This window comes from Brachycentrus maculatus, unplaced genomic scaffold, assembly GCF_059751285.1.
Source record: "Brachycentrus maculatus isolate JH-2025_06_01 unplaced genomic scaffold, ASM5975128v1 h1tg000139l, whole genome shotgun sequence".
Classification (NCBI taxonomy): Eukaryota; Metazoa; Arthropoda; class Insecta; order Trichoptera; family Brachycentridae; genus Brachycentrus; species Brachycentrus maculatus.
Window position 1 is genome coordinate 1,486,813 of NW_028280892.1, and position 144,179 is coordinate 1,630,991.

The 144,179-nt window shown below is 30.5% G+C and overlaps 6 protein-coding genes across 8 annotated transcripts in view; 2 read left to right on the forward strand and 4 right to left on the reverse strand.

Moving 5' to 3' along the window:
* The first annotated feature begins 5,491 nt into the window (after positions 1-5,491).
* Positions 5,492-45,086, forward strand: Gasp (Chitin binding Peritrophin-A domain-containing protein Gasp). 3 transcript variants are annotated; one of them, XR_015837599.1, is made up of 6 exons: positions 5,492-5,627; positions 29,139-29,348; positions 30,286-30,474; positions 32,819-33,184; positions 33,291-33,624; positions 35,437-35,658. XR_015837599.1 is itself a non-coding variant. In XM_088260651.1 (5 exons), the coding sequence occupies exons 1-5, from the start codon at positions 5,576-5,578 to the stop codon at positions 44,406-44,408; spliced, it is 723 nt and encodes a 240-aa protein (XP_088116777.1). In that variant the 5' UTR covers positions 5,492-5,575; the 3' UTR covers positions 44,409-45,086. The 3 variants fall into 3 exon arrangements, 2 of the variants coding, with proteins under 2 accessions (XP_088116777.1, XP_088116776.1); XM_088260651.1 differs by lacking the exons at positions 33,291-33,624; positions 35,437-35,658 and adding an exon at positions 44,348-45,086 and having other exon boundaries at positions 32,819-33,029; XM_088260650.1 differs by lacking the exons at positions 33,291-33,624; positions 35,437-35,658 and adding an exon at positions 42,257-43,194 and having other exon boundaries at positions 32,819-33,029.
* Positions 44,924-50,039, reverse strand: LOC148309118 (uncharacterized). The gene is made up of 5 exons (XM_088260652.1): positions 49,896-50,039; positions 49,247-49,371; positions 48,674-48,800; positions 47,543-47,720; positions 44,924-46,357 (listed from the first exon to the last, which is right to left on the reverse strand). The coding sequence occupies exons 2-5, from the start codon at positions 49,364-49,366 to the stop codon at positions 46,354-46,356; spliced, it is 429 nt and encodes a 142-aa protein (XP_088116778.1). The 5' UTR covers positions 49,367-49,371; positions 49,896-50,039; the 3' UTR covers positions 44,924-46,353.
* Positions 50,040-63,481: 13,442 nt separating this feature from the next.
* Positions 63,482-79,852, forward strand: LOC148309119 (protein obstructor-E-like). The gene is made up of 6 exons (XM_088260599.1): positions 63,482-63,630; positions 71,606-71,768; positions 73,330-73,448; positions 74,845-75,045; positions 76,489-76,684; positions 78,686-79,852. Exons 1-6 carry the CDS (start codon positions 63,570-63,572, stop codon positions 78,849-78,851), a joined length of 906 nt encoding a protein of 301 aa, XP_088116725.1. The 5' UTR covers positions 63,482-63,569; the 3' UTR covers positions 78,852-79,852.
* Positions 79,853-85,367: 5,515 nt separating this feature from the next.
* Peritrophin-A (Peritrophin A) lies at positions 85,368-102,428 on the reverse strand. The gene is made up of 5 exons (XM_088260576.1): positions 102,288-102,428; positions 93,438-93,496; positions 91,199-91,361; positions 90,082-90,276; positions 85,368-87,715 (listed from the first exon to the last, which is right to left on the reverse strand). Exons 1-5 carry the CDS (start codon positions 102,337-102,339, stop codon positions 87,495-87,497), a joined length of 690 nt encoding a protein of 229 aa, XP_088116702.1. The 5' UTR covers positions 102,340-102,428; the 3' UTR covers positions 85,368-87,494.
* Positions 102,429-113,572: 11,144 nt separating this feature from the next.
* Positions 113,573-125,578, reverse strand: LOC148309121 (protein obstructor-E-like). The gene is made up of 7 exons (XM_088260588.1): positions 125,426-125,578; positions 120,276-120,365; positions 117,420-117,533; positions 116,488-116,552; positions 115,624-115,768; positions 114,084-114,297; positions 113,573-113,840 (listed from the first exon to the last, which is right to left on the reverse strand). Exons 1-7 carry the CDS (start codon positions 125,481-125,483, stop codon positions 113,780-113,782), a joined length of 747 nt encoding a protein of 248 aa, XP_088116714.1. The 5' UTR covers positions 125,484-125,578; the 3' UTR covers positions 113,573-113,779.
* Positions 125,579-140,757: 15,179 nt separating this feature from the next.
* The window catches only part of LOC148309122 (protein obstructor-E-like), a 17,115-nt gene continuing 13,693 nt past the window's right edge, over positions 140,758-144,179 (reverse strand). Inside the window, exons 3-5 of the mRNA XM_088260597.1 lie at positions 143,389-143,592; positions 141,728-141,941; positions 140,758-140,901 (exon numbers count right to left, since the gene is read on the reverse strand). Of these exons, the coding sequence (XP_088116723.1) occupies positions 140,838-140,901; positions 141,728-141,941; positions 143,389-143,592 (482 nt within the window). The 3' untranslated portion in view covers positions 140,758-140,837. The remainder of the gene's footprint in view (positions 140,902-141,727; positions 141,942-143,388; positions 143,593-144,179) is intronic.

The following is a 144,179-nucleotide window of genomic DNA, read 5'->3' on the forward strand; positions in this document are numbered from 1 at the left end:
TATTTTTATTATTTAATTATATAGGTACTTTACAATACAAGTCTCTTTTTTGGAGAGGCACAGCGAATCTAAAACATTAAGTTTGACATATGTATAACTGTTTGGAAATTGTATTATATTGTACTTAAAAATGAAACTATATTAAACAAATAATTTTTTAAAAACAGATACAATAACAATTTATTAAATAAAGACTAATCACCTAGCCTTTATGTAATCAATGATCAAGCTAACACCACGTCTATACAATGCGGTACCCTATTCACCATTTCGATCCTGACAAAGATCAAAGAAGAATACATATATAAACAAATTAATATTTTTCTCCTAAACTGTTATGATATAGGATATCTGGACGGATAGGGCGTAGTCGTATAAATAATGTAATTGTTTTGTAGAATCAAGCATGATGAATTGATACGATGAATGTTATGGAACAGGTACATTAAGAATTATACTAATAATAATAATATTACGAATAATACTGTTCGGAGAATTGACTTGTTTGGCGACCTTCAAATATCTTGTATTTTTTTTTATCGATCACATAAATGAATGAAATAACATTTTAAAGAAACTGAGTCAATAAATTGTATTATTGTTAATAGTTATGTGAAAAACTTTATGATCTGAAATTTTATCAAAGTATTAGTTACAGTATCGAACAGATAAATTGAAACAAAACTTATTTTATTATTTTATGATATCTCAGATGAAGAAGAATATGGAAGTCTGGGCTTACGGTGCTGATAACAGTCATAATAATAATAATTCCCTTATCCGCACTCCAATGGTGCATAGGGCACTGCTTCATATAAACGCAGTGTTATCTTGATCGTTTATACATGAAGAAAAGATGATCAGCCCTCCGCTTCAGGTATCAGTCCAGGGTAATATTGAATAAATATTACAGTGAAAAAATCACTTGTATTTATTTGACCCCCCCTGGGAATCGAACCTGGGACCTCCAGAACGATAGCCGACCATGCTGACCATTACACTACGGAGGCAGACAGTCATAAGCTGGTTTAAGTAATCACTTTACACATGTGTAACATTCACCAATTCTAGCCATTATTGACAACTACACTACTCAAATTCTTGGAAGTTTTATATATATGAACCAATTTCAAAACGTTGTTCTTAAAATAATATGACAACTAACTTCTATAATTGGAGATAATCCAGATTCGTGAACATGTATTTGGACACATTCAAAATGTTGTAGGATATATTCATAATACTTAAAATATATTAACTGCAATGAAAGTAAAAAGCATAAATATCATTTTTATGCCTTCAATATAATTTTTATACGGTTTTTTTTTCATTATTTTCTTTTTATATTTTCAACCCTAATTTCATGTTTCCCTTCCACGACCACTGGAGTTAAGATAAAGATTACGACGTATTTATTTATATGCTTAACAACAAAAGGAAAACACATGTCATTACAAAAGTTTATCCATATAGTATACATTTCGCAATTCAATACTCAATCGATATACTTGATTCGCTCTGATACCTTTATCGGCGTGTAGTAACCGAATGCATTAAAAGCACTACGCAAAATACATATATATATATTTATTTATTTATTTATTTCTTTTACAAATTAAAATTATATACCCTGACTGAGTTTTGCGTTTTTTTTTGTGATGATCGATAAAATTAAGAAAGGTGTGTTGAGATGATTTGGACATGTGGAACGAATGAGTGAGGAAAGAACGGCAAAACGGATTTATGAGGCGAATGTTAGTGGGAAAAGAAGCAGAGGAAGACCGAGAAAAACATGGCACGATCAGGTATGCCAAAGTGGTCAGGTTAGGAGTCGTAACAATCGGCGGGTATGTATGAGGAGATGCATGAACGTGGAAGAGGCGAAAAATGTTTGCAACCCCTGTGGGGAAGCGGCGTGATGGTAAGTAAGTTAGTTAGTTAGAGTTTTGCGTACCGAAAGGAAGTTTTGCTAAACTTATTCTTAAAATTGTATGAAAGAAATTTACAACATTTTGAGGGTGTCCAAATACTTGTTCACAAATTCTAGATTATGTCTAATTACAGGAGTTATTTTCATGTTATTTTTTTAATGTTGTAAATAAATTATCTGGTCAAATTATAAGCTTAAATAATAAAAATGAAAATGATATTTTCTGGGGTTTCTCATGTGTGTGATTAAAATCCAGGATTCGGACCTCACATACTTATTAATGTGTCCAAATACTTGTTCATAAATCTGGATTATCTCCAATAATAGGAGTTATTTGTCATATTATTTCAAGAACAACGTTTTGAAATTGGTTCATATAAATATATAGAACTTCCAAGAGTTTGATTAGTGTGATTGTCAATAATGGGTAGAATTGGTGAATATTACACGTGTGTAAAGTGATCACTTAAACCAGCCTATGACGGTCGTCAGACCCGTTAATGGCTGGTTTAAGTGATCACTTTACACACAGGCGGACATATTTATTTAATATGTCCGCCTCCGTAGTGCAGTGCTTAACGCGTTTGGTTACAGTGCTGGAAGTCCCTGTTTCGTTTCCCTGAAAGTCAAAATAAATACATGTGATTTTCACATTTATAGTGATTTTGTGTCACCCTGCACTGCTAAATGGAGGTAGGACTGATTTTTTTTGTATTCGTGCAGTAACGATCAAGATATGTACATATGTATATCTGCAGCACCCTTAAATAAATACCCTTATGGATACATAGCACCCTACTCTAGCACTTAATTGAATTTCGTTATTTTTTATATAAGTTTTACTACTGTTACAGTGGTATTTACCAAGTAAAATTAAATAATTTTTTGATTCGGCATTAACTTTGTGGACATGTTGATTGTTTTTTTTTAAATTAAACACTTGAATATACCACTTAACGAGTTTTATTTATATATACGACTAGCGAAAACTTACAGAAGTTTTCATCTTCTGGTAAAAATTTAAACTAAAGAACAAAAAATATATTTAGGGGTATATAAAGGTTAATAAACATAGAGATGGGGGGGAGGTTAAAGAACAAGATTAAAAAAGGTAAAATTAAATTTAAAAAATAAAAAATTACCACAAAGTGACTGCCGAATCAAATAAGAAATATAAATTTCGTTATGTCAACAATCTATCATTAAAGGTGATTTACATAATAATTGTATGGATAAAAAAATCTCAACTTCATACCAGGTAAAAAACACAGCAATAATCACACACAACGTTTTCAGAAAAATCATATCCAATATCTCTAAAAATGGTAACCTATAGTTAAATTATTGTATCATGGTAATTCCATGTATGTTTTGGATATTATATCTTATAAAATTGTTGTGTTATTTCATTATTTACATATATAAGTGCAAATATTTTTATGACGTATTGTTTTCATTATTGTTTCTAAGGTCAAGGCTGTCTTTATGCAGCATAATGTGTTGATAAAACCTCACATTAAGTAAAATTACAACAATTCGGCAAATGCCACAGTAAAGAGAAAAAGATATTGTAAATGTGAAGAAAATTTTGAAGCAATTTAGAAACATTGTTCTTAACTTTTAACACTAGAACTTCACTAGAGATCTGAGTCTTTTCTTAACCTTGTCTAAGTTTTTACAAGGTATCCGTAATTTACCGATTTTCGACATTTCACATTGTTTGTGCGGTCTATGGGTTTAAAATGGAAGGATATAACGTTACATATACACGCTCATACACACACATACACGCACACACACACACACACGCGCACACACACACACACACACACACACACACACACACACACACACATATACACACACATATATAATTACGTGCAAGAGAAATGGAATTGTTATGAATAATTTTATTTATTTTTTGACATCTCATCAAAGATGAAGACAAATATGGAAGCCTGGGCATTAACGGGTCTGACGACCGTCATAGGCTGGTTTAAGTGATCACTTTACACAAGTAAAGGAGTACATATTAAATTAACTTAATTTTAATTGACTTTTTGCTCGTAATTGTATGGATTAAGCTGTCTAGTCAGATTTTAAAAGGATTTCAAATTATAGATTCAAATTGACTTTCATACTAATTATCGGCTCTATATAAAATTGTCACATTACATTCTAAAGTATGAGTGTTCAAAATATGTAGTATAAATCTGAATTCAAATTAAGTTTTTACTTGTTATTGGGTGTGGATTAGAAGGGATCATATAGAATCCAGTTGGATTCCAAAAACCAATTCAAAACTATTTGTAAATTGAGTTGTCACACAGAAAGTCACAACTCTATTAATAAAGAGCGTTAATTATCTTGATGAGACAACTAAAGCTTTACTTCCTTCGGTAATAAATAAATATTTATTTACAACATTTCGAGTGTGTCCAAATACTTGTTCACAAATCTGAATTACCTCCGATTATAGAAGTTATTTTTCATATAATTTTTTGACATATCATCAAAGATGAAGAAGAATATGGAAGTCTTGGCATTTACGGGGCCGACGGATATAGATAAATATATGAATATGTATTTCCACGTATTTGCTGTCATTTGTTGCTGCGACCAATGCACAAAATTAAAACTTCAAAGAGAGAGATCAATGGGACAATTTGAATCGTAAATTTTTTTTTTTCATGTGTGTGATTATAATCCAGGATTCGGACCTCACATACTAATATAAGAGTTTCTGCTTAGTAAAAAGCTTCCTTACATCTCACCAATAGATGTCTCTAGTAAAGTTCTAGTGATTCAAGAACAATGTTTCTAAATTGGTTCATATATATATATAGAACTTCCAAGAATTTGAATAGTGTGGTTGTCAATAATGGGTAGAATTGGTGAATGTTACACGTGTGTAAAGTGATCATTTAAACCAGCCTATGACGGTCGTCAGCCCCGTAAATGCCCAGACTTCCATATTCTTCTTCATCTTTGATGAGATGTCAAAAAATAATATGAAAATAACTCCTGTAATTGGAGATAATCCAGATTTTGTGAACAAGTATTTGGACACACTCAAAATGTTGTAAAATATTTTTCTTACTAATTCTCAGATAAAAATTTAAGTGACAACTTGAATTCTTAATTCAAATTATTTTATTTATTTATTATGAGGTAAAAATTTCAGTGACAATTTGAATTCTAAATTTGAATTATTTTTCTCATATATTATTAGGTAGAGATTTAAGTGGCAATTTGAATTCTTAATTCGAATTATTTTTCTTACTTATTATGAGGTAAAGGTTTACGTGGCAATTTGAATTCTAAATTCAAATTTTCTTGATAAGTTATTGGGTGCAGTTATGTGTTGGTAATGTATTAGAAGGGGTCATATAGAATTCAGGCGGGTGACAAATTCAAATTCGGCGCTCTTTATCGCCTGAAATATTCGACGAATGGAAAGCACGGCCGACATGACATGTTCGCGTGGACTTTTCTGCAGCATGCCTTTTCACCGGCCACGTGATCCGACGGTATATAAGCGACCTCTCGCGAGCCGCGACTAACAGTCGATCGACTTTAGGCGGTGCGTCCACATCATAGAGGTATTAGATCGAGTGCCAAGTTAGATTAAAAAAATATATTAAAATGAAGTCACAACAGTGTTTAGTGATTATGGCGATAGCCCTTTTTGGAGCCGGTACGTAGATTTTATAAAAATATATTTTAGACTACGCAAATGCATGAATTACATATAAGGGTTGTGTATTGAAAAATAATTGTGGAAATATTTTGTGATGACTGAAAACGGTGAAAAATTTAATTTAATTTTTTGTGAAAATTTTTCGTGAATGTGAAAAATTACGCATGTAAAAAAATAAAAATTTAAAATGAAATGATAAGTTAATAATTCAATTCTTATTTTAAAAATGCATTTGTGTAGTATTTTGTTGTTGAAATATGTTGTTTTTTTTAGATGTACTTGGGAAGCTGCCTTAAATACATTTTTGCATGCGTCAAAAACCCATTTTTATATCACTTAAAAAGCTAATTAAAAATTTACTATGGTTAGTATTGTACTTGGATTATTTCAAATAACTAAAATACGAGCTTTTACTTAAGTGTAAAAAATAAATTGTGTTTTCAATCGATTTTTTTTCTGCTATGTAAAAAGAATTGACTCTCTAGTTACAGGCTTATAAAATATTTAGTCATATTAAGTAAAAAAATAACGATAATGCGATATAATGTGTGTTTCTCATATATTTGTCCTAGGATTTAAATTGTATCAAGGATAATATTAATGTTTTTTTATATGTTCTATTCAGAAAATATGTATTTTTTAAATTATTAAATTATCATGTGCTTAAAATAATATTTAACGGATTTTAAATTAAATATATTTTTTATGGCTTCAATAAACAAAATTATGGAAAATGCAAACTATTTAAAAAAAGTGTTAAAAAAAACTCATTGTTAAAATTCGTGAATCTTGAATTTTTTTTAAGAATTTTTTTTTCATTTTCGCCGCATTTCATTTTAAAATATTTTTACTAATTCAGTAAAAAATATAAGTGTTTCTCAATATACTTGCTGAAAATAAGACGGTTGTCATTAAAAACAAAATAAAAAATCTTAAATACTTCTCTGCGGAAAAATGACATGATTTTTTTGCAAAGTTAAACACATTTTTAACGAAATATGACGAGTACAGCTTCAATGGTAAAAATAATACTTTGTCCACTAAAAAAATATTTTACATCTACGATAATTTTCATGAAGGTTATTTTATTTATTTCAAAAGAGCATTGAAAATATGTAAATTATCGTAAACATATATATTTCTCAAACAAAACAAAACGAACAAAATGCTTTGAAATTAAAAAAAAAATATATTAAAAATTAAAACAAAATATATCAAGTACAAATATAATACCATAAAAATAATATTCAATACCACGAAGAAATATTTTTCTTCTTCGGTAATTTTCAGTAAGGGGTCGATATTTTACTTATTTAAAAAGAGTCGTAGCTAAGGTGTACTCGAAAATATAGAGTTTACTGCTCGACCGGCTTCTCGAGGAGCCGGATGTGACTCCATGCACATTTTTTTAGAATATATATTTGAATTATTTTTTTTTGAAAATACATTGAAAAATATTTGTATCATTTTCTTTTATCATGACCTTTCCATAAGCATATATTTAATTCGAATAAAAAATATTTTTTTAATTGAAAAAAAGGTATTAAATGCAAAAATAACAATTACGTCAAATGTTACCTTGGTTTAAACAATAAATAATTCCGGCAATCGATTAAAACGCCTTATTATATGTATATGTATATTTTTTCGAGCTATGTAATTTTTGACAGAAATACGAGTACCCTACATAAGTATGTTTATTATGACTCGCTTTCTTAGACCGATTTTCTAAGTAGGACATACATACAACAGATTGCTCTGATTGATTCAGTTCGAATATACGATATTTTCTAGAAAACTTTAATCTCTCTTTTATTGAGATTTGTTGATCGAAAAAATCCGTCAATAGCCCGCCATCTAGCGCCGCCAAGCATAACTAAATCACATAACTTTGCTTTCACCGCTCATGATTGTTTATTTTACCATCTCGCAGGAAAGTTTCATCACAAAAAGTGTATTTTACAAGACTAGCCTTGCACGGTCAACTGCACATGCAATAACAAAAATCAATATTATCTAAATTATTTCGTAATTTTTATTACATACTCCATTATTAACGATTTGGCATTTCTTATTCTCAAAACGAACCTTCGGCAGCCATTGTTTATTCAATCCAACGTTTGTATTTTAAATACAACCTAATTCTAGAATTGCGGTAATAAACTAAGAAATGAGATTTATTATTAGATTAAAACCAATATTTTTAGCTTTTCCACTTTTTTATTTGACCAGCGACCGGGTTTCGTCGTTACCGACATCATCAGACCGGTCGCTGGTCAAATAAAAAAGTGGAAAAGCTAAAAATATTGGTTTTAATCTAATAATAAATTAAAAATGCAATTCCATCACGAAGTGTCAGTGGATAATATAAATCTATTAAGAAATGAGAAATAGAAATTACTTATCTGTAAAATTTTACATATAACTTACGTATGTAAAATGTTTTGAAAAATAAATAAACGCATTTAAACCACGAAAATTTTATTATTTGTTGTTATTGTTTTTATTTTGTTTTCGTAAAATAAAAACAATACAGTGCACATGCAAAATCATTTTAAAAAAAGCATAAATTTAGTTTTCGTAATTAGGGTAATGTTGCTTTCAATCATGGGTAAAATGCTGAATGGTACACGTGTGTAAGGTGATTTTGTATAAAATGATTCACCAGTATGTAAAGTAATTAGAAATATTTAAAAATAAGGGTGTTTGCTTAGTAAAAAAGCTTCTTTAATCAACCATAGATGCTGCCGCGAACTCGAGATAATATAAAATACGAGCATATGAGTTTCTGAAATTCGAGAAACTTAAAAAAAATTGTAAAATTAAAAAAAAAAATTGTCCCTGAAATGTTACACTTGTATAAAGTGACTATATAAATCAGCCTAAAAATTGAAAGCCCTGAAAATTTACCAGACTTCTACATAAAAATACATGAGAAATTAAGTTTCTTTACGAAACGTATTACTTTTATACCCTCGCAAAAAAATGTCGAAATATTCGTCGCATTCGTTTTTTGGCATATCCTCAAAGCACATATATTATTTATTGATTTAGCAAAATCTTTTCGCATAAACACGATGATTTAAATATTTAAATGTAATGCTTGTACAAGACCAACTTTACTGGAGAAGTTTCGAGAACTACATATGTTCTCAACGGGTGAAAATGCAAACGTTCACCGATCAATACTGGGTAATTTTCGATTTCTGTTCGTGAAACGTGTGAAATCAGTATGCAAATCGAATTAATTGGTATAAAAATCAGTGTAATCACCATAAGTGTACTCTCATTCCTTCACACTCGCCTGATTTCATGTTATCTGCCATAATGGAGCCTCCACGGGAATTGAGCAAGCAATTAGTGCGTGAATGCGATGCAATTTTTATAGAAGATCATTTAGCATGGCGTTATGGAGGCGTTTATTCATACGCGGTTACAAATAGAAAATGGTGGAAATCTTGTGAAAATTCAACGTGTTTTCAGATTGTTATCAATAGCATTAAATCAATCAACGAATGTAATAAATATGAAATCAAACGGATTAAAAAAACAACAATGAATTTTAATTTTAATTAAATAATTATCATATTATATTATTATTACGACTCCCGACCTGTCTACTGTATTTGCAAATAATCTCTGCTTCTTCTACATTCATGCTTATCTACCGATTGTTTCAATTCCTAACTTGTCCATGCCCAAGTATTTGAAATACTTGGTCATGTTAAGTTTCCTCAGTCTTTCTCTGCTTCCATTTCCAACTACATTCACCTTATAAATTATTATTCTTTCTTTGTTCATTAGTTCTACTTGCCCAAAAATTTAACACATCTTTCTTAATTTTATCGATATTGCTCATCTTAGCCTTATATTCTTTCCTTTTATTGCCATTCAATTAATTTCGTAATAAAAAATACATAGCAAACACACTCATACTCATACGATGTTTAATAATTATTATTTTTCATAACTTTTTTCATTTTATTTATACACAATATTTTGGCGATAATGTTATAATATTTTATCTTAACTAGAATAAATAAATTTAGAAACATGTAACGAGATTTTTAAAGATAATTTAACCAAGAGATTTAAGGTTTTTATGATTTTTAAAAAAATATATTAATACGGTAATTACTTTCAAATAACCTTAATTACATAGAGTTAAAGTTATATATATCCTGCATTATTTACGTAGGTACTGATTTTTGTAATATAAATAATATATCAATAGATTGATATTACAGTGAATTTTTTAGAGCATATTTTAATAAAGCATGTTTTATTTTGCAATCCTCTGAAAAATATTAAATATTAAACATGTCATACAGAGTGATGATATCAGTTATCCGTGCATAATATATATGTCCTTTTTTCCTTTTAACTTGCCCACTTCAGGGCCAACTACTTTTGAAGCAGCAATTCCAGAGAGTTAGTAAGAAAACATTAAAAAAAGAAAAACAAAATTGTATGTGAAGGCGTGAGTCACATGTTGTTTTGCAGAGAATTTCGTTCTAGAAGCTTCGGTTATAGTAGCCATTTTGTGAAAAAAAAAACTCAAGGTTACAATTGTCGTAAATAAATTGGACCAACTTCTACACATTTAAGTCAATAAAATAAAGATAATAATTAAAATGTAACTTTGTTTTAAAATCACTATAAATATTTTATTATAACTTAATTATAAATATCACGCATCAATTATTGATCGTTTTCTGATTGAATATGATAACTAGTTGTGCGTTTTATTATTTTATACTACTGTGTACCATGTGTGATATAAAGAAAATATCGATATAGAGAAATATGATGTATGTATTTTATTGTTATATATGTAAAAATCATTTAAAAAAATGTATTCGTCGAATTTTTAAGCGTATTCACAGTTAATGTGCGATTTTACGAAGAATACATTTAGATTTATGGTACATTTATAATTAAACGGGAATTATTTAGATGTTTTAGAGTATCACAGCTACAAATGCCTTGATTAAAGCCCCGTGCATTGTGATTAGTCCTGCGCTTCAGGTCTACATAGTTTAGGCTAATATAAAGTTAATATCAGAATGAAAAAATTATAAAATTTACAATTAAAATGTAACTTTGTTCTAAAATCACTATGAATATTTTATTACAACTAAATTATAATGTCTACCGGATTTAGTCGAGACTGATTAAAACTATATTAATCCTATCAATCAGTCTTGATAAAGAAATGGTTAGTTTCGAAACCGGTTGACATTATAATTATAGTATAATAAAATATTAATGTTATTTTAAAACAAAGTTACAATTGAATTATAAAATAGAAAATCACAAAGTTAGTGCTTCAAATATAAATTATAATAAAATTTATTTTTACCCCCCTGGGAATAAGATCAGGGACATCCAGCATAGTAGGTATGGAAGTAGAAATACCATATTTTGGACCGGATTTTGATGTTTTATCTAAAACAAATTTAAACATTTTTTCATATTTTGTTATTTTAAAATTGTTACATGAAATATTACTATAATTTAATCTTTTGAACAAAAATTTCCACTTTTGTGCTTGGAGAAGAGATTACATTCACCGTTTATTAATTGAACTTAATTAAGGATATAATAGTCTTTTTTCTACGGATGTCAAATCAAATACCAAATGTGAAAAATACGTATATAAATACCGCCATAGTTTTGGCAAGTAGGTACCTATCTAATCAAAAACCGTAGTGAACATACCCCGTTTGAAGTGAGCGGTTTTAGGGACTTTCACAATGGAATGCCGCAAATAATGGCTTCCTTATTGCGAGCGAATTTAATTATTCAATCATATTTTTACATTGAGGTGAAGAAGTCGTTAAACTGTATTCACTAGGAAGTCGTGTGCCCCATTACAGTGAATGCATCTACCAATTTCCTGTGTGTATTATGTGTTTCATTTAAATATGGTCTGAACATACTTAGCGTCGGTGATTTGTGGCAAAAAACCGTTTTATGTACGTGTCATGACAGACTGTCAAATTCCGCGGCGGCCATGACAGTTTTTACCGAGAAGCAGTTCCTTTTATGAACGGGCGGGACGAACGCGCGATCACGAACACGGATGCCGCCATTTTGTTCGGAATTTTATTCAAATGCGGATTTTTTAGAATTTGTTCTCAAAACGATCGCTTCCAGGAAAAGCGTTCGAATAATATGTTCATAAATTAAAAATTAGCCATTATTATCACAAATGATTTGATGGTGTGGATGTCAGACCTTGAAAAGTTGTTTAATTTAAAATTAGTGGTCAAAAAATAATTTTATTAATTTATCGCATTCACATCTTATAAGTAGAGCCATAGTAACTTATTTCAAGGATTTTTTTTGACCTCCAATATGATAATTTAAAAAAATATGTACAAAAATTATCATAATTGGATACATTAAACAAGGTACCTACTTATACGAGTATACCTTTTAGTACAATATGAAAACTTATTATTTTCCCTCCGATTTTTAAACAGCGGTTTCACTTCACATCTTGACCAATAGCACAAGTCTATTTATCGTTGATTGGAAGATATTAATCCATAGCGATTAGTAATTTCCAAACCAACTAACCAACTAACCATCACGTCTCTCCTTCAACGGTAGGCAGAGCGAATAGAGCGCCATACTCCTCCATCTTTGCAAAAATTCTTCGCCTCTTCCCCATTCATGCATCTTCTCATGCATACTCTCCGACACATTAATCACGCTAATATTACTATTAACGTTTCTTCACTTCTCTGCACAGGTGGGTAGAGAGGATGAAATGCCACAATCTTCTGTAAATGACATACACTCCTAGTTACATACATGCCCTCTGGTTATGTAGACTTTTTGACCCTATCAGATCTGATTGATCTATCTGGTCAAATGAAGTTTTCTTTTTGCAGTCCTCGTTTTGTTCTACCATATATACTTTCTTAGTCATTTTTCATTATCCGTTTGCTCCTTACGTTCAAATCACTTTACAATCCTTTCTTAATATAGTTTTTGTTGCATTTAAATCTAAGTCATATATCATAAATGTGATCCACCAAAAAAATGGGTACGTTCTCAAAACGATTTAATTTACCGTGAATACATGAACATCGCGTGCCGTGCGCTTTTACGAACGTGTTCCACATTCGAACAGCTGCCGATGGCGCGTAAAATACGCCTAGCGTCAAAATTTCATAACCAATTTAAATACCCAACACGAATTTTACACTCTTCTTCTTCCAGAGCACTGTAGATGGTCGCGTCTGAGCGGCTTTCTTTTGTTGCGCAACGCCTTTGTTATTGATATTTGGTAAGTTCATTACATAAATATGTAATTATTGTCCGTTGACTTGTACTCCTTTTGGCCGCGCGTTGGGAAAGTGATAATTTATTCTGCATACACGAAATTATCGAAATTTGAAGGTTAGAGTTAAAGAATGCCAAATAACCGAAAGCGAAACCGATGATAATCGGGTCAAAAAACTATGAATGAAAATATACTTAATTTTTCTATTTACTGTATATACCCGTATATATATATATATATATATATATATATATATATATATATATATATATATATATATATATATATATATATATATATATTTATATATATATATATATAAATATATATAAAAAACTAACTAACTAACTAACCATCACGCCGCTTCCCCGCAGGGGTAGGCAGAGAGAATAGAGCGCGAGAATATATATATATATATATATATATATATATATATATATATATATATATATATATATATATATATATATATATATATATATATATATATATATATATATATATATATATATATATATATATATATATATATATATATATATATATATATATATATATATATATATATATATATATATATATATATATATATATATATTTATATAAATATATATATATATATATATATATATATATATATATATATATATATATATATATATTTATATATATATATATATATATAAATATATATAAAAAACTAACTAACTAACTAACCATCACGCCGCTTCCCCGCAGGGGTAGGCAGAGAGAATAGAGCGCCACACCACTCTGTCCTTGCAAACATTCTTCGCCTCTTCCACGTTCATGCATCTCCTCATACATACCCGCCGATTGTTACGACTCCTACTATATACTCCTACTATATACTCCTACTGTATATACTATATATATATAAATATTTATATATATATATATATATATATATACGGGTATATACAGTAAACAAAAATTTAATTATGTTTTCAAATGTATATAGTGAGACCACAATATACATATTTCTAATTCTAAACTATAAATTAAATGTTAAATGTGTTCAGAGATTTCCAATTAGAATATTTAAATATTTTATTTTTTTATTTTCGTGAAATGCTATGAAAAATAAGAAACCACGTATTTAAAATACAGGAATAATTTCACTGGCCAGCAATTTACAACTTTTATTTTGTAACTTACATGAAAATATCTGATCTTTATGCACTTTGCATAGCTGAATTCAAAAACGAAAGCAAAAAAAAATGTAGCACGTGAGATTTTTTAGTTATGGATATTTTTAATTCTGATATTGACAATTTTTTCTTATTATTTATGTATAAGTGTATATGAACATATAATGCTATCGTATTCAATATTAAAAAGTTAATATATTTCCACTGTTACTCCATAATTATCAATATTTCTTTTGAATCCCTTAGGCCTTAGACTAAAACATATCTAGATACCAACCACTATTACGGTTTCAACGTATGGGTTCCATAAAAACAATAATATGACGGCAACAAAACTTGACGTGATACAAGCTTGTCACCACATAGACTTTGAATAAGAACGATTAACTTAGTCCAAATCAGTCATCAAAATTTCAGTTACAAAATCATTGTTAGCCAGTGTTTTCAACGCCCTCTGAATGTTGAAACCGACTTAGGTTTTTAACATCTGTAATTTGAAATTTCACAATTTTATTATCTCTTCGTATACATCGATTAAACTTGAATCATGAATAATGATTGTTTTTGTTGGTATTGAATTTTCTCTTTCTATAAAATAAACACAGGCTTTCTACATAAATGTGGTTAGTTTTTGCTCTGCATTTCTCGCTAACGGGAAATTCAAAGGCATGAACAATAGTCATTTCAAGCCGATAGAATGAAGCAGATATTTGTCAGTTGTATTAGATAAAGATATTATTATTTCAAATAAATTTGTATGTTGGTAAAATAATAATGGAGAATTTTCAATACAGAAGATTACAGATATTGATGGAGTTTTCAATGAAAGAAGTTGTAAGGTCCAGATTCGAATTGTAAGATTGAATAATTTAACACTTTTTTTAACAAAAAAAAATAGAAAATCAATGTAAAGAATATATTTATGTTGTTGATGATGCTCAGTTGTTGAATGTGATGTTTTTATATATATTTATACAAAAACGATATCAACACTTCGTTGATATTTATGAAGACTGATTAGATATTAAAAAAGTCATATATGATAATTTTTCACATAAAATACGTTATTTTTTTGGTGGAAAAAATAAAACAGTTGGTATTAAAAAAAATAACGTTTTAAGTAAAACTTTGCTACAAAGAACATATTTAAGAATGGTACATTTCCAATGATAATTTTTTTAGGTAAATAATAGGTAAATAAATAATTAAAATAAGTAAGTACATTAATATGTATAATATTAACATAAATAACAATAAATAATTATAATAAGTAAGTCAATTAATAAAAAGAAAATTGGAAAAAGGAAAAGTTTTAAAATTTGATACAATTAAGTAAAAATTCAAATAAATAATCGTTATCGTTCGTCATTATTTCAATTAGTAAAAATTTCAGTCTGATAAATTTCGTGCATTGGTTTAATTGACGTCATGTGGTTTTTATTGGTAAACATCGGTGAGTATTGCTATTAATCATTGATATCGATTGCGGAATGATCAATATCGTGTTTTTCTTTTACTAACCTATAAGTGTTATTTTTACGAACAAGATAATTCATTCGAGTACGAATGATATGAAGAAAAAAAGGACTATTTAAATAAATTATTCCATTCTGAGAAAGAAAGTACTTAAACAATTGCAATATGCGAGATAATTTATCAATTAAATTACCGCTCAGTGTTGCAACACTTTTTCTGAAATATCTGTGGGTTTGTCACACATAACCATTATTGTTTGTGGCTTGAGTCGGCGCGCCATAGAAAAAATGGATTTTAATTTGAATTTAAAATTCCATTTGTCAGAGTGTTCGCAACTGCAACTAGAAGTGGTGCCAATGTGCAACGGTGCCATTTAAGGTGCATTTATGAACACGATTGCATCATCGCGCAATTTTAAAAGGAATCATTAAAACAACTTGGTGCAATAAACATTTCACTTAGAGAGAGTGGTTTTTTAAATCATTATGATATTTATGTTTTAATAGACTTATATTGTAGTTTAATAAAATCAGCAGTGAGATAGCAGGACGTTTAGTTATCATCCATCTGATCCTTAGCTCGCTTTAAATGAACTTTGCACCAATTTTATCTCATAATTTTGACATTATTAGCACTGTTCTTAAGCATTGTATCAATGAATAAGCCAAAAACAGCAAAGCTTTGAAAAAGCTGATCGATCTTAAAAGCGTAGATTATATATCAGATATAACTAATTGATATAACCCAAAAAACAAACAAACGCAATTTTTCACAATTTGTGTAAACGCAGATGTGACAGTTCGTCAAGAGAGCTACATTTTATTAATAAAACTGCATACTGAAAATTTTTGATGAAATTTTATCTTTTTTTTCTTATTTTTAGTGTAGGCCTTGTGGCCTGTTTTTAAGAGGGATTAGCCTCCTGCGATGTTGATTCCCAGCTGCCAATCCATCGCTTACATTATTTTATAATTAAATTTAAAATACACCACCCTTTTTTCATTTAAATGGTGTATCGTGTTAAAACCGCATTTTATCGCCGCTTTTAATAACGAATAAATTCATAAATTAACGAATTATTGAGAAACGGCGTAGAAAGAAAGATAAACAAACGAATACACAGTGAAAGTCGAGACCGCCAAACGGTTTCATTCAAAGGTCATGTCAATATTACATAAAAATGTTTACGAGTTACCAAATCAAGCGAATTACTTCATATTAAGTCACGATACTTATTAGTGTTTCGTTATTATTTCTGACACAGATGCTCAAAATCGTTATTACACTATTAACAGGTGATTACCTGTTATAGGTGTCCCAACTTGAAACGAGGCATCTTTAATTTTTTTTACGAAAGAAGATGGAAGTCTCAAAAATACTACTAACGTACGAAAGGAATCCAACAACAGGGCATATAAACATATTCAAAGAATTAATGCTTCTTGGATGTTCTATTATGGGTACCATGATGAACGTTACACAAGTATTATATTTATTTATAGATTTGGCGTTTGATTTTAAGAACTCCATTTTAACATATGTAGTACATATCGCTCACTCTTTTCAACAACGTCGTATATCAAAAATCGTATTTTTTCAGTCGTGCGTGTTTTTAGAATGCCCAGAAAATGTACTTTATCCCAGCAAAGGCGGCATATTTTAAACTTAATATTTACCCGCTATAGGGCAGAAAGTGTTGTTTTTGCATTTTGAAGAAAAGGTATATTTAAAATATTTTTTTAAATACAATAAATATTTTCAAATGGAGAAAAAACATTCAGGTTTTACCTAAAAAGATCTGTTGCATAGCAAAAAGTTCAATAAGTGGGTTGATGTTTATTTTTAATACATTTCATTATATTTTTAAACTTTAAAAACGATCTCCTGAAAAATCAAGTTTTTTGTTATATGATGTTGTTGAAAGGAGTAAGCGATATGTTATGATTTTTAGAGTCTACTATATTGAATTTTATTGTTAAAAACACATAAAAAATAAAATTTGTGACAATCGTATCGTCTTATCATGGGATTTTGAAACTAATGTTAACCTTAGTTTAAAAATGCCATAACAAGGCTCTGTCAGTTTTGTTTAATTTTTTATTTTTTTGTGACATTCTTATTTGTGTTTCAGCCTTGTTAACCTTAATCCTAAAATGGGAGACGGAAATTATACATCGGGAATATTATATTTGTGACTTATGTTTGTTATATGTTTAAAATAAATAATTAAAAAAAGACATGGCCGAATGATGTGATCTATTTCAGATCTACTCACCTCCATTATCCATTTATGAATAGCTCTTTTATATAAAAGTTTCTTTTTTTAATGACTTTATGGATAATTGATAATTATTATACTGGCTATATGTACAACTGACCTATATCTACGTATACTAGCTACATATGTCTACATTTATAAAATGTTTGGTACGATTATTTTCAGGAAATCATAGCAGAAATATTTGCAATGACGCAAGTCATAAAAATATTCTCGCACTTGCGTAAATAGCGGCTTGAAGCCATCAAACGAAAATAAGTAATTTTAATTACTGAAAGAGAACAAAAATGCAGAAATCCGAGGAATTTCATAGAAATTTCTAGGACGTTAATAAATCGTGGTAAAGAGCGTGGGAAGACTCTTAAGAGATAACATTCCGTTTAAAAAATAATAGTTTGCCGGTGAAAATTTTTATTTCATATGCATTCTTTGCTTAGCTTCATTCACATACTACATAGACAATACTGTAATCGGTTTACAATACGTATTCCTATTGTTTTACGAGGCCTTGAACTGCATTTGTAGAAATATACAGGTTGGGGAAGAATACTGTAGCCAATTGAAGACGCTATAACTGTCTTCAGCAACACATATTTTTAATTCATTAATTTTACGATAATTTAACGTAGATTAAAAATATCACTTATTGGTTATAAAGCACTTTTTATATTAAAAAAACTGTGTATTAAGTTTCTTTCAACCATTTTTATGGCTTTTTGGTACGAAAATAGTGTAATGCAAATATTTTTACCGATTTTATAACGTAGACATTCGTTGTCACCGTTGATACATTAATTTCCTTTTACCCACTTTTAAGCTATTTTTAAGGCATGTTTAGGGTGCTATGATACTTAAATTATATTAAATAAACTTTTTTGACTTTGCCAACTTCATTACATATAGTATTTTAACCTATTCTTAAATGTTTTATTATTATTATCTATTCTGTGGATAGTAGTTTCATTGATTATTTTCTGTATTCTTTCAAACGGTTGCGATAATCGACTATATATACTATAAATGCATTTTTTATCAATTAACGGGCAGCATCAACTGTCAAATTCTCATAAATACTCTTAATTGACTCAGCTGATAAAAAGATATATTTGTAGTCCAAAATATCCATATTACTAACCACGCGTTAGAATAACTGTACTCTTACATAAAAAATAAAGTAAGTAGTTCCATATATAGATATTCTTACGATATATACGGAAGCTTAAACTGGTAAATCAATATTTGGGCTTATTATTTAATGATCCAGTTTAAATGGTGTTAACATCTACCCACGTGACAATAGTTGAAATATGTAAGAGTATTATAGATGTCCGCCTCCGTAGTGTAATGGTCAGCACGCTCGGCTACCGTTCTGGAGGACCCGGGTTCGATTCCCAGGGGGGGTAAGAATAAATAGGAGTGATTTTTTCACTGTAATATTTATTCAATATTACCCTGGACTGGTACTTGAAGCGGAGGGCTGATCATCTTTCCTTCATGTGTAAACGATCAAGATAACACTGCGTTTATATGACGCAGTGCCCTATGCACCATTGGGGTGCGGATAAGGGTTTTATTATTATTATAGATGAACGACACTTGATGTTGAATTATGCGAAAAAATAAGCGTTTAAGATTTTTTTGTTCATTCAGCATCATTTGGTATCTAGTATGTCAGAATTTAAAAGTATGCAAGTAAGTTAGTTAAAATGTTATGGACATTCAGTTAAAAATAAAAGTATCATAACGCATCTAGTTTAAACATGAGGGATTCTTTGAAATCAGTAAATCGTGTACTTAATCCACCATCACTGGGTTACTCGTATGTCAGGATTTGAATGTATGCTATAAGTTACTAAAAATGGTAACGTTATCTAGTTTAAATTAAAATTGCAAAACTAGTTTCAACATGAAGGATCCTTTAAAATATAGCATATATTTAAAAAGAATACAAATTAAACTAAAAGTATATAAAACTTAAAGGACATATCGCTCACTCCTTTCAAGAACGTCATAAATCAAAAAACTTGATTTTTCAGGAGAACGTTTTTAAAGTTAAAAAATATAATGCAATATATTAAAAATAATTATCAAGCCAGTTATTAAACTTTTTACTGTGCAGCAAATCTTTTCAGGTAAAACCTGAAGGTTTTTTTTACGATTTGAAAAATATTTTGTATGTTTAAAAAACTAATTAAGCACTACATTTTCTTCAAAATTCTAAAACAACACTTTCTGCCCTGTAGCGGGTACATATTAAGTTAAAATATGCCTTTTTTGCTGGGATTTAGTACATTTTCTGGGCATTCCCAAAACATGCACAACTGAAAATTGACGATTTTGATTTATGACGTTCTTGAAAGGAGTGAGCGATATCTAGTTTTAACATGAAGGATTCTTTGAAAAATAGTATAAATTAAAAAAGTATACAACGGAACAAAAAGTATCTTAAACTAAACTTACATATTTCAACACGAAGAATTCCTCAAAATAAAGCATGTATTAAAAAATAATACAATTTTATCTAAAAGTATATTAAATTTATTTTTAACATAAAAGGATTCTTTGATATCAATAAGGAATGACTGAGTCGCTTGAATGTCAGGATTTCAATGTATACAACTTGAACTAAAAGTATCTTAAACTAAAATTACATATCTAGTTTCAACATAAAAGGATTATTTGATATCAATAAGCAAGAAATGACTGTCGCTTGTAAGTCAGACTTGTATCAAGGATTTAAAAGTACCTAGTCAAGTAAGTAAGTAAAATGGTCACGATATCTAGTGAAAACTAAATGAACTTCGTATTTTAACGTTCAGTGTACAGGCTAAATTAATATTTTCCATTAGAGATTGACGCAAATAAATTAAATAATAAAGTTTCATCAAAATCTGCAGTGAAGTTTCGTTTCTTTCCCAAGAATTTCTCAGAATTGTGACACTTTAGTATTCCGTTCACGATCTGAAACGAATTCGTGTTCTTCGCTTGGAGACGTTATGAAATAATAGAAGTCGTCATAATGTAAGAAGCAACGTGCGAGTATGATGGACGAGCGATGCTTTGCTTATTATATTATGTCATATTATAAATTCAGGAAAGGTTTAGTCACGTTTTCCTGCGCGCTGTGTTACAGCAAACACTTTAACTTAAGGGAGAACACTTAATATAAAATATATAGATATAATCATCATCGAACATATATCGCTCACTCCTTTCAAGAACGTCATAAATCAAAAACTTGATTTTTCAGGAGAACGTTTTTAAAGTTTAAAAATATAACACAATGTATTAAAAATAAATATCAAGCCACTTATTGACCTTTTAACTGAGCAACAGATCTTTTCAGGTAAAACCTGAAGGTTTTTTCTCCATTTTAAAAATATTTAGTTTATTTCAAAAAATAATTAAACAATACCTTTTCTTCAAAATGCAAAAACAACACTTTCTGCCCTGTAGTGAGTTAATATTAAGTTAAAAATATGCCACTTTTGCTGGTATATAGTACATTTTCTGGGCATTCCAAAAATATGCACAACTGAAATTTGACGTTTTTTTTATTTATGACGTTCTTGAAAGGAGTGAGCGATATGTATTTCATGCGTAAGAGGGAATGAAACACGTCTTAACATTAAATATACTATTGTTACTGTCTTCAGATGGTCTCAATGGTATTGTAATTAATTAATGGAGAAAATCTAGGTTTGTGAACAAGTATGTACACACACTCAAAATGTTGTAAATAAATTAACTTGGTCAAATTATAAGTATAAATAAAAAATAAAAAAAATTATATTTTCTAGCGTTTCTCAAGTATGTAAATACAAGCAAGGATTTGGACCTCACGAACAAATTAAAGAGTTTCTGCTTAGTAAAAAGCTTTCCCCATTCCACCACATATGTCTCTAGTGAAGTTTTAGTGAAGTCAAGTACTGTGTTCCGAGTTCGATTAATATATCTATTAGTTTTAAGAATTTAAATAATGTGGTTAAATTATGTTCAATTCATGTCATGAGTAAAATTGGTCAATGTTATACGTATGTAAAGTGATTACTTAAACCAGCCTATGACGGTCGCAAGCCCCGTAAATGCCCAGACTTTCATATTCTTCTTCATTAATATTAATATCTCAAAAAATAGTGTAAATTTTACTCCTCAAAATTACATAAAATATGTGTTGGTCCTTCGAGCCGGATTCATGATACAAATTTTATTCCGTCATAAATATTGGTGTTGAGTTATTTGAACAGAAAATTAAAAATGCGCATTGATTGTTATTTTTTCGCTTCTCTCTCATAAGCTGTTAATTCGTAAATTAAAATTTACTCCTGAAATTTACACAAAGTATGTGTTGGTCCTAAGAGCCGGATTCACGATACAAATTTTATTCCGTCATAATTATTGGTGTTGAGTTATTTCGACATAAAATTAGGCATGCTCATTGAATGCACAAATTTCTTCGGTATTTGTACGAGATTATGCTAATCAGACCTTACCTGTTTATGTAAAATACTCTAAAACCTGCCGACCGTTGCGAAATATTCGCATCGTATTAGGTCCATACCACGACTCGAGTGGGTCTTTAGAAACGCGTATTTAAATTTATTAAATAACACACATTAACTTCATAACAAACCAATATAATTTGGTGAATGCAACATGTGAAAGAATGTGTAATTTATTAAAAATTATGCGTACCTATGCAATACGTTGCAAATTAGTTATATGAATATTTAAATATTTAAAGATAATCGCACAAATATTTCAATTCATCGTTAACATATAATACTAATATGAACAATGAAGCAAGAAAGACTTAAAACCCACCGCATAAAAATACATGTTCCCAAGTAATATATATTTTTTAATATATAAAATGTCACTTAAAAAAGCTCTCAACAAGCAAGAGCTCAATCTCTTTATTAAAGAGGCTTAGTCCAATTAAAATTATAATATTGTATTAAGTAGAAATGTATAGAAATGGTATTTAATTGCATAAAAAATGTAGCTATATTAAATAATAATAATAAATTGTCATGCATTTTTCTCTCTTTATTTGATTTGCGGCTTTGTATTTTAAAACGTCTTTTATTATTTATTTATCAAATTTCTTGTACATAATTTATGTATATTTGCAGGATTTTGCTAAGAAATATTAATAACCAACCAACCGAGAAGATATAACAGTGACAGTTTCAATATTTGTATCTTACACATGTGTTTATAACAAATAGATAGATAGTGCTTGTATATGAGTAAAAACGAAATAATTCAATAAATTGAAGTTTAAATGCTAAATAATTACCACATTGTACTGTCTTGTTCTTCCTGGCCCCATCTCAACGTTTCTCCAAAGCATGAAAGATCTCTTATGAGATATTAATGGCGTCAATAATTCACAGTTGATTCGTGTCAAAAAGTTAGTAGAACGTGGGAAATCTTGATAATGATGATGTCAAGATTAATTTAGTAACGTACGATTATATTAATAATGTGTGTTTATTTACAAATCTCTCGTATATTTTCTTCACAAACACAATACAGCACTGTTTTCATTCGCAAACATTGAACAAATAAATCATTTAATATAAATTTGGTCGCGTTTCAATGAACCCAACCTCAAAACAGGTGTGCTGTATTAAAAAAAAAACAAGTCAAGCCTTTTGTTTTATAATGTTGCCAGCCTGAGTTACGTCATCAGATCATATTTCTACATTTGTAAAGATTGTCAGGTATTAAGTGTTACACGTTACGTGATGGTATTTACGGATATATTGGTCAGAAAATACAGTGTCGAATTGAGCATTAATTTTTTTTTTGTATTTATTTTCAACTTAATATTTATCGTTTTCTCTTGAAATCTATTGTGACACATGTTTTTTTCGCGTCATTTTTAAACACCGTTACAAACACGGTGATTGAAAATGATGCAAAATGCATCGATATAAGTGTCATGGTAGATTTTAAGAAAAAGCGGTATTTAACAAGTAAAATTTAATAAAAAATGGATAGATATTGCCATAAATTGACTCCCCAATCAATGAATGAAATCTTAAAAGAATTTTTGGATATATTTACAGTAAATAATTATCGATATTAATATAATCTTGAGGTAAGTATATTTTTGTACACTTGTATAAGACCAAACGCAAAAATGGTCTTATTTGAGTATTTAATTTATATATTAAATTTAATTATCACGTTATTCCACACAATTTAAAAAAAAAAATCAATTAATTAGATACATACTTTCACCAATTGGTTTGGAAGTCACTTTGTGGTAATATCTAATCCATTTTGAATTAAACTTTTATTTGATAAATACCATTATTTCTGAAAAAAACATGAGATACATTTTGCATTTTTTAACCTTACTGGCTTAATAATTTCATTAATTGATTTGGCAGTCGCTTTGTAGTAGTAATATCTATCCGTTTTTAATTTAAGAAAATAACACTATTTCTTAAAATGTATTGTGATACATTTTGTCTGTTTTAACCTTTTTTAAATAAAAAATGGCTTTGCATATAAAATATATTGCTTTTGCCAATGTGAAGTAAACTAAATATTATCACTTAATTATTTAATATGATAGACTAATTTTTAAACCATAAATTAATTCCGTTCAATTAAAAAAAATAACAAATAGTTTGTAGTTTAACCTTACTGATTTAAAAAATTTCATTTATTGATTTGGCAGTCACTTTGTAGTAATAATATCTATCCACTTTTTATATAAGTAAATACCGCTATATTTAAAAAGCTGTTTTGATACATTTTTTCTTGTGAAAAAGGCGAAATGCATTAAATAGATTTTAAAACATTGTGGTATATACCAAATAAAACTACTTAAAAAAAACATAAGTAATAATAAATTGATACAAATATATTTTTAAAATATATTTATTTCTAAAAGGATTCGGTCCTGGTGGTAAATTTCATTAACATACATAATAGCGTTCGGTTTCCAGACAAGTTTTGTATGAAAAGTGAAATTCAAGGTGTGGCTGGCGCGAAGCGTAAGCAGCTCCGTAAATTCTTTAGCTGACTTAGTTATATAACAGTATCTCGAAGCTAAACGCTCAAACACGCACCGTTTAAATAATACACACATCTAATTGAATTTATTCAGCCTCCATTTCCATGTTGAGATTGATTCACGTAATGATCTTCCACAAGTCATCAGGGATGTGAAAATTTTAAGGAGGTTTTGTGACAGCTGTTGCGGCTGGAATATTTGGAAGAGAAGATTTTAGATCATTAAAAAATATACATTAATAAGTACGTTCATCACAAATTTAACTTTTCATTCAAACCCTTATCCACACCCCAATGGTGCATAGGGCACTGCATCATATAAACATAGTGTTATCTTGGTCGTTAACATATGAAGGAAAAGTGATCAGCCCTCCGCTTCAGGAACCAGTCCAGGGTAATATTGAATAAATATTAGGGTGAATAAATCACTTATTATAAATTATTTATTTGACCCCCCTGGGAATCGAACCCGGGACCTCCAGAACGGTAGCCGAGCGTGCTGGCCATTACACTACGGAGGACAACTTTTACTTAGTTGATAATAATAATATTTATATGAATTAACAAACCAACCATCACGCCACTTCCCTGTAGAGGTAAGCAGAGATAATAGAACGCCACACTACTCCGTTTTTGCAAACATTTTTCTCACTACTTCAATATTAATGAATCTCCTCATTATCAGCAAATACTTTTACTATTGACCTGATCACTTTCAAGTATTTGAAAAAACTTGATCATGCCAACTTTTACTCGATTATTTTTTTTAAATTCGCCTCAAAAATTTGTTGAATCGTTATTTTATCACTCATTCATTCTACACTTCCTAACCACCTTGTTACTTTTTTATTTTTATTTTTTATCGATAGTGCTTATCTCAATCTTGCATTCATTCCTTCTTTTGCCTTCATAACATCTATAATACATCCTTTTTCCAATGTATGATAGATCTTCATTCGTCTGAGGGATTGAATTTCGACTGTGTTCAGTCTTCCTTCATCCTTATTTTGCCAACTCCATGCTTCACATCCATATATTAATGTTGAAACAAGAACTCTGTTGTGTCCTAACTTATAGTACATATTTTAACTTTATCAAATCATTAAATACTATGGAATTGAAGGAATACCAGTACCCCATTATGCTAGTTTGCTTTCACTGCTAGGCTTTTTTTGTATTTTGACTGCAAACAAATTAAATTCAATTTATTTTGAAAATTAAAAACATTGTTTCCCTTGTGGTATGGTAGTATAACACTCTCATTATCATTCATCGTTCACTTAAGTGGGATTACATAAAGTGGACGATGAATGATAAGGAAAGTGTTAAATTGAACTTCTGTATTTTATTTTTATTTTGCAATAAGCCCTTCAACGAGGTATCAAGAATTAGTTAACCTTTTTCCAGACAAACATCTGGAATGTTGCGTTTCCCAAGAGACGTAGAAATTGAGAGTACGATGACGCAATCAGATAACTACTAATAAGTAGGTCTAAACTATTCCGGAAGTTTATATTACATTTTATTATCAAACTCGTTCATTAGGCAACGAACTAACTACAGATTTGTAATAGAATAAGCCTTAAGTAATCTCATATCTTTGTCTAAATCTGAACGACATTAATATTATCATTTTAATGATTATTTTTATAACAAATAATAAGGAATAATTCGGAAAGAATCTCACCCAGATACCGCTCACTCCTTTCAACAACGTAATATATACAAAAAAATCGTCAATTTTCAGTTGTGAATGTTTTTGGAATGCCCAGAAAATGTACTATATCACAGCAAAAACAGAATATTTTTAACTTAGTATTTACCCGCTATAGGGCAGAAAGAGTTATTTTTGCATTTTGAAGCAAAGGTATCGTTTGATATATTTTTTAAATGTTTATTTTTCAAATGGAGAAAAAACCTTCAGATGTTACCTGAAAAGATCTGTTGCAAAGTAAAAAGTTCAATGAGTGTCTTGATATTTATTTTTAATACATTTAATACATCTAAGACCATTGCATTATACAGGTTTCAAGAATTGATGCAATATGGATGTTCAATAATGGGCAGAATGGTGAACGTTACACAAGTGTTTAAAATGATCGCTTAATCCAGTCAAATGCCAGGTCGTTAGCCCTGTAAGATGCTCAGTCTTTCATTTTCCTTGATAAAAAAAGGAAGAATGATACATGTTTCATATAAAGTTCAGGCAACTTTAAAATAAAAATTTTACATTTTAAGAATACATTTTTTTGCATTTTTTTTATCGATCTTTATAGATGAATCTGGTCAATTCATAAGGCGATATATCGGTCTCATTTCATTTAATTTTTCTTTTGATTTTGTGAAAGTAGGTACTTTGGCAGTTTTTAGAAGCCAGTATATAAAATTAAGCTAAAAAAATCAATAATTAATCATACAAAGGGTAATATAACCTCAAATGTAAATAAGCTTAAATGGTTTACATAAATACTTTAATATATCTTATAATACTTACTCTATGCCTCTCTAAAAAAAAGACTAAGCTCTTGTGCTTGGAGAGGGATTTCATTGTTTATTGATGGTACTAAAAAAAGGATGTAATGCAGTGTTTTCTATGAATGTAAATTTCAAATGTGAAAAATACATATGTAAATACCATTATACACATATAAATGGGTACTTTTAAAATATAAGAACACACATCATTATAACGCATATATGTAAAACGATAATTAAACTGGTAATTTGCACCTTTAATAAGGTTTTGCAAAATTACGAACATTAATTTTTATGGCGTTGAAACTAAGTGTTAATTTTGAGACAGTCTCTGCAATACATTTCGTACGCACCGATATTTTGGACCGATTCCAGTGCGGTTTCTTCTGGCCGCTGCAGAACTGGTTTGCATCAGATCCACTTTCCATTTCTTGGACGCACACGACGAGGCAAGGTGTTCTCGAAACGCCTTCCATTTTCACGACCTTCGCGCGAAAGACAGATGGTTCTCGCTGACACGACTCTTCGTGCTTTGCTGCTCCTATGCGCTCCTGTTACTTTCGAGATAATTATTGCCGTAGTACTTATATTATTACGACATTTTGTTACAATCAATCAAAATCTAAAAATACACGACTTTAAATTTAAAAATTTAAAACTAACTTAGTACGTAACCATCGCGCCGCATCCCGAAGGAATAGGCAGAGATAATAATCATAGAAAATAATAATAAAAATCTGTCTTCCACATTCATGCACCAATTATTCCGACTCCTAACCGACCACATAAAGTTAAAATTGTTTAAGTTTAAGTAATTGAAGTACTTAATCAAGCCAAGATTTCTTCGGTCTTCTTCTGTTTCTAGTACCAACCGAATTTGCCTAATTGAACTTAAAAATTAATTTACAGATACTACTTCATATCTAAGCATTCAGATTAATCAAAAATGAAAAATAAATTTTAGCATCGTCGATAGATATATTATATTTTAGAAAAGATAGAAAGAAAAGGAATACTATAGAGTTTCAGGGAAAATGGAGTAAAAATAATAAAGCTTGAATAGAAGAGAAAAATAAATAATATTTTTTGAATATTTTCCGCTGATACTTTGTGGGACATTTTATAAATTTTATAAAATTAATTAACTTTGTTTTCACCACATTTTTTTTAAAGATACGATTTAACCTACCGGTTTCGACAAGAACTTTGTCATTATCAGGGTTTATTTTAATTCAAAAACATTATAAACATTAAAATTCTTTCACCAAAAACTTCCACACACTCCGTAAAATCCTAAATGTTATTTTTATTATTCATTGCATAGCAACCCCAAATAACAACTTTAGGAATTACTAAAAAAACAGTATGAAGCTGCGCACGCATACGTTAAGTGGAGAATACACAAAACACAAAAACTTTATTTTAAAATTTAAAAAAACAAAAATTTTAGGAACAGAAATTGGAAAAATATCAAAAATAACTTTTATTTAAATTGAAAATAGTGTCAGAAGTGTATATTTAGAGGAATAGGGATAAAATTAGAAATTTAAAATAAAGGAAAAGAGAATTTATTTTAAATAGATTAAAAGAGATTATATACATCCTTAACGTTACTTAATTGTATCTATGTATTAATCTTTCGAAAGTGGTTATGACATATTATATTTAAAAAAAAAATGAAAATTCCAATATTTTTTTGCTTCTCACCTACAATATTCCCATTATCGACTATAATATTTTCATACACTGTCTATAATTTTTCTTTTATTTTTCAATAGTCGTGGCCCAGGAGAGCTTCAAATGCCCCGATGACTTCGGCTTCTACCCCCACCACTCCAGCTGCGACAAGTACTGGAAGTGCGACAACAATGCTGCTGAGCTGAAGACCTGCGGAAACGGCCTGGCCTTCGATGCCACCGACTCCAAATTCCTGACAGAGAACTGCGACTACCTTCATAACGTCGAGTGCGGAGAGCGAACAGAACTTGGTAAGGGGAAATTTTACACAGCATTTTGAGTGTCCAAATACATGTTCACAAATCTGGATTATCTACAATTATAGGAGTTATTTTTCATATTATTTTTAATGTAAATGACCAGACCATATTCTTCATCTTTGATGAGATGTCAAAAAAAATATGAACTTGAAAGCCAAATATTTCAATAATCTTACCACAAATATAAAAAAACATAGAACGTATTAAAATTCTGAAAAAATATTTAAAAGCCCTTTTCTCGTGTTGATCGAAAAAAACACACTAAAGAAATAATACGAAGGAGTTATTTTTCGAATATTTTTTTTGACATCTCATCAAAGATGAACTAGTATATGGAAGTCTGGGCATTTAGCGGGCTGACGACCGTCATAGGCTGGATTCGAACCTCACATTCTAATAAAAGAGTTTTTGCTCACTAAAAAGCTTCTTTTCATTTCACCAATAGATGTCTCTAGTGAAGTTCTAGTGATTCAAAAACAGTGTTTTAAAATTGGTTCATATTTATACAGGTTCCACTTTACACACGTGTAACATTCACCAATTCTACCCATAATTGACAACCACACTACTCAAATTCTTGGAAGTTCTATATATATGAACCAATTTTGAAACATTGTTCTTGAATCACTAGAACTTCGCTTGAGACATATTTTAATATCTCAAAGATACTACTAGTTGAATACTTTTTTTTGTTTCCTATCAATAAATTTCAGCACATACGGTGTATGGAAATTTACATCTTACATACATATTATATACATTTTTTTATAATCAAAAAAATATTAATTTTTAATTAATGTTTTACTTAGTAAATACCACTATTTCTTAAAATCTACTGTGACACATGTTTCGATGCATTCCGCATCATTTTCGAACATCGAATTAATGAAAAAAAAACTTTATTTGTTTTTTCTTCCTTTTCCCTCAGAACCCCCAATCACCACAAATCACTGCTCTCGCCTGTACGGTGTCTTCGCCGACGAGGCCAAGTGCGACGTCTTCTGGAACTGCTGGAACGGAGAAGCGTCCAGGTACCAGTGCTCTCCCGGACTTGCCTACGACAGGGAAGCTAGGGTCTGCATGTGGGCCGACCAGGTTCCCGAGTGCAAGAACGAAGGTAAGAAAACTAGACGAAAAACGACGAAGTTTTACCAGAAATTGAAACAAAGGAAATTGAGCAACGGCTTAATATGATTAAAGAAAACCACTTATTTGTTTTTATACCACTTGAGTTTTATTAAAGACTACTAGTTTCAGAAGCTAAACTTCCATCATTCAGGTCTGAATAATAATCAGTTATAATTTAAAGTTATTATGTAGTAAGTGGTATTAAAACAAGTGTTTTCTTTAATCATTGTAACATGTCCTACCACAAAGTTAATGCCAAAACAATTAATAAAATGGCTTAATATTGTAGATTCTGAATAATGGCCTGATATACTAGATTTACAGTAACATATTGCTCACTCCTTTCAAGAACGTCATAAATAAAAAAAAACTTGATTTTTCAGAAGAAGGTTTTTAAAGTTTAAACATATAATACAATATTTTTAAAATAAATATCAAGTCACTTATTGAGCTTTTTTCTGTGCAACAGATCTTTTTAGGTAAAACCTGAAGATTTTTTCTCAATTTGATAAATATTAAGTTTATTAAAAAAATATATATTACACAATACCTGTAGCGGGTAAATATTAAGTTAAAAATATGCCGTTTTTGCTGGGATATAGTTCATTTTCTGGGCATTTCGAAAACATACAAAACTGAAAATTGTCGATTTTTGATTTATGACGTTCTTGAAAGGAGTGAGCGATATATCACATTTCATCTGGTACCATAGGTCCTCGTTTTGACGGTTATTCGCCTGAAAGGCACCATATGGTTCTTCTTTAAAATTTAAACATCGTATTCGTTCAAACATCTATCATATATCGTTTTTTATAATAAAATCAGAACCATGTAGCATTTTCTACATGGATATTCACATGATTCATGTAATTCATATGGAAAAAACCGCATAGTTGTTATTTTATTCTATAAAATGCAGTTCCACCAAGAAATGCCAGTACAAATATCAAATAAAATACATCATTTTGTCGCATAATCGTTTGAGGGATCGTTTTTCAAGTGCTTTAAGTCTACTTTCATTCTTCTTTTTCTGACACCAATCTTCACTTTCATGCATTAGAATTGTAACCAGGACTCCGTACTAGATAGAAGAGCTGCAGAACTGCACTGCTATACCTTTTTTTTCTTTTCCATACAATATTTCTTTGAAGACACTTTAGTAAATATGTAATAATATCTCATTTTGTATTTACCATGTATTTATATTATAAGCAGGGTATAAACACTTCTTCTTTCTGGCTACATCCCAGCCTATTGTCCTTGTAGACTGCTGGGGTCAGCTCTCCTCGTCCTCAGGTTATAGGTTCTTCTGTCCTGGACAACGTCACCTAGGCCATGCCTTCGAATGATATTATCTTTCTTCATCACCCATGAATTCCTCGGTCTTCCTCTAGATAACTTTCAAGGAAGATTCAGGGTATAAACACTATCAGAAATATAAAAAAACGGATTCTGTTGTATTCATAATTAAAGTTCACATTTTGACTAACGCAAAATCGTTAAATAACGCAAATTGAACGCTTAAGTTAATCTCAAGGCTAATTTGATCTTTAACGCACTGACGATTGAATCGTTAAGGTTATATTTGCAATAGGGGTCAATATACTCTAAGTCGAACACCGAAAGTCACTTTGGTTCTCCGCTCAGTTTGTTAATGCACTCTGTGAAGCCTTAACATTTGAATCAAATGCATACAAATGTAGTCAATTAAATTAACGATCTGTAGCAGAATGCATTTTAGTTAGAATAACGGTATCAAGGTTTTAAATTTGTTGTAGGATTTTATTTTATTTTTGGAGAGTGTTTGATGCTATTGCTTTGAGCATATTATTTATTGTAAATGATGATATAAAATCATGTTTCAATATTAAAATAAAATTAAAACACAAAGTATTTAACGGGTTTATGGAAATCGTGTGAGATATAATAGTATTTAAAATGTATGTAGAAATAGTATTTAAAATGTAAAAAAAATATATGGATCTTAAAAAAATCTAAAAGACAAAAACACTCCAAAAGGTTTCAACCGACACTACAGTGAAATTTGGTAAAACAACAAAAATCTGTAAGACATGTTTAGAAATAAATTACAGCTTTTTAGGTGAATCTTCACGATCAAAAAGCAGATTAGATTGCTAAGAGCTGCTCAAGACAATTACTCTAAAGTGAATGTAAACGTTAAGATATACTATATGATACGCACCGAAGAAGAAAAAGTAGATTTTGGGATAAATTAGAGACCACTGCTCTTAGACTGTTTGGTGATCGGAGAGCAGTTTTTTTATTTGTTATGCACTCTAGTCAAAAGGTTTATTTCATTGTTATTGTTGCAGAAGTAGCCAACGGTTTCGCCTGCCCCGCCCCTGGTGAGGTGTCCAACGCCGGCACCTTCTCTCGCCACGCCCATCCCGAGGACTGCCGCAAGTACTACATCTGCCTCGAGGGAGTCGCCCGCGAGTACGGATGCCCCATCGGAACCGTGTTCAAGATCGGAGACTCCGACGGAACCGGAAACTGCGAGGACCCCGAGGATGTTCCCGGATGGTAAGCCGAAACGCTATCGACTAACATAACATGGCTGCGAGGCAGGCTTCGGCAATAACATCACACTGTCATGTTCAATAACACCTCGATGATTGCTTGATTTTTCTTTTTCACTTCAAATGTTCTCATTTTGTTTTATCGTCGTTTTAGTAACAGCATCACACCATCAAGTTTCACCTCAATGGTTGATTCATTTTTTCATTTTATTTTTATTTTTTTCTTCGAATGTTCTCATTTTTTTTATCGACGTTTTAGTTATAGCATCACACTATCAAGTTTCACCTCAATGGTTAATTTTTTTTTCACTTTACATGTTCTCAGCTTTTTTAAGTCAATACCATGACCAAGGTCATGTAAAAATCACTCAAATTATTATTATTTTACTTTAACTCATAGATTTAGTGTTGTATTGATCGTTTAATACACGAAGAAAAGGTGCCCAGTAAAAGCATCACACTATTATGTTCCACCTTAATAATTGGTTGAATTTTCTTTTTAACTTCGAATGTTCTCAAATTTTTATGGTCTGCATTTTATCTTGATTAAGGTCATGTAAAAATCAACCAACATACAGTATTCTTCCTCTAACCAAATGGTGTATAGGGCGCTGCAACTCATCGATGCAGTTTTGTAATGCTGTTAAATACACGAAGGCAAGGTCTTGGTTATACAAAATAAATATTCAAACGAAACAGTCAACCTTAAGACACATTATATTATAAAATTTCATAAATTTAAAATTGTTATTTCTAAAATGTTTTTCAGTGAAATATTTCATAAAAGTTTTCAGATATTTTTGATATCTTAGAATATTAACATAAAATGTTTTGAGTGTTAATAAAAACATTTTTTTATGGAACTCAAAAGTAGTGAAAAAGGAAAACCAATAATCAAATGACCACATGACTTTTAACACATTGTATTTTCACTTTAATTCACCAAATAACAAACTATGATAGCTACCCAACTAAAAAAAACTAGTAACATTGAATATTTTTTTTATCTTCGGACTTTGAAAATACAAACCTTTTTCATTTATGTCATTTTAAATGTTTGTATGTGTGTTGAGATGGATGAAATCTGTTCAGGATTGAAATTGCTGGTGGAATTTGAAAGGACCTTATACTGAAAGCTGTGTACTAAAGAGTGCCATGAAAAACTACAATAAATGAATAAAATTCATTTTAAATAATTCTAACTTTTAACGTTCTGTAAAAAAGGAAAAAATATCTAAACTTTTTAAATAATGATTATTATTTTTTTGTAGAATCAAATGATTTAATTGTGTTTTCGCTTTGGTTGGCATAATGGAAGTGCTTTCACGAATACAAGCATTGCAAATAAATTAATAAATATGTATTCATTTATTTGCACACACATATTTTGAGTTCTGATTGATCCGGTCGAGCCAAATCTTTTTTGTCTGACCTCGTTCTATTCTCCAAATATAATTTCTTAGTCATTCCCTCGTTATCCACTCGCTCCATATGTCTGTACTACCTTAAATAACTTTTCATTATCTTTCAATAATCCCTAGTTCACCTATACATTCCTTTTCAATGCCTTAATTTTTAATTCTGTCCTACAACGATTTCACACACTTGGATTTCTTTCATATGCGAGTAATTATTCGATAGATTTGGAAGTATGACGCATAGTAGCACCATGAGTTGAAAAATTTGTGAAGCATATATAGCCAATTTAATTTGCATTATATTGTAAATGGAAAATAACAAATTATTTGCTTTAATTATTGATAACAATTAACTTAAGCAATCACTTGTTTCCTGGTTAAGCCTTATCTTAAAATTTCCTCAAATAGCCATAAAAATAATTGTGTTTACTCTCTCTTTCCATCAAATTAATCTAATTTATTTTCATTAGATAACTTTCAGAATTTTCTAATAAAATATTATCTTTCGTATAGCTAAACGCATAAAATTAGTTATATGCACATATTGTATAACATGCATAATATTGAAAGTGATCTCGTTAATTTAATTACGTACGGTGGTAATTGCAATTAAAATAGATAATAAATGAATATGCACAATGTTTGCAAGGAAATAGAATTGTAGATAAATAAATCAGAAATTTGCAAGTTTGGGAAAGGAAAAAAGAAAAGGTGGTATTTGAAATTATTAAGGTTGTAATAATTACATTAAGTCCACCTTCTTAGCGTAATTGTCAGAACGCTGGGCTACCGTACTGGAGGTCCCGGGTGCGTTTCCCGGAGTGGAGTCGAATAAATATAAGTAATTTTTTCTCTCTTATATTTACTCAATATTACCCTGGACGGGTACCTGAAGCGGAGGGCTGATCACCTTTCCTTCGTGTGTTAACGATCAAGATTACCTTGTGTTTATATGATGCAGTGCCCTATGCACCATTGGGTAAGGGTTTGAAGAAGAAAAATAATAATTACAATCAATTAAATTAACAAATACTTTTCATAACTGAGCCGCGTTATAAAAGTCTATACAAATAAAAATACAAATAAATGTTTATTCCAATTCTCAAATCTCCTCAAATTGTTCAACGATTGCTTTGAAATTTTGACACAAGGTTGCATTTTTATTTACAAGTCTTATCTATAAGATTTTTTTTGATTGTTGATTTTCTTACCTATGATAGGTAAAATTAAGTTTCAAAAAATATATATATCTATAGATCATTGACATAATTATAGTATAGGTGACACTAAATAAATATTGGATTGAAAAATCAATTTCGTTTATTTCGACCCCCTGGAAATCGAACCTCGAACCTCCAGCAAGGTCGCAAAACGCACTAATCACTACACTACGAAGGCGGATATAATAAAACCAGTCAACCATAAAATTTCGCACCAAAAGAAATATTTTTAAAATGATGCAAATTTTGTGACGAGTATATTTTATTAATGGTAAAATTATCAAATGGCCTTCAGATAATTTACTCATTTATAAAAAAACGGTAAATTATTCACAGGTTGTTATTAAATTATACTCGTATCCTTTTACGGTTATAGGAATGTCGTTTTATTTGAATACTTCTTATCAAGGACACGAGATTATCTCCTTTCTGCGAACGCTCATATTATGAAACACATTTCCTTCTTGTTAATTTGGCATAACAACCGCAAATTTATGCGAAATGATATATTATTCATGATTTTGGTATTTTTTTCGCATAAGTATCGGCGAACGGCTCTTGACCAAGTGACCGAGGAACGTTATTTATCGAACAAACTAGATATCCTTGACATTAAGAAAAGTATTCGGCATTTTAGCGTTGTATCTTTGAAAATAGAAGTGATTTTTTATGTGGCGTAATCGCATAACTGAATAAATTGCAAAAAAATATACCGATATTTCGTTTATTGACATCTCAACGAAAATTAAGAATTTTTAATTAAAGTTTTACATGGAAAATAGCAGTATTTTTTTCCTAACCTATTGAGGCACGTATTTTGATGCATTTCGCAACATTTTCAAATACTGTAAAAATTATTTTGTCCGCCTCCGTGGTGCAATGGTCAGCGTGTTTAGCTACCGTGCTGAAGGTCTCGGGTTCGATTCCCAGGGGGAGGGGGTGAAAACAAATATTAGTGATATTACACTGTAAAATGAAAAATCTATTTTAGGGTGATTTTTTAATTTTACAGTGATTTTACACTGTAAAATTAAAAAAATCACCCTGGACTGGTTCCTGAAGCGCAAGAGTGATCACATTGCCTTCATGCAAGAAATGATCAAGATAACACTGCGTCAATTTAATGCAGTGCCCTATGCACCATTGGGTGCGGATAAGGGTTATAAATAATAAGTAAAAATTATGAATAATTTTTTTGGCATTCGACATCTTAACACACTCGCACAAGATTATCTCTTGTCACGGGTTGATTAAGTGATCACTGATTAAGTAACACACGTGCAACATTCACTATTCTAGCCATGATTGACAACCACATTTTCAAATTCAACTCCTAGATATCTCTCCATAGATCATAATAATATTTTTTTCTTTCTTTTTGAAAGCTTTACATCGCCTATAAATTCCAGTGCTTCAGTATGGAGGCCAATAAGAAACCCTCTGATACCCTACATTGAATAGGGAACTTATCCGATGACCCATGCAATTTGCGTTCGCCAATATTGCACCCAACTATTATCCATAGATTTCACAAGATGTTTATATGCAATTCGCCACTGGACCAACCTAGAACCTAATTAAGCATGCATTTTTCGCATTGTTAGTAACTTCATGCATCGTTTATTTCCCGTTCATTCATCTGAATTAAATGACAGCGTTAATTGGATATTTATTATTGGCCATTTCAATTGATAAAAATCGCTAAACGGAAGCCTTTTTTTCGCCTATCAAACAATCGCCAAAATGATAACCATCGCACTGGTTTAATTGTTTTCTTAAAAACACAATGAAATATTTATGTAAGATTTCATTATTTAAATTTTTGATACCATTTTCTATCATTCAGGGACATTCTTCCATACAGAATTATCAATTGAACTTTAGACCATTGTTTATCAAGGATGTTTATATTTTTTGTATCATTTATGAATTAACATATGACGTAAGGATATTGTATGATGATGCGTGTTTGCCTCGTTTTTTGTACAATGCTTATCAGAAGATTGTTTAGAAATGAAATTTATACTTACTCCTGTTATAAAGAGCACTATTTATCAATTAAACTTTTCAATATAATTGAAAGCTAAAGTATCCAAAGCTTTCATTAGCCTCCATAATATAATGGTTAGAGCATTTGTCGTAAGTAGAAGTAGTTCAATAATTATATTAATAAAAATACTCCACCTAAATTTGAGCGGTGAAAGATATCGACTGAGCCAAATATCCGTATCCGAGTCGTTGAAATTTATGATTGATAACATATTGAGATACATATGTATACTAATATGATACAGTGTTGTCTCATATGTATCAATTTGGTCACTAATACGTTGAGAATGTATGTGATAAAAATATTTAGAACGAGGTCGATGTTTGCAGTAGTTATTTATAAGTTTATTGATCTCTAACAGTCATTACAAACATCGAAAAAATATTTGAAGCCTAACTGCGGAATCTAAACCAGCAGTGCATATTAGAGTCCTAGTACAAGCCTAAATGTATGCAAGTAAAGCGAAGAGCTGGCAATAAAAATATAAAATTTAACTGAATGCAGGTAAAATGCGATCCTTAAGAAGAATGGGCGCCAAAGCGATGCATGATAGATATTCGAATGGTGTATCTAGTATATCATAAAAGAAAAAAAAATTACAATCAAATGTATGTAGTCAAAATGCAATCGCTCAGATGAATGCTAAAACAATGTATGATAGATGTTTGTGTGGTGAAATTAGGAATGAATGCAAAGCTGAGATAAGAACTATCGATCAAAGTTAGTAAGGTGTATTGAGATAGATGGACACGTGAAATTAATGCACATACATTAACATACATACATTCAAACAAGGAAAACTGAAAAAAACTTGACATGAATAAGTATTTCAAATACTTAAAAGAGAACAGTTCAGGAGTCAGAATAATCGGAGGGTATGCTTGAGGAGATATATGAATTAAAAAAAGACGAAGTTTTTCGCAAATAAAAAGTGATGTGGCATTCTAACCTCTTTGCCTACCCATGGGGAAGCGGCATGATGGTTAGTTAGTAAAATTAGCTAAATAACTAACGGTCATGTCAACTAAGAAAGTAATATAGATATTTTATTGCTGTAATATTCATTTGTGCATGTTAGCATTGGATTGCTTTTTGTTTCTATATTCATTCGCTTTTTTCATATAACTCCGATAGTATCCCTATTTTACCTAGAAAGCATCCTGATTTTAACAAAAAAATATCCCGAAATTCTGTCGAATGAGTTATATAGCCTGAATTATCTAATTTTTTATTTCTCTTTTTATTTGCTTGTCGTATTATTCGATCAAAATTCCAACTAATGAAATAAACAATTTACGTTTGAATCATGTCAGATTGAAATTCGACATTTTTTAAAATTAATTAGATTTATTTATTAGAGAATGAAATAATTTGAGGAAAATGATTGAGTAGTAATATTGAGTGGTCTTTACTTAAAAATATTCTAGATATATTTTTGTCTAGTTGATGCTAATAATTAACTCTTTGCTAACACTAACAAACTGTAACATTTAACACATCTGTCAAAAATAATACAAAAATTTGGATATTGATACACTCCATGTCATGTTATGTTCTTTGATATACTAACATTTTCATCATCACAAATTTTCACACATTATGTAGACAAGTTATTTCGCTTTGGACGATTTGTTTTTAAATATTTTATTTTATTATTTTTTTACCAATGTACTTATGTATTTTATTTTTTCTATGTTTTAAAAATGTATTTATTATATATGTTAATATTTTTAAATGTGTATTTAAAATATAATTTTGTATGTGGCAACTAACCAGATGATTGACTGTGTACAAGTTTGAATGATTTTGAAGGAGCATCAAGTAGGATTAATGTTTGAAAATGGTATCAACATGCCAACATATGTTAGTGATATATCATATTTAGATATTAATATGACCGGAAGCTGTATATACAATTTATTCTTCAATTCATATGTGAGTCTCGGCAGCTTCTTTGGTTGAGTGAGTGAGTTTATACTAGCGAAATTTGAGTAATGTGGTTGTCAATCATGGGTAGAATATCATTCCATCATTCTACCCATGATTGACAACCACACTACTCAAATTTTAATGTTTAACGTACATACTATATGTATGGTTGATTTGGGTAAGCTTTGTATTTAGCAAATTTAGTAAATAGTTTGAATTGAAAGGTTGTCGACTATGGGTGAATGGTATACATATATAAAGTGATCGGTTAAACCAACCTTGCAAATATCCAGACTTCCATATTTGCCTTCGTCTATATTGAGATGTAAAAATGTAAAAAAAATAAAGTCCTAAATGGACAAAACCCAGAAATCTGAACAAAGATTTGGACACAATCAAAACATTCGTACTATGTTTTTTAATTACAAATATTTGTAATTATATTATATACAAAAATACCTCAGTTTATTCATATTTCTGTGAGCCTAAGCGGCTCATAATTGAAAATAGTTATCAAATTGAGGTAGAGGCGGTTCGAACCCAGAAACTCTGACTCAAGAGTCAACAGCACTAACCAAAGGACCACAACCCAATACTGAAATATTGTGTACATACAAACCTAAGTCAAACAGGTGCGAAGGGGTTATGAATGTTGCATTTCCCACTTGTATCGAGATGACATTCGTGGTGAAAGCGTTGTATAAGCGAAAGTTTGGTACTTTGATACGTATTAAAATTGATTGTTGTCGCGTGCTCCATTTGCCTCCATTACATACTCCAATGGATTTCACAAAGAATAGGCAGTGAATTTCTCTCGAGACTAACACTCATATTTATCGTTTGTTGCCGTATTTAGCGTTTCTTATTGTCAATTTCTCTTTTAATTTATGGAGATCGAAGGGCTTACGAAAATGATCGTAAAAATCGTGATTCATGAGATTTTGTACCACGTCAATGCTCCCACAGTTCACACATATCTGTGTCAATACAATACCAGATAATCTGTGATGTCATTTGTGAAAATGCGTTTCAATGAAGATTTTATTTGAAAAAAATAAAGTTTTTTAAAAAATTTTAATAGTGCATTATAAAACAATATTTTCCCGTTTATTATTTTTTTGTGTTTATTGAACGTTAAAGATGAAAATTTTAATGAAGATTTTTTTATTTGGATTAAATATAGTTTATATTTATTTCTGATAATAAAATATTAAACAAATGCAAGGCATTAAATAACAATATTTTTCAGACTCAATATATCTTTGTTGATTATTTAAACTAAGAGAATTTTTCAATAGAGCACAAATCTTTAAAAATATCTAATATGAAATTGGTTTATATGAACAAATTTATTAGTAAAAATCTCTGTATCATTTATCGTTCGCTTTGTGTAATACCAATGTGAAAATATCTAATATGAAATTCGAGAAAACAGAAAAAATGATGGACGAAAAAATACGTAAATAATTACTTGAAAACATAGTCGATTCATGTAGGAATATTTAACATGTATGTGTGTGTTCGTGTACATGTATGGGTGTGTGAATATATATTTGTAAATGCATGTGAATGTGTTCTTTATATACGTTTGCATGCACAAATCAAAAACTTTTAATGAACTTAATATATATATATATATATATATATATATATATATATATATATATATATATATATATATATATATATATATATATATATATATATATATATATATATATATATATATATATATATATATATATATATATATATATATATATATATATATATATATATATATATATATATATATATATATATAACTTTTCATATTTCAATCGCAACGCGTTTGTTTTTATTAAAGTCTAGGTACCTTCTTATCCATATTTTTGAGAGTTGAAGTTATGTCAGAAATCTGGTTAGTTGTCTTTATTTTACCCAAATTAGTATGATTTTATTGATATTTAATGAAGTAATCGACCATTGAATAAAATTTTTATTTTTTGTAGAAAGATAGCATTGTTTAAATAAATCTAGGGATGTTTTTAGAAAATGTAAAGGCTTTAACATATTTGTGTTGTAACATCTCAAAATAGATAAGAAAAATATAGAAGTCAAGGAATTAACAAGACCCAGACTGTTATAAGGGATCACACATGGAACATACACCATTCTACCCGTGATTGACAACCACACTACTCAAGTTTTGGAACTTGTATATATCCTTTAATTTACACCTTATTTCATATGCTAATTCTCGGTGCCATCTATAGTTGAGTTGAGTTAGTTTTTTATTTAGCAGAGATCCTTATGAAATATATGGGTATTTATGATTCTTCCAGCATTACATATCTACCATACTTTTCATATTTTTCTTCATCCATGCTGAGATCTTAATATAAATAGCTTCTTAGGGGAGAAATCCAGATTTGTGAATCAACATTTGAACACAGTCAAAATATTGTAAACAATTATATTTTCAATACTGAAATAATAATTATACAAGCGAAGAAAGAAATACTTGCATAAAATCCAATTGAAATGTAAAATTGCTCATTCAGTGGGCAGTTCAGTTCAAATTAACGATTTAGACAAGGAGTAGCCACTATAATCGAATAAATAAATATTACAGCGAAGACTATTACGGAGACTTGGACCTGAAGGCCATCAGGAAGAGCGAACTCCTCGCTGGACTCAACCAGGATGGGGCCAACAAACCAGTGCACAAAGCCTCCAAACCCCGTCCCCAGAGCCCCAACAAGATTTCGCAGGACGCCCAATAAATAGGGGATTAGATTTAGCTTTTATTTAAAGAAACAAGCACAAAAACGCATGAAATTTACTGCAAAACTCGAAAGAAAACAAGTTAAAATTATGCTTCTTTATTTTACACCACTTATGATGATGTAACGTTTGATGTTTAAAACGACAAGTGGTGTAAAACAACTATATACATTTTAACCTGTATTAAATAAACACAATATATTTTTATATTGCATGGTTTTACATCACTAAAAATGGTGTGAACTTTCGTATTTTTTAAATTTTTGTATCCACAAATCCAGCTGTAAACTTCTGTCAAGGTACATAAAGAAGAAAATGGTTTTATACCACTTATAATGGTGTGTATACCAGTATTTTTGTATTTCTGTACCCACGATGTAAAGTGATACAAGTCAGCTCAGCTCACCTTCAGATTTGTTTTACACCACTTATGTTGGTGAGATTTAATTCAATTTACACCAACAGTAGTTTAAAACATTATACATGTAAAAAAATACACAGTTTTTTCTTGAAGTTTTGCTGTTTATTTTCGTGGTGTTTTTGTGTTTTTATTTAAGGGTTTACAAATGAAATATTTATTGTTTCTAACAAACTTAGACTGATTTTGACAAAACAGTGGCCTTAGTATTTTGTAAAATAATATCCACGCAGTTTCGACCATTTTTTGGTAGATAAACATGAGATTATCAAAATGTTTTTTCATAGTTTTATTTTTGTATTTCAAATACAAATTTAATTAAGTGTCACGAAAAAATCAATTAATTCTAAACAAAAAACAGACAAAAAGTGCATTTTTTATACAATTTAGGATACGCTAGAGATATGAATTAAATCTGTGAATGTATTTACTATAAAAAATGCGTTAATAAAATACATAAAAAATATACGATGTTTTATTTTTTATCCTTCATATTGCAATATTTTAATACAAAAAACATGTGTGAAAATGTGATGATATATTATAAAAATTAAAACAAAAAAATTAACACAACATGTTCTTTACTTTTTCTTTTTTCAGTCTCTTTTTTTAAACTTTCTTTTTTTACAATGTTTCTTTTTTCACACTTGTGTGCTTTCTTATGTGCACTGAATGTGGGATATGGTGATGTCTTAATGTGGTAACACTGTCACGATAATTCTTCTTCTTAGCATGACTGACATAAAAAAGAACCTACGGTAGCAAAATGGTATGTATAAATAATATTTATGTGTATGTTATCTTATTTGTAAATATATATTTTAAAAATTAATTACTTTAACTTAAATATAGGTAAAAATAAAGTACAGACCGCAAAGGGTAGAGTTTGATGATTTGAAAAAGCTAGTTTATTTCTTTGTTTAATTTGTTTGTAATTGGACCAAGACCATACACAAATAAAAGAGTGAAATTTAATATTTTATGGGTTAATTATTTAAATAATGGTTTAATAATTGTACAATCAGTTAGTCAAAGTAAGTAATATCTAATTTTAAAATGACTTAAAAAAATGTGATTCTTTGTGTCACATTTTGTAAAGTATATGAAATAAAATCTTTGTGTTTGACCAGTTTATTTTTATACTATTTTCCATTCATCTTGTTTGGAAATATGTACCAAAAATAAAGTGGCGAAAATTAATTTATTAACAGTTCGGATTCAAGTAGAATCTACCTTAGAGATTTTAGTTTATAAAATAGTTAATAACAAAAAAAATGTTATTTTTATGACGGACAAAGAATTCTCTGCTTAATTATGTATTTTTAACAATTATTAAAAAAATAGAAGCTTTGTGTTGGTTATTTACTTTATTTTGGTTATATATTTCCATTTACCTATTAAAAAGATAAGTTTTGTTTTCTGGAAATTATAGTAGTCTTTTGGTGGACATTTTGAGACAACAGGGTTGTTCCAAAATGTATCTCAAGTTTGTTATTAAACATTTTATTTTCCCGAAAATAGCGAGGACTACTACGGTGATGTGGATCTGAAGGCCCTGAAGAAACTGGGCTTCAAAAAGTGAGGGCTGAAGGAGTTGCGAGGAGGTATTTCTAGGAGACAGGCCAAATATTGGGGCTGAACAGTCACATTTTGTATTAATCTAGCATTTATAACTGTAAAATTACCATGATGAGAGCTTACAGGGGTCAAGCGCAAAGGGCTGGTTTATATAAAAAAATCTAGTAGTAAAAATCTCCTTTTCGTTCAACGTTCACTTTGTCTAATACCAGTGTGAACGATGAATGATAAGGAGAGTGCCATACCTCAAAGTTAACAATGCATTAAAAATAAATGTCATAGTGTCAAGACACACGTTAAAAACATCCTCCTCTAAATGGTCATAATTCTGATCTTCAAAGGAGTTTGTTACTAACGATTTTTCCGTTTATTTATATTTAAATATATGATTTTTATAATGATACTTTTTTTTGAAATGCACAATTCGATAGAGATAAAAGTAGTTGATTACATTTAAGATAAATAAGTAAGATGAGGCTTTCAAGCCTGGGAATTGGGTAATACCGACTATATGGTGAGCTTTTTAAAGGAGGATATAGAGCTTTTCGTTATACACGTATTTGTTATCCACCAATTCCATTCTCTTTATTAAACCATACATTTTTTATCAACATACTCATATTGTAGCATCATTATCACTTGCCTGACAACCCTTGTTCTTGCTGGCGTTTCTTTCAGTACACCTCACCTTGTTAATACTCAATAAACGGTTTATATAATAAAATAGATCATCTCTCCTTTTATCTACGATATGCCTCTGAATCAAACCAAATATATTTTCAAGGTATCTGTAACTTGCAACAAATGTGATTGAAATACAAGGGGTGAAGTATTTTATAAAAAATATCAAATGGAAGTCAATTATATTTTATTTGTGTTAAAATATTATTCACAAGGAAATAATTATATCCAATATGAAAATCGTTGGAATTTTTAGTTTGATAATAATAATTTTACATAACTCAGGGAGATGATTTATTAATTATTCTTATTTTTTTTTGTAAATACTTGTTATTAAATAAATTAAGAAAAAATTGTGTTTTATTGTATGAATTTTTACTATATATTTTTGGATATGTCATGATATTATTAGATGTCAGTGTACACTGGACGTGGGAGAAATGCATTTTTAGGATCAAGGTAATCAATGTTTATTTTGAAGAAATGCACATAATGTTTTCCAATAATAAGGAAACAAATAAATTCAAGCAAAAAAATAGTGAAAAAGGAGTAGATATGCATTATTAGTGTTTTAACTAAGATGAAGCATCCATTGTTGTCTTACGAAAGAAAGATAGAAGACTGAAGATTACAGGTGTTACAACCAAACATTTGGCTGGATTAAGTGATCACTTTACGACTTAATATATTTTTTATAATTGCAGGTTTTCACGACACTTAATTTGATAAATATAGATGTAACTGATTAGTTTTCACGTAGATTCGTGATCAAAGTATAAATCTAACAATCTCTTCGAATCAAGTATAAAATTATTCAGTATTTCAAATACTTAGTCAGGCAACGTAATTGTATAAACATTTTCAAAATATGTTGAGTGTGTCTAAATCTTTGTTTACAAAACTGGGTAGATCCTAGAAGCAGAAGAAGACCGAAGTCAACTTGCCATGATCAAATAATTCAAATACTTGAGTCTGAACAATCGAAGGGAGGATGTATGAATGTGGAAGAAGCAAAGATTTTTTGCAAAGACAGATTGCCGTGGTGGGATTATATTCTCTCTGCCTACCCCTGTGGGGAAGTGGCATGATGGTTTACTTGTTGGTTAAACAATTTCAAGTTGATATATTTTTACATCCCTGAAAAAAAGTTTTAATCCCTCTGTGAAAAAGCTTACGAACTAATCAGTCGTTGATTTAGAGTTGTTGATAGAGATTCCCTTGGATTGGTTTGTGTCTCGGCTATTTTTATTGTATCTGAATTGTAGAAGTTAGCTGAAATCAGAAACAAAATAATAGTGAAATAAGTCGCACTAATTAGCATTTTTAAAATTAGTTTAAAAAATTAACATTATTAAAATTAAAAAATTAGTTTAAAAATTCTGATATTTGACGAGTACGTAACCTATAGTATAATGTAGTTTAAACTAAATACACCAAACTTCCATTTTACAACGGTGTGTAGATACTTTCTTTGTGATACCGTGTAAAAATGATTCTCATATAAATAAAACATATAGTAAATAGGTTTCTTCGTATAAAAATCAATTTTGGGTACGAAAAAATTAAACTTTTTTTCTTTAAATTTACTTCGGGACGCGGATCTGACTTGGGAGGATGCAAAAGAGCTGGCAGCCGAATGAAAAGCCTGAAGACAGTTTGTGGACTCCATATGCTCCACCTAGGAAGCGGATATGGTTTTAATAATCAATCTTTAGATTAATTTAAAATTACTTTTAAAAAAAATGTACAAACACGGTTATTGAAGCAAAAAAGACAGTTATGATAAATGTCACCTGATTTTTTTTTAAATAATGAAAATTAAGTTGCAGACTATTGATTATTCCGTCTTAAGGCCCAATATACGATAAATCGCAACTCGATTTTGTCTTAACCAGGTAACATTTGAGGTAATTGATTTTTTTTTTTAAAACACCGTTTTCGTTTGAAAAAAAAGTTTTTATTAAATATACCGTTTCGAAAAGTAAAGCGGTGAAAATTGAAAGGTAAGGTGGTAAATTTAAAAAAAATATATATTTAAAAAAAATGTGCCCAGGAAACACATCTGACTTCTCCCATAGCTCTTCTTAATTTTTACGCTAGAAATCTCACCCTTGCATCCCTTGTGTCACTGCGACCATATTAGGTCCATTATGACCTCCCTCTGTATCACAGCTCACTCCCAAGACCTACGTGTGTCATGTAACTCACGACCTGTCTTGGTGGTAGGAGCTTCACCTTCTCGGAGTCCAGTAGAGGTCCTCCGAGGATGTGACTTCGTTTGCGAGCGAGTGCGTCACAATTATAGAGAATGTGAATTGGCGTTTCGTTATCCTCCATACAAAATCTGCATACTGGGGAGTCATGTAGTCCATTTTTTGTCATGTGTTTCCTCAGTCTGCAGTGTCCTTTCAAGGTCCTGGTTTGGATCATTATTTGTTTTTATAATACAAGCCTTACCATATAGCCTTGGAGTCGATGATGCACTTTCTAGCTTGTGAATCAAAAGCTGTTCCATCAGGACAGGAGACCTTCTTCATAAAGCTATTAGGGTTGCACAGAGAGATGGTAGTACACCCTTCACTATTATACCTTGTTATAGAGGCTCTTTTGCACCATATTGTAGTTTCGACCACACCTGAAAAAAATACATTGAAAATACAAACACTTTCCTTATCATTCACGTTCACTTTGTATAATAGCACTTTTATAAACACTGATTCAATCTTTTATACAAAGTGAACGATGAATGATAAGGAGAGTCTTATATTACCATTCTACAAAGTTATCAGCGCTTTTAATTTACAAATGTCCGCTTCTGTAGTGTAATGGTCAGCACGCTCGACTACCGTTCTGGAGATCTCGGGTTCGATTCCCAGGGGGGGTTAATATTAGTAATTTTTTCACTCTCATATTTATTCAATATTACCCTGGACCTGGACCTGAATATTATTACCATATATATTACCACGAATATGATAACAATATTACCCTGGACCTGGACCTGAATATTATTACCATATATATTACCCTGAATATTATTACAATATTATCCTGGGCCTGGACCTGAATATTATTACAATATTACCCTGGACCTGGACCTGAATATTATTACCATATATATATAACCCTGAATATTATTACAATATTACCCTGGACCTGGACCTGAATATTATTACTATATATATTACCCTGAATATTATTACAATATTACCCTGGACCTGAAGCGGAGGGCTGATCACCTTTCCTTTATGGGTTATCGATCAAGATAACACTGCGTTTATATGATACAGTGCCCTATGCACCATTGGGGTGCGGATAAGGGGTTTGAAGTTTGAAGTAATATACAAAAAAAATAAATACTGCTGATGAATGCTCATGACAACGCTCTAGCCAATTCAGGTTTCAGAACTCGTAAGTTTTATTTTATTTTATCAAAATTCCATCACTGTCCTTCGTACTAGTACTAGTAGTGTAGTGTACTATATATTGTGTAGTGTAGTGGTAACTCAAATATTCTAACTAGTATACTTTACAAAATATTTTCTGTGTCATTGTGTATTTTTTTGTAAATGATTAAAAAATATTTACCTATTTTAATTTTAATGATTTTCTTATATTTATCGTCGTCCACTGGGGTTTGCAAGGTTGTAGTATTGGAATCTGTTTCATTCACTTGACACCCTACATTGGAAGGATAATCACATACCCCTAAATTCTGAAGAAAAAAAAAACAAAGTAATTATATAAACATATTCACAATATTTTTATCGTGTTTTAATCCTTGTTCAACAGTCTGGGTAGATCCTTAAGCAGAGGAAGATCAAAGTAAACAAGGTATTTAAAAAAAATCGAAGATACTTTGTGGCTTATTTCTTAAATTTTATTTAATGCAACCAGATCTTCGTTTTAAGCCCCTATTAAAATATATTAGTCTTTTTACTCACTTCACTATGAATATTTCAATATTTTAGAATATGTTTAACCCTGATAATGACTAGGATCTTTTTGAACCCTATTGGAGAAAAGTACCATAAAAAATGGTTAAATACAAATTTCTAGTTTTATTTTATGTGAAAGAACAAATGAGAACAAACGATAATAAAGTGAACGTATCGCGTACGTTCGTATGGGTAGGGCTGTTAAAAACTTAATTTTACCTACTTCATTGTAATGTAAACCATCAGAGCACTGGAAAAGGATGGGCATCCCTGCATCGCATACGAAAAATTCACTGCAGTTTTTAGGGTTGATGTACGTTGCATAGGGGTCGTCTTGGCACATTGTGGCTGGAAATCAAACATTTTAAACAAGAAATGAACAAATTAGATAATTTTTCAGTTTTTTTCAAAAACTAAAATACGTAATGACTTCTCTCAATAAATTTGTCTTATAAAAGAGTTTTATTTTTCTTAAAAATTATATTTACACAAGCCGATAAGGCTTATCTGAAAAAAGTCTTGAATTTAAATAATTGTGTATATTAAAAGAAAAGTGCGACTCTTGCGCACTTTTATTTTAATTAAGTATTCGTGGGAAGGCTCTTCGCCTCTACGATGGCCGCATTCAGTCTTATAATCAGTCAGCATTATGACGGCGCATTGGGATGGACATGTCACATATGACACAGTTGGCGGCGAGTTGGTACTTGATGCGAGCTGCGTACTACAATTTCCATATAAATATAAGCTGGGTTCTTTTGGTACCTCCCTTCCAGATCACGTGTGATTTTTAGATGATCAGTAAGTAAAAAGTAAATGACGCATCTAAAACAACTTTTATATTAAAACTATGGTATTATTAAATGACTTACATCTTGGTCTTTTCCCACAGTCAACATTGGCCGAGTGATCACAGAAGCCATTCTCGTTCCATAGAAGTCCTGGGCCGCAAATTTGTTCATGGACGTCTCCATCCCAACAGTTTATAAATTTTGCACAAGAAAATGGTGATGTGAATTGACCTCTTGGCGTCTGGCAGTAAACGATCAAATCCTCTTCTAAAACAAAAACCCACGATGAGAATTCTTAACAATATAAATGAAATATTAAAAAAAATACCAACTTCTATTTGGTGTGTGCAATTACATGACTATTGAAATAGATAAATGAAACTCTACGTAATACCAATTTTGAGTTTATTAAGGTAGACACAACTAGTTTCAATCATTTTTTTTTGACATCTCATCAAAGATGAAGAAGAATGTGGAAGTCTGGGCATTTATAAGGCTGACGACCGTCATAAGCTGGTTTAAGTGATCACTTTGGTGAATGTTACACACGTGTAACATTCACCAATTCTACCCATTATTTACAACCACACTATTCAAATTCTTGGAATATATATGAACCAATTTAGAAACCTTGTTCTTGAATCACTAGAACTTCACTAGAGACATCTATTGGTGAGATGTAAATTGCTCAGACTACCATATTCTTCTTCATCTTTGATGAGATGTCAAAAAAAATAATATGAAAATAACTCCTGTAATTGGAGATAATCCAGATTTTGTGAACAAGTATTTGGACACACTCAAAATGTTGTAGTTTCGATAACATCAGGTGTTCAAACCATCAGGCGAATAAACTATGTTTTTATTTTAATTTAAAAATATTACTACTTACTTTTCGTCGTAGTACTTTTTTGTAGTATTGCTATAGTTGTTTCATTCAAATTTGTAGTCAGTTGTCTACCATCCACTCTTGGACTATTTATTAATGTTGTTTGAGTTATTGAATCAAGGTTTTCAGGTTTTACAGAATCTGGGTTAGTTTCGTGGGTAGTCTGCGATGGCATACTAGAGTTTTCCGTGTTGCTTGGTTCTGTATTAGTTGCTTGAGTAGACCAAGAATCAGTGTTTGGAGTTTTTGTTGAATCTGGATGAGTTTCCTGAGTAGTCTGAGTTGAGAAACTATAGATTTCTGTATTTGTTGGGTCAGTTGATTGAGTGAATATAGAAGTAGGGTTGTCAATTTCATCTGTAACTGAGTCAGTTACAAAAATGGACCAAGTTTTAGTGTCATCGGTTCCTTCTGTATCTTGTTCAGTTACCTGAGTAGTTTCTTTTTGGATATGAAGATTTTCAGTATCTGCTGGATCAGTCACTTGAGTCCAATGAGTAACACGATTGTTAGTTTCTTCTATATCAGGGTATGTTACCTCAGTAGTCTGTATTAAGTTTTCCAATTCTTCTTTGTACGAGTAACTTGGCTCAATAGTCGGTGTTGTGAATTTGGGGACTTCAGTTTTAAATATACCTGGATCAGCTATCCAAGTATTTTGTGTATTACGGTTTTTTATTTTTTCTGCATAAGAATCAAGTACTAAAGTGATTCGTGGTGTGGTTCTAGAGTTTTCAGATTCTTCTGTATAAGAATCAGGTATTGGAGTGATTCGTGGTGTGGTATCAGAGTTTTCAGATGCTTCTGTATAAGAATCAGGTATCAGAGCAATTTGTGGTATAGAACCAGAGTTTTCAGATTCTTCTGTATAAGAATCAGGTACTTGAGTGATTCGTGGTGTGGTACCAGAGCTCTCAGTTTCTTCTGTTACTAGATCTCTAACCGTAAGAGTCTCTGTTGAAGTATCATAGTAATCAGTTTCCTCTGTATCTGGATCAGTTACCATGGCAGTCTGTTTTGAGATATAAGGGGTTTCAGTTTTTTTCGCATCGATTAGCTTATCTGATTTAGATATTTCAATTATATTGCCTATTAAGTTAATACCATTTGACTTTTTTGGTTCGATAGTATCAACATTTTCATAATCTACTATATTTGGATCAGTTACCCAATTCGTTTGTGTTGGATTACTAGAGATTTTGGTTTCTTTGTTATTTGTTTGGCTCACTCGAACAACTTGTGGTACTGTGATAGGATTTTCAGTTTCTTCTGTATCTGTTTGAATAGTTTGAGATAAAGTATTGAAAATACTAGATTTTTCTGTATTTAGCTTAGGTAGCCAAGTTTTATTGTGCGTTCGGGTATTAGATTTATCAGTTTTCTTTAGAAATGTTTCAGTTATAATCGTGTTCGTTTTTGAGGAACTCTTGTTAGGGATTTGAGTTTCTTCTGATATTTCATCACTCAAGTAACTGCTCTCTGTTGGAGTACCAGGGTTGTCAATTTCATCCATATTAGGATCAGTTATCAGAATGGTCTGTGTTGGATTTCCATCTTCAGTTTGTTCTTTATAAGTACTCTGTTCTAATGCTCTATTGCTTTCAATTTTACCAGTTATGTAACCTTTTGAGATAAGAGCATCATTCGATTTATCTTCGATGGGGTATTCAATAGAAGGCAATTTATCGTTTGCATGTAGGTATTTTGTTACTTGCAATGACTGTGAAATACCGTTATTTCCAGGAAAAAACGATTGAGGTGCAGAATATTGATTAATTTTAGGTAGTTCAACTATCCGACCCTGAAAAGTTTCATTATTGAATAATGTGAAATCAAATCTTCATTATAATATAGAACTTTGTAAAAAAAACATTATTTTAGATGGGAGATGCATTTATTATTTTCTTTGTTTATTACACTTAAGATCAATAAGTAGATTTTGGTTACTTCTAGACAAAAACACTATTTTATTTAATATATGTTGGGAACAAATTTGTATACCGATTAGAAATACCTCATAATTTGCTCATTGCAATGGTAATTGTCAATTTCTTCTTTTATTTCCAATGAATTAAGTATTTTGAAATCAGAATGGTATAAATGCCGAAAAGTTGATGAATTACCATAAATTATTTATCGAATATAAGTGACGTTGAAGTTATCAATTATAATTTCGGACTTAATTAATCTTCTGGGCTAATAACAAGTCGATAAAAGAGCTAGAACCTTAAATCTAGTCATTTGAACTATATTAATTATATTTATTTAATAAATATTTTTTACCTTTGAGCTACAAGGAGTTGGTGCATTTCTTCCTTGGCATGGGGTCACAATGTAAGCGAAGTATAACTGTGGTATTAAATACCCTGAAAATAATTTATCAATTTGATGTTATTCTTTAGAAATCCATCATTTAAAATTGTTGAATTCAATGCAAACATGTTTTTATTTGGCAAAGCACCCGAAATTGAGTAAATTATATATTAAGAAATGTTTTTTTGGTAAGTCACAGATATTTCGCCTTGAGTGGCATAGTAAAACAAGTCAAAAATTGTCGAAGAGTTTGGTAATCCCTCTCAAGTAAAACAAGCTTTGTATGCCAATAAATATTTTTCAATAAAATTTTAAATCATGCGTTTATTTTTATTATTTACTATTTATCCCGGCCAAGCGTTGCTGTAGCTTAGTCTAATTACATAGAAAAGAAAGAAAAAATGCACATTTGTAATATGTTTTCCTTTCACGATGCTTGTGAAGCAAATACAATATAAAAATCATTAAAGGAATAATGTAATAATTAGTATTTCAAATGAAAGCAGCTATTTAGACGAACGCTGTCTGCCATTAACAATGTTTCGTAAAGTGTGTGATGCTGTTACATCCAACATATGCGATCATTGCGATCAAAAATCTGTTTAAAAACATGATTTTATATTTTTACTTGTAGCAAATGATTATTTTTTAAAAACCTTTTAAAAACCTACTTTTTGGATACTGATAAATGATTTTGATATTAGTGAAGAAGAGTTTTAAAAAACTAACTAACTAACTAAGCATCACGCCGCTTCCCCGCAGGGGTAGGCAGAGAGAATAGAGCGCCACACCACTCTGTCCTTGCAAACATTCTTCGCCTCTTCCACGTTCATGCATCTCCTCATACATACCCGCCGATTGTTACGACTCCTAACCTGACCACTTTCAAGTATTTGGCATACTGATCGTGCCATATTTTTCTCGGTCTTCCTCTGCTTCTTTTCCCACTAACATTCGCCTCATAAATTTGTTTTACCGTTCTTTCCTCACTCATTCGTTCTTCATGTCCAAACCATCTCAACGCACCTTTCTTAATTTTATCGATAATGCTTATCTCAGCTTTGCATTCCTTCCTTATTTCACTATTCGCACGTCTATCATACATCGTTTTGTCAAGAATGATAAATGTGTTATATTACCGTACCACAAAGTTTATAATGCGTTCAAAATAATATGATTTATATTATTATTATTTTTCATAAAATTTGTATAAATTTTCACTCTCCCAAGAGTAGTTAATTTAAGTTTAAATTAAGAAAGGGAAGAATACTCCGCAGTCAATGGGTTAACTTCAGCAGGATTCCCTTTGGTTCCTATAGCAAGATTCAATTGGTGATGTCCTTGCAATATGCGTAATATGGTTTTAAGATCAGGATTTTCTTGTTTTGTCCTTACACTGAACATAAAACTTTACATATAAATATAATACATGTACACATATTATCAGCGGCATGCACAGAGCTTTTATTCTAGGTAGCAGAATGCGTAGATCGAATAATTTTTTGGGATTAATTTTATATTTTAATATTTATATATCTTGATTCCAAATATTGAGGAGAAAAGTTTACAGATCAAATGCTCATATGGTGTATGTAATATAATATTGTCCGCCTCTGTAGTGTAATGGTCAGCACGCTTGGCTACCGTTCTGGAGGTCCCGGGTTCGATTCCCAGGGGGGTCAAATAAATATAAGTGCTTTTTTCACTGTAATATTTATTTAATATTACCCTGGACTGGTACCTGAAGCGGAGGGCTGATCACCTTTCCTTCGTGTGTAAAACAACACTGTGTTCATGTGAAGCAGTGCCCTATGCACCATTGGGGTGCGGATAAGGGTTAAAATATAATACATTAAATAAAATAAATAAATAAGAACATAACAAAAATGATTAAAAGCAATACATTACATTAAAAGTATAATTAAAAATACACACTAACATACACATGTTTATGTGTATGCGTGAAAAAATAAAACTAGTAAATAGTAAAAAAACAGTAAAAATATAAATACAATGAAATAAAAGTGGTTTGATAGATGTTCGAATGGTGTTATTAAGAAAGAATGTAAGGCTGAGATAAGCATTACCATAGAATTTTACAAAAAAGGTGTGTTGAGATGGTTTGTGGATGTGAATCGAATGAGTAAATATCGAACAGTAAAATAAATAAATGAATCAAATGTAGTAGGAATAGAAGCAGAGGAAGACCTAGAAAAACTTGGCAAAATCAAAATTTTCAAATACTTGGGCGGGGTGAGGTCGAGAGTTGGAATAATCGGCCGGTGTGTATAAGGAGATCCATGAATGTGAAAGAGGCGAAGATTTTTTGTAGATATGTTTTCGTCTCTCTGCCTACCCCTGTGGGTGGTTAAATTAGGTAGTAAAATAAAAAAGATAAAAAAAATATATTGTACCTTGGTCAAAATAAAAGGATCTTCCATCGAATCCAAACTTGGGAACAGATCCTCTGTCAAGCTTTTTGATATTGATTTTAGGCACATCAACACCGTTTGTAATAGCTTTCGGATCAACAAACGAAAACCCCATAATACTGATAAAAACAACACAAATACACTGGTACATACTTTTTGATTATATTTTATTCGTCGTCAAAGAAACAATTCGCCACTTGAAGACAAACGCAAAGTGACTCAAAACTCACGAATTTTAAAACCGAATAAAATCGGTTTTAACAGCTGAGTACAAAGAAAATTTTACACGGTATAAGAAAAAGTTTCATCGCATTATATTATTTGTATTACGTGAATTATAAAATATATACTATTGACACGGTATTTTTTGTTTTTATTAAATTTGGGAATTTTTCATGATTTTTTTCAGTGGTTTCACTAGATCTATTTTCCGGGAGGACTTTCATGCGAAGCCCTCATAGCGTACAATGTCAGGGGCAGATGTTGCGCTAAGGTTTTATAGTGGGTTTTGCGAAGATGCATTCTAGATGATCTTTTAACCTATTTCTTCCTAAGAAAAACTACAGTTTATAGTTTTAAGATATTTTTATTTTTTAAGTTGTTACATTTGTGACATCTAAATTAAGATGTGAAAAAATATGTCTGGGTCTAAAAATGTCATGTATCAATTAAGTAATCGCTTATTTAGTGACCACTTCAACATGACAGAGATTTTAACATGTCATATTTCAGTGATTACTTTATCCACGTGTATTCTTTCATGATTGCACACCGTCCATAAATAATTTATATTATATTATTAATTTATTTATCATATTTATCATAAATTTATTTATTTATTTAACCTTACTTAAATCGCTCCTTTCAAGAACGTCATTTATAAAAAAACTTGATTTTCCAGGAGAACATTTTTAAAGATTAAAAACATAATACAATATATTGAAAATAAATATCAAGCCACTTATTTAACTTTTTACTGTGCAACAGATCTTTTAAGGTAAAACCTGTTTTTTTTAAAAGTTTTTTTTTCCATTTGAAAAATATTTAGGATATTTAAAAAAAAATTAAACAATACCTTTTCTCCAAAATGCAAAAACAAACACTTTCTGCTCTGTAACGAGTAAATATTAAGTTAAAAATATGCCGCTTTTGCTGGGATATAGTACATTTTATGGGCATTCCGAAAACATGCGCAACTGAAAATTGACGATTTTTGATTTATGACGTTCTTGAAAGGAGTGAGCGATATATCACTTAACCAGCCTATAACTGGTCGCAAGCCCTGGAAATGCCCAAAGTTTCATATTTCTCTTCATCATTGTTAAGATTATCAGAGTGTGACTTGACAATCGTGAATTCAGAAACCCATAGCTATTTTTGTAATGTGAAAATTAACCATATTTTTATAAAATCCCTTATTATTATTTTTACAGGAATTGATCCCGAGAGCTTTTATACAGGAGATAAAAGCTCTTACCTTTACACTACGGAGGCGGAAAAATTCCAATGTAATATAATAATAAGTTAACTGATCATTCGGCCATTGACAGACCTTGGAAATCTGCGGCTACCTTGGGTTTACCCTGCAAGGTTCTGCTGTCAAATGACCGATTTACTTTAACTGACAGGTTGATTATATGCATTTTATGTTTAAAGAAAACTGGTTTAAAAGTTAAGCTCTACCAACATATTTATTCTGCAGTATGGGATATACGAGAATGTGTATCAAATTGCAGGTTTCATTGTATCTGTAAATATCGATGTGTATTCCACTCATGTATTGTGTATTTGCGCTTGAAATCAGGTGACAAGTTATGCTCGTGTCGAAGCGATACCTCGTATATCACAAAAAATAATAAAATTACTGGACATACGCGCAAGCAATCTTTTCTTTATCAACATCTTTGAAGGTTTTTCATTATTTTGACAAGTTAATATACAATCTCTTCTAAGAACTTCAGTAATGAAGACATTGAGGTGCATAACAGGGAACACGTTAAGATACTGAATTAAAAAACACGAAAATTGGGAAAATGTGTAGTACGGAGGACATAATCAGATGGGGAAGACAGTGGATACGATTCTGATGCGTTTATGACATATATATCGTCCTCTCGCATTAAAACTGTATAATCTCAAAACTTACTAATTTTACAGGAGAGCGTTTCAAAGTGTAATATTTTTAATAATAATGATATTTTCAGCATTTATTTTTTGCTAGTTACATTATCTCTCTTTCAAAGAAAGATAAAATCATACATTAATTTTGTTATATAGTAGCTAAAGCATAGGTCAGAAAAATAGTTTAAAATAATTTAATTGTTAAAAATAATATAATTGTGAGTTTTAATACTTTTATTTAAAAATTTTATTTCAATTCATGTTCATCAACTTCATCGTATTTAATAAATTGAATACGATGAAATTTAAGGAAAAAAATAAAAAAAAATCGCCGGGAAGCAATAATATTTCATTCAATGTTTATTTTTTTCAGTACAATTGTGAAAATATTATAACATAGACTAAAACTTTTCAACAAAGCGAGCGTTTGTTGAACTACGCCTTTTTGCCAATATGTAAGAGAAGCATACTGGTGATACCAAACGTTTTCGAATATTAACTCAATTTCGAATACTTTTAGAAATTATACACTTTTATTGCAAAGAGGCGATATTTTGAATAATTTAATTGACTTTCTTATTATCTATGTAACTATTTTTATATTTATATATATATAAGTTGTATATTTCTCAAACAAATGAATTTTTTTTTTTTTAATAAAATGACGAAAACTTTTCATTCACCCTTCGTGCCCACATGTAAAATAAATTTGCACGTCTTCAAGGCCAGTTCGTTATCCTTTATTACAGTGCATGAGAAAATATAGCGTTTTGTTATAGCCTCCCTCAAATGATCTATAAATTAATGGTAAGTCATTGCTTACTCGGCAAGTAGACAATGTTTATCTTCATTTTATCTCTTCGTCATGGATTTAAATGTCGTTCAACTGCAAAATTGGCGTCATCCATGTAGTATCTTTGGATTTCAGTATTTTTACGATATCTTATATTCACCTGTAAAGGTGTATGGATCTACCCTCGGAATAATTTATTTATAAACAAATTTTTATATTAATGTTGTGTTTAAATATTTGAGTAACAATTTACCGTTCTTCTTAAGCGTAGTTCTTAAGTTTAGGGATGGATATATGTATTTAAGTATATATGTAAATCCATAAACATCACCACCACTCTATCTTTGTCTCTAGCTATATGTAAACGCCAATTATTTTAACTTCTTATTACTAGAAAGCGGAAGAAAACTCTAATATGCATCTAGTTTCAATAAAAAAAAATAAAAAATAATAATATTGTGAGTAAAAAACGACGTGTAATTGAAATATATAATCCTTATATCCATCTATTGACATTTTCCAGAAACATGAACTTGAATAGAAAAAGGCAACAACACCAAAGACTCCAACCCACACCTTTCTTAATGAGTGACATCTGTTGATATTCTAATATACCACTCATTTTCCGTTTTAACTAATATAAAAAGATATTTAATATTTTCACAAATATTCCAAGCAAAATGTTCCAATTGAGATATTTTCAATGCTCACTTTAATGGACGATGAGAGCTAAATGTAATAAATACTATTTATGTATGAGTATTTTTGAATTTATTAATGGAAACACGACTAGTTTTGAGAACTAGTGATATTCTCATCAAAAGGTGACCAAAAAGAGTTATTTTTTTTTTACCTATTGATGAAACATCTATAGTTCCCGAAACTAGTCGTGTTAACAATAATGAACTCAAAAGTGGTTTTTACAAGTATTAATTTTTTTTTTACTTAAATATTTATGTTTTTCTTCAAAGTTAATGCCAAATCAATAAATAACATAATTATAAATCTACTTTATACGTACATATATTGTATAAAGATACGATCTCGAAGTTTTTTTTTGTATTGAAAAAAACATCAACGCACGGTAAAGAAAAAAACCCATAAAATGGGTCATAATTTTGATATTACATTTTTAATGTATTTGTATTTAAAAATAAAAAGGACAATTTTTTAGTTTTTTGATGTTGTGAGTTATAAATTGAAGAACATGGTGATAAGAAGCAATATTTTTTTTTTAAATATATAATGATTTTTTTTCTCAATTAGAGTTACATGCAAGACGGAAAAATAAAATCCTTCGTAATCATTCACTTTATTCTTCCGCATAGTACCGCACAATATTCACAGGCTGTACCAAAAAATATTATTTTAAAAATAATTAAATTCAGAAAAAAAAATCTAATCATCATGCAGTTTTACCGTAGGGGTTGGCAGAAAGAAAATAATGCTACACCATTCGCCTTAGAAAACATTCTTCGCCTCTTCCACACATGCATTTCCTCATGCGATATTTCGAATTCTCACCAGACAACATTCAAGTATTTCAAATACTTGTTCATGTCAAGTTTTCATCGGTCTTCCTTACAATTTATTTTCAACTACATTACCTTTAAAAAATTGTTTTACCGTTCTTTCCTCATGTATTTATTCATTTTACATAACCAAATCATATCAACACATTTTTCCAAATCTAATGAAATAATTACATATTTCATTTTATATTCATTATTTACTTTATTTCAATCATCTACCGTAGGCGTTGAATAGACGATTGACTACATATGTACTAGGGTGGAGGATTTAAATTGTAACAGTTGCTTTAATATAAGAAAATATTTATTTTTTGTATTTTTTCATTTCGTATAAAAAATATTTAATATTTCCCTAGACTGGTACCCGAAGCGCAGGGATGTTTACCTTACCTTCATATAATAAACGATAGAATTTCGTCAGTAAATAAAGTGCTTTATGATACATGGAGTGCAGATAAGGGTTAATAGAAACATGTGATATTTGTTTTAAAAAATATTGCATTACGAATCATACAGTCATAATAATATAAAATATCAAAAAGTTTTACTAAGTAAAACTTAAATCAAAATGGATAGATATAATCACAAAGTAACTGCCGAATTAATTATAGTAAAAATATCGAAAACGACAAAATAGTACATTTTTCAGACATATATTTACTTGAGATCTTTGGTGTATAGCCAGATGTTTAATACACTCTGTATATCATTATCACTGCTGTCAAATTAAAGCCTCTCTTGATACCTGTTAAACCATATAAAAACTGGGTCAATGATTTAATTTTGTTGCCCTGCCATTGATTTTTTCAGCCTACATATTATGTTAATGCAGTTTTATTTAAATCCTCGAATTAAATAATTTGCGTGTTTCTTAGTGTGGGTCGTCTTTCTTACTCTCTAAAAGATTAAAAGCATTACTTATTTTATTTTTTATGGTAAATATTATATTATTTAAAGTAAATTATTGTTTAAATGCATTTTTGCACACAGCAAAATATTTCATTTTTGAACTGAAATTAAGAAAATACTTTATAAAACCAATAATACGTAAGCTCATCTTAAAAGTAATATTTTTTTGTAAAATATAAATTTTTTGTTGTTATATTAAGAAAACTAATGGTATATTAAAATATCATAAATATTAATAATTTTAAAAATAAAAATTAATATCCTGGCTCAACTAAGCGGTGGGTGCAATACTTAGTTATATTTCGTTTAGAACTGAATACATTATATTGCAAAATAAGAAACAATTATATAAGAAAAGGAATACTGTGAAAAATTAGCAAAAAATAGTAATAAATGAAACTAGGGAAAAAATATAGAGTCAGTTTTTTGTTCATAAAACGCTTTTTATTTTAAAACTATTTTTATATCGGAATTAAGATGTTAAGGAAGTATATGGTGACACAAACAGCTTTAATGACTAAAAAGAATGCATAAATACGATGCATAAATGAATCTGCAATATTTCATAATCAAAAAATTGTACTCAGTCTAATTATAATCAAAGGGACAATCCAATATTGATATTTAAACATTTAATATTACTGCCGGTACGTGGAATATTGTGGATGAGTATCATCGTTGAACAACAAACTAGACAAAAATATCGAAATCTTTTAGAACACAACCATGAAACACGATATACACACAACGAAGGTTTGATAGTCCCAAAAATTAACAGTAAATATGGACAACATTTTGAGTGTGTCCAAATACTTGTTCACAAAATCTGGATTATCTCCAATTACAGGAGTTATTTTCATATTATTTTTTGACATCTCATCAAAGATGAAGAAGAATATGGAAGTCTGGGCATTTACGGGGCTGACGACCGTCATAGGCTGGTTTAAGTGATCACTTTACACACGTGTAACATTCACCAATTCTACCCATTATTGACAACCACACTACTCAAATTCTTGGAAGTTCTATAAATATGAACCAATTTAGAAACCTTGTTCTTGAATCACTAGAACTTCACTAGAGACATCTATTGGTGAGATGTAAAGAAGCTTTTTATCAAGCAGAAACTCTTATATTACTCTTATATCTTCAATAGATGTCTCTAGTGAAGTTCTAGTGATTCAAGAACAAGGTTTCTAAATTGGTTCATATTTATAGAACTTCCAAGAATTTGAGTAGTGTGGTTGTCAATAATGGGTAGAATTGGTGAATGTTACACGTGTGTAAAGTGATCACTTAAACCAGCCTATGACGGTCGTCAGCCCCGTAAATGCCCAGACTTCCATATTCTTCTTCATCTTTGATGAGATGTCAAAAAATAAGTAAATATGGAAGTTGAACATTACAATATATCGTTCCAAACATTTTTAATTTGTTGCCGATGGATGTTAGAAGTCAAAATAAAATATGGAACAAAGGCAAAATAAAGGATGGGTCAAAAGTTAATTTTATAAAAATATTTATATTCTTAATTTTTCTCTCTTTTTAATGTTTAAATGGTTAAAAACAATGAAAAATATATTTAAAAAGAACTCCACCGACAAGACACACAAAGTGGCTTGGTGGGTTTCTGCATTTAAAAAAAAAATATGTTTAAAATTGTGATTTAAATAAATATATACAATTTATGTTAATTAAAAAAAATTAAGATGAAAAAATTCACAAAACGTCCCATCCTAATGTAATTTTATAATGTTCTTGCATTATGGTAATACAATGTGGTCGGATATTATAAGTTTCAAGGAATTACCCACTATGGGTGGTGAAAAATTATTCGTCGGTTATTGTAATAAAGCGAAGTAATGAGCAATGTCGTCTTGTAATGTTAAAGTAAGCTGTTGATGAAGGTTTTAACATTAATTTCTAAGAAGTTTAGATTGTCGTTTTGTGACAATACAGGTTATTGAAGTCACTACACAATAACACCTTCGAGCAAGTTCGTATATGAAATGCAGGCATTGAAAACCATTTTTTTTACAATATTCTTTTAAGATTTTTTTTCAATTAGAAGTTTCTCAAAATTTTCAAATTTTGTATAGAATTTGATAAAAAAACTACCAGCAAAATATTGATAAAACAACATTAAAAATCAATCAAATACTCGATGTCAACGTTTTGCGAGTCCTAATCTGGGTTTCTCCACATGGGAGTTATTTTTACATTTTGACATCTCAACAAAGATGAAGAATTATTTGATTGTGTGGGTATTTAACAGAGCTTACGATCTCTCAATAGCGAATCAATTATAAAAACTACGCGGCATCGCATTGAATGTTTGTTTCTACAGATGTCTACATTTCTACATTTTCCATCCCTTAAAAGAGATATCTATCAAGATAGATACTTAATAGAATATATATATATATATATATATATATATATATATATATATATATATATATATATATATATATAAATATATTTATATATATATATATATATATATATATATATATATATATATATATATATATATATATATATATATATATATATATAAAATATTAAATAAGTGGTATTTTGACGCACAGAGTCCACAGTTCGTCGACCCCTGAAAATTTCTATATTGCCTGCCGAACCGACGGCCAGCGTTGGTCGAATAAGGAGGAGAAAAAATCATTCTACAGTTAGCGTCAGTCCGAAGACGTCTGTAGTAAAATTCAGTGTAATTTATTAGTATTTTGGCATCGATAAGCTTATCTCAAAATGACGTCTAAGTTTGCAGGGAACACCTTGCTTAAAGCCCTCGTACTGTGTCTAGTCGTAGGTGAGTGGTTTCATGATTATACCAATTTTCTTTGTTCGATTCTCGGGTTCAAGAAACTGTTTATTGCTAGGCAAGTTTCACAAATGTTTACGTGTTGAAAGATGCTTTTTGGATGGGAAAGTTATTTATTTGCCGTTTTATTGATATTTGTCAAGTTTGTTGATATTACATACGTGTATTGACTAATGTTTATAATATTATCTAATATTTTTGAGGAAAATAAATTTCTTAAATAAAAATTATTGAGAAAAAAAAGTACGTTTTTTTTCATTTATCAAATTTCGTGTGTATAATAAACGTACATTGACTGGCTTTTTAATAAGAATCAATTCATAAAGAAAGTATTTCTTATCAAATGCTTTTACATTTTTCATCGTTTAAAACCTTGAAACAAAAGGTCCCCTAAGGTTTATATGACATAAAGAATATGTGAAAAATAATACATTTCAATTTTTTAAACCAGTTTCTATAACAAAACATCACATTGTGTATATAAAATAAGTAATATTTATACTGTTTTCTTAAATATTTTTAAAACAACCAAAGAAAATATTTTTTCCATGGATTTGGGTATCACCTTCTGGAAATCTCTTTTATTTAAATTTCACTAGGTAAACACAAATATTAATTTGGTGATATGAATAAAATTTATATTGGATTTTTATTCTTCATTTTTCTCAAATTTCTTTCATTCATCGTACTTTCTAGCATATCATTATATAGTTTTACCCTTGAATCTATAATAATAATAAAAATAAATTTTGATAATTTCTTTAGTGCCATTTTCTTAAATTACTACCTCAAGGGCAAAATACTACCTCAATGTTAGATTAAATTATTGGGACCAATTATTTATTTGTTACTTTCTTGTATAAAAGGAGTGCGAATTTATATCGATATTCAAGGTATTATGGATATTTCCATACATTTAATATATAAATAAATTGAAATTATAAATATAAAGTACTTCAATTTCTTGAAATCAATTTTGACATGTTTTATGATCAAACATCGTGTAAATTATTATGTAAAAATACATTCATAATTCGTGATTTTTTTTTCACAAAATGAATCAAATTCCGTCTAAAGAAAATTTTGTCATGAAGTATTTTATAGCAACTTTATCCAGGGCCATTTTTCTTCCAAAAATGTGTCCACATTTTCCATCAAACTAGAAGAAACTCGCATAAATATAAGTTAAATGTTGTATCTTTTGCAAACCAATATATCTGAAATGGCGTGTTTCATAGGCAGTTTTATCAGAAGAACTGGTTGCAATAACGCTTTATTTAAAACAGGTTACTGTTTAAAGATTCGTATCTTTCGCAGCAAATATCACTAGGAGATATTATCACAAAGCGCCGGCTTTTCACGATTCAAGGACACTTCTCTTGTCTAAAGGATATCTTGTATTTCCAACATGCATGAAATAACTATTATATTACAATTGTATGCTAATATTGTACATACTTCGTACAAATCAACGTGTGTGGAAATGAATTCCTAAGATCGATTCACAACCCGTCTTATTAAAAATTACATGGAAGTTTTATAAAAAAACCTCATAATTAAATTAAATTAATACGATGCCCACGTATACAAAAAATATTATTAAATACACATCAGTCAAAAGAAGAAAAAAAGCTGACAAGCCGGAAGTATGGATCTAGGATTTTTTGTTTGAAGTTAAAATTACATTTCTCTGTGGCACATTTTATAAACTTTGTAAAATAAAATAAAAACTTTTATTTTAACCCCTTTTCTTTTTGGTACTTTTTTCAACCACTTCTTTCTCATTTTCAGGGATAGATATGTACTATACATATCCGTCCCACATGCACTGCATATATAAACGTACATTTTTCTTTTTCTCTTAACTTTCATCCTAAAAATAACATAAATAAATAATCATTATAACTTACAAAACGATACCAAGAAAAAATATCATATCATGGATTATATCAAGCTAGCAAGTTTGGTTACCATACCGGAAAGTCACGGGGTTCAAAATTAATAAAACTGATTTTTCACTCTTTTCATGTATGCATGAAGAGACGCAGGGATATAGGATATGCGAATATTGTTTGCAAAGACAGATTAGTGTGGTGTTCTCTCCCCTCTGCCTACCCCTTTGGAGAAACAGCGTGACGGTTCATTGGCAAAGATTCACTTGGCCAACATCCAAAGCATTTATTGTTGGAAAATCGATTTCCGATATTGTGGGATTCTATTCCTCAGCTGAAAGAGAAAGCTGGCTTGGTTCTGAAGCGTTGCCAGTCACAATTTAAGTTTTACTTTACCGAAATTTATTATATTTATCACGTAAAGCCCGCTCATGCAAAGCAATGTGAGAATTGCGGAAATGGACTACAATAAGAAGTGGAATATATGAAATTGGACGGGGATCAGGACCGTCGAGGCGCTGTTTAGAGCTGCCCGTGCCAAGGACAATAACCCTCAAGTGATAGTCGACGTTAGGGGACCTGACATGACACGCACAAAAGAATAAGAAGAATATTATAAATATAGCTGTAGTGTATGTGGGGCCTAAAGGCGAAGTACCTACTTTGTACATGCAAATTTTCTCTCATAAATACGTGTTAATTTGCTAGATCTACACTAAATATTTTGTACTTATCTTTATGTTTCTGTGGTTAAATATAATTGGTTTGTTTAATGTTTATTCTTTTTTTAATGTTTCGTGTTTTGCATATGTTGCTGTTGCTAACCCAAATAAAAAATAATTAAAAAAAACAGGTTATGATGCCTTTTTGATGAAGCATCAAAATCGCTAAAACAAAAAACAAATTATTTACTATATTTTGAGTATGTCCAACTTATTTTTCTTTTAACCCTCATCCAGACCCAATGGTGCATAGGGCACTGCATCATATTGGCACAGTCTCATCTTGATTGTTACTAACATCAGTCTTGCACTTCATGTTATAGTCTAAAGTAATGTTGAATAAATATTACAGTGAAAAATTGCTTAAATCTTTTTTGACTTCCCGGAGAATCGAACCTAGGACCTACAGAATGGTAGATAAATGTGCTGAACACTCCACTACGAAGGTGAACTAAAAAACGTTTTTCGATCAATGTGGTATTATTACAATTATGTTTGTGTTTTTTTTAATAATGCATTGTAATAAATAACTGCTTGTGCCAATGAAATTAAAATATATAATTAGTTTGAAAATAATTGACTTTTTTCAATCAGAATAATAAAATTCGTTTCAGGAATTCTTTGTGGCGATTACTTCCGGAAATACATGTATAATATTTCTTTATAATTTCAGTGGTTATTATGTATGAAAATTGATTACTTATATAACTATCTATTTCGTCAAATCGTTCATTTATGAGGTAGACAGATATGTACATGTACATATATGAATTATTTTCTTATGTTGTGATTCACAGCAACACAATTATATCGAAGATGATTATTTATTATACAACTATCTATTCAAAACGTTAAATTATGAGGAAGACAGCTACATACCATATATTAGTTATATTGGTTGAGATTCATAACAGTATTATAATTTTAAAGAATATAATATTTTATAAATATCCCTATCTATTTCATCAAATCTATTGTATAACGAAGACATATACATAAATTTATTTCTAAGGTAGTGATTCACAGAAACATGATTATCTCAAAGATGAATATTTATATGGGCACTTTATCTATCTATTTCGTCGAATGAAATGAACGATATATGAAGTAGACAGATATGTATTTAAATTTATTTCTTCAGTTTCGATTTACAGCAACACTATCCTTTCAATGATGATTATATTTTATATAACAATCTATTTCATCAAATCGTTCCTATGTTGCGGTTCACAGCAACATGTTTATTTCAACGATGATTATTTCTTGTTTTACTATATATTCAAATCAAATCGTTTATTTATGAGGTAGAAAAATACAAAAATAAATTAAGCGATTCACAGCAACATAAAAATTTCAATGAAATGTTGAATTATGGTACGTGTCGTTCAGTAGTACCGTTGGCGTTGGGTCAACAACAAGCTGACCAAAAACTCTTTGTTCACTAATCTTAATTTTATTTATTTAATTTTATATAATACTGTAATTAATAGTAATTATTTTTATTTTATCTGCACACATTTTCTTTGAATGATTCTGCAGTATCTTTATGTTGATATCCTTAAATTTTATACACAACTTGTATTTTGTAAATTCCACTGTAATTTATTTTTTTATCTAAAGTGACACGTGTTTTGAAATATTTGACATCGTAATTGACAATGTAAACAATTAACATTTGATATATACAGGTATATAAGTAGTATTATTTAAGTATTTTATGTCTTAATTTAAATCATACCAAAGTAAATACTAAATCAATAAATAATTTAAATCCATTTTTTATAATTGAACATATTTTTTTTTTATGTTTATAAACAGTTTTTTTCAAAATATCTTAATGCGTCTTTTAAATTAAAAAAAAACTGGTATACTGAATATTTGATTTTCATATATAATTTTCAAAAAGAAAATTTTGTTTTTTATCGTTAAATTAATTACATAGAGTAACAAATAAATTTTATAGTGATTTTTTACTTAAAAAAAGTTAATGAATGTATTTCAAAAAAATATACGTTTATTATCACCGTATTCGACTGCAACATATTTGAACGTACAAATTATGACATGCTTATTTGGTACTGGGCAGTGAAAATATTTTAAAATATTATTATTAAAATTATACAATGTCCAAAACGTGAGTTGAATACGTTGATAAGGTCAACCGGTACCAGCGCATGTAGTAATTATTCGAGAAGCGATTCTAAATTTAATAATAATAATAATAAAATTGGATAACTTATATAGCGCCATTTTCGTAAAAAAATACCTCAAGGGCGCTTCACTGTGAATGAATTGGGGAAAATATTATGGTGGAAATGATTTAGCAAACAAATGTGTTTTTAGTCTTTTTCTAAAGATCATCTCACTCTCACTATTTCTAACCATTGGTGGAAGAGCATTCCACCCCGTCGGTCCTGCAACAGCAAAGGCACGCTCGCCAAATTTAGTGCGTTGGTTGCGAGCTGGTAAGATAACTTTGCCCATTGCAGATGTTGTAGCCGATCGAAGCGTGAGACGTCTATCAACCAATTCATCTGGAATACACAGCTCCTTAAGATACTCTGGAGCCATATTGTGTATTGATTTATACATGAGTAGGCAGAGTTTATACTCAACCCTTTCGGGAAAGCGTAACCAGTGGAGTTTGTGAAGTAGTGGGGTGATGTGACTGAATTTAGAAATTCCAAAAATTAGTCTCGCAGCTGCGTTTAACACTGATTGCAGTCGAGTCATTTTATTGTTTGGTAGACCCGTGTATATACCGTTACAATTAACACTTGCATAAAAACTCATACTTGTAACTTATGAATTATTTATTCAAATTTTCAGTAAAATCATTTTATTTAAATAGATTTATTTAAATGGAATAATTTTTTACCGTTTTATTTTTTCAATATATAGTGTAATAATAAAAATAAAACCCTTATCCGCACCCCAATGGTGCATAGGGCACTGTGTCTTATAAACGCAGTGTTATCATGATCGTTTTACTTATGAAGGAAAGGTGATCAGCCCTCCGCTTCAGGTACCAGTCCATGGTAATATTGAATAATTATTACAGTGAAAAAATCACTTATATTTATTTTTACCCCCCTTGGGAATCGAACCCGGGACCTCCAGAACGGTAGCCGAGCGTGCTGACCATTACACTACGGAGGCGGCATATATAGTGTACTGGCAAAAAACGTTAACTCGAATATATGCAATTTTGACTTCATGTTAAGGAATTAATAAGAGGAAACGCGTCACATATATGTAAATAAAAGCAGAATTCAATCCCATAACCTTGTTCAATTTTAGATGTATTACCCAAAATTTTAAAATGGAACTCCACCAACTTTCTGCGGTTATAATAAAATAAAAAAAGTTAACATGTTAAGCGATCATCCTTAAATATGTACATGCTAGTATAACATTATCACATTATAACAGTATAAAGTTTATTTTAATTAAATTAAACACTTGAATAATCCACTGAATTGAGTTTTATTTTTATTTACGACTAGTTTCGAAAACGACTATTGTTTTCATCTTCTGGTACAAATTAAAACTATTAAATTAAAGTTTTAATTTGTACCAGAAGATGAAAACAATTGTCGTTTTCGAAACTAGTTGTAAATAAAAATAAAACTCAATTCACTGGATTATTTAAGTGTTTAATTTAATTAAAATAATCATGTCATTCCACAAAGTTAATGCCGAATCAATAGATAATATAGTAAAAAGTTTAATAGAGAAACCTTGCTACAGATTAAACATATGTCGTATTCCGCACTCTAGGTGCACATAATGTCACCATCCAAGGTAATGTTAAAGAAAGGTAATGCAGTGAAAAACTTAAACTTGTTATGCGAGTTTCAACGCCACCAGGAAATGACCAGCTGAAGGCATTTCGATTGCGAAAATAATGACCACTTTTGTGGACTTTCGAGTCTCAGTAACCGCAAATAGTTTTTGGACTAAGTGGAAAAATAAGTTTTTGTGAATACCGCCTCCGTAGTGTAATAGTCAGCACGCTCGGCTACCGTTCTGGAGGTCCCGGGATCGATTCCCAAGGGGGGTAAAATAAATATAAGTGATCTTTTCACTGTAATATTTATTCAATATTACCTTGGACTGGTACCTGAAGCGAAGGGCTGATCACCTTTCCTTCATGTTTAAACGATCAAGATAACACTGCGTTTATATGACGCAGTGCCCTATACACCAAAGGGTTTATTTATTATTTATTTATGAATACTTTATAATGATATGAATATTGTTTTTGACCTTCCACGAAGTGTAGTGGTTATGATCAACAGGTGAAAATACAAACTTTTTGTATTATCACCTGCCGACGAGGATCACTTTCCAGTATTTTAAACACTCGGTCATGCCAAGTTTTCCATGTTTTTCCTATGCTCCGTTTTCTAACTAAATTCGCCACATAAATTTGTTCCACCATTCTTTTCTCCAAAAATCATAAAACATTTAAAAAAAATTTAACTAAAAACCATGTACACTTTCTGAATCAACCATTTTTTAACCTATTTCTAATTTGTCATTTTCTCATTCATTTAAAATATTGTATGTAATCTTTCCCTTTAAATAAACTGATGTAACACTAATATCAATTAATATTTAAATATTTTACTTCTTCTCTTTGAGTTTTATTCATTTTACTCCGTTTTCCTTGATACTCTATATTATTTTTTTTTATATCGACGATGCTTTGACTACATATGTCGTATATAATATATATCGAGCAATACTCACCCGATTGTTTTAAACTAATATGTGCTTAAAAGGTGAAACTTCAGTTTACAATTTTTGTGAAGATAATTTTCTAATTTCTTGCTAGTGTAAAGCAGTTATATATATTTTAAAATGATTGAAATTTCTGAAGAAGTATGCCACGTGATCCTTTCCTTTATATATATATATATATATATATATATATATATATATATATATATATATATATATATATATATATATATATATATATATATATATATATATATATATATATATAGAAGTATGCCACGTGTTCTTTTCCTTTATATATATATATATATATATATATATATATATATATATATATATATATATATATATATATATATATATATGTATATATATAAATATTAATATCAATGATCACAATAGTTAATTATAATTTATCGATGAATACTTATTACTTATACAATTTTTATTTTATTTATTTATTGATGATATATTTATAGTACATAGCAATATCCTTTTTACAATTTTTATTTTATAGATTTCTTTCCGCATGAAGCGATAATATAAGAATAAAATTTCATCCAAATTTGCATTTTTTAATCAAGAGTTTACAATCCATTTCAGTCGCCGTATCAAGCCAACAAGCTCGCAAAAGCGAACCAAGACGGAAGACCAATCAAAAGGAAACAAAACCAGATGACGATGATGTGCAGACAAGCAGCCAATGCCCTGAGCCGAACGGCTACTTTGCTGATGCTGAACAGTGCGACAAGTATTACGAATGCAGGTGAGAACATTGTTCATTTCAAATTCTGTATCGGATTGCAAGAGGTTGATTTCCTGAGTGTCGGGTGCCCTCCTCTCATCTCCTGTAGAGAGGACAAGGTGTTTGACCTGACCTGCGAAAACCCCGAGTGCTAATTCTATTCAATCTGAAATTATCTATTACCTCTTAAAGTTTCTGCTCTCCCATTCACTTGTGGCTAGTAGATTTCCTTCACATACTTGATACAGTACATATCGCTCACTCCTTTCAAGAATGTCATAAATCAAAAATCGATAATTTTCAGTTGTTCATGTTTTTTTTGCCCAGAAAATGTACTCTATCCCAGTAAAAGAAGCATATTCTAACTTAATATTTACCCGCTACAGGGCAGAAAGTGTTGTTTTGGCATTTTGAAGAAAAGGTATTGTTTTATTTTATTTTTAAATAAAGTAAATATTTTTCGAATGGAGAAAAAATCTTTAGATTCATAGTACACTTCGGTCTATTTCTATACGGATCTTTTTTATGTGATAGTTATGCGATTTTCAAATTTAATGGAACTTGTCCATTATTAATAGATTTATACTATCCACTGACACTTCGTGATGAAATTGCATTTTTAATATATTATTAGATTAAAACCAATATTTTTAGCTTTTCCACTTTATTTTTATTTGACCAGCGACCGGATTTCGTCGTTACCGACATCACCAGTCTGATGATGTCGGTAACGACAAAACCCGGTCGCTAATCAAATAAAAATAAAGTAGAAAAGCTAAAAATATTGGTTTTAATGTAATAATATATTGTCCATTATTTTTGTATGTTGTTCAAGTCTTTTTTATACGAATTCACATAAAAAATCATAAATTTATACTAGTGCAGGTGGCAACCATTAAAATGTGTGTCACTGGAACAAAGTTAAGCTTCTTAATCTTACATTGTATTCATAAGATACTTTATTGGAAAAAACAGAAAAAGCACTTGTAATTTGGATTGAAGATGTATCTCAAAAACGATTTCCCATATGTGGACATTTAATTAAGGGAAAAGCACTTCTGTTTTTATTTTTATGATTTTATTATAAACTTTTTTATGCGATTTATGGTACATTCTATCATATTGATTTGAAGTTATGCGGTTTGCTAATCCAGTGGTGGAATTACATGAATTTTCATAAATTTTTTGACCAAAAAATATTTTAATAGTGCTATTTTTTAAAAAAAGAACATTATACGTCACAGTATCAGAAAAACTATTACTGACATATTATTTTTTGACATTTCATCAAAAATGAAGAAGAATATGGAAGTCTGGGCATTTACGGGGTTGACAACCGTCATAGGCTGGTTTCTGACAGTTTTTGCTCGGTGACACGGTGCAAAGTCATCTTAGAAAATGCACTCAGAAATATAGGAAAAGTGCATTTCAAGTTACGGGAATAAATACTCTTCCTTTTTTTATATTAATTTTTGCTTTCACAGTTCCTTTTAATAAGCATTCATTAAAGGAACTGTGAAACCAGAAGCTTTTCTGTATGTCCAGATGTCAATATAAAATTATTGATTTTGATTTATTTAAGGGAGGGTGCCATAACTGAAAAGCTGTGCGCTGATGGACTGGTCTTCAATGATTACAGTCCTGACCAGGAGAAATGTGATTTACCTTTCAATATCGACTGTTCTCAAAGGCCCAAGCGTCGTAAGTATTTCAATCTTTTAAATAATAAATTATAATTTTAAATTTGCATTTTACTTGGTGAGCACCACTCTTAACATCTTCCATGAAACGTGTTTCGATGCATTCAACATCGTTATCAAACACTGTTTGTAAATTTAGATTACAATTTGCAATAATGTACCCTCACCGAGTTTCCCCGTGCAGAGGGTACATTTCATAACTATTTGAAAGAAAATTGTTTGTGACATGCAGTAAAATACGTCATGGCCGAATGATGCGATCTATTTCAGATCTAACCAATCCAATTATCCATTTATAAACAGCAAATAGCTTTTCCATACTTAGTTCCACTATTTGATGACTTTATGGATAATGCAAACAGTTTGTACAACTTTATTTCATAATATATTAATTCGAGAAATAAAAATACTTTGTGTTCTGATCCACTCACATTTTTATTAACCAACTAGTTTCGGCAACAACCTGTTGCCCTCTTCAGGGTTACATTTATTACCATAAAGTAATAAATGTTACCTTTATTAACAAATGTAATGTAATGTATCATTTATTACTATACAGTAGTAAATTACTATATATAGTAATAAATGTAACCCTGAAGAGGGCAACAGGTTGTTGCCGAAACTAGTTGGTTAATAAAAATGTGAGTGGATCAGAACACAAAGTATTTTTATTTCTCGAAATAATATATCAATATGATCCACAAAGTTAATGCTTTCAATATTCAAAACATTATTTCATAATAATCAAAGTTCTTTTGACCAAAAGAGATATGTGTAATGTTCGATTTGGCATGAGCTTTGTAAAAAATGATTTAAAAATTAAATTAAAACTCTATAATACAATTAATGAAGATGAAGGAATGAATTTTCAACAGGCGTTCGACTGCGAAACTGGCGTCGCGGGTTCGATTCCAAAATGAATTCAAGAAATATTTATTTTCAATTGGTCTGGGAGTTTGTGATGTATTTTTCACATTTACCTTCCCTATCCTTACTGTCCTACCTGCAGACAAGCATCTGAAATAGACGCTTTGCGGGTTATACATTTAAAATTAAAAATTATAAAAAATACCAAAAAAAATAAAAAATGTAAACACGACTAGTTTCGAGAAGTACAGATATTGTCATCAACAGTTGAAAATTAAAAGGATTAATTTTTATTTTATTAAAGTTGTTTGTATATTAACCTGCTGAGTATACATAATTATCGAAACTATTATTAGTAAGTATTAACAATAATAAACTCAAAAAGGGCCTTTTTATTTTAAGAATATTTAAAATAAGTATTGCTGACAATTTTGATGGAAAAATCCCTTTTGCTTTCTAATCGATTTTTAGTGGTGAACTTTTGATTACTGATATTTTAGTGTTCATTTCACAATTGACTAATTTTTCAGAGGAACCTCGTCCAACCCAGAACTGCCCTCGTCTACACGGCTACTTTGCTCACGAAGACCCATCAGTTTGCGACAATTTCTTCTACTGCGTCGATGGAAAGTTCAACAGCATCACCTGCCCCGCTGGCCTCGTGTTCAACGACAAAGTAGGAATTTGCACCTGGGCTGATGAAGCCAAGAAGAAGGGATGTGGAACCAAAGGTTACTTGACTTCCATTTTTTAGTTAAGAAAAATCGGGTCTTTTACTGGGTTGATGATGTCAAGAAATAGAAACGTAGAACTGAAGGTTTTTTATTTTTTCTTCTTGGCAAATTATATGTTAGATGGTGCCGAAAACTACCATGTTAAAGGCGTCAAATTAAACATCAACAAAACTTCCGAAAATTCAGTAGTGTGGTTGTTAATCATGGGTTTAATGGTGAATGATACACGTCTACAAAGTAAGATACATGTACAAGTATTTTTTTTTTTTCATTCAAACTCTTATCCGCACCCTAATGGTGCGTAGGGCACTGCATCATATAAATGCAGTGTTATTTTGATCAGCCCTCCGCTTCAGGTACCAGTCATGGGTAATATTGAATAAACATTAGAGTGAAAAAATCACTTTTATTAATTTGACCCCCACCTGGAAATCGAACCCGGGATCATTATACACACATGAATCATTGTAAAATACTACGTCAAAGTCGCTGTGATACTATATGGTACTTTGTTTATTTTTGGACAAAACAATGATAAAAGTTAAGTCGAAGGTTTACTTTCCTTTGGGTGCAGCGTCAGATTGCCTAGTCAAGTTTGTCGCATCTGCCACATCTGGTAGTATATCATAGTAAAACATTACTAGCAGGAACATTCAAGTTAATTTAAATGTGAAATTGAATAAAATATTTAGTTCTGTATTCATGCGACTGAGAAATAAACATAAGGAGAGATGGAAAATTTATTTGTATATTTTAAATCAACGTTTAAAATAGCAGATTAGTAGATACAAGCATTAGATTGATTTAAACGTACGATACAAGTAAATTCTCTCGAGGACTATTAGATTGATTTAAAAGTACAATTCAAGTAAATTCTCTTAAGAAGGAGTATTAGATTTATTTAAACGTACGATACAAGTAAATTCTCTCGAGTAGGACTATTAGATTGATTTAAAAGTACAATTCAAGTCAATTCTCTTGAGAAGGAGTATTAGATTTATTTAAACGTACGATACAAGTAAATCCTCTCGAGTAGGACTATTAGATTGATTTAAAAGTACAATTCAAGTAAATTCTCTTAAGAAGGAGTATTAGATTTATTTAAACGTACGACACAAGCAAATTCTTTTGTGTTGGATCATAAAATTTATTTAAACGTACAATGTATATAAATTCTCTTGAATTGGACTTTCAAATCAATTCAAAAGTATAGTGCAATATTTTTTTCATGAATGTTTTTCGCAGATACTTTGTGGCACATTTTATAAACTTTATCAAATAAAAACTTTGTTTTTAACCACTTTTTTCACACTACATTCTATCTCCAACCGGTTAAGACGAGAACCTTGTCATCATCAGGGTTAAATATGTTTTCCATGCTAAAATTTTAGGGGTCCATTTTGTAGTCTTGTCTTACGTAATTTTTGTTTTTTTTTGTAGATGTGTTCAACTTTGAGTGTCCGAAAGTGAACGAGACCTTCGCCCTGACTCACCCCCGCTACTCCGACCCCGAAGACTGCCAGTACTTCTACGTCTGCATCAACGGAGACATTCCGAGGAGGAGCGGCTGCAAAAGGGGACAAGTGTTCGACGACTCGAGCAAAACTTGTAACTGGCCCAGGAAGGTGCCAGAATGGTGAGTACTTGCATCATTTTATTTAAAATACAATAAAAAGGGAAACAATTGTTTTTTTTATTATTAACAAAAATACTTCAAATTCATACTATTTCTGTGAGCCTAGGCTCATTATTAAAAATAGGTATCAAATTGTGGAGATTGGGTTCGAACCCAGAAACTCTGACTCGAGAGTCCGCGACACTAACCACGAGACCACAATCCGACACAATTTTCATGAATTTAATTAATTTATTTCATGATACACATAATTGAAAATTACAATAATATGCCCTCATTGAGTTTTCGAGTTTCGAGGGTATATTTTACAATACTTATTAATAAAACCATATGAAAAAACATGTTTATTACATGCAATCAAATACGACATGGCCGAATGATGCGATCTATTCCAGATCTCACATCTACATTATTCAAAGAACTTCTATATTTTTTATGTAAGTGATGTTTTTTAATGTATATTAGTAATATTAAGGCAACTATTATAATACAAATTGTTTATTAGTTGTATAGCCACCTGATGCGTGTGTATGTTATTGAAACAGGAAGCCAGAAAAGGATATTTAAAGAATTCTTACTTACAGATTGTTTATTTATATAAGCTCGTACACTACAATTATTATTAATAATTACTTTTAATACTTAATCTAATGAATTTATGAACTATGGAAGTAAAAATGTGAAGCTAGATAAACACGTCCGCTCTGGCTAAACGGTGTAGGCGAATCTCGTCCTCTTCTCTTCGCTTGGCCGCGATCGTTGATTTCGTTCGGGAATCTCCGTAGCGAATTCGCCATGTTCGTATTTTTCAGCGGTGCCAATTTGGCGGTGTAGCTAGACGCCTACAGTTGCCTTGAAAACTCTCCCTGCCTTTTATGTACAAGGATTTGTAGTAGATTTATCGAGTTTATATGTCTTACAAATAATAGTGAATGTGTATAGTTAATAACAAAGGGATATGGTTCATCCCTAAAAACAATACAATAGATACAATTCAATAGACCAAATGGATTCAATATCTTATATCAATCAAGATTTTTCAGAAAGCTTATTTATTTGTCTTATTCGTCTTGTCATATATTATAAATAAGGCACCACTAAATCTGATTGATCTTGTCCTATTGCCTCATCAATTTTTGTCAACTGCATACCTTCTTTCGCACGTTTTATATCCAAATTAAACTTTATTTAAAAATAATTGAAGATACCCACACTAAATGAGAGACATCTCGTGATGACGTCTCATCATATTCACATATAGAGTTTTATCTCATTTTAAAACTGAAGAGGTATTTTAGGACATGTCCTTAGAATCTCTTTGTATTAGTTCGTCATTCAATTTCATTGAATTCAATTTATACAATAATAATTAATATATCATATCACATCGATAAAATTAAAAAAGGTGTGTTGAGATGGTTTGGACATGTAGAACGAATGAGTGAGGAAAGAACGGTAAAACAAATTTATGAGGCGAATGTTAGTGGGAAAAGAAGCAGAGGAAGACCGAGAAAACATGGCACAATCAGGTATGCCAAATACATGAAAGTGGTCAGGTTAGGAGTCGTAACAATCGGCGGGTATGTATGAGGAGATGCATTAACGTGGAAGAGGCGAAGAATGTTTGCAAGGACAGAGTGGTGTGGCGCTCTATTCTCTCTGCCTACCCCTGCGGAGAAGCGGCGTGATGGTTAGTTAGTTAGTTAGTTAGTTATAATTCATATATACATTACAAACTGTAATTTAAAGTTTAAAGCGTGTACATCAAAACAAAATAGGCGAGAACACTCTTGTTAAATATGTAGAAGAATCCCGCTTTAGACTACCCCCTCAGACACATGGAATAGGTTGATATCCGACGTGATATCGTTCAGCATAGCGGTAGCTCTTCCTACAGAATGTCATGTCTCTTCTTCCAATCATAAGGATGGACCATTCACATACAATAAAATGCAATATAATAGATACAATGGATTCAATATCTTTGTGATTTGCCTACAGCGCCGATTGGTACAAGGGAGAGCTGACTGACGCGGAGTTGGATGCTTTGGAAAATCCGCCCACCACCCCCAAACCCAAGAACTCAGCTCCATTCGTGAGCCGAAGGAAGCCGATGAGACCGAGAAAGAACCAGCCTGCAGCAGCGGCTGTTGAAGATGCGGAATGATAGACAGGAACAAACTCATAAATCAGTATTTTCCACAGCTGAATAAAATGTCCTCATCCAACTATAAATACTAATTATGGACAGGAATATACTCATAAATCAGTGTTTTTAACAACTGGATAAAATGTCCTCATCAAAGTTTACATACTATAAACCCTTTAAAATATTTCAATGCTTTTGGCACCTCAAAACATGAAATTTTTCTCTCTGAAAAAACGATTGTTTTAGCTTAAAAAATCAGTCATTTTCATCACATTGCCAATGTGCCAAGTATTTTTGAGGTCGCAGTCACTTTGTAGTAAAATTTATCAAATTTTAATTGAAATTTCACTCCGTTAATATCACTTTTTCTTGAAATCAATTCTGAAACGTGTTTGAATGCCTGTTTGAATACGGTGCTTGAAAAATATATAGAATTCATAGAAAGAAGTGAAAAAGTGGTATTTGCGGAGTGAAATTTATAATATAAAGCCACAAGGACCATAAAATAGCACTTTTTGGAAAACTATGTTATTTGTGTAAAATATAACTTCCCGATTAGAGTTTTGAGGTTTTAATCATGGGTAAAATGGTGAAAGTTACACATTTATAAAGTGATCACTTAAACTAGCCCATGATACAAAGGCCGTAGGTCCAGACAATAATATTTTTCAATCATCTATGTTGAGATAATCAATAAAAATCTTGACATTAATAATTCCTAAGTGGAGACAAATCCAGAATTTGTGAACATGCTAGATTTGAACACTCAGAACATTGCGGTATTTTTTTATTATTTTGATTTATTTTAATTTAAAACGTTCAAAAATGTTTGCTGTTTTTTTTACCACGGATATTTAATTCTATTTGGCACATTGATGAGAATTTCTTAGAAATTTAAATATGTTTGTAATATCCGCATTTATGAATACAAGTTTCCTAGATGTCTATCAAAATGGAGCGTAAAACTAGTCTTGTAATAAATATTTTTTTACATATTTAAATAAAACATTTTGACTCTATGATGATTTTTATTTATGTTGTATTTCCCCTACATTAGTTTTAATGATATGTTTTTTTATCGACTCTTGTAGATAGCTGGACAAAATTCATATAATAAAACACTACGGTAATAAAGAGAAATACAAATAGAATGTATAGACTTATGAATGGTTCTCAATAGGAATATTATAACCTGACGACTTACAGCATATCAAAGTTTAAAGATGGTTTAACCACATTTTTTTTCTTCCTTTTTTTCATATCTGATGCCAAAATTCAATATTTGCTAGTTAGTTAAAAATTCAATATTTACTAGTTAAAATGGACGTTATCGATGTATGAATCTATCTTAGTGAATGGTGCGAAAAGCTAAACTGGCAGTACACAACGGAGTCCTGGTTCCGACCCTAATGTATGAAAGTGAAACATAGAGTTGGCAAAAGAAGGATGAAAGTAAACAGAAGGTAGCGAAAAGCGATATCTCAGAAGAATGTGCTACAAAACGATGTACGATAGATGTTCGAATAGAGAAATAAGGAAGGAATGCAAAGCTGAGGCAAGCATTATCGATAAAATTAAGGAAGGTGTGTTGAGATGGTTTGGACATGTAGAACGAATGAGTGAGGAAAGAACGGTAAAACAGATTTATTAGGCGAATGTAATTGGAAAAAGGAGCAGAGGAAGACCGAGAAAAACATATCACGGTCAGATATGCCAAATACTTGAAAGTGGTTTTGAACAGTTTGTGCACCCAGTGTTCTCCCAGGGAGAACTAAACGAGGACGGCCGAAAAAGATTTGGAATGACCAGATCAATCAGAACCTAAAATTTGGTGGTGTCAAAAGTCTGCGTAATCGGAGGGCATGCATGACTAGATGTATGGATGTGAAGGAAGCGAGGAGTGTATGTCAAAACATAAGAGTGCGGCGTTTCATCCTCTCTGCCTACCCCTGCGGAGAAACAGCGTGATGGTAGTAGTAATAGCAGTAGAGTACACCACTTATTTCGTTAAATAATTTATTCACCATACATCGTTATTTCACCGCGCTATTTCGATATTCATAATTCATTCAAACCCTTATCTGGACCCCATTGGTGCATAGGGCACTGCATCATATAAACGAAGTATTATCTTGATTGTTAACACACGAAGGAAAGGTGATCAGCCCTCCACTTCAGGTAAATATTTCTGAGTTCAGGGTAATATTAAATAAATATTAGACTTAAAAAATCACTCATATTTATTTGACCCCCTCCCCTTGGGAATCGAACCTGAGAGCTCCGAAACGGTAAAGCGAGCGTGCTGACCATTACACTATGGAGGCAGACATAATCAAACCACACAATATTTACTATGCCGAGAGAAAACTACAAAAAGTTGCGTAATTCCGTTTACCAAAATCATTACCATGGAAATAATACCTCAGAGACAAAATAACGACTAAATATCAACGTGACCTTAAAAACAAACATTCAACTGTCGGCTCTTTGAATATTTTACATAAAGCTCATAATCGATTGCGATACGTCATTTTTATTACAAGTCGGTTATACAACTTTCGATTTCGTTCACGAATAGTGAAAGTAAATTTTGAGACGTCGCCTCTAGAACTAGTTGGCGTTGAAGCAAGGGGATTGTAGTAAAAAGGAAGAATATATTTTTCCGATGGTTCTCAAATGTTTAGTGGAAACGAGTAGTATGTTTGAGGAAGAACCTTTATTTTGCTTGTTGCGTTATTTTTTTACGAGTTCATTTCAACGGTTGAGCCTAGTACCTACGCAACGTGTTTTGTCATATGTAATATTTATATACACATATGTATCATTGAAAAATGAGTCTTCCTCAGTGATTGATGAATGAAGTTAAGATTATTGTAAATATTCGTGTGTGTGTATATATATATATATATATATATATATATATATATATATATATATATATAAATATATATTTTGTGGTTTTCAAAACATATTTGATACATAAGTCATATATATAATATTCCTGATGAGTAATTTCTATTTCTCATTTTGGGACATGGACTTTAGGTTAACAAGGCTGGAACACAAATAATAAAGTAACAAAAAATTTAAAAAAATATTTTAACCTTTACTAATACATGGCAAAATATATAATAATAATAAAACTCTTATCTGCACCCCAATGGTGCATAGGGCACTGCGTCATATAAAAGCAGTGTTATGTTGATAGTTTACACATGACGGAAAGGTGATCAGCCCTCCGCTTCCAGGGTAATATTGAATAAATATTACAGTGAAAAAAACCACTTATATTTATTTTACCCCCCTTGGGAATCGAACCCAGGACCTCCAGAACGGTAGCCGAGCGTGGTGACCATTATACTACGGTGACCATAATACTATTATATACTATAAAATATAAAAACATTAAACAGGTATACATAATAAATAGGCATAAGAAACATATTTAAAAGAAATAAATGAGAAAAACATGAGGTAAAAAGCATATTTAAAATAAACAAATGAGAAAAAAATATATATTTAAGTTAAAAACAAAATAAGAAAATATGACTAAATACTACATGCACTGAAATCAGTTGTAGCAAGCAAAGCCTAGCATCGAAAGAAAATGCTAGTTTAAAATTAAAGGAAACTACTGAAAACTGTGTACATTATACTTATATTCTGTCCGGATTCTTATATATAGTATATCTCGTGTCAGTAACTTAACTAATGCTTACAATGATTAAAGAAAACACTTCGTTTTTAACCACTTGAGTTTTATTATAGACTACATGTTTCAGAAGTTAAACTTCCATCATTCAGGTCTGTATAATAACTATTATACAGACCTGAATGATGGAAGTTTAACTTCTGAAACATGTAGTCTATAATAAAACTCAAGTGGTAAAAAAACGAAGTGTTTTCTTTAATAATTGTAACATGTCTTACCACAAAGTTAATGCCGAAACAATAAATAAAATATCTAATGCTTATTATTTTTTGACGTCTCAACATAGATGAAAAAGAATATGGAAGTCTAGGCTTACAACTGTCATAGGCTGGTTTCAGTTATCACTTTTCACACGTGTAACATTCACCAATTCTACTCGTGATTGCCAACCACACTACTAAAATTTTTGGAAGCTCTATGTATATGATCTAATTTTGAAGCATTGCACAAGAATAACTAGAATTTTCACTAGTGACATCTATTAGTGAAACAAAGAATTTTTTTAATTGAGTAGTAACTTTTATATTTGTGTACATACATGAGAAAAGCCAGAAAATATCATTTTTGTATTATTGAAGTTTAAAATTTGAACAGATAATTGGTTAACGACATTTTGAGTGGGTCCAAAGTGGACACACTTAAACTGTTGTTTAAAGCTATTGCAAGCTTCCATACCAAGTTTTATTGATCTGATAGTTCGTAGAGATTATTTGAGATATACCTACAATGAAATCGTCAGCAAAACAATTCTAACTACATGTACGAAAACTTTTCACGAGAGACAATTGAAGGAGTTTTATTTTGTATACTAAAAGCATTGTTAACTTTGTGGTATGGCAATATAACACTCTCCTTTTCATTCATCGTTCACTTTGTGTAATACCCCTTTAACATTATTTATTCATTAAAGCAGTATTACACAAAATGAACGATGAATGATAAGGATAGTGTTAAAGTGAGTTCTCTCTATGATTAAGTAGTATTTCCTTTTTAATATTAAGTCTATATTTCCTGTCTAGTGTGATAGATTTGGGCTATATTCCTTAAATTATTCTCGAGTCAATGACATTCAACATTACTGTCTGAACGACTCGAGAAAAGGGAAGGTCAGTTGGTGAATGTTATTCAAGGCTATGTATTCAGCCATAACTTTTTTATCTTATTAAATCGATTAAAACTTACCTACTTAGTCGCAAAACAGGTCTAATTTCTAGAAAAAATAGATTGCTAATAACTTATTTAAAATATTTGAAAAATAATAAAAATCCTTGAACCAATGCAATATTCTTTTAAATAATACATTTTAAACAGTTTCTACATACGAGAATTTAATGAATGTACCTACATATAAATGTGTATTCATATAAATTTATTGATGAAAAATTTATAAATTTAACGAATAAATTTATTAATTTTTCATAGTAATTTTTTATAGTAAAATTCTCCCATTGGGTTTTCCCGTACCATTTTACAATCTTCTTCTTCAAACCCTCATCCTCACCCGATGGTGCATAGGGCACTGCATCATATAATCGCAGTGTTATATTGATCGTTAAAACATAAAGGAAAGGTATCAGTCAGGGTAATATTTAATAAATATTAGAGTGAAAAAATCACTTATATTTATTTGATGTCCCTCTGAGAATTGCACCCGGGACCTCCAGAACGGTAGCCGAGCGTGGAGGCGGATTTTACAATACTAATTTATAAAAATATATGAATGTTAAAAAGTTTATGATATGGCCGAATGACTCTTTTTCAGATCTACACACTTCCAATATCCATTTATGAAAAGCTCTTTTATACTAACCCGCGTTGTGGAGCCTGAATAATACTCGTAGAAGCTGGTTGTGTAAGTTTATCGCATAATAATCGAAGTTTTTTTGACCAAAAGAGTTTAGTTTTGTTTAATGTGTCTAAGATATTGTGGTTTTATGTACGTTTTTATAAAGTATGTTGATTGTGATTTGTGTGCTATGCTGGGAGGTTCTAGCGATATGTGAGTGTAATTTTTAAATGCATATGAAAGGATTGTTTAAGCGTATTGTTGTTTGAATATCATATTTTGTAATCTGTTGAATATTTCCTCTGTTGATGCTTGTCCTGTAAAAGGTGTGTAAATATGCTTTGACTTTTATTATTTTCATCAATGTCGAAATATAAATTGAAAATCTCAACCGTAATTTGTGTTTGATTATGATGCTGAATGCATCAAAACACGTGTCACAATAGATTTTAAGAAAAAGTGGTATATACCAAGTAAAAATAAATAGAAAATCATATTATTTTTTGATATCTCATCAAAGATGAAGAAGAATATGGAAGTCTGGGCATTTACGGGGCTGACGACCGTCATAGGCTGGTTTAAATGATCACTTTACACACGTGTAACATTCACCAATTCTACCCATTATTGACAACCACACTACTCAAATTCTTGGAAGTTCTATATATATATATATATATATATATATATATATATATATATATATATATATATATATATATATATATATATATATATATATATATATATATATATATATATATGAACCAATTTAGAAACCTTGTTTTTGAATCACTAGAACTTCACTAGAGACATCTATCTATTGGTGAGATGTAAAGAAGCTTTTTACTAAGCAGAAACTCTTAAATTAGTATGTGAGGTCCGAATCCTGGATTAAAATCACACACATGAGAAACGCCAGAAAATACCATTTTCATTCGTTGTAAATAGAAAAACACAGTAATTGTAAGTTTAATAATATTATCAAGGCTAAGAAAATAAGATTCAATATAAAAGGAGAAATAAAAAGTATATATTTTATATAAATTATGTTTTAATAAATCTCTTGTTTTTTTTTAATTATTACAGTAATGTACAAAATCATATCAAAATGTGGACGAGAAAATATTTTATTTACATTTGAAGTAGATAAAGGAGTTATATGTTAATGGTGGTCAATGGCGCTGTTACAAATTATAGGAATAATATACTGGAATGGTTAAAAATGTTTTAATGAACTGAAAAGGAAGTCAACATTGTAAAAGTTAAGTAAGAATGTTAAAAGAAGTATAAGCAAGTAAAAAGTAAATATAATAGTAAGCTTATAAGTATGTATTGTAAGAGAAAGACAGTGAACTAAGAGTAAGAAAATTACACAAAGACGTAGGTGGGAAGAAGTTGATTTTATAAAGGTGTAACAATAGAATGAGAACAATCTTTAGAGACTACAAGTAAAATACATAAACCTTAGAAAACAAATCATAAGAAACAAAAAACATACGAAAATACTTCATAAGATAGGACAGGCTTAAGGAGAAAATGTAAGAAATATAGTTAAGTATGAAGAAAGATTAAAAAAATTATATAGAAAAAAAAAGAAAATGAAACAAGAAAAACATAGGAAAATTGTACACTGCAAAAATAGTCCTATAGATGGGAAGTGAGATAGAAGAGGTTAAAAGAAAGATGAAGAAAAAAACATAGAAATTAAATACAATAATTTTTTTATAAAAGTTTGGTGGGATCAAGTAGATGGATTAATAAATTTAATAAAAGAAGTATAATTTGATAAGAGATTAAAGGAAAGAAGAAAATAGATACTAAACAAGAACTTGAAAGTGTAGGAACAATGTTGTCAATTCAATTTATGAAAGGATTAAGGTAATTTGATAACAAACATCAGGTTAAAGAGTAAACGTACACGAAATTGTAAAAGTAAAAAAGATTAAAGAAGAAGTCTTAGTATTCTAAGATTGAAGTAGATGGGTGACAAAATTAGATAAAAAGTCGAAAGTATTAGAAAAAAAATAGGTAGACAAGAAATAAAACTGAAAACTAGGGAAAATGGGGTAAAATAAATAAAGCTTGAAGAGAAAATAGTGTCAGTTTTTTAAAGGGGTAGAATACATTTGTTATTTAAAAAGTAAGGAATAGAGGATAAATTAAAAATAGTATAAAATAGAGTACAATTAGAGAAAGAATACAGTTGTTATTAAGTATATTTTATTAAATTGGAAAAGTATGGTGAGATAGATGGTTTGGAGATGTGGAACGAATAAGTGAAGAAAGAATAGTTAATCAAAATTCAAGTTGAAAATAAGAGCAGAGAAAGATCAAGGAAAAGTTGATACGATCAAGTATTTCAAATACTTGTGAATGAATGAGAAAGAGGTGAAGATTGTTTGCAAAGACAGAGTGGTGTGGCGTGGCATTCTATTCTCTCTGCCTACCCCTGCGGAGAAGCAGTATGATGTTTAGTTAGTTTGAGATAGTTTTAATAAAACAAACTGGTCAATATCTTTTTGATAATACACCTATTAGCCACAAGGGATAGGGAGAGCAGAAAAAATTAAGAGGTAATAGATGATTGAAAGGAGTTGTTTGCAAAGACAGATTAGTGTGGCGTGGCTTCCTATTCATTCTGCCCCTCTTCTTCTTACCCCTGCGGGGAAGCAGCATGGAGGTTAGTAAGCTTAAGAAAGTCTTAATAAAACAAACTGATCAATTTTGGATTAATAATACACATATTAGCTACAAGGGAATAGGAGAGCAGAAAGAGGAAATAGATGAAATAGTGAAAAAAATACAGAAAAAATAGTGAAAGAAGCGAAGATTGTTTTCAAAGACAGAGTGGTGTGGCGTGGTCTTACTCATTCTGCCTACCCCTTCGGTGAAGCAGCATGATGGTTAGTTAGTTTGAGATAGTTTAAACAAAACAAACTGGTCAATTTCGGGTCTAAAATACACCTATTAGCCACAAGGGAGCAGAAAGTTGAAGAGGTAATAGATGATTTAAGATTGGAAAGAGTTGTTTGCAAAGACAGAAAAGTGTGACGTGGCATTCGTGGCAATTTTGGGTCAATAATACAGATATTAACTAGCTACAAAGGATTAGGAGTGCAGAAGGATGAAGAGGTAATAGATGATTTCAGATAGAACAGAGTTAGTGTCCGGCGCAATGCGGCACCAGTTCAGGGTCCTCGCAGGTCAGATTGTGTTCGTCGAACACCTTGTCCTCTCCGCAGGAGATGAGACGGGGATTTCCCTCTACGCAGGTGATCAGCCTCTTGCAATCTCCGGGCACAGGGAACCTCGGGAAGGGCCAGAACTTGGCGGCCTGCGAGTTGGATGGCACGTTGGTCGGGCACTTGAAGCCGATCACAGCTGGAACGATGGAAATGCGCATTGTATTACAATATAATGAAGCATTACAAAGGAAATCAGGCTCAGTTATGATTAGGCTTTATTTCGATAAGGCTTGCCGAAATTGTTGGAACGTATATGTTTTGAATCACAAATGTAACTGACACCTTAGCGCTTTCCACGATCAGAACAAACTCTAAACAAAGTTCCTATATGTATCGTTCATCAAAATTGTTCAATGATAAAAATGGGGATTTTTATATGTTCAACTCGACATTTCCAGTGCTGAGATAATTTCAACATTGTCGTACAAAATGATTTATGAAACACTTGTTTTTATACTACTTGAGTTTATTAATGACTAGTAGTTTCGGAAGCTAAACTTCCATCGTCAGGTCTGAATAATAACTAAAATATAACATTAAAAAAAAAAACTATTCTATAAATAGAAGTAGCACAACATTTTGAGTGTGTCCAAATACTTGTTAACAAAATCTGGATTATCTCCAATTACAGGAGTTATTTTCTTTTTTTTTTGACATCTCATCAAAGATGAAGAAGAATATGGAAGTCTGGGCATTAACGGGGCCGACGACCAATGCCTAGACTTCCATATTCTTCTTCATCTTTGATGAGATGTCAAAAAAAAAAATAATAACAATAGAAGTAGTCATTAATAAACTCAAGTGGTATAAAAACAAGTGTTTCCTTAATTGATTTAACATGTCTTACCACAAAGTAAATGCCGAAACAATAAATAAAATACTGTCGTACAATTTGTCTTGGACTTGAGCTTTGATCATTCTCCTTTTCTTCTCTCTCCTCTTCCAGGTATTTTACACATTGTACACATTTTTACAAATGTGGAATTTTGTAATTAAAATAGAACAAGTACTTATTTTGTAATATAAGTATAACTTGATGTTACTGTTCGTTTATATTCAATAAAATATTATATAACATTTGGTGACAATACAAACTAAACTTTGTTCATGAGAACTTTTGTGGTTTTCTAAAATTGACTTGTTTACATAAACTCAAAAGTGGTCTTATACAAGTGTTTTATTTTATATTTAAATCATTAGGTTATTCCTTAATGCTACACCAAATACTATATTATAATACTTTAATAGTTTTGCGAGTATTTCCACACACTCCATAAAAATCCTAATTTAGGATTTTTACGGAGTGTGTGGAAGTTTTTTGGTGAGAGTAATTATAATGTTTTTTTATGTTTTTTAATTAAAATAAACCCTTACGATGACAAGGTTCTTGTCGAAACCGATAGGTTAAATTGTATTTATAAAAAAGTGGTTATAACAAAGTTATTTCATTTTATAAAGATTTACGAGTATTTTACAACAAAATTAATGTTTAACACCTCTCGGATTTCAATAGTTTACTTAGTTATGCAATTTCATAAAAGTAGGTTAAACATAACGGATTAATTTCCACCATTTTGACAAGTTCTGATGAATGAGCAGAGGATTAAAACTGGCTCATTAACAGAAAAAAATCATTAAAGGCTTTAAACAGCTTTGAGAGATTGCCTAAAATAAAGACATGAATTATTGTATGTAAAGGATATTAGTGTAAAGTAATTAGAAAATTTGTCTTAAGGTTGGCATTTTACATTTCATAATAGCAACTTGGGCAATATTTTTCTTCTATGAATAAAAGACAAAAGGTTTCTAGTACAAGCAAAAATATATAAGGTATATATATATATATATATATATATATATATATATATATATATATATATATATATATATATATATATATATATATATATATATATATATATATATATATATATATATATATATATATATATATATATTATCCTGAAACGAATATGGCAATGCCATCATAAATATTAAGAAGAAGTAAAAATATGAAGTTATTATATTCCAATAAAAAAAAATCAATCATAATCAACGGTATTTTCATAAATTAACGTTTAATATAAAAAGCTTTGTAGACAATTGTGGTTAGAACAAATTTGTTTAATTTTATAAAGCTTATGGTGGATAGTTTATGGTCCGCCTCCATAGTGCAATGGTCAGCACGCTCGGCTAACGTTCTGGAGGTCCCGGGTTCGATTCCCAGGGGGGGTGGGGTCAAATAAATATTTGTGATTTTTTCACTGTAATGTTTATATGATGCAGTGCCCTTTGCACCCTAGGGTGTGGATAAGGGTTTGAAAAAAAATATATCCTGTATCCTTGTGATATTCCAATAAAAAGTTTAATCATAATTTAACGGTATTTTCATAAATTAACGTTAAATTTATCAATATTTAACGTTATATAAGAATTGTAGACAATTGTGGTTAAAACAAATTTGTTTAATTTTACAAAGTTTATGGATGGCTTCATTCATACCTTCAGGGTTGCAGAAGGGCTGGAGGAGGTCGGGCCAGTTGCAGCCGTGCGTCCTGTGGTCGTACGCTAGGCCGGGCTCGCAGGCCGCGGGGTGCGGCACCCCGTGCGCGCACTTCACGTAGCTCGTGGAGCACTCCTCGCTGTCGGGGTACACGCCGAAGCTGTACTCGCATCCCGGGGAGGCGATCGGGGTCACTGGAATGCAGATATTTGTGTAAATGTTATACAGTTGAAATACCACTTTAAAGTTTGTTAATGCCAAATATCTATAAATGTTGCACATGCTCGATGATGAAAGACCACCCTTAAGTTTACTAAGTTTAGTCACTGGAATGCAGAGATTTGTAGAAATGTAACATATATCTTGATTTTTTAATGAAATTTTATTTTATTTTTTAGCTTTGCGGCAAAGTGTGCAAGGCTCTAAAGTCAATATGACAAAAACGTTGTATCAAATATAGTGAAAAAATAAATAACAGTATACTTAAAGTAAAATGAAGTGAAATCAAAGATATCCATTCAAACATGCATATATAGACACAAATATATTTATACATATATCGCTCGCTCCTTTCAACAACGTCAAACCATATAAAAAAAACTAGATTTTTCAGGAGATCGTTTTTAAAGATCACAATAAAATGTATTAAAAATAAATATCCAGCCACTTTTCGAGCTTTTTACTGTGCAACAGATGTTTTTTGGTAAAACCTGAATGTTTTATCTCCATTTTAAAAATATTCAGTATATTTAAAAAAATAATTAAACAAAACCTTTTCCTCAAAATGCAAAAACATCATTTTCTGCCCTGTAGCGGGTAAATGTTACGTTGAAAATATGCCGCTTTTGCTGGGATATAGTACATTTTCTGGGCATTCCGTAAACACAATTGAAAATTGACGATTTTCGATATATGTGAGTGAGCGATGTATACTATTTGTATTAATCTTATTATGCGATATTTACTCTTTTTCATTTCTATGCATATATTTTATACTATGTCATATACTTAAATATGTATACTTATGTTCAGATGTATATACCAATTTAAAATAAGTAAAAGCCTTTCAGATATATATACCTATTAAAAATAATATAAGGAAGCTTTTTTACTCACAATCTGCTTTCCTGTTTCCGCAGTCCACAGCCCAGTTGTAGTTGCAATGGTTGTGCACAGCTCCTTTGCCGTCGAAGAGGAGTCCATTCTCACAAGTCTCGACGGTCAGGGTCCCGTTGGTGCACAGGAAGAACTGGTCGCAGATTTCGGGATGCGCGTAGGCCTACAAGGGAGGAACAAACTGTTTGCAATCATACTCTAAAGTACTAAAAAAAATATTTTGAATATAAACCTGTCCAGGAGTGAGTTTTTTATTTATGCATTTTTTTAAATAATTTTATATCATAGTCGTTGCTATACCAACATATGTATGAAAACGTGCTTGTGTATGTATATAAATATATATATATATATATATATATATATATATATATATATATATATATATATATATATATATATATATATATATATATATATATATATATATATATTTATATAAATATATATATATATATATATATATATATATATATATATATATATATATATATATATATATATATATATATATATATATATATATATATATATATATATATATATATATATATATATATATATATATATATATATATATATATATATATATATACACACATGTAGGTTGTCGATGTTTAAAGTAATAATAAGTTATGTTTATGTGTAGTAACTGTAATAAAATATAGCATATGCGTATTAGAAATAATGATATAAGAAGTATATTTTCAAGCCAATATTTATTTCTTGGTAGGTGGGTTGTAAAAAAACATTTTGAATTCTCTTGTTGTACAAACTTTGTGGTTAAGGCGCCCATCTAGCGACATGGCGTGAATATTAATTTAAAAACATATTCTGCATTCTTTACTTACAGGATGCTTACAAATAATAAGTAAATTAAACTATAAAACGATGCCTAAAAAGTTATCTATAAGTGAATCCAAAAATTAACAATTTTGTGATGGTGCTTAGCCAGACTCCCATCTTTCGTATTAAAGTGATAGATGGTTCATCTCAAGTTGAGACACCTATGTTAAATATTGATGAAACATCTGTATGGTGAATAATCCTGTATTTGATACAATAAATAATAATAAATTGCGACGTTTACGTTTGTATTTAACACCATCATTGTCAAACATCGTGTAGAAAACAAATTTTTAGAACTCATATATAAACATATAATATAAATCTCACGTTACATCATATGAGAGTTCTTGGCTTCACCAATACTTTATTAGAGTAGGCATGTAGCAAAATATTTATTTTTATTTTTCAACATAACTTTTAATAAAATAATTTAAAAATAACTTCAAAAATGTGAAGAAATCTTGATTTGTGAACTATTGTGAATATTGTTTCTTATATAAGTTTATTTGCCAATCAAAATTGCCTTTATTTCTAACAGTTAAACATTTTAAACACCCCTTGTGATCATTTGCATGCGATGCGTATATATTTTGGATTCTAAGAAAAAATTGTTTGAACATTTTTTGTAGTTCTCTCTTTTGCTTACTAAGCAAATACTGAATTTGTGCTAACTAGATATTTGTTTAAAGCGAGATAATCAATACCCAGCAATAAATTTTCTTTAAGCCCAGGAAACTTTTAGAGTAATATAATTCTTTGCTCAAATAAAATTTAAGCTTTTCTTCAAAATAAATATATGCTTTTGAAAAGAAAATACTTATCGAAAGGTAAAGAGTATTTTTATATTTTTGTTTGAGTTAATGAATATTTAAAAAAAATAGAGCAGACAACACGTGTAGCTTCTGAGAGTCCACCCTTTAATACGTTTGAGAGTACACCCTTTAATAATAGTCCGTATACAATTTGAACAAAAACCTTAGTTTTCAGTAAAATTTCCCTCCTAAATAAGGATTTCCATACAATATTCTTTAAGCTAATCAGAAAGTATCAAGATTTTTATCCACATTATTTTCAGTGCGTCTAAATCTTTATTCACAAATCTGGGTTTATAAAATAAAAATTTTAATTTACTAAAAAAATAAAATCATGTTTTTAGACGATTTCATTTATGCAAAATAATTCGGTAAGAATCTTATCTACATGAAGGTCTCTACTTATTAAAAAAAAAACTTAACTCAACCATTAATGGTGTCGTGAAGTCACATGTAAAAGAAGGTGTCAATTAACGAATTATTAAAGGATAATTAAACAATGTTTTTGCAAAAAAAAGGTGCCGAATAAAAAGTGAAATTTAACTTAAATACAATAAATAATAATAATAATAAAATACCTGGACCCCATGTTGTTCTGGACACGCCGGAGCATTTTCTAGAATGACACCAGCTTCACCTGAAACGGAAAAACGTATAAATTTCATAAAATCATACTTGTGTAAAACTCTCCAAATCGTTTATCATTCACTTTATGTAATACTACTTTGAAAAGTGTTTACGTAAAGTTTACGACGAATGGCACCTCACCAAAGCTCAAAGCAAGAAACTAGCAAGTTTTGAAAATAGGTGCCTGAGGCGAATACTGGGTATAAAGTGGTATGACTGCGTCAGGAATGACGATGTGAGGATAAGAACTCAACAGCCCCTCATACTGAAAGTCCTGAAGAGGAGAAGGTGGACATGGTTGGGACATGTCCTTAGAATGCCACCTGAGGGCATCAACCCCTCATGTCTCTTCTTCCAACCCCAAGGATTCCGGCGCCCCGGAAGGCCGCTCACGACCATTCACCGACTATACTCAGCGGAACTTTGAGACGCCGGACTGACCTGGGAGGAAGCCAAGGAGATGGCGCGTGACAAAGTGACTTGGAGACGTCTCGTGTTGGCCATATGCTCCACCTAGGGAGCGAACATGGAAAGAAGAAGAAGAAGAAACGACGAATGATAAGGAGAGTACCTATTATATTTTCATACCAAAAAGTTTTATAAACAAAACTTACTTTTTATGTCATATTCTTCTTCATCAAGCTGATACTAATCTAAGATAAGTATTAATTATATGAAGAATAATCTTGAGTTATCTTGATCGTTGATTTCATGAAGGCAAGGTGATCAGCCCTGCGCTTCTTGTACCAGTCCAGGGTGATATTAAATTAATAAAAGAGAGTATAAATTACCTATTTTTATTTTGACCCCCCTGGTAATCAAACCCGGAACCTCCAGCACCGTAGCCAAACGTACTGACCATTACACTACGGAGGTAATTATTTTAATTATCATTATTTTTTTACAATATGTACAGCTGGCCTCAATATGTAAACGACATTTTAAATTTATATGTGCAGGTAACATTTCTTTATTTTTATAAACTATTTTTTTTTCACTCGGCTTTACTTCCTGACAATATTTATCGACGAATGGTTACGTAATGTCAAAGCCATCAGAAATAAATTTGAAGCTACGAGTTTAAAGTTAATACGTAGATTAGTTTTAAGCTCGTAGCTTCACGAATATCTACTAATAATGCAAAAAATAATGCTTAAAGTTTAGTACTGACATTTCTGCACGAACTGCATTTTATATAATAGACTGACTGAGATAGAATAGAATGCAGACAGACTGGTCTGTCAGTCTGATGATGTCGGTTATGATGAAACTCGATCGCTGGTCAAATAAAATTCACGTGGAAAAAACACCACATTTATTATTTTATTCTATAAAAGATAATGCGTTAATAATGTAGTGAAAATGGCTTTAACTTTTAATTTAACTCTGAACTTTTATTTCTTACGTCTTTAGCGCTTTCATATCAGTTGTCGGTTAGTTTTGTCAGGACGTTGAATCAACCGAAAAACTAATAAATATTTTCTTGAATGTTTTCAGCAGATACTTTGTGGCACATTTTATAAACTTTATACAATTAATTCACTTTGTTTTCACCACTTTTACGAATTTTACGTATTTTTACGGAGTGTGTGGAAGTTTTTGGCGAGAGTATTTTAATGTTTTTGATATTTTTTAATTGAAATAAACCTTAATGATGACAAGGTTCTTGTTGAAACCGGCAGGTTAAATTTGTATTAATAAAAAAAGTGGTGAAAACAAAGTTAATAAATTTTATAAACTTAATAAATGTTTTTTTACTGAATAGACGTAATATTAAAGTTATTTGCACTACGTAGCATTTTTCAATGTTATTCCAGCACGGTTTTATATAACTATCGAATATTTTTTACATATAAAAAGACAGACTTAGAAAGTAGGAAATGATTTATTATTATATAGGGTGAGCCAGAAAGTAGTTGATGATTGGTTTGTTGAATAACAAGCGTAAAAAACGTAAGATATCTGTTATAGTTAAAATATGTTTTGCTTGGGTACAAAAAAATTAAACCGCAAAACGAAACTAGCATAGATACAAACATAAGCTCTTTTATTGGCCATTTCTATAGCGTGGTACATGTATGAAGTGTTCCCATTGAAATATTGAAGTCTTAGGTGTGAGATTGGCCAGAGACAGGATATTTGATGTATGGTACACATTATACCACTAAATAAATGTTCAATGTTTACATAAAGCACCATTAAAAAGCTTGGTTGTGTCAAATCCAGCGATGTGAGCGTCAAAATTGATAATATCTCCAAATTTCTATGTGAAACATTTTCGTCAAATAGAAAAAAATAGCAAAATATTAAAAAAATAAACAGCTTCTTCTAGGTTCATGACGTATAAGTGATTAATCTCTCTAATATTAATTAAAATACTGGTATATAAAACTTGTGTGCGATCCATCATGATATATGACACCGCTGTATCAGAAATGAAGACTCTATGGAACATTTCTGACAAGAGTCTACGAGATAGTATCAGAAACAAGAAATACCAAGATATATGGGATATCGAAGATGTCGTTAGGTGGAGAAGGCAACGAAGAAGGCAAAAGTATGTGCATATGAGTAGAATGGAACCATCCAGACTCCCCCACATTGCACTATACGGCTAACCATAAGGTAGACGATTCCCAGGCAGACCACCAAAGAGATGGTATGAAGCAAGAGGCTCATCTTATTTCCTATTCCTAGGCGTTTATCTCTCCATAGCAAAGGCAGCCATTTTTCCCTAGCAATATTTATGCAATACCTGAGAAATGACAAGAAATATGAAAAATTGGGATACACATATCTTGATCTAACACTTTTCTTATCATTCATCGTTCACTTTGTGTAATACCACTTTGTTAAACACCAATTCGTGACTATTACCAGTGTTTTTTTAAAGTGGTATTACACAAAGGAAACGATGAATGATAAGGAGAGTGTTATATTACAATACCACAAAGTTAACAATGCTTTTAATTTATTTTCATCATTTTGAGTGTGTCCAAATACTAGTTCACAAATCTGCATTATCTCCAATTATAGGAGTTATTTTTCATATTATTTTTCGACATCTCATCAAAGAGGAAGAATAATATGGAAGTCCGGGCATTTACGGGGCTGACGACCGTCATAGACTGGTTTAAGTGATCACTTTAATAATAATAAAACCCTTATCCGCACCCCAATGGTGCATAGGGCACTGCGTCATATAAACGCAGTGTTATCTTACACATGAAGGAAAGGTGATCAGCCCTCCGCTTCAAGTACCAGTCCAGGATAATATTGAATAAATATTACAGTGAAAAAATCACTCATATTTATTCTTACCCCCCCTGGGAATCGAACCCGGGTCCTCCAGAACGGTAGCCGAGCGTGCTGACCATTACACTACGGAGGCGGACACTTTACACACGTGTAACATTTACCAATTCTACTTCTAACTGACAACCACATTAAGTGATCACTTTACACACGTGTAACATTTACCAATTCTACTTCTAACTGACAACCACACAAGTCAAATTCTTGGAAGTTCCATATGTATGAACCAATTCTGAAACATTGTTCTTGAATCACTAGAATTTCACTAGAGACATCTATTGGTGAGATGAAAATTATTTAATGTACAAAATATATCTCTTGATCGTTTACCCTATGAGTTACCTTATTGGACTTTATAAAAAGTGATTATATTTTCTTACTTTATTTGTTAACAGAAATATAAGTATCGATTTCGTTATTAGCGTGTATTTGAACTGGTTTGTAATATGGAAAATGTAATAATACCGTTAGCAAGGCCAACGACTAATTCACTTTTTTTTCATAAATCATATCTTACAATTCAAGCAAGTTTAGATTAAAAGTTTAAACGTTTTTCTTTTTAAAGTTATTAAATTTTATCAACGAATGTTTTTATTGTCGTTTTAATATTGTAATGCTTTAGAAACAAGCTTTTTCAATGTAAATCTTAACATAAAAAGAAGTCTATGGAACATCCCAAGAACACAAATCTAAAATTTAGATTTTTATTATTTTAGCTTTAGATTTGACCAGATAATTAATTTACAACATTTTTAGTGTGTCCAAATACTTTTCAAAAATTCTTTTCATCTAACCAATAGATTTCTCTAGTGAAGTTCTAGTGATTTAAGAACAACGCTTCAAAATGGGTTCATATTTATAGAACTTCCAAGAATTTGAGTAGTGTGGTTGTCAATAATGGGTAGAATTGGTGAACGTTACACGTGTGTAAAGTGATCACTTAAACCAACCTATGACGGTCGTCAGCCCCGTAAATGCCCAGACTTCCATATTCTTCCTCATCTTTGATGAGATGTCAAAAAATAATATGAAAAATACTCCCATAATTGGAGAACGTCCAGATTTGTGAACAAGTACCTAAAATTTTGACTAAGCTTCACATACGGTGTCTGAAAATGATGCGGAATACGTTGAAACACGTTTCACAAAAAGTGGTATTTAAAAAAAATACATAATTTCAGAAAATTTGTCATAATCGAGTATCATAAATACTTGTAAGTGGTCTGGTCAGGAATCGAAATATTTGGCAGGTATGTATGAGGAGATGCGTGCATGCTGAAGAACAAAGATCGTTTCCGAAGACAGATAAGTGTGGCGTTCTATACTCTCTGCCTAAGCGGTGTGATACATGGTAAAATTTAAATCGAAAATGGATAGGTATTAATTACTGCTAAATCAATTGATATCTATGAAGAAAACCTATACCGTATCAGGTCTAAACAAAGATAATAAAGTATGTATTATCAAACATAACGCAAAATACTTTATCCTGAAATATTAAAAAAAATGTATAACTGTAAAGGGTGTACTCTTAAATATTCAATTCAGTACGCGACCGACTGCGAGAAGCCACATGTGTTGTTTGCGCATTTTATTTTATTTGAAAAATTGATTGAAAAAATCTTTTTGTAATTTTATAAAACTCTTTCTTTTCAAAACCATATCGCTCACTCCTTTCAAGAACGTCATTAATCAAAAACCGTCAATTTTCAGTTGTGCATTTTTTCGGAATTACCAGAAAATGTACTATGTCCCAGCAAAAGAGGCATATTTTAAACTTAATATTTACCCGCAACAGGGCAGAAAGTGTTGTTTATGAATTTCGAAGAAAAGGTATGGCTTAATTTTTTTTTTAATTTCCTAAATATTTTTTAATTGGAGAAAAAACTTTCAGGTTTTACCTAAAAAGATCTGTTGCACAGTAAAAAGTTCAGTAAGTGGCTTGGTATTTATTTTTAAAACATTGTATTATATTTTTAAACTTTAAAAACGTTCTCCTGTAAAATCAACTTTTTTTATTTATGACGTTCTTGAAAGGAGGAAGCAATAAATGTATTTCGGAGAAAAACGTATTTTTTGTATCCAAAAACGATGTTTTGTGCAAAAAACTCAATCACTACAAATGTTACCTGGATTTTAAGAAAATTAAGTTGCGGGCCATTGATTACCCCGCCGTAAGTGTTAGATGTGAAGTATGTTGGATATGTATGAATATTCAAACACTTTCCTTTTCTGTTATTTTTAGCAGCGACTAGAATTAATTTCCTTTACAGTCGAAGAAAGTAGCTTGCTTATGTGGATATATTATATAAAGTGACATCTCATCTTTTATAAGTACTTTGCATGACCAGTTAGAATGAGATTCTCAATAAAATTATATTATTTTTAAAATAATTTCCAGTACTTGGATATATCTACAAAATATACCTTAAAAAAAAATTAAACATCTTCTTAAAGAAAAAAATCACTCAAAACCAGAAACAAATATTTCCCAAATATATAAAAATAGTCTGCCTCCGTGGTGTAATGGTCAGCGTGTTGAGCTACCGTGCTGGAGATCCCGGGTTCGATTCCCAGAGGGGTGAAAATAAATATTAGTGATTTTACACTGAAATATTTATTTAATATTACCCTGGACTGGTTCCTGAAGCGCAAGAGTGATCACCTTGCCTTCGTGTAAGTAATGATCAAGATAACACTGCGTCAATTCGATGCAGTGCCCTATGCACCATAGGGTGAGGTTAAGGGTAATAAGTAAGTGAATATAAAAATAATTTTGAAATACTCAAATGCAACACTAAATAGTACCATCAAAAATACAAATAATTAGGATATTATTCTTTGACATCTCATCATAGATGAAGAAGAATATGGAAGTCTGGGCATTTACGGAGCTGACGACCGTCATAGGCTGGTTCAAATGATCACTTTACACATGTTCTACCCATTATTGACAACCACACTTCTCAAATTCTTAAAAAATCAATATCTATAAATGGTCCAATTTCATTGTTCTTGAATCACTAGAACTTCACTAGACATTTATTGGTGAGATACAAAGAAGTTTTTTTTTAAAATAAGCAGTTATAAATTAGCAATAAAAATAACTCCTATAATTGGAGATACTCCAGATTTGTGAACAAGTATTTGGACACACTCAAAATTTTGTAAATATACTTAGGAATAAAAAAAATCAGCTTTCCTTTAGAAATTAAAAATATAAAAGACAAACGAAATAGAATTTACTAACAACATTTTTAGTGTGTCCAAATACTGATAATAAAACAAATAATAATAATGACAATAATAAAATAATTCAGATTTGTGAACAAGTATTAGGACACACTCAAAATATTGTTAATATTTTTAGCGGCTGAATTTTTGAGCAGTATAAATTAATAAAATGTAAATTAATAAAAATGAAATATTAATTATTAATTCATGCGTAACCTTATACTATTGTGGTGATTTCCGGTTTATTACAAACCGGTTATATCGGTTATAGATCGAAAAATAGTTACATGTCTACTTCCTTTCAAAATCACGATATAATATTGCACACTGATAATAATAATTATGCATATTATAACCGAGTACCTTGTTGACCAATTCAATCGATTTCAGAAACTGAATGTTTCTAGATTTTCGATATTTAAATTCCTTACCAAGGTCTATCATCATTCGTCACTATAATTTTTTTCCGCTTGAATGGTAGAGAATGCAAGGAGCAATGAGTTTGAAATAAATCTATTTTTTTGTCCGTAGTGTTGTTGAATTTTGTTATTTTAATGGTTGTTCTGTGGTCTCAAACAAATTACTTACATTTTTACATTCTTTCCTTATATGTGTCGCCTAGTTTCAAAATCCGCCAGATCCAATTTTATAAGATTTAAAAATAAATACTGTATCGGAATGCCGATTGAGGGTTTTATTATTTAAAATATTTATATACTTGAAACCCCTGAAATAAGCAGAAAACCTTGCTGGAAAAAATCCAAAGAAATGGGAAATTTTCTATTTCATAATATTTTATCTAAAGATAGACAAGTCTTTGCAACATAAATTTTACCCGGATAATTTTGCATTTTTTGTTATATCGACTTACATGGATCACGCGAATTTTGAATGTAGGCGACACATATACTCGTATTCGTATAAGGAAAGAATGCAAGGCTGAGATAAGTATTATCAATGAAATTAAGAAAGGTGTGTTGACGTGGTTTGGGCATGTGAATCTAATGAGTGGGTGAAAGGATAGTAAAATAAATTTATGAGGTGAATATGGTAAGAAATCGAAGCAGAGAAAGCCCGAGTAAAACATGTCATGATCAAGTATTTCAAATACTAGAAAATGGTCAAGGTCAGGAGTTGGAATAATCGGTGTGTTTGTATGCGGAAGAGTCGAGAATTGTGTGCAAACATAGATTGGTGTGGCGTTCTATTTTCTCTGCCTACCCCTGTGGATAAGTGGCTTGATGGGTAGTTAGTAAGTAAGTAAGTATGATACTTTACAGAGAGTTATTACTCTCTGTAAAATGTACGTTATTGTTTTGGCTACCATGCTGGAGGTCCTGAGTTCGATTTCCAGGGGTGTCAAAATTTGTTTGTTTACAAATTTGAAGCATTTTTTTCACTCCAATATTTATTTAATAGAAGCATGAGCCTTTATCTCAAATAATCAAATTAAGATTGCGTTAATTTGATGCAGTATCTTTAGCATACACACACACACACACATATGTATATATATATATATATATATATATATATATATATATATATATATATATATATATATATATATATATATATATATATATATATATATATATATATATATATATATATATATATTTATAAAGTTATAAAGACACTATTACATTTCAGTGAATGAAGTTGATTCTAAGGTATGTACATTACAAAAAATTCAGTATTTTATATCAATGAAGATTTGTCACATTCGTTTATTTTCATAAATCATTTTAATATAAATGCAGGATATTCAATATATTATTAGATAAAAACCAATATTTTTAGTTTTTCCACTTTTTTTATTTGACCAGCGACCGGGTTTCGTCGTTACCGACATCACCAGTCTGATGATGTCGGTAACGACGAAACCCGGTCGCTGGTCAAATAAAAAAGTGGAAAAGCTAAAAATATTGGTTTTAATCTAATAATATATTTAAAATGCAATTCCATCACGAAGGTCAGTGGATAATATAAAAAAAAGGATATTCAATAGTTGATTCTAAGGTACGATAAAAAAATTCAGTATTTTATATCAATGAAGATTTGTCACATTCGTTTATTTTCATATATCATTTTAATACAAATGCAGGACATTCAATAAACTGATAAAAGAAAAAGCCTTGTCGATTCCTTGTCATTTAAATCTGTGCCATATGTTTGTATAAGGGCGCGCCAACAAAATGTATAATAAAATAGTTGAATTAAAATTAGGTTTTTAATTTAAGGGTACTTACCGCTAGCGAGGAGAGCCAAAGCCACCCCATAGAACAAAGACAAACCACGCATGATTATAAAATTTAAAACTGAAATGAATAAATACTTTAAATTTAAATTACGGCCGTGCGGACCAGTGCTCGCCTCAAGAATGACAACTACAAACTGGTGAGTGAACGTAGTGTTAAATAATTCGCCATACGGTTGAAATGTAATCAGGAGTTTGAAAGACTGTTTCGCGTACCAATGAAAGTAAAAAATTGTGCAAAGTTTACCAGCATTTTAGTGTTGACTGTTTTTAATCATTTTTGAAAATGTCTGAGATTTTCTACTTAACGACCGCATCAAAAGGCTATACAAACATTTAATTTGTTATTATTCGGATTTTTTAAAAATTAAATACTTATTTTTTTCTCTATTAATGACGTTTGTCTGTTGCCATAAGAGTGGTTGGGGAATAAAAATGATAGTAATTCGGCTATATTAATATACCCTGTCCCATAATAATAAAAAAAATAATGAAATGAATATATGTGTTTCTACAAGGTTTAAAGTATTTTAAAAATATTATACATGAATGCATTAATTTATTAACAACATTTTGAATGTGTCCAAATACTTGTTCACAAAATCTGGATTATATCCAATTACAGGAGTTATTTTCATATTATTTTTTGAAGAAGAATAAAAAAGTAAAGTGTGTAAAGTGATCACTTAAACCAGCTTTTTATGGTCTTCAGTCCCGTAAATGCCCAGACTTCCATATTCTTCTTCATCTTTGTTGAGATGTCAATAAATAATATGCATTAATTTATGTTTATACTATACCACATTGGGGATATTTTTTATGCTGTTTTAATATTTAAGGTTATTTTATTATTATTTCGCATTTATTTTTTTCTCTGTCTTTATCTAACGTATTATTTTAATTCCATTGTAGGAACTCCATTACAAATTTCCTTAAATGTAGTTAATTGATTTTTTTTAATTTTATGCTATGACTATTTGTTTTTGTGACATCTGTTTTGTCTTGGGAGAACATTGTCTAACTGTGTAAAAAAGCAGTTTGATAATGCTTATTGACTATGATATTGTACCAGTTTTTATTTTCATCTGTTGATGAGAACATCTGTAGTTCTCGAAACCAGTCGTTTTACATTAAAAGACTCAAAAGTGGTTTTATGCAAGTGATTTATTAATATATTTATATCATCAAAACACTTATTTACGGATTTCTTATATTTAAGGACAAGACTAAATGTTATTTTATAATGTTAAGTTATAAGATAAAAAGTGATAAAGTTGGGTTTCTCTCACCCAAGTATTTTGTCAAATAACAGTCGTTAAAAACTACCTCGATATAAACGGGTTTTATAATACCTACTATTATATTGTATTACGTTCGCCATTTACCATTATGTAACGATACTTTATATTATACATAGAGTCAATAAAAATAATAAAAGTCATTTTACCGGATTCAATAATTCATTCATCTAATCGAGAGTTTTTTCAATTATTTTTTGTGGCGTTTTTGAACAAAATTAGTTTGAAAATATAGATTTTTTTTTCATTTTAATAAAATTATTTCGTTTAATAATATAAGTTTTACTTGATAAATACCACCCTTCCTAATTTATAATCAAATTTATCACTTAGAAATAGTGGTATTTACGAAGAAAAACGTAAATTAAAAATAGATGGATTTAACCACAAAATAAACTGCCGAATCAGTTAATGAAAATTGTTTCGTTTTAGAAATTACTTTGTATATGTAAGCATAAAGTTTTATCATTATCGACCTGTATATATATATATATATATATATATATATATATATATATATATATATATATATATATATATATATATATATATATATATTATATATATATATATATATATATATATATATATATATATATATATATATATATATATATATATATATATATATATATATATATATATATATATATATATATATATATTATATATATATATATATATATATATATATATATATATATATATATATATATATATATATATATATATATATATATATATATATATGTATATATATATATATATATATATAAACCAGTTATTTTCTCCTTTTTGCTCTCATTTGAATCTCACCAAAAGAAAATTATAGAAGGATATATAAGCATGGTTACATAATATGTGCATTTATATGCTTCGAAAATCAATCAATTCTTCTTTCAAAATATTCTGAGTGTGTATACGGTGACATACACAAAATATTCTGACTGTGTATGTCGCCGTATGCTTGTCTAAGGATATCGACTGCCAGTTGTTTCTGCACATATTCGGGGGTCTGCCTGGGAGTCTTAGTCCTTCGGGATATCCTTGAAGGGCGGTACGTGGAAGTCTGTTTTCTGATATATTGATTACTTGTTCATTTCAGTATCGTCTTCGTTGTCATCCCCACCTCACGATATCTAAAAAGGATATTAAAAAAAAAACCTGGACGACCGAAAAAGACTTGGCACGATCAGATCAATCAGAACCTAAAATCTGGCGGTGTCAAAAGTCTGCGTAATCGGAGGGCATGTATGACTAGATGTATGGATGTGAAGGAGGCGAGGAGTGTATGTCAGGACAGAAGAGTGTGGCGTTCCATCCTCTCTGCCTACCCCTGCGGGGAAACGGCGTGATGGTAGCAGTAGTATATTGAAAAAAAAATAATTATTGATGGCTTTCGTAAAATATGTAGTTCCATATTATTTCTAAAAAATGATCAAATCATATAGATTTCAGTATTTCAGATAAATACCGTTTTTTGACATTTGGATTATTTTCTTTGTACACATTTATTATGATTGCGGTTATAGCGGTGACTTATTTCGCAATACGGAAAGCAGATGACTGTTAAAGATGAGAGTGAACGTGATATATTATAGGAATGAACACTTTAGTGCAATGAACTTTTAAAAAGAGATGAGATTATCCGTAACTGTTACTTTTTTGGTAACCGTGTTGAGATGGTATTCGATACTTTTTCTGGGATTAATATTTTTTTGCTTATGTTTTTCATGTCAAATTGTCAAATATACCAGAAGGTAGAAATACGAAATATACAATCAAATTTGTGGACTGACTGGGGTGACAAGACTTAAGAGATTTTATCCAAAATTTCGTCACCTGTTTTTAAGAGGAGTTAGCCCCCTGCATTGTCGGTTTTAAATTCATCTATGTTAAAATGTCAAAATGTAAAAATATAAAATGTTTGTTTGTATATTAGGTTGAAATGGTTAAGAACAAAAAAAATGTATGTAAAAAAAACTCCACCGACAAGACACACAAGGTGTCTTAACGGGTACGTGCTATTAAAAAAATGTTTAAATTTGTTCTTTAAATGTAAACAATTTATGTTTAAAAAATGTTATAATGAACTATTTGTCACATTCAAAAGCAGTCGTTATTTAATTCGGTTTTTCAATTCGATGACCCATGTCTACTTATAAACGAGAAACGGTAAAATCACATATCACGAACTATCCATAGACATCACGATGTAATCTGGCGATTATGTTGGATAATAAATATGTGACGTTTCCTCTTCTTTAAATGCATGGTAAATTGCATAATTTTTTACGTATTTTTAGATACTGAATACCGTGGATTACTGATCCTCTCGATTTCAAGTTGTATCATGAACACTATATCGATTTCGATAAAGATTATATATATATATATATATATATATATATATATATATATATATATATATATATATATATATATATATATATATATATATATATATATATATATATATATATATATATATATATATATATATATATATATATATATATATATATATATATATATAAATGATATATATATTTTTTGGAAGTTAAATGCATTGTTATATTTGTGCTATGGTAATATTGCACTCTCCTTAACATTTATCGTTCACTATGTGTAATATCACTCTAATAAACACTCATTCGCGACTACTGGTTTTAAAATAAGCATTCAATCATCAGGGTATTAAAATAAAATTATTACTGTCTGACATTAATACAAAAATAAAATTTATAAAGAGAGAAAACAGACAATAGAATCACAATGGGATTATTTAAAAAAATAGACTGGAAGTCAAATTTGGTTGGTTATTTGTCCTCGTTCTGTATTTCCACTCACATTCGCCACATATATAGTATTTTCTAAGTCATCTTCTCGTTATTCATTCGCTCCACATGTCCATACCACCGTAAAGAACTCTTTCTTATCTTTTCAATTATTCCTTTTTCAGGATTACATTCCTTTCTTTTATCTTCGTTTTTAATTCTATCATACAATGATTTTCCACACAGTCATCTCCACAAAGTTAACAATTATTTAGATATATAAAATATAAGGTATGCTAGACCACGCCCTGCAAAACGTATAGCTCGTATTCACCATAAGTACAGTCGAGTGAACATACTCAAATCGCGGTCAAATTTTCCTACTGAAAGTGTTATGAGTTGTACCGGAGTACTTACTTAGTAACACGCTAAATCATTGCATAATCCCAACACGAACCAGTACTGATACACTTCACTAGATATACTGGATATAACAAAAAACAACGCTCACGGCAATTTTTTTTTTTTAAATAAATATAAACGCTTGTATAAGACCACTATTGTGTTTATTAATATAAACATAACTAGTTTGGAGAACTGTCCTCCTCCGTAGTGTAGTGGTCAGCACGCTCGGCTACCGTTCTGGAGGTCCCGGGTTCGATTCCCAAGGGGGGTAAAATAAATAAAAGTGATTTTTTTCACTGTCATATTTATTCAATATTACCCTGGACTGGTACCTGAAGCGGAGGGCTGATCACCTTTCCTTCATGTGTAAACGATCAAGATAACAATGCATTTATATGACGCAGTGCCCTATGCATCATTGGGGTGCGGATAAGGGTTTTTTATTTTTTTTAGTTTGGAGAACTACAAATGTTTTCATCAACGGATGAAAATACAAAGTTTGTTTTATCACCTGTTGATGAGAGCATCTGTTGCTCTCGAAGTTAGTCGTCTTTACATTAATAAACTCAAAAATGAATTGTTTTTTTTTTTCTAGATTATTTTTTTTTATTTGTTCGGGAATTGTACAGCTTTACATTTAAAAAAGTATATAATAAAACAAAGTATACATTAACAAATATTAAACATAACATTACATGTACAAAAATAGTTACATTAATAAAAATAAAGCCAATTAAACAATTCCACATTTATGATATTATAACCATTAAAAGCATTAAGAGATAAAAATGAAAATGAAATGGAAAGATGATTATTATTTGTACGTATTATTAGGTATGCAATTCAAGACATATGTTCAAAAATATGACTTTTTTTAAATTAAAAAAACATATATATAAATATATATATATATATATATATATATATATATATATATATATATATATATATATATATATATATATATATATATATATATATATATATATATATATATATATATATATATATATATATATATATATATATATATATATATATATATTTATATATATATATATATATATATATATATATATATATATATATATATATATATATATATATATATATATATATATATATATATATATATATATATATATATATATATATATATATATATATATATATATATATATATATATGTATATATATATATTAAATATAATTAGATTATATTATTAAGTATGCAATCCAATAAATATTTTTGATGATATGTTAAAAACAATATATCGGTAATGTGTTAAGATATTTTAAACATTATTAGTATGTAGTATTAGGTATACAGTTCAAAATATTCTAAAAAAAGTGTTTGATGGTTTGTAAAAACTGTATTTTCTTTTATCTTTTTTTTTTGTTGCACCCTGTATACTGTTATTATATTTGCTCAATTATTTTGTGTGCAATATTAACGTACATTCTCAGACATTTAACCACCTAGAGCAGCAGGGGAGGGGTATCTGCGGCCTCTCGGCTATACAGATACGGCCTTTTGACTTGTGGCAATTAAAAAAAAAAACAGAGATTTCGCATAAAAATTTAGCTTCCGTATATGTACGAGTATGTCCGCAAAATTTTAAAGTAGTCGATAGATTGACTTAAGTGTTTTTGAAATTTTATACAAGCGGTCTTATGTTGAATCACTCTTGACAAAATTTAAATTAAATCGATTCTTTTAACATTGACTGCTAACATCTACTGCTTATAGATTTCACTACAATTGTATATTTACAACATTTTGAGTGTGTCCAAATACTTGTTCACAAAATCTGGATTATCTCCAATTACAGGAGTTATTTTCATATTATTTTTTGACATCTCATCAAAGATGAAGAAGAATATGGAAGTCTGGGCATTTACGGGGCTGACGACCGTCATAGGCTGGTTTAAGTGATCACTTTACACACGTGTAACATTCACCAATGCTACCCATTATTGACATCCCCACTATACTCAAATTCTTGGAAGTTCTATATATATATGAACCAATTTAGAAACTTTGTTCTTGAATCACTAGAACTTCACTAGAGACATCTAGTGAAGGCTCATCGAGATCATCGAGATCATCGAGATCAACTTTTGGCTCATCGAGATCAACTTTTAACTCCGCGAGTGTGTATTTTTATCTCCACAGATTCCGGAGTTATACCGTTTTATCGGTTTTCGATACGCGGGTAGTGAGTAATAAGGGTATTACAGCGAAAGAGGTCTGGACGTGTGAATTTTGTTCGAGGCGATCTCTCGTCTGTGCGGTTCAATTCGCCGGTTGTTTGAGGTACGTCCTTTGACTCTACACCATCTCCTCCCCCCACCCTCAGCCTTCGAGCACTCTTCCGTCGTACTGCGACTCTCCGCGAGCCTTGAGGGCCAGCTAGCTTTTTTCCGGCCGTGCATCGGCGCCGACTGGAGGGCCCACCTTCTCAGTGGGTGTTCGTTGTATCGGTTGCGGGCAGAGGGTGCGTGAGTGAGGGAGCTACCACCCAATCTCACAAGCCACTCTACTCCCGGGTTAGTACCAGGTCGTCCGGCTGCTGCGAGGTTCCCGGGGACAGGTCATCGGATCAGATCCAGGATACTCCGTCGGCGGTAGTGAGGCACTGCCTCCACGGACTAGCATCTTGTTTTTGCGGCTGCCCTTGGTTGGCGGGGGGGGATTTATTTTCCTCTCGGCTATTCTCGAGGGTGGTAACGGGTTGGAGCGCAGGTGTCGAGTCCCCTCTCTAGACCTGTCGCGACCAACTCTCGCTTAGGTTGGATCACGGCCCTCTCTAAGGTCGCATTCCTGTCGACCACCTCGGCTGTTTGACCTGTTTTTTATAACAGGTTATATCAGCGCGGGTGTCGGGCGGTTTTCGTCGAGCGCTGTTTCACCTCACCCGGAATTTTTCCGAGTGAGGGTGGAGACACTCCTCCTCCAGCTATAGTTGGAGAGGGACGCCGACGTCCTTCCCACTCCCTTCCCCCGCGTAATCAGCAGACGGGGATGTCGACGCCGGAGCGATCGCCCGAGGCCACGCCAAAAAAGAATCCGTTCGAGACGTCAGTTCTGACTCCTCGCTCTCCTCCTAGCCGATCTATCAGCAGCCCGGAAATAAAGACCAAGAGCAACACGAAAGTGCCACCTAAAAAAGAAGAGGACCCCAAGATGGTACAACCGACGAAGAGGAAGACAACTCGCCAGAGCCAGAAAGAAGCAGCAACTGAGCCAGAACTGCAGATCGCTAAGGACCCGACTCCCTCCAGTTATGGGAAATCCCAGAAATCTGCCCTAACGAAGGGGCCCAATCGCTCGAATCTGAACTCTGGAAAGACAGCCCAGAAACCAGCTGAGACAAAAGAGCCTGCACCATCAAGCTCTGGGACCTCCCAGAAGATCGCCCCATCAGCATCCCGTGAAGATGAGGTAACTCCCATTTCCAGTGAGAACAAGGTGAGTATGCCCACTAATGACCTTTCTCTGCGGGTCATTAGTTTGTCAACTACTGGCCTGCGAATGGTAGAAAATATTAAAGGCAAAATAACTGCAGAGTCCCGGGAAGGGTTATTAAATCTGTTTACAGATATCATCGACCTGGCTGCGGAGATGACCAGGAAATCCCAGCTGCAAGAGTCTGCCTTCCTGAAAGAGAAGATTGCTCTCATACAGAAGAGCGCCTCCGCCAGTACTCCCTCCCATCAGCCGGTAAGTAACATAAGTTATGCATCTGTTGCAGCTGCCGGAGGAGGAGCACATGCAGTCATCGTAAGCGCTACTGACAAAACCAAGACGACGTCGGACATCATGGCCACGTTGAGACAGGACGTCAGACCGTCAGATTTGAAGGTAGGTGTCAGCGCCTTAATACCAGCCCGAGACAACAAGGTCATCATAAAACTCCCGACCTCCAACGATGCCAGCACGATGAGGGCGGCCCTTCCCAGGCTGACCAAGGGGAACCTGGTAGCGAAAGAGGGAAAGCGTTTAATGCCCACGGTCGTGCTTAAAGGCATAGAAAAGGACACGAAAGACGACGAAATCATAGAGTAGGTGCAGCTTTTGTACCCTTCGATGGCGTGAGAGAGCTGCCTTCGAGGAAGTTGAAACTCGACGACTTCTGTTCTGTGTTCCAGGCGGAACTTTATGCGATCAAAGAAGCCTTGTTTTATGTTTTGAAAAAACCCCCAAACAGATGGAAGCAGATAACGATCCTGACAGACTGTAAATCTGGCGTCCACGCAATAGCGGACCGAAATTCGATCAACCCTATTGTCATGGACATCAGAACAGATATTCAAAAGTTAAGATGCAGACACCAGAATGTGTATATCGGCTGGATAAGGGGTCACTGCGGTATCCTAGGGAACGAAAAGGCGGATGAAAAGGCCCGGGAGGCAACACTCAAGAAGACTGCCCCTGACTATGCCAACTTCCCGCTAAGTTTTGCCAAAAGGAAAATTAGAAGCAGGACCCTCCAACTCTGGAACGATCGTTATTTGAACGAAACCACCGGAAAGGTAACCAAAATGTTCTTACCAACCATTTTCCATGCCTTTGATTTCAGGAGACTGCAGAAACCTGGCTTTGAGCTCACTCAAATCCTTACGGGTCACGGTGGGTTCATGAGCTACCTACATCGTTTCAAGATCTCCGAGATCGACAGCTGTACGTGTGATGATGAGACACCTCAAGATGTCCCTCACCTGTTGATGCTTTGCCCCCTTTTCAGCTTTCAAAGACAACAGCTGGAGGCGCGTTGCAGGAGCCTGGGTGAGGATCTATCCAACATCGAATCCGTGATAGTTCATAAGGAATTGTCACGAGAGGTAGTATCATACATGATAAAAATAGTGAAGGACATTGGTAACATAAACCAAAGTAGGATACAAAATGCCGAACCCTCTTCTAGTGGAACGGAAGGTCTGCTGATGACAGTCAACAGTCCGCCTTCTCCTGAGGAGTTTTACGTGGTTTCCTCCCAGCAATGAGCAAATGCAGAGAAGTTCCTATTTGACCCACACTAGATGATCCCTCCCGTTCCCAACACAGATTCAAATAAAAACATATTTAATTAGCTAGAAGAAACAAAAATCCACTAAATGATCTATAAACCTTGTACATAATAAGCAAGGTAAATAATAAATGCAATTCCCATCTAAAAAAAAAAAAAAAAACTAGAGACATCTATTGGTGAGATGTAAAGAAACTTTTTTATTAAGCAGAAACTCTTATATTAGTATGTGAGATCCGAATCCTGGATTATATTCACACACATGAGAAACGCCAGAAAATACTATTTTCATTTTTATTATTAAGCTTATAATTTGACCAGATAATTTATTTACAACATTTTGAGTGTGTCCAAATACTTAATAAATTTTGGACACACTCAAAATGTTGTACTTATATCGTAATTTTGCATGTAAAGAAAACCATTTATTTAACATTTTTATAAATAATGTTAAATGATGTTTTATCGCACGATAAAAATAATTTATATTTCAAATTTATATTATACGAAAAGGCGGGATATTCGAAAGCTTGCGAATATTTTTTCTTTAAACCAAGGTAACTTAAAACGCAATTGATTTGTTTGCGTAAAACACTGTTTTCGTATAAGAAAAATAAGATTTTCTTTGAAATAAATACATGGGTTTAAAAAGATAGAAGTTATTGAATGGTAAGGAGTTAAATAAATAAATTCTATAAACTCAAATTTCCCTATATATTTAAAAAATAATGTCTCTATTTACTAAATAGCCAGTCGCTTACTTAATTATCTTTGCGAATATCCCCTTAAAAGGTCAAAATCCTTAAAATTAATTAGTCAAAAATGATTTTCAAATGAGGAGATGCTTGATAAAGGTTTTAATCAAATGGATGTATTTAGTTTTCTCCAAACATATATTTACACATTATTTTGAGTGTGCCAAATCCTCGTTTACAAATCTGGGTATCCTCACTTGGGAGTTATTTATATAGATATCTGAATATAGAATAAGAATATGGAAGTCTGGGTATTTACAAGGTTTTTCACTTATCAATGATAAGAATTTTGAAATAATTTCAATGTTTTCCAATTTCACATTAAAGGGTCCTTGTACTTCAACCGGTATGGATAAATAATTAAGCATACATATATGCTTATGATACAATAAATTAAATTTATTAACGCCATCTATTGCATATAAGTAAAATATTATTTATCAAATATTCGAACCATTATCATATACCTTTAAAACGTATGTATACAATCTGGTTGAAAGGAAAAAACATTTATTAACTTTTGAATAGATTAAATTTACAAAATTTTCTTAAAAAAATTTAATTGATTAAATGAATTTGTTTCTGACCCTTTTACAAAAATTACCTAACTAATTATTACCCTTGAGAGTTACCTTTAGCATTAAAACATTATCTGAAGCGCAGAAGTTATGGTTGGATAGGAAAGGGGATTGAAGAACTGAATACATGTATAAATATAAAATATATTACAATGATTAAAGAAAACACTTCGTTTTTTACCACTTGAGTTTTATTATAGACTACATGTTTCAGAAGTTAAACATCCATCATTCAGGTCTGTATAATAACTCAGTTATTATACAGACCTGAATGATGGAAGTTTAACTTCTGAAACATGCAGTCTATAATAAAACTCAAGTGGTAAAAAACGAAGTGTTTTCTTTAATCATTGTAACATGTCTTACCACAAAGTTAATGCCGAAACAATAAATAAAATAAAATATATTTATTACCTATGATTTAAACAAATTCGTTTTTTATTATTATTTATTTATCTTTTAACACGCTTATAAAAAATAATTATCTCTTTTGAAAATTGGTAAGTATGGACATTGTTGAAATCTCAATTAAATTACAAGGCATTCGATAATAATTTTTTGCGTGCTTTTTAAATATAAATAAATGCAAAATTATACATAAATAGTGAATAGGAATATTATATTTTAAAGTTACGCTCGATTTAAACCTTAGCTGCCTTGGCTGCCTTTGGTGTCTTCTCCTTTCCCTCGTAGTAGTTTTCACTGCAAAAATAAATAAAAATTATGAAATTGTATAAATAATATATATTATTGGTATGATAGAGTGACTCGAGGACTCGTTTACTGATTTTTTTATTTCCTTTATTTCATCTTCATCACAATTGTGGAGGTCCTCACCAAAAAGTCACGTTTCCAACATTGCAAAAAAAATCTTCTATGAACCACGACGTCTCGTATTGGTCATATACGGAAAGAAGAAGAATTATGAATATGACGACGACGTACCATCCAGGAACCGAAGCGGGGTCCTCGCACTTGAAGTTGTCCTCGCTGTAGACCTCTCCTTCCTCGCAGCTTCCTGGCTGAGGAGCTACGCCGTTCCGGCAGATGTAGAACTTGCGGCAGTCCTCGGGGTGGGGGAAGGTGGGGTGGGGAAGCACGCGGTTGTTGGGGCCCAGCGTCTCTCCGTCAGGACAGGAGAACCCGTCGGCGAGGGAGTCTGGAATGATAAAAAAATAAATTGCATTTTGTCATTGAAAGCTGTCCGACAGATATCAGATACAGAAGCATCTAGACAGATCTGCTCTTGCTTAGCATTTTTTAAACTAAGTTGCGAAAATCCCTATGATAGCATTTATTTTATTAAAATTAAACACTTGAATATACCACTTTCACGAGTTTTATTTTTATTTACGACTAGTTTCGAAAACGACAGATGTTTTCATCTTCTGGTACAAATTAAAAGAGAGATTTAATTAAATTTACACAGAAAATAATTGTTTATAATGATGGGTTTGAACCTCTGTCTGGTTGCGTTTATAACATGGGATTCCGCTTCTCCGCAAGGGTAGGCAGAGAGAAAACAACGCCACACAATTCTGTCTTTGGAAACAGTATTCGCCTCTTCCACATACATGCATCTCAACATACATACCCGACAATTATTTTGAGTAACCTTACCAGACCGCTTTCAATTAAATGTAATACAAGTTAGTGTCAGGTTGTGGTCCCGTGGTTAGGGTCGCGGACTCTTGAGTCAGAGATTCTCGGTTCAAACGCACTTTACCACAATTTGATATTTATTTCTAATAATGAACCGCTTAGACTCACAGAAATAGTAAGAAATTGAAGTACTTTTGTAAATAATAAAAATACAAATATTTCATTTAATTTATTTTTGTAAGTTGCTTTTTTCCTTGGCTTCCATTACCAATTTTTCAACTACATACCCCTTCGTAAATTTGTCTTAAAATATAAAAAAATAATTTAAAAAAAATGTTTTAATTCAGAATTTATATTTCAGGTGTCTTAACTGATGCAAAGTATCTATTATTTTCTATACGAAGGAAGATGGATGTCTGAGCGTTTGAAGGCTTACGATCTGACTTTTGGCTGGTTTAAGTGATCTCTATATATCGCTCACTCCTTACAAGAACGTCATAAATCAAAAAACTTGATTTTTCAGGAGAACGTTTTTAAAGTTAAAAAATATAATAGAATGTATTAAAAATAAATATCAAGCCATTTATTGAACTTTTTACTGTGCGACAGATCTTTCTAGGTAAAACCTGAAGGTTTTTTCTCCATTTGAAAAATATTTAGTATATTTAAAAACATAATTAAACAATACCACTTTTTCAAAATGCAAAAACAATACTTTCTGACCTGTGGCGGGTAAATATTCAGTTGAAAATATGCCTCTTTAGCTGGCATATAGAAAATTTTCTGGGCATTCCGAAATCTTGAACAACTGAAAATTGACGATTTTCGATATATGACGTTCTTGAAAGGAGTGAGCGAAATGTGCATGTGAAAAAAAACGTACCCTTCTTGCTCGTAGTGCATTCTCTCTTGGTTTCAGCAGGCCAGGCGCAAGTGGAGGCGGCTGTGGAGTCATCGAATATCAGACCGGGAGGGCAGGGCATCTCGTTGGCTACTCCATCGACGCAGTTGAAGAATTTGTCACACGCCTGTAATACAAAACAATAGTTTATTTGTGAATAAGGAATTGGACATGCCAAAAATGTTTTGAGTAAAATTACTGGTCAAATTAAAAGCTTCTTAAAAAAATGAAAATCATGTTTTCAGGCGTCTCCCAATATATAAAATAACCCGTGTTTGGATCTTGCATACAAATAAAGGGTGTCTGCTAAATAAAAGCTTTCAAAATCTAATCAAAGATGGCTGTTGCCAACCCAATCATGGAAAGTTATGAGATTGATCGTTTTTGTATGACTTCCAAAATTTGAGTAGTGTGGTCGTCAATCATAGGTAGAACGGTGAATGTTACACATGATCACTTAACCCGCCTATGATAGGTCTTAAGCTTTGTAAATACCCCGACTCCCATATTCTTTTCACCTTCAACTATGTTGAGATGTCATAAATTAAAAATAAACATTACTTTGGTCCTCTTTGCCGTTAGAAAATAGCCGACCCATTCCATCTCTCCTTTGCTTATAGCAGATATAAACCTCTTTCACGTTTTTCTTGCGTTTTAACGCATCTTTTTTTCGAATTCGCCCAACTACTATTTTTACAAATTTTCCAATTTTCTCCGTAAATCATATCCAAACTTTCTTAACATACCTTTGATAAGGCTAGGGCATTCGGAGTTGGATACTTGTTATTGTACGAGCTTGTCTAAGATAAGGTATTAAATTTAGTTATATAATTATGTATTACTTACACCTGGGTCACTATGCCTGAAGAATCCGTTGGCTCTTGGACATCCTTCAGACGGTTTGGGATCCTCTGAAATAATATTTAAATTAAACTAAATTAGCTAAGGAAATTTCGCTCGAATAATAGCAAGTAATCGTATACCGAAATATATTTTTATATTTTTAAAAATTTTTGTTAAAAAACATGATGATTTGATTTTCATATAAAAAATATAACACTTCTGCTAGATCACTGCCGAGTTTATTTATGTATACATGACTAGTTACGAGAACTATAAATATTTTGAGTTCGTGTTACATTTTCAAATGTCGAAGAAATATTAGTAGTTCTCGAATCAAGTCGTGTTTATTTTATTTATTGTTTCGGCATTAACTTTGTGGTAAGACATGTTACAATGATTAAGGAAAACACTTCGTTTTTTACCACTTGAGTTTTATTATAGACTACATGTTTCAGAAGTTAAACTTCCATCATTCAGGTCTGTATAGTAACTATACATGTTATTATACATGTTATTATACTATGTTATTATACAGACCTGAATGATGGAAGTTTAACTTCTGAAACATGTAGTCTATAATAAAACTCAAGTGGTAAAAAACTAAGTGTTTTCCTTAATCATTGTAAGTCGTGTTTACATAAATAATCTCTCAAGTGGTATAATTAAAGTGTTTTATTTTTATATTTAAGCCTTAAAAATGTCATTTTAATATCGGTTGAAATTAAGTACTTAAATAATTACAAACTATTTAAAAAACAAATATATAAAAAAATATTTCAGAATACCAAAATATGACTGGCAATTCCAACAAAATTTCAAATATTTTGGAACTAAATATTTCAAAAACCTCCTTACGGATTCATAAGATTGGTTTTCTTTTTAAGTAAGGTATAACTAAATTGCTTTTCATCTATGTTTTTTACACAGACACTTACGAAGCTCATTCCTGTCTCCGCATTCAACATTTGAGGGGATATCACAGTGTTCCTGTTTTGGATTTCTATCTGAGAAAACGAGTCCGTCAGGGCACAGTTTCGATTCCGCAGCTCCTAAAAATAAAAATAAAAACAATTGAAAATCCTAAAAATACAGAAAAGACAATAATTGATTAAAGCTCTAAACAGCGACTAACTGCTACAGGAAAATCATTTTCTCAAGCTTTTCACCCAAAATATAAGTTAGTCAAAATACTGTAGTGGTAACTACGTTTCTCTATCATGATGGAGGTTCCTAATTCGATTTCCAGGACGCCATAGAGAAGCACTAAAAATATGCAGCATCGTCCAAATTTCAAGCGTAAATTTAATTTAAACTTTCTTTTGACAAGCTTTTTTTTTAATGATTTAATATTTTGAATATTTTCCATTTAACAAATATATTATTGCAATAATTAATAGGGAGTCACTTTGTGGTAATATATGTATCCTTTTTATAAGATTTACATTGTGAATACCACTATTTCCTAAAATCTATTGTGACACGTGTATCCATGCATTTTTAAACACCGTTATAAATATGGTGTTTAAAAATGATGCGGATTTCATCAAAACACATGTCATAATAGATGTTAAGAAAGTGATATTTACAAAGTAAAAGTAATAACTTTTAAGAAACGTCTGAGACATTACTATTTATCATTAGAATCCTAACTGTCCATCAAACCTCCCCCCTTAGTTTTTTCCTCTACCTCCTTACTTAAACACCCTTTTTCATTTGCCCTCCTTATTATCATATTTTGTATTTAATGTTTTTTTTATGTTAATCTGGAATTTATGTTATTTTTAATGTTCAAGTACTATCTACCCTCTGATTGCAAACAGCAATATATGGTATTAAATGTTTTGATCAATATCACTAGTCTGTTTTTGGTTGGTTGGAAGATATTGCTTTTTAGCAATAAGCTTGCCAATGTACTTATTTATATTTTCTGTACATGAAGTTTAAAATATATATTTAAATATACATATATATATATAAATATATATATATATATATATATATATATATATATATATATATATATATATATATATATATATATATATATATATATATATATATATATATATATATATATATATATATATATATATATATATATATTATATATATAAATATATATAAATATATAAAATATATATATATATATATATATATATATATATATATATATATATATATATATATATATATATAAATATATATAAATATATTTATATATATATATATATATATATATATATATATATATATATATATATATATATATATATATATATATATATATTATATATATATATATATATATATATATATATAAATATATATATATATATAATATATATATATATATATATATATATATATATATATATATATATATATATATATATATATATATATATATATATATATATACATAATTTTATTTTTTTAAATAAAACGAAAAAATAAATATTAAATTTTTTTAGTAAATAATCGAAAATATGATTGACAACAAATGAACGAAAGAAACCTTTAATTTAAATTTGATATGTCTTCTTTTGCGTATTCAAGCTTTATTGTTGACGATAACAAATTATCTTTAACATTTAAAAAATAAACAAAATAAGTAGAAGAAACTTATTTATATATCTATAAATCTGTACTGAAAACTCTATTCCGATAAAAACAAAGTGCAACTTTCTCTATGATTGACTTTAAATGGTATGTTGAAGTAACACTGCAGATTGCAGTTTACCGCAGTTATATCTTTTGTTGCAATATCAGTGGGATTATAAGTGTAACGAATACAGTACGGCTGTCCAAACTCAAAACACAGTAAGGGACATTTTTTTGTAGTATGTTTTTTTTGCATTTTTGGGCTAAGTAGATTCTTCTTAGTCCAAAAATGCAAAAAAAACGTATTACAAATAAAATGTCCCTTACTGTGTTTTAAGTTTGGACAGCCGAGTAGGCACCATGTAGGTTTATTTTTGTATCTGGTACCCTGTTATATTGATACCTTTTTTAACAATATTTAGAGCGTGTTTAAGTACTTGTTCACGAATCTGGATTATCTCCAATTTTTTACTTTTGTTGAGATATCATAATAATTTAATGCCTTGTTTATTCATTAATTTATTTTTATTTTTATATGAAAACAAGTTTCTATTCTTACCCATTATTGACATTATTGACAACCACACTACTCAAATTCTTGGAAGTTCTGTATATATAAACCAATTTAGAAACCTTGTTCTTGAATCACTAGAACTTAACTAGAGACATCTATCGGTGAGATGTAAAGAAGATCAAAAGATGTCTCTAGTGAAGCTCTAGTGATTCAAGAACAAGGTTTCTAAATTGGTGCATATATACAGAACTTCCAAGAATTTGAGTAGTGTGGTTGTCAATAATGGGTAGAATTGGTGAATGTTACACGCGTGTAAAGTGATCACTTAAACCAGCCTATGACGGTCGCCAGCCCCGTAAATGCCCAGACTTCCATATTCTTCTTCATCTTTGATGAGATGTCATAAAATAATTTAATTTGTTCTAACTACTTTATTTTCAGTACCATTTTTCCAATCAGTTTTAAAAATTACCGTTTTTTCTTCATGAATGGATATGTGCTTCTATCTATCTATACCTGAAGAATATTGGCAAGGTCGATTGCAAAAAAATACCAAAAATAAAGTTGATAAAACAGTGTTGGTATTTTTTATTTTTTTTTATGTTCATGAAATGTGCCACAAAGTACGTAGATGTAAAAAAATAAAAATGATATTTTTAATATATTATGATAGTACCTTGCTGGCAATGGTAATAGAGGTCACATTGGTATGGGTCAGGATAAAATCCACTCCTTTCTGGACATTTGAAATCGTCTTGGGCAATTGCTAGAACAGAGTTGATAAAAATATTAATAATACATGAAATGAATTACTACCACCATCTATTACTACTACCATCGTGTCGTTTCTCTGCAGGAGTAGGCAGAGAGACATCACACTCTTCTGTCCTGACATACACTCCTAGCTTTCTTTACGTCCATACACGTACAGTCACACGTGCTATATGATTGCGTAGACTTTTCACACTATCAGATTTTAGGTAGGAAGGAACGCATTTTAATGACATCTTTGCTTTCATCCTTCCTTTGCAATTTTATGTTACACTTCCTAATTCCTTAAGAATGATAAAATTTATAAATGCGAGTACATATTATAAATACATGTATATACATTCTAATCCTTATCCGCACCCAATAGTGCATGGGGCACTGCATCGTATCGACGCAATGTTATCTTAATCGTTAATTATATGAAGGCAAGGTGATCACTCCTGCGCGTCAGGGACCAGTGCAGAGTAATATTAAATAAATATTTTAGTGTAAAATCACTAATATTTATTCTCATCCCCCCTGGGAATTGAACCTGGGACCTCCAGCACGGTAGCTAAATTTGCTGACCATTACACTACGGAGGCGGACGAAGTTCAAGTTAATTAAGTAACATATTAATATGAGACACATTTAATTCATATACAGGTATAAAACGAATTACACAAATAAATTCACTATGTGACAAATCTAGATTGATATTAGATTATGAATCCATTTTTTTCTATCGTATTGAATTGTATTTGTTGTTTGGTTTTTAGGGATTGAACTTATTAATTAATTATTTACTATACACATACAAAATAATTTTTAAGATGAATGTGGTATACATCCTTGAACATAACAGGTAAGGAGAATTTTCTAAGGTAACTTATAAGTATAATAATAATAAATAATAAAACCCTTATCCGCACCCCAATGGTGCATAGGGCACTGCGTCATATAAACGCAGTGTTATCTTGATCGTTTACACATGAAGGAAAGGTGATCAGCCCTCCGCTTCAGGTACCAGTCCAGGGTAATATTAAATAAATATTACAGTGAAAAAATCACTTATATTTATTATACCCTCCTTGAGAATCGAACCCGGGACCTCCAGAACGGTAGCCGAGCGTGCTGACCATTACACTACGGAGGCGGACTTATAAGTATTATAAAAAATATATTTATATTGATATATAATCCATAGGGTAAATAATCCAGTGTCTGATAGAATATGTAAATATAAAAAATAGTATAAATACATATTAAATCTAGCACCTGGTCAGTCGAAAACATGTTTCACGAAATTAAATCGGATTTTAAAGATATTGTTACTAGGTTGTTTATGTCATGCGAGTATATGTGGAAATCTTTTGAATTGTTTAAGAACAATTTAAGACTTGGCTAATTATTTACTGTAGCCGGTGATGTTTGATCTTGTACAAAATAGAAGAAGGTCGACGAGATCCTTACATCCTCGTGGCAAAAAAATTAAAACTATTGGCAAACAAGTCAATAAAGAACGTGTCTATTTTCAGATTGAAAAAAATATACCAATAATGATTTAATTTTGTTACTGGTGCATACAATGTATTCAGTATGGCTCAAAGGTCAAATTTTTGTATTCACATGTATATTTTCTTCTTCTTTCAATCCAAAATACATTAAATGAAAACATACATGTTGTGAACATGGCAATCGCCGTGGATCTTCCTCGAATAACATCTAGAGGGAGAACAAAGAACTGTTGGATGTTGCAGATGGAAAAAATGATTTGAAGACCCTTTAAAGTTTTCTATGAAAGAGCTTTTCATGGAGTTGGATAGATTTGAAATAGATCGTGGCATTTGGCCATGTCATCCATGATTGCATGGCTCATGAGAGGCAAATTACTGATCAAATTACTATTAAATAATGATTTGAGATTAGATTAAGTTCTTCACAATTTTTTTTTACTTAAAAACAAGTATTATAGATTCTACAATGATTTATGAAAACCAAAGTGTTCATACAGATACCAAGTCAATACAAAGGATAATTAAGGTTTTTTTTCAGGTACATAGATTTTAGAAATAATTTATTATTTCACCCTAGTATGAAAATTTGTGTTGAGGTTTTAGTTTGTTAGAGTTGCACTATGTTTTTTTGCTATTATGTGAATCGAAAAAAAAGACCCACTAGTCATCATGCCACTACTACAGTGGCAGGCAGAGAGAATAGAATGCCACACCAATCTGTCCTTGCAAACAATCTTCGCATCTTCCATGTCCATGCATCTCCTCACACATAATCGCCGATTATTCTCCTGATATTACCACTTTTATTTATTTCAATAACAATATTTTCCCCAAAATATACTCCACTTTCTAACCCATTTACCCTACTCCATTTACCTAGGTCAGAACCTAATTTGATATGCTTGATTTAAAAATAATAAAAAAATTCAATATTGATAAACTAGTAAAACCATTTCATAAATTTCTTCTACGTATATTGCAATTAAAATTGACTTCAAATCTTCATTATAATCCATCAATTCATGTACAAACTATGCATGAAAGAAAGCCTTAAGCGTTAGAGGTGTAGTAATTAAGAACACAGTTATAGCAAAGTCGTGATGTTACATGGAATAATCCATGTGAATTGCACAACTTTTGAAGTACAAGAGGAAAAAATAGATAAACGTGTGTAAGTCTATCTTTCCAGCTGATTTAGAGGGTCTCAAAAAGAACATTTTTTAAATTGTATAATTTGTATCTAAAGCGTCAGGTTAATAACATTGCCTATATTGAATAAACAACGATTATTATCTTGGTTTTTATCCATTTTTTCATATTAATTAATACTACCTGCTGTTCTTCATACATTTGATACATTTCTTCATTCATTATTACCTGTTTATCATTTTTCATCCAATTACTCTCCTAAAAAACCTTTTTTCCATATAAGAATGTCACACCAATCTGTCTTTGCGAACAATTTCCGCCTCGTTCACATTTGTATCCATGTTTTTTTTTTTAATGGATGCAAATGACGTGAGTGCATGAGTTTAGGGTTTTAGAAATAACTATTATATGCAAAATGAAATGGTGAAAGAATATTGAAAGTATGTACTATTAATATATTATTACATTAAAACCAATATTTTTAGCTTTTCCACATTATTTTTATTTGACCAGCGACCGGGTTTCGTCGTTACTGACATCATCAGAACAGTCTGATGATGTCGGTAACGACGAAACCCGGTCGCTGGTCAAATAAAAATAAAGTGGAAAAACTAAAAATATTGGTTTTAATCTAATAATATATTAAAATGCAATTCCATCACGAAGTGTCAGTGGATAATATAAATGTATGTACTATTAGAGATGTAAAAAAGTGTAGCAGCAATGGATAGAACGCTCTTGTGGGGTTGCATTTCCATGCTTGTACTAGCTAGCATAAATATAATAGAAATGTTGGAATTTAAAAAGAATTGCGCAAACTTTGTTATTAATAATTATTAAATGCTATTAAGAAGTTTCGCTGTTAGTTAGATGTACTCCTAAACATAAATAAATCATTATAAAGGTCACGTTAATAAAGAGTATATGACCTAATTTAGATGATTTTACAAAGTGCATTATAAATCTTATAAAAACTCGCAACATTAAAAAGTATGCCAAAAATTAAGCTCGAAAATACCAATAATAATATACCTATAATGCAAAAACAGTAGTTAAACATTAAATAAATATACATAGGTATCCCAAATATTTGTCAATTATTTAAATAAAATAAAAAAATTGTACCAACACATAAAATAAACAGTAGACAAGGTAGAAAGCTATTTAATTTACGTCCGGGTATAATTATTTTATTGTAAAACCTTTAAACTGTAAATTGTACTTGTATCTATTGTATGTCATTCATTTAATTCATTCAAACCCTTATCCGCATCCCAATGGTGTATAGGGCACTGCATCATATAAACGCAGTGTTATCTTGATCGTTAACACATGAAGGAAAGGCGATCAGTCCTCCGCTTCAGGTACCAGTCCAGGGTAAAATTAATCAAATATAAGAGTTGAAAAATCACTTATATTTATTTGACCCCCCCGGGAATCGAACCCGGGACCTCCAGTACGGTAGCCGAGCGTGCTGACCATTGCACTACGGAGTTGGACAATAAAGGCGGAGGTGGTGAATAAATATTGGAGTGAAAAAATCACTAAATATTGTTTGTATTGTACATAATCTAATAATAAAAAAAAAAAACAAATAAATATTTCGGCTCAACACAGGCCATGCTTAAATAGCCATAATACATAAAAGTAATAAAAAGTAGTAAAACCGTAATAAGTAAAAAAAAATGTATGTATGTTCGAAATAAATAAAATAAATAATTAAATTTATTTTTAATATTTGATAATTACTAAATTTAAAATACTCCCTTCCTTATTCTTAAATCTAACATTATTTATCTAAAATTAATGTTTTAATTTTTTTTGCTAAAACGTCTAAATATAATGGATGTGATTCATACTTTACTCAAACCTCCTGCATATTTATATGAAAATTACAATAAATTTAATGTTAAAAATAAAACATGTTTTACAGATTTTTCTGTCTACAGATTTTATGACATGCATTTAAACAATAGGGTAATCTTGATGTTTATTCGTTTAATTAAATTAATTTGTAACGTCGAGTCAATTAAATCTCTGAAAATTAATGAATAAGTTGCTTATTTACTTATATACAAACAAATAATTGATTAAAAATAAATAATTATGTCAGTTTTGAAGCGTTATTTGTTTTATTTTATTTTTGTTAAAACAAAACGTTTGATTAACATTTATTATTTATTATTTTTACTTCTTATTTATATGTACAAACCCTGTAAGCGAACTCCCTCTCTAAACACGAGCAATCTGCTCTCTTAGTGAGGTAGCACGTAAAAAAAAAATAAAAAAAATATGTAACTATGTTGTTTATTTTGCCATACAATGTATCTTTGATTAAAAAATTTATAAAAAAAAAAAAAAAAAAATGTCAATAAGTAAATAAAAATAAATACATGTATTTCAAACTTACATGATTGGATAACTAGGAAAATTCCAAAAATGGTAGTGAAACTCAAACTCGATGCCATTTTATATATTTTTATATATAATCTATATTTTTAGGATAAAGTTTCAATATCTAAAGTTTGCGACAGTCTTGCGCCGCGCTGAAAAGTCTACTACCAATAAAATCATTCAGAATAGAGACTTAACACGTCCAGCCAAGGTAACGGGTGTGTCAAAAGACTCGAATACTAGTTTAAAATAAAGTGGTACAATTTAAAATAGGTATTTCGTCATGTAGCAATGAAGACCAGTTACGAACATTCAAATTAGATGCATATTAGGCTGATTAGGAATTTTAATTAATTCATAATGAGTTATTACAATATTTCAGTGTCGGTACAACAGTTACAAATATTTCCAATTATTATATCGTTTTGAGAATATTCAAGTCTTAAATTCATCAAACTTTTAAGTGAAATATTATTCAGGAATGTCACTTTTGATCGATACTTTACCCAATTAAATTCACATTATAAATATTTTTCAATTTGCATTTGCTTTAATGTAAAAATATGTTGATTCGATATGTCTACATATGGAATGCAATTCCTGGAAAACAATATTGTAGATAATAATATCCTTTTATGTACTATATTTTCTTATTTTTTTTACAAATGATTGTTTTTACTTCTATCCTCATAGAGGTGGTGCAAAGAGCACCGTGATAAGATCTTAATAAACCTAAGATGTTTAGTCCTGCCCTTTAGATTACTTGCTTATCTCAATCCTATTATATTATTTGATAATATACTGGTTATAATAAACTCATGGTTTAATTTATTATTTCTATACTAGGAAATACACTTTTTCCTTACATTTAAAGTAAGGGTTAATTTTTCACCTTCGTTATTTTTTTTGTCTGGATTATTATAACATGAATAAATATCGTTCATAATTATAATATAAATATTCCACTCTCGACTTGATTCTGACATATACTATAATTTCAACATGCCTTTGAGATATTTCTGATCAAGATAAATATAGTGTAGTGTAGTGAATAATGCGTCATCATCTAAAGTGTAGTGTAGTGTAGTGCCTAATGCGTCATCGTCTAAATAAAAAATATTGTTAGATTTTTGTACTTTCCATGAATTGCTTCAGACTGAAAATTTGTCGTGTCTATAAAAAATCTAAAGTAGCATTTGTTTTTTCTTCGACCACTTATAGTAAAAAAAAAATTAAATACTGAATTAACACAAAAATACTAATATTACAAATTGACTAGTTATTTAAAAGAAAATTAAGTTTTTTTTGACGAAAATTTACCAAAACTATATTTGAAAATAATTTTTGTAAAAGTAGCTGTGTTTTCTGTTCACCTGGTAGTAGTTTTACCTCTCTTTCCGTGACTCGAACATTTCATTCGGCATTCTCAGGGCCTTTCACCGCGGCCTTTACGTACAAACTTTATCTCGCGTTACTCACCTCCTCGCGTTGCTGTACTCCTGGTAGCAAAACGGTACAATTGTGTAAGAGATTACTTACAAAGCGTTGCTTTTCGGATTATTCAACCAACACACTGACTGATGTTTTATTAAAAATGTAAACTTTAAAGGGTATTTTTTATTTCCTTATTGAACTTATTTTACATTTCAATTACATTTTAAACACTTAATTTAAATTATTTAAAAATTTAAATCTTCTTACAGTATAAAAAACATTTATTTTTAAAATTATTTGACACTTTTCATTCTTCATATATTCAAGCATCTCATTATTATAAAATTATAAGATTTGAATGATAATAAATACGTTATTGATAAGGTTTATAGGTAAAAATTGTAAAAATAGTCAATATTTGATTTTACATTCTCGTAAGTATATTTTTTTCCTTAATTCTTAGGATTATTGATAAGTCGTCGTTTTTTGGCAGTACTATGATTTTTTTTAAATATAAATTTTTAATAAATAATAAAAAGTATAGATAAAAGTAGTATTACCATATTTATGAAATATAAACGTGAAGAAATCACGAAAAAATATTTTTCTTTCTAGAGAGTTTTTTAATGATAATGCTGGTAAAACATTAAATAGAGCTTGAATTGTTTCGATAACAGATTATTATGAAAGAAAAAAATGCTCTGACAATAAATATTTATGTGAATATTTCGTTATTTTGAGGAAATCAGTGAAATATCCAAAGCATTATTGAAACATTGTGCGTGTAACCGCATATTTCCAAATGATATTCATTCTAGAATGTCTTCAAAAAATACCAAAGAAATTCCTCGCTACATTCTCGAATAATTGTGACATAATGTTAAAATTTAGTCTAAAAAACTGCCATTCAGAAATTTAAGTGCGACTTGAAAAGAAGTATTTGAATTAAAAACGAGAAAAAAAAACATCGATGATAAATCCAAAATGATAAGAGAATTATCACCAAATAGATATTGTCTTCCCCTTTATAAACAAAAAAAATTTTGAAAAAATCTGGTTTTATGGACAAAAAACTACAATTTTGTACTTTGTGGGAATCGAACCCTCAAAATCACCTTCTGAGTAGAGTGTTTATCCAAAAATGAAGGCGGCTTACTTTATAATTAATATTTCTTCAAATTTGTTGCCTTATTTACGAAAATATGCAGGAATTCGTTACACAAAATGTCGGAAAGTAATCCGTGTTCAATTCTTCATAATTTATTTTATAATCGGAATTTATTACAAAGAACATCTATTGCGTAACAGTATTTTTTTCAATTTATGTTTTATGTCTGCTTGAAGCGTCACCTGTATCAGGAAATCATGTTTGTTAATGGGTGTAGATTTTTAAAAGCATCTGACGGATAGGTCTTCCGTTAGGTGTACGGTTTGTGAAGCCTGAGGGCTTTTACCGTTGAAACGAGACAAAACGAACACCTCCCCGATATTCATGTTCTCCTAATACTTTGCACTATAAGATGAAATATTCAAGTGAAATATTATATTTTTGATGCATAAATAAATATTTTTATTTAATATACGTGCATTTTGATCATGCAAAACATTTTTTATTTTACCCAAAAATAGTGCATAAAAAAACGGCTTACATTTTAATCAATAAAATCTTTCAAGATACGCTTTTGAAAAATATTATAGTTTTTAAATAGAAAAATATTTTATTAAACATTGAAATCGTATTCTTAAACCGTTTGTAGATAGTATTTTACTATAATGAATCTTAACTTTAGCGTCACATGTACCAGGCGAACATAAAAGCAACGAGATAAAATTCAATATGAAAAATATTCGTATTATTTTGCCGGCTACTATCGAGAAAAATGATGTTAATTACACAACCAATATTCTGATTATTTTCATGTTGATAGTTATAAGATATTTACTTGAAAACTCGAGTTGAGATCATGCTTCTGTGATGTAATTTGACCCGGTATTTGGCAACCTTCCTACGTTGTGCCTAGGGCCTTTCACATTTCCACAGTCGCGCGAAGGCACTATGATTTTATCTCTCCGAACATCATGTACTCCTGGTAGTTTGAACTAAAAGATGAGATAGATATATTCCGTTATTCGAGTTTGACGCGTTAATGTTTCGTCTATGAGTAAAAAGATAAGGCGTAGAAACTAGTTTATATAAAAGTTTCGAGTAAAAAGTATTATTTCCAGAGGTTTAATTTACATTATTATAAATACTAGCAAAAGTACCAGGGAGGCATGAAGCAGAACAGGGTTTATTGTAAAAATGTCCGTTTATCTTGGTTAATTTCGGTACAAACCTTATCGAGAATTTACCAAACAAGTACATCTACCGTAATTTCGGTACTTTCGTTCAATATTCATAAACTGTTTTTAAATGAAAAGAGTGATTGATTGCTGACATTTGATTTTTAACAAATTCTGATATATTTCTTCATAATTTAAGATTAAAAGTCTTGAAAGTATAATAATAATTTTCTGGTATTAAAATGTTTACCTACTTTTTATTAAACTATAAAATACAATATAACAAACTTCACCTAACATTTTTTTTAAGGAAAGCTGGGCTACTTTCTACCGATAAGATATGGTGATTATGCCTCGACTTTTATTTACCTACTTTATACGTTTTGTGCATTTAAAAATATACAAATAGGTAAAAGAAAAGAGAAAGTTAGCAAAAAAGAGAATTGCATTGAATTTAAATGCTGTTTGGATATAAATTTCATTATCGCACAATTATTTTTGGTGGATTTTGAGTTTAATTGTGTGTTATTATGATAAACTACATAACAATTTAATAACAATAATTTACGAACTGCATGAAGAACATGAACATCAGAATATTTTATGCTTCTCCGAGGCATACCACTGAAACATTGCGTGAATAAGTTTATGAATACAAATGAATAAAAAAAAAAGTGACTCAAACATAACAAAAATTTATAATACAAGTATTTTAAAGTATTTCACAAGACAGGAATATATGTAGATCTCTGGAAACCGTTCAAACCAGCATACAACATGTCGATTGAATATATAATACAAAATATATATACACATTATCAAAATATGGATACTTAACTGTGGAAAGGATGTAAAAATCAATAAATTACAAGTCCTAATCTTTGTAAATACCTAGACATACATATTTTCATGGTATAAAAGAAACTTTATATATAATTATGTAGACACATCTTTAATATATGTACATATTTATAACAACCCCACACTAGGCTAAATACGAAAATTGTGTACAAAAATTTGGACATATCTACAATATTATTGAGATGAAATAAACAGGATTTTTATGCTCTTACAAATCTTTTGTTATTTAACGTTAATTTATGAAAATACCGTTAAATTATGATAAAAATTTTATTGTTAAATTACATCTTCATATTTTTACTTCTTCTCAACATTTATGATAGCATTGCGCTATTCATTTTCAGGATAGTATATATATTTATTTATATATATATATATATATATATATATATATATATATATATATATATATATATATATATATATATATATATATATATATATATATATATATATATATATATATATATATATATATATATATATATATATATATATATATATATATATATATATATATATATATATATATATATAAAATGATAATATGTGAGGTCTGTGCTTTCAAAGAAAGTGATTAAAGGTAAAACGGATCATGGAAATATAGATCTCTATAGTAGTATGTTGCGTATTTCTTAGAAGGACCGATGAAGAGTTATGTACTAGTTAAAGTTTTTAAAAAAACTTGACAAATTTCTTCTACAATTAAGTGAAGAAAAATTGAGTACCAGAGACAAATTATGAGACATGACTGGTACCAATTTCACCAGAAAATAATGTAGGGAAAAGATTAACTAATTATGTATCATATATAAGAAAGAACCGATAGAATTGTGAAAGCTTTGTTTTTGTATTAAAATGCGTAACACGTTATCTGGATTGTTATTGAGTCTATATCGGTAGAGTTTTCGATTGAAATTGATCTGTTTTATTAGTCAATACCTTCAGTACCTTCGTATTTCCATAAAGACAGCAACTGCATTGAAATACTGGTTTAGTAGAATTCATATTGTAATACTTAACCTGTTCACTACAGACTGAAAGTATGAAGGAAACAAAATGGGAAGATCCATTCCAGGTTAATGTTGTTTTAAGTTGCACCAAAAAACTCAGGATGCTAAGGAATGGAGTTTGTTTAATTTAAATTATATTAATAGGAGGTTTGCTTATGACGGGATAATTTTATATCTATTTAAAAACCAATCTGAAATAACATTTTATTTTTTGACATCTCATCAAAGATGAAGAAGAATATGGAAGTCTGGGCATTTACGGGGCTTACGACCGTCATAGGCTGGTTTGAGTGATCACTTTACACACGTGTAACATTCACCAATTCTACCCATTATTGACAACCACACTACTCAAATTCTTGGAAGTTCTATATATATGAACCAATTTAGAAACCTTGTTCATGAATCACTAAAACTTCACTAGAGACATCTATTGGTGAGATGTAAAGAAGCTTTTTATTAAGCAGAAACTCTTATATTAGTATGTGAGATCCGAATCCCGGATTATAATCACACACATGAGAAACGCCAGAAAATACTATTTTCATTTTTATTATTAAGCTTATAATTTGACCAGATAATTTATTTACAACATTTTGAGTGTGTCCAAATACTTGTTCACAAAATCTGGATTATCTCCAATTACAGGAGTTATTTTCATATTATTTTTTGACATCTCATCAAAGATGAAGAAGAATATGGAAGTCTGGGCATTTACGGGGCTTACGGCCGTCATAGGCTGGTTTGAGTGATCACTTTACACACGTGTAACATTCACCAATTCTACCCATTATTGACAACCACACTACTCAAATTCTTGGAAGTTCTATATATATGAACCAATTTAGAAACCTTGTTCATGAATCACTAAAACTTCACTAGAGACATCTATTGGTGAGATGTAAAGAAGCTTTTTATTAAGCAGAAAATCTTTGATGAGATGTCAAAAAATAATATGAAAATAACTCCTGTAATTGGAGATAATCCAGATTTTGTGAACAAGTATTTGGACACACTCAAAATGTTGTAAATAAATTATCTGGTCAAATTATAAGCTTAATAATAAAAATGAAAATAGTATTTTCTGGCGTTTCTCATGTGTGTGATTATAATCCGGGATTCGGATCTCACATACTAATATAAGAGTTTCTGCTTAATAAAAAGCTTCTTTACATCTCACCAATAGATGTCTCTAGTGAAGTTTTAGTGATTCATGAACAAGGTTTCTAAATTGGTTCATATATATAGAACTTCCAAGAATTTGAGTAGTGTGGTTGTCAATACTGGGGAGAATTGGTGAATGTTACACGTGTGTAAAGTGATCACTCAAACCAGCCTATGACGGTCGTAAGCCCCGTAAATGCCCAGACTTCCATATTCTTCTTCATCTTTGATGAGATGTCAAAAAATAATATGAAAATAACTCCTGTAATTGGAGATAATCCAGATTTTGTGAACAAGTATTTGGACACACTCAAAATGTTGTAAATAAATTATCTGGTCAAATTATAAGCTTAATAATAAAAATGAAAATAGTATTTTCTGGCGTTTCTCATGTGTGTGATTATAATCCGGGATTCGGATCTCACATACTAATATAAGAGTTTCTGCTTAATAAAAAGCTTCTTTACATCTCACCAATAGATGTCTCTAGTGAAGTTTTAGTGATTCATGAACAAGGTTTCTAAATTGGTTCATATATATAGAACTTCCAAGAATTTGAGTAGTGTGGTTGTCAATAATGGGTAGAATTGGTGAATGTTACATGTGTGTAAAGTGATCACTCAAACCAGCCTATGACGGTCGTAAGCCCCGTAAATGCCCAGACTTCCATATTCTTCTTCATCTTTGATGAGATGTCAAAAAATAATATGAAAATAACTCCTGTAATTGGAGATAATCCAGATTTTGTGAACAAGTATTTGGACACACTCAAAATGTTGGAAATAACATTTTTTGAGCTATTTTTACCATCGAATAATTCATTTGATTGATTAAAAAACAAATTACTTCTAGGTTTAGTATAAACAATAATGAAAATATTGATTCTATATGTCAACTGGTGAAAATAATATTTAAATAATACATATATATCATATGTTTACAGAACACAAGTTAGTTTATTTATTCACAGGGGATTACTGACATTGACAGGGGATAACTGTTATCCCCTGTTAATGAGAAAGTCAGTAGTTTACGAAACTAGTCGTGTTTACATTAATAAACTCAACAGTAGTTTTAGTTTTATATTTTGGACATAAAAAGCATTGTTAATTTTGTGGTATGGTAAAATAACACTCTCTTTTGACCAGGCCGCTTTTAAGTATTTGACATACTTGATCGTGCCAAGTTTTCCTCGGTCTTCCACTCCTTTTTTTCAGACTACATATACCACATAAATTGTTATTTCTTTCATTTATTCCACGCGTCTAAACTATCTCAAAACAGCTTTCTTCCTCAAAAAAGTTTATCGACGATGCTTATCTCAGCTTTGCATCATTTCCTTATTTCACCATTCCAACATCTAACATACATAGTTTTGCCGTACAATCGTCTGAAAGAGATGGTATTTCGACTGCATTTAGTCTGCTTTTATCCTTGTTTTTTCCAAATCTATCCTTCACTTTCATATACCTGTAGTGAACCATAAAAGCAAAGGGGTATATCTGTCGTAGACCAAATTTTACAGGAGAGCAAAAACAAACTTGTGAAATTAAATATTTTTTTCGGATAGCATATGTATGTACATATCTTAATAAAACTAAATTAGTATTGCAACTACAGCTAAATCCTTTTGCCAGATTATTGAATACACTATTTTAGACATTTCTTGGAACAAACTTAGAAAATGAAAATTTTGACAGATATACCCCTTTGCCATTACACTACCGATATAGGGTTAGTAAAAGGATTTCATTAATTGATTCGGTAGTCACTTTGAGGTAAAATTAAAAATAAGTTTAAGGACTCCATTGTGTACTGCGAGTTAAGTTTTCGGGAAAAAAAAGACTTTCGGGATTTTTCACATCCACATTTATTCAATTAGTAGACAATAGTTTCACATGTTGATGCATATTGGAAATTGTAAACAGCAAGCCAAAGGTTAAATGGTTGTTTAATATGTATGTTTATGAACCTTTTATGTAAGGTTGTGAAATTCAAACTACTTCTGCTCGTGAAATATCAACTTCGTCTGAATGTTCAGGCGTGCTCTCACTACAATATTACTCCAACTCCATTAAGACTCGTCTGGGTAGTATCTACATAATTGAAATATTATTCATATTATTTTTTGACATCTCATCAAAGATGAAGAAGAATATGGAAGTCCGGGCATTTACGGGGCTTACGACCGTCATAGGCTGGTTTAAGTGATCACTTTACACACATTTACAACATTCACCAATTCTACCCATTATTGACAACCACACTCTCAAATTCTTGGAAGTTCTATATATATGAACCAATTTAGAAACCTTGTTCATGAATCACTAAAACTTCACTAGAGACATCTATTGGTGAGATGTAAAGAAGCTTTTTATTAAGCAGAAACTCTTATATTAGTATGTGAGATCCGAATCCCGGATTATAATCACACACATGAGAAACGCCAGAAAGTACCATTTTCATTTTTATTATTAAGCTTATAATTTGACCAGATAATTTATTTACAACATTTTGAGTGTGTCCAAATACTTGTTCACAAAATCTGGATTATCTCCAATTACAGGAGTTATTTTCATATTATTTTTTGACATCTCATCAAAGATGAAGAAGAATATGGAAGTCTGAGCATTTACGGGGACGTAAATGCCCAGACTTCCATATTCTTCTTCTCATCTTCTTCTGTAAAGAAAGGGGCTTCTCATCTTTGATGAGATGTCAAAAAATAATATGAAAATAACTCCTGTAATTGGAGATAATCCAGATTTTGTGAACAAGTATTTGGACACACTCAAAATGTTGGAAATATTATTCATTATTTACTAGGTGTACTCGGCCACGCATTACTGTAGCTTATTCTGGTTAAATAGAAAATGAAAAAAAACACGTTTCTCAAATGTTGAATTTCTATTTCGAGTTGAATTTATTTATTTTTTTACTTATTATGTACAAGTTTTATGGACCATTAAGTGTATTCTTGTTTCTTCTAGCGAATTCTCTAATACTCTATGAAATAAAATAAATCTTATGGAAAACATCGAAAATGTTAAATGATAAAAGCTGTCCAGAAGTAAGCTATCCACCATGAGCAACGGTTAGAATTGCTGTTTTGACTTGTCTCATATGCATAAAATAATTAAACAATGCGTATCCAAGTCCAATCTTGTCTTAGAATTTCAAAGCAATCATCGATGAACTTTGGGAAGTATAAGATTTTTAATTATTTATTTTTTTACAATAATTTTTTTTTTAGTAATATTAGAATATAACCCCACCGAGCCGATTCGGTGAGTGGTTATATACTAATATTACTAACATTTTTGTAAAAAATAAATAAGTAAAAATGACTAACCGCAAAGTTAATGCTTATATTATTAATAATATTGAGAATATTATAAGATTTTGAACAAAGGGACATTAATACTCTTGTCATATAGATTATTTAACACTGTGCCTCTTATAAATTTACGTTCTAGTTGGGCTTATGTGTATTAACTTCTTCCTACCATCATCAACACTCAATTGGTGTACAGGGCACTGCACAAAATTGGTGCAATGCCAAGTTGATCGTTAATTATATGAACCTGATAGTGGTGAATGGTAGTGAAACGTGATAACTACTGCAATTAGCTGAGAATCACGTTATTAAAATTACGTTTTATTGTTTTAAATAAATCATAATATACAAGGACTTTTAGCCGGAATGGGAAAATTTGGACTACTTTTTATGCAAATATGTGTATATATATATATATATATTAAACACTTGTTAATATATTTTTTAATCAGTCAAGAAAGTAATGTGGATATCATTGAATTTAAAAATGTCGTGTATTTTGTACGTAATGAAGGTCTTAAACATTCTAGGTGACTCACTTTATACACGGTGTTCAGAATAATACTCTAATATAATTATTTATCTCTATGTAAACGCTTGCATGATGCGTTATTGATAAACTTATAATTTTTAATTACAATTATATAATATTACCAACAATTGTTTCTAACTTTAAAACAATTATTCCAAGAAAAAATTGCCATGTCAAAAAATTCTTCCTTTCCCGGAAAATAAATATAAGGGTACGTACCTACATCCCCTATTAGCTACTGTTGTCTCCAATAAATTATTGCTGCACATGTTAAAACTGACACTTACTGTATAGCTACATAAGGACCATAGGTCATTCGATCTTCACATTCGTTTGAATATATTACAATATTATTTTTTATGTGTTTTTGTTAATAAAATACAACTAAGTAGACTCAAAAAATCTTTGTTTTATTCAAAATGAATTAAAAAGTACTTAATTATTGTTTTATTTATTTATTTATTTTTCTTCTTATATAAAATTACATATTACAAAAATGTACCCCCATTAAGTTTTTAAATTATTGACTTTATGACTAACGGAAGCAGGTTGTACACCTTTGATACATAATAATCACAGCTCTCTTGGAACTATATTATTTCATTATTGATTTTTTAACTATTTAAAAATATATTTCTGAATTTCTGAAGTTATGTTTATTTTCAAAACACTCTCCTTATCATTCATCGTTCACTTTGTGTAATACCACTTTTAAAAAGACACTACTACGACTACCAGTTTAGGAATAATCCTTCCATCATCGTGTCAAATGTAGACTGAAGTGAAATTGTTACGGTTTGACATTAACCATATGCAAAACTTAAATTTAAAAGAGTCAGAGAAGACAAATGAATCAAAATGGGAATATTTTTAACATGCACAATTTGAAGTTTTTTTTTCACTATTTAAAAATATACACCCCGTAAAAATATTTTTAAAGTATGCTGAGTTTGTACTTTACACAAATTGAATTATGTATAAAGTAAAATTACGCATTACGGTGTGTCCTAATTGCCTTGTGACTGTCAAGGTGGATCACATTTCACACAATGCTTGAAGGTTGGAGAATCAGAAATGCATTTTATATATCTATCCCACAACGAAATAAAAAAAAACTCGAAACCTCTGTCTTGTAAAACGTGACAAGCTTTCAAATGTGAATGCAGGCAACCTTCGAAAGCTTGCAAGCTGTTTTCTAAGTAGGTTCAAACTTTCTGAACGTAGATATTGGATATGGATTAACTTACTCTAAAAAATAAAGTTAAAAAACATGTATATTTGTACAAAATTTTGAGTGTTTCCAAACACTTGTTCACGAATCTAAAATTGTAAAAAAATAAGTAGTTATTTCAATGAAATATCGTGATTATTTTCAATAAAATCTTGTTTTTTTTGTGGCTGTCATTTTAGGAAGTATAAACGCAGGAAGCACACTAAAGTATGTAGGAATTTATGTTTAAAAATCACATTAATAACTTGAGGTCGTTTGTCTACGCTGTGGGGAGAAAAAACGCCTGTTCTAATTATATATTACGCCGAGTTGATTGACCATGAATCGCTAAAGTCAATCGTACATAATGACATATTGAGAAAATGTGCAGCAGACGTGTGTAAAAAAAATGACATTGGTATTTCCAGTCGGGTATTCGATCCTTTTACTTTGCGAGGTCAATGTTCCTTTTCAATTTCGATTTTTTGAAGTGAAACAGCTTAGGGATTCGGTAGTCGAAAATTGGATGGGAATTGGCCCAAGTGATTCAGAAACCAACACTATTCAAAATTTTATTTTTTATGAATGCTTCTTAAAAAATTCAATAAAATTCTCGCAGAAGGCTAATTATTCCCTCTTAAAAACAGGCCACAAGGCCTGTGCCAAGAAGAAGAAGAAGAACGTTTCTTCATCAATAGAAAATTTGAACAGTATTAATATTTTATGTATTGTTTCGGCATTTACTTTGTGGTAAGACATGTTAAAATGATTAAGGAAACACTTGTTTTTATACGACTTGAGTTTTTTTAATGACTACTAGTTTCGGAAGCTAAATTTCCATCGTCAGGTCTAAGTAATAACATTATTACATCAAGAAGGAGAAGAGAATGCTTCTTCATCAATAGAAAATTTTAACAATATTAATATTTTATTTATTGTTTCGGCTTTTATTTCGTGGTAAGACATGTTAAAATGATTAAGGAAGTTTAGCTTCCGAAACTAGAAGTCATTAATAAACTCAAGTGGTATAAAAACAAGTGAAGAAAAGAAATTACTCATCGGGAATATTATATGTAAATATGACTTATGTATGTAATAAGTTTTGAAATAAATAAAATAAAAACGATAAATAAATTTTAACAATATTATTTATATATATATTATATATATATATATATATATATATATATATATATATATATATATATATATATATATATATATATATATATATATATATATATATATAAATATATATATATATATATATATATATATATATATATATATATATATATATATATATATATATATATATATATATATATATATATATATATATATATATATATATATATATATATATATATATATATATATATATATATATATATATATTTATATATATATATATATATATATATATATATATATATATATATATATATATATATATATATATATATATATATATATATATATATATATATATATATATATATATATATATATATATATATATATATATATATATATATATATATATATATATATATATATAAAGTTTTCGCCTTCTCAAATGCCTTCCGCAATCGTAAGATTGGCCTAGGTGTCTTATATTATGGCCCATCCATTTGTATCGCTCTTGTGTTACTTTATTTAGTAAGCATCTAGACTCCCCAGCCCTGCTTGATACCTCGTTGTTCCCTACATGTTCCGACCGATGAATCCCCAACATGCGCCTGTGGCACCACATCTCAAACCGAATCAGTTAATGATATTATTGTAGTATAACAATACTACAATAATATCATTAACTGATTCGGCAATCACTTTGTGGTAAAATCTGTAAATTTTTAATTTAAGTTCAAGCAAGGACCCAAGTCTAAACTTTGGAATTAGGTTCACGTACGGTGTTTGAAAATGATGTGGAATGCATCGAAACACGGGTCACAGTAGGTTTTAAGAAATAGTGGTATTTACTAAGTAAAACTTAAATTACTATACGATAGTCTACGTTTCGCTTCTATTCTATAGAATGCTTAGAATGAATAGAGGGCTTTTCGTTAGAAAAAAAAAATTTGGTGCAATAAATTTGTAAACGACAATTTTTTTTCAAATTATTATGTACCCCGTTTTTTCCTTGGTTATTTTCTTATCTATTTGGGTTTTTAATATCCTAGAATAAGGGGAATGTTGATAATTTAACTTCTTTTATTCTTTGTGAATTTAAAGGTACAATTTTTTCATTAATGAGCCATCTGATTCATAACATTTTCCTTATCATTCATCGTTCACTTTGTGTAATACCACTTTAATTATTAAAGTGATATTACACAAAGTGAACGATGAATGATAAGGAGATTGCTATATAACCATACCAAAAGTTAACAACGCTTTTAATTTACAAAATACATCTGATTCTTCATTAACTAACTAATACTACTTTGATAGGTCTGAATATCGTGATTTTTCTGAAGTTTAAAGGCTTTTTTCACCATATTTTGAGTGTGTCTGAATATTTGTTCACAAAAAGGGTCTCTACCAAGTAAAAGTATTTTTAATTCCAACATAGATGGCTGTTGTGAACTCATATATACTATGCCATGAGATTGATCAATATATCTAGGAATATGAACATTGAAAATTTGAATAGTGTGGTTGTCAATCATGGGTAGATAGTGAATGTTGCACGTGCGTAAAGTGATCACTTAGCCAGCCTATTATGGGTCATAAGCCCTGACATCCAGACATCTATTTTCTTCTTCGTCTATATTGAGATGTAAAAATATTAAAGGTTTATATTAATCTTTTTGTATAAAATTATTGTCCGGAGCATCTAAAGTGATGAATTGTCTGATCTTATTTAAATAATAAATTATTTTTCCAATGTATAAATAAAAGCTGGGAACAGAGTGAATAGTGCACGGAAATCAGTTAAAAAATAAAAGCCTATCGGCAAAAACAAAACTGACACACACACAAAGGAGTATCGGTACCACCCTTTTGTATGAAAGTGAAGTATGGAGATGGCAAAAGAACGATGAAAGTATAAGAACGAAGAAATTCAATCTCTCAATACGGCAAAACTATGTATGATAGATGTTCAAATGGCGAAACAATGAAAGAATACAAGGCTGAGATAAGCATTATCGACAAAATTTAGAAAGGTGTGACTAAACTGAACTAAACTGAAGGTGTGAAAAAACTAATAAGTAAGGAAAGAACTGTAAAATTATAATTTATTAGATTATTGAAGTTAGAAATAGTAGCAGAATAAGACCGAGAAATCCTTGAATGTGTCAGGTGAAGAGTCGGAATAATCGGTGGGTATGTGTGAGGATATGCATGGATATGGAAAACGCGAAGATTGTTTGCAAAGATACATTGGCGTGGTATTCTATCTCTCTGCATACCCTTACGAGGAAGCTAGGTTAATTAGATAATTAGGATGTTGCATCATCGCATAGAACATAAATATAAATTTTGAAGTTAATTAAATAAAACAGCACAGTTTTACAAAACAGTTTTATATATTTTTTTCATTACAGGTATAAAATAATTATTTTAGTGAACTATTTATATAGGAAATTTTTAGTTGCGCTTTGGTGCAGATTTGGCAGCTGGACCTTCCTCGGATTCCTTGTACCAATCCTCACTGAAAATAAAAGAAAGAAGAAGAGTTATAAACAAGTAAAAACATAGTATAGATATTTAAGTAAAAAGCAAAGTACACAGATGAAAATTAGACACTTTACGGATAAGTACATAGAACCCAAGATTTAAAATACAGAAACAAAACCCAACACATACTTCATTCAATAAAAAGAGCTTTGATTATTATGCTATAAAGTAGTTAAACCTGCTCCCATTATTTATAACCTTCTATGACTTTTTATTTAATATCAAAACCATGTAAAAAGGGCTATAATAAAATGACAACTATATTTTCATTTCCACTTTCATTTTGTTTGACCAGTGACCGGGTTTCATCGTGACCAACATTATCAGACTATAGGTGTTAATAACGACGAAACCCGGTCACTAATCAAATAAAATAAAAATGGAGAAAAACTTGATAGTTTTATATAAAATGCAATTCCACTAATAAATTTCAGTTTAAAACTTTAATGTAATAAAAATGATTTATTTATAAATATAAAATGGAGGTGAAAATATCTGAAATATATCGCATCATTGATTGCATAACAGAACTGTGAAAAGTATTAACAGATAAAGTTGTAGGTCTTTCTGTCATGGGTAACGTTACCTAGGCTGTGCCTTCAAATCATGCATTATTTCTGCAGTATCAATAAATTCTTTGGTTTTCCTCCAAATGTCTTTGGAGAAGATCCATGGCAATTGGGTGGTTCACAACATGACCAGGTTTTCTGCGTCTGTGTTCATACCATCTCAATTGCCTTTCCTATAATTTTGATTATAATCTTTAATTAAAAAGTTGCATTTTGAACAACAGAACTTACCATCCGGGCACATTCTCGGGAGAATCACACCTCTGGGTCTCCTCGTTGTAAACCTCTCCGACTTGGCATCCAAGATCTCTGGGTTCGATTCCGTTCAGGCACACGTAGAATCTCTGGCAATCGCTGGGGTGAGCGAACTTAGGATGGGTGACGGGTTGTCCCTGAGGATCTAATGGCAGGTCCTTGGGGCAGGTGAAGCCGTCCTTAAGGGTATCTAAAAAAACATAACATTATACTTTGTTAATTGATATATTGATTTGTGTGACGCAATAACTTATAGTCAAAATTATCATCAAGAAAAGACAATTCAATTGACAAGACCGTGTACTTCACATGCCTCCAGAGATTCTTAATCAATTTTATTTTTTTCTAAAGCATCAGGTTTTCACCGTCCAGAATACCCACTGCTGACAATTCATCAGCAGTTTTTATCTGTAGGGACGAGGACTTGACTTGGAAGGGAGCAAGGGAGCTGGCAGTCGACAGAATAGCCTGGAGGCAATTCGTGAACTTAATATGCACTACACGTGGATAAGTGGTGTATTTATTATAACATTACTTTGATTTAAAAACTGAATGAACACACATTTGATTCACCAGGTAAATCAGGACCCAAATCTTCAATCACGGAACACATCTTTTTAACTTGATTTGGGTAGTTACTTTCAAAGCCTTTACGTTTATAGGCTTGTCTGTAGGTAGGGTAGTAATGATAGGAAAAGGAAATGTAAAAATACATCACAAACACTGAGAACAATTGAAAAATATATCTTTCTTGAATTAATTTGCATTTGGTGGGATTCGAAACCATGACCCCTGTTTTGCAGTCATTATTGAAAGCTGTCCCATTGCATTTCCAGATCTGATACAGAAGCATCTAGGCTTCCTAACAGACTCTTTGTAAAGCATCAACTAAGTTACGAAATTTATTGAAAATGGAAAACAAAATTCAATCACGATTTTGTTGTGAATTTACATTTAACATTTTCCAATATCCCTGTCACTGTTAACCCTTTCCAGTCCTATGTCGAATGTCATTCGACATTTTTTTCTTCATCAGTTTAGTGTTAAAATACAAGCCAACATATTTTGTCTCATTCGTATTTAGTGTAAAATGTAAAAATAAGAGACAAGATTGTATACATTCAAAATAAAAATAAAATTTAAACACAAGTGTAGTTTTATTTTAAAAAAACTTGGATGTATTGTTTAACCCTGTAATGCTGTTAATCCATTGTGGATCTGGTGGAATTTAAAAAAAAATTATGCACCGGAAAGGGTTTTTTTATTGGCAAAGCACCCAAAATTGGGTGATACATGCCATACTAGTGATTTTACTAAAACAATTTTTTTTTAAATGAATTTATTTAGGGTTACACATTTTTGCCATACTTTTTTAATGGCCGCACTATTAATATTTTTGGAGTTAATTGATAAAAGGTGTTGGACATTCAGCGGGAAGGACAAACCCTCCCACCGAATGTCCTGAATGAACTCGAGGTTAGGGAGTAAGGGGCAGTTAAAAAATATGTGGTCAGCAGTCTCATCCTTCCGGAAAGGGTTAATCTAAATAAATACATGTTTCGCAGTCAGTCGAGCGTGTACCCAACTACACGTGGCACCTAGATTTAAAACCAAACGATTAATTTATAAAGACTTACTTTCATTCTTGTTGCAGCCGGATCTTCCAGCAGTATCGGGCCAGACGCAAGTTCCGGAGTATTCGTCGAAGTGGAGTCCGTTAGTGCAGGTGACTTCTACGGCCTCTCCTTCAATGCAGTTGTAGAACACGTTGCAGACGGATGGCTCGGGGTGAGCGAAGAATCCATTACGTCTTGGGCACAGCTTGTTGCCCTGAGAAGGCTCTAAAAAGACACAATCAAATTAGAGTCGAGAAAAGCCAAAAGAGAAATTATAGCCGAAAAAAGGCAAGAGAACAATGTTTTACAAGATGAAGTGATTGAATCATCATTAAGCGATGGTATTGACGTGGTTTGTGAATAGAAATGACGTGGGCATAAAGTTCTTGATGCATCAGAGATAATATTAAAATTAAGTCTCTTGCTCCGGTGAAATTCATCTTTTTAATATCTTGAATGTATTTTGCAGATACCTTGTGGCACATTTTATAAACTTTATAAAATAAAACAACTTTGTTTTTAAATTATTTTGAGAAATAAAAGACTTTGTGTTTTGATCCACTCACATTTTAAAAAGTGGTTTAAAAAAAAGTTGTTTTATTTTTTAAAGTTCATCTTTTTAGCTTAGTATAGTATTGAACAAGTTAATAATAGTAAAAAAAAAACTTATGAACACAAACCAAATATAGTAATCAACAAATCGTAAAATCAATTCATTAAAATGTGGTGATATACTTATGTAGAAAAGAAGAATGTCCAAGGATAGAGAAAATTTAGAAAGAAGATGCATGGAACAAAAGTGGAACTGGAAA

Bases quoted from the DNA above. Each gene is read 5' to 3' on its own strand.
- Gasp (XM_088260650.1), top strand. From the start codon at position 5,576: ATGAAGTCACAACAGTGTTTAGTGATTATGGCGATAGCCCTTTTTGGA. The intron at 5,628-29,138 runs GTACGTAGATTT...ATTTTTCAATAG, and splicing joins GATAGCCCTTTTTGGAGCCG to TCGTGGCCCAGGAGAGCTTC. The intron at 30,475-32,818 runs GTAAGAAAACTA...TTATTGTTGCAG, and splicing joins TCCCGAGTGCAAGAACGAAG to AAGTAGCCAACGGTTTCGCC.
- LOC148309118 (XM_088260652.1), bottom strand. From the start codon at position 49,366: ATGTGCCAAGACGACCCCTATGCAACGTACATCAACCCTAAAAACTGC. The intron at 48,801-49,246 runs GTAGGTAAAATT...TTTTTTCTTCAG, and splicing joins ATGGTTTACATTACAATGAA to AATTTAGGGGTATGTGATTA. The intron at 47,721-48,673 runs GTAAATATTTTT...TATTTTTTTCAG, and splicing joins AATCATTAAAATTAAAATAG to GTGTGGTCGAAACTACAATA.
- LOC148309119 (XM_088260599.1), top strand. From the start codon at position 63,570: ATGACGTCTAAGTTTGCAGGGAACACCTTGCTTAAAGCCCTCGTACTG. The intron at 63,631-71,605 runs GTGAGTGGTTTC...AATCCATTTCAG, and splicing joins CGTACTGTGTCTAGTCGTAG to TCGCCGTATCAAGCCAACAA. The intron at 75,046-76,488 runs GTTACTTGACTT...TTTTTTTTGTAG, and splicing joins GAAGGGATGTGGAACCAAAG to ATGTGTTCAACTTTGAGTGT.
- Peritrophin-A (XM_088260576.1), bottom strand. From the start codon at position 102,339: ATGCGTGGTTTGTCTTTGTTCTATGGGGTGGCTTTGGCTCTCCTCGCT. The intron at 93,497-102,287 runs GTAAGTACCCTT...TTTCCGTTTCAG, and splicing joins TTTGGCTCTCCTCGCTAGCG to GTGAAGCTGGTGTCATTCTA. The intron at 91,362-93,437 runs GTATTTTATTAT...CCTCCCTTGTAG, and splicing joins CAGAACAACATGGGGTCCAG to GCCTACGCGCATCCCGAAAT.
- LOC148309121 (XM_088260588.1), bottom strand. From the start codon at position 125,483: ATGGCATCGAGTTTGAGTTTCACTACCATTTTTGGAATTTTCCTAGTT. The intron at 117,534-120,275 runs GTACTATCATAA...TTTTATTTTTAG, and splicing joins CTATTACCATTGCCAGCAAG to GAGCTGCGGAATCGAAACTG. The intron at 115,769-116,487 runs GTAAGTAATACA...TTTGTATTACAG, and splicing joins TCAGGCATAGTGACCCAGGT to GCGTGTGACAAATTCTTCAA.